Genomic DNA, 110966 nt, shown 5'->3' with positions numbered 1-110966 from the left:
TTGTTCTCTAACTTATGTTGCCTCAACCAAATTTTATGAAACTTGTACACAATGCTTATTGCCACAAAATAAAGATAATGTTGAATTTGGGTAGTGTCAATTTAACCAATATCGAGTTATGCCCCTTTATAAATCGAAAAATTGCAAAAAAAATAGTTTTCGTTCTGTATCTAAAGTTTGCCCCAACCATACATTATGAAACTTATACACAATACTTATTATCATTAAACTCAGATCAAGTATAAATTTGTGTAGCGTCACTTTTATCGTTCTTGATTTATGTCCCTTTATAATGTTGAATGCAGTATGTTATTTCGACCAGTTGCCTTTCAAAAGATACGCAAAAGAGCACTTATTAAAAACCAGTAAAAGAAAACACAACCCGTATATAAAATTAAATAACCATATCATACCGACGTACTCAAAGAATTGTATTAATTATTTGCTGATGTGTACCGATTATCAGGTTTTCTGTATGTTGCAACAGATACTGGACTTTTGTCGCAGTAAGCTCGATAGGGATAGTGATCCGGCGGAGGCGTCGGTGTAAGCTGTACATTGACCTCCTTTTTATGGTTCAGTGGTTATAGTTAAGTTTTTGTGTTTTGGTCTGTTTTTCTTATACTGTATGCAATAGGTCTTCTATTTGGTGTATGCAATACTGAATTGTAAGGTGTACATGTCTAGCTGGCAGTTGCCATCTGACATTGACCTCATTTTCATGGTTCAGTGGTTAAAGTTAAGTTTTTGAGTTTTAGTTTCTAATACTCAATACGGTGTTGGTGTTAGTTTTGGTAACGTTAGTTTGACGTTATTTTTCATGCATTGTATAAATAACGTCGTACTTTTTTTCAGTTCGTGCAGCTCAATCATACAGCATAATTTATATGAGCGGTTTGCTTGACTTGCTACGTATAGAACCGAAATGCAAAAGCGGTACAGTTAAATGAGAAAAAGGGGGGGGGGGGGTAGGAGGGATCCTGATCCCGAAATCCTGGGCTTAAAAACACGAAATCCCGAGGTCCCGATTTAAAAAAATCTAAATCCAGAAGTCCCGAAATTAGAAAAAAAAAAGAATTCCCGGATCCAGAAAGGGTCAATCACGAAATCCCGAGCTTAAAAACACCCGATACCGGAGTACCGATAAAGGTCCTATCCCCCTCTCAAATTAAAACAGAAAAATAATATTCATTTAAATTAGTATCCCCTTGGAGCAAGATATTTTGTCTTTTTTTGATTGAAACAGGATATTTAAAAAAAAGTTTAAACCCATGTCTTTTCTGCTGCTTTTTTTTTTAGTTTAAACATATTTATTAATAGTGGCCATGGATTGGGAAACAAGTTATTACAACTTATATTAATCCGTTTCCACTTTGAGGGTGCGAGTGCTTCCTTGTAGCCTTAGCCTGCTCTTTTCGAAATCTAAATGGATGACTTTTACGTGCAAGAGATATGTCAAGGGCTTATTCTTTTATCCGCTTTTGATTATTTCCGAATAAAAATTTTATTAGTTGAATCGTTTGTTTCATCGCCTGTATTAAATGTTAAAAGAATCAACAGTTGAAAGCAAATTCAAAATTAACCATAATAAAGTTAATTTAATCAAATTTGCCAATTTCATAAACAAAAGGAAATTTAATCTCACCTATGAACAAGAAAACAGATGGGCGCAGACAATTTTAGCGAAAAACTACTAAGGGACATTTTAGCGCAGACATTAGAGCCTATTTTAGCGCAGGATTAATCCGTTCACCTGTATTTTCGATAGCCCATAGTAGTGGGGGAAGTGGGCATTCTGGGCCACTTTTTCTAATGTTAACCCTATGGGGAAAAGGTAGCCTCCTAAGAGGTAGCCTCCCGATGTGAGGCTAATTTTTATGACGTCATTTTAAGTATTACGACATTTATTAATTGTTTTTTATTGATTAATGTATAGATGTGTGTGTGTGTGTGTGTGTGTGTGTGTGTGTTTGTTTGTATCCATTCAAAGTTTTGCTTATGTAATATATAAGCAAGGAATTATCCAAATTGATTCTCCTTTTGTGTGATTGTATTCCTTTTTTTTTTTTTTTTTTTTTTTTATTTTTTTTTTTTTTTTTTTTTTTTTTTTTTTTAAGTTTCGGCTTCTTGGTTCCACACTTGTAATAATAATAACAATAGTATGTACAATATTTAATATCCCCGTCATTTAGACAGACATGGGTCGGAGAACCATCCTCATGGTGTCTTTACAATATAACACAATCACTTTAACCAATTTATACATAAAAGAAATAGAGAGTCGTCTATCACTCAACAGTATCTCTAACCTCACGAAAGGGCCAACAGTATGCTATCTTTCGTGCAGGGGTGTAAACTGTCGAGACTTGAAGTTAGTCTTTCCGGGATAGTTAACTCTCTCAAATATCGCGAGCTGTAATCCAAGAGTTGAATTTCTTTGACCAATGTTACCATTTCACATGATATTGCTTGTTTCGATATGTGGAAAGTACAGTTTAGCTTTCATCATCAACATCCTCATCATCTTCATCCTTCTCTCCTACCCCTTCCTCGTCATCGTCACTATCTTCACTTTCATAACTATTGTTAGTCTCGTTGTCGATAACTTCATCTAGATAAATTTCCAACTGAGGTTTATATTTCCTGATAGCTACTTTAATGGCTTTCTCGTAATCCATGTCATCGTTAACTAGCTCTGTGATCTTATTCATGACTTTGTCGTGAATTTTACCATTTTGTAACTGTAGTAGATACTGAACCAAACTGCTATATCTGGACAAAAACTGATCTATATCCTCGTCTCTTAGTTTCCGATTTGCCTTACGTCTGGCATATTCTTCACTCATGTTACCATCCATGTATTTATCAACTTTTTCTTTCCATACATCTTCATTTGCCTCTCTGGCAAGTTCAGCTAATTTTATAAAAGCCGTATCCTCTCCATCTTCAATATCAATTTCGTTTACACGATGCTTCTTTGAGGGTATATCTTCATCCTCATTCCCCCTTTTTCTTTTTAAATCATTATTTTCTGGGCACCACCTATTCATGTGTCTAGCTAAATCAGGGACGCTTTCAAAGACTACACCGCAATCATCACATGAAGGCATGATTTCTCTCTCGTCTGGTAAATACGTCTGTTCACTTTGAAATGATTCTTCAAACTGAGATGGTTCTAGGTCTTTTCTGCTTATATACTCTTCAATCACACCTCCACCTATCATGTTCTTGTTTTCAAATATATTAATTTTTAGTCTGTCGTCTTCCGGTGTATTCTGTTTCAGATCAATGAATAGGCTCCCATATGGTCGCTGTGTTCCCTCTCTGTACTTATTCATAAATTTCTTTGGATTATTAGGATACATCTGTCTAGCAAATATGGCTGGTCCAACTTGATCACGTGGGTTTTTGAATAAGACTATATATTGGCTATTGATGCTCATGGTTCGGCTTTCCTTTCCCTTCGAGAACGCATTCTGCATTATACAAGCTACACTTAGGTTTCGGTGATGACTTCCCTCGACAAATAATTCGCACACATCCTTACTATTGGTAGCGTCTTTCATTAAATCGTCTAGAATGATTAGACTTGGAAATCTAGAGTCTATGAATGAGTCATCATTCAAATTTTCAGGTAAACCTTGAACAAACAAAATGTTTTTAATGTTCTGTTGCATTTCACTAAATAATGGCTGCCATCGTTTATAACACCATATTATCCTCTCTGGTGATGGTGTAATCATAGTCCGTGCTCTCTCCAATAATGTTTTCATCCAAAACGTCTTACCTGAACCAGTAGGTCCAGCCAGCATCATAGTGAACGGATGATGTAGTATCACATCATGTGGCGGCTGTTGGCTATTCCCCTTCTGCGGAGGTGGAGGCGGAGGAGGCATGCTACCTATCTTTTGCGGAGGCGGCGGAGGAGGAGGCGGCATGATATCTTCCTTTTGTGGAGGAGGAGGAGGTGGAGGAGGAGGAGGAGGCGACATGCTATCTTCCTTTTGCGGAGGAGGCGGAGGCGACGGAGTCGACTGTGGATATACACCATTGCTCTGTAGATATGGTTGACTAATTCCGTGCATATTTCTATGATGTCGCAACATATTATCTTTTCTTGAAAATCTTATCTCACACACGGGACAAGTATTAGACATCGTAAAGAGCTCTCTAAACACGTCCGCTTCCTTCAAATGATAGACGTAGAGTGATTAAAATATTGATTTTCATCCTTATTATATTCTCCAATGTCCATAGGCCAAACTTTGTATCCCATCATCTAGTAAGTATCTTTTATCATCATAAGGGGATAAGCCCAGTTTGTTGATTGATATATTATATAACGTATGGTCATATGAACGGATCTGTGTCATGGTAGACATGTGGATTTCTTTGTTGAATAAACTTTGTTTATAATGTTCATGTCTTGTGTCATGTTTGATCACACTCTTCTTTATACCCTTCGCTGTCTTCTTCTCGCATAGTTTTTTATTCTCTTCATATATCAATGAGTACATCTTTGACTTGAGACCAACAAATTCCTGTATGGGAATACCATGTGTTTCGTCTTTCATCTTTCCTAACACCTTTTTATTCAAAGTGCTATAAAGACCATGTTCAGGGTTATACTCTGACGTATCAAACAAGTGTTTGTCCTCCATCATATCTTGATATATATCATCAGTGTTGATGTTGTAGCATAGCGAGTCAGTGTCCGTAAACAAGAGTGTTGCTCTAGATCCATATTTATCCTTTATGTAATTATAATGAAAATCGTACATAAGTGTCTTTGACAAATCGAGTATAGTGAATCCCACGTAAATAGGTCTGTTTAAGTATAATCGTTGTTTCAGCATGTGAACAGCCACCAAGTCGTCGTTGAATATTTTGAAGGCATGAAATGTTGGTTTGCTGATTAATTTTCTGGCCTTTGATTGGTCATTCAAAAGTTTTATATCTGTTCTCTTCCTTAAATTTTCCATCGTCTTTCCAAAGACTGCATTATTCATGAGTTTGAAAAAGTCCTTTTCGAACTCATTTGTTGCAAGTTTTCTCTTCTCTGTGTTGAAATCAATATATGTCTTTAGCCAGGGTAGTTGTTCAAATGTCATGACTCTATGGATCTTTGTTAGTTTCATTCCAAGTGATAAGTAGAGCTTTAAATTTCTGTAATGTACCACGTATTTTTGCTTTGGATGTAAATTTGGTATCAATTTTTCTGTTGAGGTACCTTTTAAGCTCAAATCGTCCAATAGCTTTTTCGCATAGGGTGATAACATATCATTTGTGACCTTCAATTTTTCTGGAGCAAGTGGATATTCGTTGTGGTCGTCGTGTAGCTCTCTTGGATATTCTAAGTCAACTTCTAATATATAACCATTTTCACTGTCGTCTGCAATGTCACATATGTTTAGGTTCTCAATTTCAGAATCGTTGATCCATCTGAAACCTTCAACTGGAAGTGCCTGTGACATGGCCCATCCGTATAAGTTGTTGGCATCTAGGTACATCACGTGATTAATGGGTTGATTTGGATCGTAGCTTGGTACATGTTCATTGTTAGCTTTGGCATGGCGATGGGATATCATTGATATTCCACCTCTTAAACCTTTCTCTATAAACAAATGCATGTCTATGTCAGTGAGTAATTCCAACTTGACACCTGTCATTTTCAAGGCAGCTTGCCAGGCTAAACCGGGCGAGGTATAGAAATGTGCAGCATCCAGCCCATAGTAGTTGAGACAGATCTCCCTGAAATTTTCAAAGACGTCGGCTAATGCAAGGACATCTGATAGAACGTATAGATCGTGGTACTGTCCGAGATTCTGTATGTTAAACAATTGCCATACCTGTTGTGCATGCGCATAGTCCAGTGTGGTTATACCTTCTCCCGATAGTGTACTATAAAAATCTTCAATCGGTGGAAGTTGAGATTCTAAAAACTTTGCCTCGGAATCAAAGTACTCGTATGGGTATACTTGTTTACGCAGAAGTAGGCTTATCCATTCTTCTCCAAAGTGGCTTGTCATGTGTCTAAATTTACTCGAACCTTCTTTTGCGAGATTTTCCACGAGATTTTGTAATGAGGAAGACATAAACTGGAGTGAGTCTATAAAGTCCATACATCCCAATGAAAAAGAAATATACTTTTCCATATTATTCGCGATACAATTCAGCTGCTTTCCTTCAACTTTTCCAATAGCTTGCATAATCAAATGACTATCATATCCTCTCAGATTGTGAAAAACCACTGGAGTTCGACCTGTAAACTTATAATTGATATTACAGTCGTTATGAGCTGCCCCTCTAAATTTTCCAGTCACGTGACAATGATCTCGTACTCTAATGTCTGCTAGTTCTTTTTTACATATGTGACACATGGTTGCCTTCTTAAAGGATTGCCAATCACTCCCAGTCATGATCATGGGTTCGCAATGCTTAAATTTCTGTTCTATTTCTTCCTGTTCTTGTACCTACACTCCACAAATTTATCAGCAGCATCAGCACCCCGATAAACTACTGATTCATTTGATGTTTCAGGTGTCAGACCTACCACTTTGTAAGCAAAGCCGCATGGTACATGTAACGTAGTCTTTTTCGTCTTTTGATCACACTCGTTGTTATCCAAAATTGGTTCTTGAAGACATTCAAAATCTGCATATATGATGTATGGCACCTTAAGCTGTTTCCGAATATCTTTGTAATGTAACCACTTATTGTCTTCAGTTGGGAGTTCAATTTTCTGTGGTCCGTGGGTTTGGCAGTATGGTAGGTGGTTGCTTAATATTCTTTCTTTGGTAAATCCGTGTAAGCAGTATGGGCAGTAAAAATGTCGTCCGTGATGTGTGTGCTGGTCACCTAACAACCGATTAAGATTTTTAATCCAGCAAAAATGTGACTTCTTGTTGTCCGATATCATGAGTAGATTAACATGTTGTTCAAATCGATGTTTTGAAATAAGTATAGGGAATACTTCGCCTTTGTCGAATCCAAAGACATTAAGAGATATTTCATTCTGCTTTTCGAACTTTGGTATGTCAGCTAATTTCACAGGAAACATGATGGTATCAAAGTTTAAGCTTGAAGCGTGTCCCTTGTATTTCCAAACTCGCTCTCTGTGACATTTCGCTGGGTAAATTGCTGCCAAAATCGACCACATGAAACATTTGCTATCTTTGTTTTTCACATTGACTATTGCATGTTTAGATCTAAGTTTGATTGGAAGTGGAATATAACTTGAGCCTTTTAGTGGTCTGTACCTTGCCATATGTATGGTAAGATCTACCACTTTATCCACCGTCCAATTACTCCCTTGTCGCTGATATTCAATGAAAGATGTATACATCTTTTTGATAGATTCCTTTAATCCAGCATCGATATCCTCCAATTTTAAACTGGTCTGGCATTTCCCCCGGAAATGCGGCTCTGCAGTTTCTATGGCATCTTCTTTTTGTCTGCTCATTTTAACTTTCATGGATAGATACCACTTCAATCCACCTCTTTCATTAATTTTACGCTTGATGACATTTTTAACATCATCATATCGGCTTTTTAGGAATGACATTGGATCAAATTTATTCAATCCTTTTGCATCGATCGTATGTGTTTCAACGGTTCCATTGAGCGCTTTGAAGTTGCATGGATCCGTCTTTTCATTTGTTTCTGTACTAGTCGTAGTAACACCACCACCCTTTTGAACTGGTTGTTTGTCATGGTTTCGCTTATGGCGTTGGTAGTTGTCTTTTCTTGAAAATACCATATCGCAGGTGGGGCAATGCCATTTCATTCCAGTATGGACCGATCTCCTATGGCGCATTAAACTCTCTTTATGGGAAAACGATTTTCCGCATACACCACATTTGATTGGAGATTTTGTCATCTTGACTTTTTTCGACGCTGGTTCCATCTTTTTAACCTGAAACGTAAAAGTGTGCTTAATATTGTTAAAGCATTTTTATTTTTATTATTATTAGTTTTCATAATATAATACAGACAACCAGCCATTATTCATATCAAAGGAGTCTATCGCCACTGGTACTCGCCCACGGGTCGGAAAAACGACTCCTCAGTCTACCGACCGTATGGGTTCCCAGTCTTGATACTGATATGAATAACGATCTGATTGATATTCAAGAATGTTTGACTAAGGCTTTCGCCAAAGTAGTCACCGCCCGTCAACATTTCCATCACTGGAAACAGAGCTGCTCTCGCAGTTAAGCAAGACTGCAAAGGTTTTGGTCGGAGAGGTCTTCCTGACTATAGCGGGGCATGCCACATGACACTTCCTCTCCATTGTTAGCTACATGACACTGCCCTAAGTCAGTACACCTTACCAGTGCAGGAGACTACTTCAAACTTTCGAGAACTCAAAATTAAAATACAGCCTCCCCCTTTTATTTATTCATTCTAAAGATATGCATCTGTCCATTCCATTTAATTGTTATTCGTAAAATTAATTGGTAATTTAAAAACAAAATTTATCAAGAAAACTATAATTCATATCATACAATGCTTTACTATTAAACGTTAAATAATTGTTTAAAATAAACAAATTATTAGCCATACCAAACCTTTTAAAAATCCTTAAGATAAGTCTGCTAATGTAAACTTGATTTCACCTTTAGAGTGTCATCGATAAGACTGTACGAGCCCTGCAATTCACAGCGTTTATATAGCAGAATTTTCATAAATTTTGGAAATTCCGTAATTTACGTAATCTGATTGGTTAATTTCAAATCCGGCAAATTTTTTCGATCGATAATCAGTTCAGTCTAATTTACCTGTTGGAGCGACCAGACGTATTTTTCTTTGCTAGCAAGGCAAAATAATAATAAAAAAAAAAAAATAATTTCTGCAGTCTGTCCTGATGTAATACAATATAGTTTGAAATAAAAGCATTTATTAATGAATAAGTTTATCGAAAATGAATAAAAGTTTAAGTATAGCCTAATTAAAAAAAAAAGGGGGGGGGGGGTTGAAATAATCATTATTTGAAAAGATTTACTTGACATGTTTACATTAATGGTCATTCACTCGTGTACTTAATCACACCAGGTTATTGGGGTCAACAGAAGGTGTTGAAATGTCTTGTTTATCAGTTTAGCATTTTATAGTAAAAGGATTTCAGTTTAAAAGTTAATATGATCGAGGAAATAATAAAACAAGTTTTCAATGTATACTATATATTATATGATTAACTTAACGGAGGGATTATAGTTGGATATTAAAACAATAAATAACAGTATGTATCATCGAACACATTAAAATTAACTACTTGATAAATCTCATCTTTGTAAGAATAATACTATTTAATTCAACTTATATTATGATTTACTTCTTTCGAAAGACTGCATAACTATGTTTATAATATTTTCAACATGGCGATTACATTTAAATCGGATTATTGACAAGTCTAAACTTGATTATGACACAGACAAGTTTACGCGCACTTTCAGTGATTTAGCAATGATATATTCGAAATAAAATACTTATAAAAAAAAAAAATCAAACCAAACCAAAAATATTAAGATACATTATACTAAATAGTGTCAATAATATAACGATTTAATGATTTGTATAAGAATTCAATATGGCGGATTTATTGACACGTATCAACATGTTAAAGGTCACTACGTACACTACTGGTCAAGTTTAAACACGCTTTCAATATTGATTTAATAATCATGTTATCAGAGTGATTATCAGAGATAGATAGCCGTAGGTGAATATGTAATACCAGAGACATCTAATACTAAACTGTAAATACTAAGGTGGGATTTTCCTGTCTATCTATTAATAGACTGGGAATTTTCATCAAATTTAAAGAAAAAAAATATATATACTTATCCATAATAAAAACAAACGTAATTAGTAACACTTAATAGTGACCTTATCTAAAGAAATTAATTAATTAATGTCATAATACCTAAAAATGACGTCATAAAAATTAGCCTCACATCGGGAGGCTACCTTTTCCCCATAGGGTTAACATTAGAAAAAGTGGCCCAGAATGCCCACTTCCCCCACTACTGCCCATTTTAGCGAAAACTTTCCTAGTTGAATAATACTAAAACCACGAGCATAAATTTATGCTGGCTTAATATTAAAGTTGTATGTATATATATATGTTCACTTTGGTTCATCATGGAAATAAAAGTAATTCTATAGTTGTCACTCAGCTATTTACGTTTTTCTTGATACTATCATCAAATTGCAAACAACAACATATATAAAAATACAATATAAAGACGAATGTGCACCACAATCTAAACAAGAAAAAGAGAAAAATCAGTTCCTACTGCAACTTTATGAACAGTATTGTACAGTGGGTATACCCAGAGCCCATTACGTACGTTCTCTGGAATATAAAGTGAATTTGATTTTAAAATTTTAGTGTTATATTTTAATGGACATGATATTTTTAAAATTGTGCTGTCTTGCTTCTATTTAAAAAAAAAATTGATCATTAATCATTAATCATTAATCATAAAATGGATTAAAGTATTGCTCTAAAATGGGTAATGATAATTTCTATTTTCGTTCGAATGGGTTTAAAATTTTGGGCTAAAATGGGCTTTTCTTTGGCGCTAAAACGTTAGATATTTTTATTTAAAATGTCCTACCAATGCGCTAAAATGTCCTTCGCCGAAACAGATACAGATATTAATTTTAACTAGATTCGATAAAAATCTGTTAAGATATCGTATCAAAATTATGATAATTTGAAATAAAAATATATAAATTTGATATAGCATATCCCTTTTGCACTGATTGTGCATGGGTTTTCTCTTCTCGATCTCGCGCATGGGTCTTGGTTTTTAATAAAAAGTGTGCAAACAAAATAAATATTGAAACAAACATATATAAAGAAAAATGCAAGGATGAACTTACGGATGTTTCATATTAATCCTTGTATGTGCCCATCGAAATTGATAAAGATGCATGCCAGGATTTTGAGGAAGGGGAAGCATTTTTTTTTATCAAGTGCATGTTCCCATGTCCCTAGAAACACACTATCCATTCTTTCTGATTTGAAAATGTGCCGAATATAAATTGATCCTTTTTCTATTATAATCGTTCGTTCTGAGACACCAGGTCCCATGTACTGAATAGAGAACGTTCAAACAAGTCCCCCAAACTGCTTCAAATAATATTTAAAGGGGAGGAAGAAGGTTTCAGAAACATTAAACCTGTTAAGAAAGTTTTGAATAAGCATTCAATGACATATTTGTCGCTGGACGTCAGATAAACAATGAATCGATACACAAAAAAAATGCGACACTTTGGGTTACGCAATGTTTCAATCAATCTCATTATTATAATCAAATCATACTATTGGTAGAGAAATTCACAATTTGTTATATCAAATTGACAATTTGTTATTTCTAATTGATAATCTGTTCTATGAAATTGAGAATTTGTTATACCAAATTGATTATCTGTTATATCAAATTGATAATTTGTTATATTAAATTCATATTTTGTTATATCAAATTCATAATTTGTTATGTCAAATTCATAATCTGTTAAATCAAATTCATAATTCGTCATATCAAATTGGAAAAAAAGTTAATTAGCAGGGCACGTAAAGGCTTCCGTAATTTGCGACGTTAGGCACTAAATGTCAAGTTTTACAGAATGTAACGTCAAAACAAGTAAAAAAGCATGGTGTGACATTATGTCTAGACAAAAGTAGTCGCTGACTGTGTCGTTAATTCTTCCGACATGTGATCGAAAATGGGTTCAAATAAATTCCTGAACAGTAGATTTTAATGTTATATAGTATTTTTTTGTGCTATTATAATTTCAAATTTCCCCCCTCCAAAACTGTATAATATGACTTATCATACTTGTAACAAAAATGTAAAAAACGGCGTTTTGTGACATTTTGACTAGACCAAAATAAAAAGATCGCGTTTAATTTTTGTCGAGCCTTCGACTTTAGTCGAAAAAGCGAGACTATAAGCGATCCTACATTCCGTCGTCGTCGGCGTCGTCGTCGGCGGCGGCGTCCACAAATATTCACTCTGTGGTTAAAGTTTTTGAAATTTTAATTACTTTCTTAAACTATACTGAATTTCTACCAAACTTGGACAGAAGCTTGTTTATGATAATAAGAAAGTAACAATACTTACTGATTGAAGACATAGAAAGTTGTATATTTATTGTACAATTTTGACACAGGAAGAGTGGATATGTAAATTGTGGTTTGGATCTGCAGCATTCGTTCGATTTTTGAAGAGCTCCAAAAAATATGTGAGATTTGGGTTTTGTGACAGAAATACAAATTTCTAAAAATCATTAATTCTGACACGATCTTTTGAAATGTTGTAACAAAACTTTTTATTTTTTTCCCTTATTATATACGGAATAAAAAGATATATCATTTTCGGAATAATATACTTGAATTACCTTTTAAAATCACTCTTAACTTCACCCCTATCCATATTTTTTTTCTATTTTCGGCTTGACCACAAAACAAAGTGAACTTTTCGTACTGGTCAGACGCGTCCAGTTAACGATGACTTCATAAATAAAACATACACCATTTACACCAAAGACTATTCTTGCTAGGAGTACAACTTTTTTTTAATAAGTTTAAAAAATGACAAGAATAACTTCAAAGCAACGCCGATCATATGTCGCGGTGTTACTTGTCTACACGATCAAAATCAGTGTTATGAGGGATCATTCGAGTAACAAAATGAATAAAAGTATTGATTTTAAGGCATTTTCCATTTTTACTTTTAATTACTCACATTTTGATATATACATTTATTTTAAGAATTGAATGATTCTTTTTGTAAATTTATTGGGGTGTAAAAGCGTTGACCGAAGTACATTTTGTATGAAGCGCGGAAGTGCTTCATTCTAAAAAAATATACGCACGGTCAACGCTTTTACAACCCTATAAAGTTACAAAAAGAAGCATTCAATACTTATAATTACATTTTTTAGCTATGATCATGAAAACACGAATTTCATATATTTTATTATTTAATTCACCTGTGCACTTTATTGTTGGAGCACGTGTTATCATGAATGACGTGTTATCATTTACGGATTAACACGTGATGTGCAGTTAGCCAATCAGAATAAAATATTATAATGAAACATACATCTAATGTAATTATATAGTTATCAATTCCGAAACTTCTAACAAATGCAATAAAGGCGAACTGGAAAGCAAAACCCGTATTATCACCAACACCGTACGCGACGTCTATATGCAATAGGTCAACTATATTTGGTGTATGGAAATATTTTTTTTATGTTTAAGAAAATAAGAGAAAGTGAATCTTCAGAAAGTCAAAATGAAACACCGCCGGTATCAAAACAAATCCCGGAAAGTGACGAAAAAGAAGAAACAGTTGTAATGGATGAGAGCCGGACTGACAGTTAGGTAAAGCTACGTCCAATTTGACGCCTTCTGCATGTAGCTCCATTTCAGATTTCACTCTTAGTCTAATCAGCAAATATGAACCTCCATACCTTGACATTGAAACACTTTAAAAAATGTAAATGACTCATTGCATTGTGACTGCGAATGAAATAAAGAGGCATCCCTTTCCCTTGCATTTCCGGCAGCAAAAACGTTGCGTCACTAGTCCACTGCAACAGAGGTGTCCGTCTAGACGTTCGCAACCAAAACTTTGTCAAAGAAAGACTACAGGTGCGTTAATAAAAGTTTTTTTCACGTTCTTTTTAACTATTGTTAAAAAAAACATGACGGAATGAACACGACGTAAGAAAATTTGCTCCGACACAAAAGTAATATTAGTGTATTTAAATGTGGTTCTTGACATTATAGTTGTGCAAATCGATCAGAGATATGATCAGATGATTGACATTTATTCATTTTGATGGGAAACAAACGCAAGACTAGGAATAATTCATCGAAAACAGATTTGACCACACCAAACAAAGCCGCGTCCAAAATGGCGACTCACAATCAAAACATTTCAGATGTTCTCACTCAAGCACACGAATCACTTCACGGATCATATATTGATCAACCAGAAAACACAAACAATATTCAAATGAGTTCTAAAGACCAAACGTTTACATGTAGTCCTAATATTCCACTACAATGTCCGAGCCGGCCGATGTTACAGAGCACCCCCCTCCCGGGTTTACCAAACGGTCCACCACAGCAAACATTGGTGCCAAACTTTTAACCTCCACCTCCACCTTTACCATCAGACATCCCAGCACATCTTTCACAACAAATGATATTCAATAATATCAATGACACTAACCAACGTATCCAACGACTTGAAATGACATTAAATCAAAGGTTAGCAAAGTTAGATATGTTAGATGTGTTAGATGCCAGGCTTGGAAATTTCGAAAGAAATATCTCTTCAATGAAAACAGAAATCGAAAACATTAAAACAGTTCAACAAAATCAATCCAAAATACTACAAAATGAAGAACAGCATCATCATAATATTGAAGAAAGGGTCAGACAGCTAGAACAAAATAATATGGGTCTTGAAAGGGAAAACTACGAAATTTCTGAAAGACTTCTAGAACTCAAAACCCACTCAATGAAATACAATTTAATTTTTGCTGGCATTCCAAATGTTCATGGGTATGAAGAAAACACCGAAAATGTACTACGTGATTTTCTTTATTACGAGCTGGGTATTGCTGATTCAAACAATGTCTCCTTTCAAAATGTACACAGACTCGGTGAACGACAGGATAGAAAACATAGAAGTATAATTGCGCGTTTTACATCCTATAATGACCATGAAAGAGTAAGAAAAGCTGCAGTCGATAAATTGAAAAATAAACATGAATTTTCAGTCTATCAACAGTACCCAAGAGAAATTTACGAGCGACGTAAGCAACTCATACCGAAGCTTAAAGAATTTCAACGTCAGAAGAAGAAAGTCAAACTTGTTTATGATAAGCTATATGTCGACGGCCAGCTCTATAACGAATTTCATCCTCATCAAGAGAATTACACAATACCCGGACAACCGGTGCGCTCGAATAATGAAAGTTAGTACAACACATCAGACAAAAATAAAGGTCATTCTACTGACAATTGTAATCAACTCAAAGTTACTTTTCTAAATGTATGTGGAATTAAGTCGAAATTGTTGAATCCTGATTTTGAACTGCTTATCAAACAATATGATATCTCAATTTTTGTAGAGTCTAAAACTGATGAACTTGACCATTTGAATTTACCAGACGATTATACTTTTGTAGCTAAACACAGAAAAAAATGTAACAAAAAGTCTGGTGGTATAATAATTATTTATAAAAAAAGTTTGTCAACATTTTTGAATTTTTTAAAATCAGAGTCAGAATTTGTTCTATGGGTTGAAATTTTTAAAGACCCTACACAACTTCATAATTTGAACTCTTCTGTTTTACTTGGTTGTTTATATATTCCACCTGGATTTTCTAAATATTCATCAGATGAAGCCTTCCCCGAAGTGGAAGAAGAACTGTTAAAATTTTCAAAAAATACTGAAAAAGTTGCTTTGGTCGGCGATTTTAATTCAAGAACCAGAAAATTAAGTGACATTGTTGAAATAGATGAACACTTATTTGAGATTCTAGACATTGATAATGAAGTGACAAACGATCAAAATTTTATGTTATACAATCTTATGACAGAAAAAGGTATTCCTACTGAAAGATTTAGTTTAGACAATACACGTGTCAATAAATATGGTAAAAAACTTGTGGAACTATGTACACGATGTTCAATTTGTATTGCAAATGGTCGTATTGGTAAAGACAAATGTATTGGTAAAACTACTTGCAAAGATGCAAGCCTCGTTGATTATTTAATTGTATCTCCGCATTTATTTGATGAAATTGTAGATTTTGAAGTAATTGAATTCAATCCCATGTTCTCTGATGTGCATTGTCGATTACATTTTTCGATTGACAGTGCACCTCCAGTGGCACTAAAGACAGAACAAAATAATAATAAAGGTAATACTCACATCAAATGGAACTCTCAAAAGGCACCCGAGTTTGAACAGATGCTCAGTGATGACACATATCAAGTATTACAACAGGTGAACGGTGTACTCGATCATGTAAATATCGACGATGTCACGCCTGAACAGATTAACGGTATATTGCATGATGTTGGTAGCTCATTGATGAATACCGCATCTTCTGTCTTTGGTTCGAGGAAAAGAAAGCAAGAAAAACGAAGTGATTTTAAACCGTGGTTTAATACTGACTGTAAGATAAAACGTAATGAATTTCACAAAGCCAGGGATTCTTACTCAAAACGCAAGACAACTGAAAATAAAGACTCCATGAATAAAATAGCAAAGGAGTACCGAAAGGTTCTGAACACAAATTTCAAAGATCACTCTGAGAAATGTTCCAGTGAGCTTAGGTCTTTATCTAGATCGGACACTAAAGCATTCTGGAAAACATTACATAAATATTCTAGTAGGCGAAAAGAAAGTCCAGATATAGATATTGAACTATTTTATGAATATTTCAAAAAATTAAACGCTGGTGACTATGTCGGTGATGATGAAGAGGAGGACTTTAATATAAATGATGTTTGTAATAATCCAATTTGTGATGAGATCTTAAACGGAGTCATAACTGAACTAGAAGTTAGTGAAGCTATAAAAGGCTTAAAAACAATAAAGCACTGGGCTTGGACAAAATTTTGAACGAATATTTGAAACACTCGCCTCCTAGTCTAGTATCTATCTATTGTAAATTGTTCAATATCATTTTGAATACAGGTATTATACCTGAAAATTGGACTTCTGGTATTATTAAACCAGTTTTCAAAAACAAGGGATGCCAAATTGATCCTGATAACTATAGAGCAATTACTCTCATTAGTTGCATTGGGAAACTTTTCACGTGCATTATAAATACTAGACTGAATATTTTTTCTAATGAACTGAATATTATATCTGAGAACCAGACTGGATTCCGTAAGGGATATTCTACACAAGATAATATTTTTGTATTACATGCACTTATTGAACTGTATTTTTCTTTTGGGAAGAAACTCTTTTGTACATTTGTTGATTTTAGAAAGGCATTCGATACTGTTTGGCGTACAGGGCTGTGGAAAAAATTACAAAAAAGTGAAATTAAAGGGAAATGTTTTAAAGTTGTATATAATATGTACAGTGGCATTAAGTCTTGTGTTCAATTTAATGACTCTCAGTCAGAATTCTTTCCATGTCTGTTAGACAGGGGGAGAATTTATCGCCTTTTCTCTTCTCGATCTTTTTAAATGATCTTGAAGACTATTTTTGTCAGCTAGATGGACTGCCCTTAGAATTAATTAAAGAGAAACTTGAAAGTGAATTACATACTTTTTATAAAATTTTCATTGTATTATATGCTGATGACACAGTTATCTTAGCAGAGAGTAAAGATAGTTTACAAAAAGCTCTTGATGTATTTCAGTCTTATTGTTCATTGTGGAAACTACAAGTAAATGTAAATAAAACCAAGGTTATCATCTTTTCTAAAAGAAAAGTAAACCACAATTTCAGTTTTACATTACAAGGTCAAATTCTTGATATTGTAGATACATATCCTTACCTAGGTGTTATATTTAAATATAATGGTACATTTATTGAGACAAAAAAAACTTGTAGAACAAGCAGAAAAGGCAATGTTTTGTATTTATAAACTTATCAGAAATGAGTCTATACCTGTTGATATCCAATTAAAGCTATTTGACTCGATGATAGAACCAATTTTATTGTATGGTTCCGAAATCTGGGGATACGAAAACCTCAAAACTATTGAGCAAATCCATTTGAAGTTTTGTAAAAGAGTACTCAAAGTAAGGAACACTACGCCAAATTTTATGGTTTTGGGTGAGCTTGGGAGATTTCCCCTCGAAATTAAAGTTAAACTTAGAATGGTATCATTCTGGACAAGACTTGTACAAAATGATACTAAACTAAGTAGTATTTTATATCAACTGATGTTATCCTTACAAAGTAAAACTAAATATACCTTCAAATGGATTAAACATGTAGAAACTATTTTTGATGAAGTTGGGATGAGTTACATTTTTAAAAACCAGTATGCATTTTTTGATAAAATTGTTGTGAAGCAAATTTTATGTGACCAGTTTATACAAAAGTGGTAAAGTGATATACAAAACTCCTCCCGTGGCCTCTTTTATTCGATATTCAAAAAACAATTTTGTTTGGAAAATTACCTATTGAGACTTAGTGACTATAATCGAACGTGGTTAACCAAACTGCGTACATCTAATTTACATTTACCTATAGAAACTGGTCGTTGGTTCAATATCCCAAGGGAAAAAAGAACATGTAACTTATGTACAAATGGTATTGGAGATGAATTCCATATTATGTTTATATGTAAAAATGAAAATATTGTTTTATTAAGAAACAAGTACATACCTATGTACTACACAGCTCACCCGAGCATTATCAAGTTAGAAGGTTTACTCTCTTATTGTAATACTGCACTATACAAAAAGCTATCATTGTTCATCAGAAAAGTTAATGTATTTCTTTGATTTATGTCATATCGATCCATATATGTTGTATATCTTTTTTTTTATAATCATTCACACTGTTTGGTTCTAATGAGCTGTATATATTGATTTAAATATGTTTAATCGTTCTTCTGTCATGTTGTTTGCATATAATATATTATATATTTGACCTCATGTTACACGTTTATATGTGTCTGAGTGTTTTCTAATAAATCGTAAATCGACATTGCTAAATTATCTGATACGGATGACTTAATAAAACAAAAACTGTTGTCTACAAAGTGGAATCACTCTCACTTATTTAAATTCCCAAGCAGGTAGGTGCACAAATCAGAAAAATATATAATTTGATAAATCCCATTTGTGTTGAATTTAAGTATAAGCAAAGGTTAAAACAACCGAAATTGTGTTTGGGCATGATATTTTTCTCGGGACGAAAACAATTTGCCGTCTTGGCAACAGACAACAAAAAGCAAGTTCTCTTCACTCTGGTGTCGCCCCTGCATGTTTTTCGTGATCCATGTTTCTATTTTACTTTTAGTTTTCAGAGTTGATGGTCTTATTGTTTGTACTTCTATGTGACTATCCCGGGTTTGTCTTTTGTTCATTTATTTACCTACTTTATGACTATAGTCTGAGTGATGATTTTCATTCGTAAACGTGTGGTTTTGCAATGTTGCATGCATATGATGCTACAAGACACAGAAAAAAATTGTCGTTTCTGCACGGAGAATTGAACTTGATATCAAAGAGTACAAAACTGGCTTTTTTTTTTTTTGGGGGGGGGGGGGGGGGGGTTAGATAAAACTAGAAAGCTGACATGGTTTAAATTAAAGTATGGTCACCAATTTCCCGGATTCATATAATTTGGAAAAAACCAATAATGTATTGCCATATGACCTTTTCCATTGAAGGGTTTAACTTGCTAGTCATGTTCAGACCCTCTAACAGAAAATAAAGGAATATGGAGTAAATGTGCACGAAACATAATCGCACAGAGCCAATGAATAAAAAAAATTCTAAAAGACAATGGTCAAAGTTGCTGGAGGGTCTTCAACAATAAAAGAATCAATAATACCGTAAAACAGGGTCAAGATGATCCCTAGTGTCGACTGAAGCAGTACTAGTACTTAAAGTACAATCTGTCACTATATTTAAATCTAGTCATAAAAAAATAACCATAGTCTAAGCACAATACAATTAATTAAGACAAAAACAGACAGACAGATCCTGTATTAATGATTATGAGAATTACGATTTTTGCTTTATCCTACATATCGGTCTTTTAATGTTTTCCATAAAACCTAAAAGTCTTAAATCACAATGAATCTATGTTCTTGCTTTGAGACCAGATAATTATCGAAAAATAGCAAACAATTAATTGCGTTTTAATGTCAGAAAGAGTCCGGGAAACTTTCAGAATACACGATTTTTCGTGTTTTTTCTCAGAGCTTCTGGGGCCTTGAGCGGCCCCCAAACCCATCGTCACACTATTAGACGAGGCTAGTTACGGTCCTGCTAAACGGGTGTCGGAAACTTAGACTGTCTGAATAATGGGACAAGTCGGACTTGTGGACGGTCGGGATATAGCTACACACCCTTCTCAGGTCACAAGACTAACCAGCACGTTATCATGTGTCAGATAGGGGATGTCACGACGTAAATAAAATTGACATGTACGTTCAATTAAGGTCGAACCGATAAGTAAGGACCTGCTTTAAACAGTGTTGACCCCTTATGGTCTCCCTATTTCCAGAATGGAAGGGGAAAAAAGCCCATAGCAAAATCTTATCTGCATCTGATACTGGTAACACTTTCCTAAACATCAAATAAATCAATCCACTGCAACATCAAAGGATAAGGAGCATTAAAGGGCCTTTTTTTCACAGCATTTTACAAACATTTGAAGTTCATCTTACCAAGGTGCTAGAGATATACTGACAGGTTTTAAACATCAGTTATCACGAAAAGGACATATTTGTGTAGTTGTCTTGAAGAATCATGACTATATAACTAAACATTTAAATGGAGGATTCAGATTAAAAGTCTATTTTTTTTTTGTCTGCTTTTACTTTATTGTTGGACCTATTTTGATACGGTAAACCGTCGAAAGCACAGAAAATATAAATTCATATGTGTTTGTAGTAAAATTGATCATTATCGCCCCTACTCTTTTACACAGATGTAGATTTATCGAGTCTCTGTTTAGGGGGTGCCAGTAATCATGTAATCACTCATTGTTGTGCTTTGGAATTTACATAAAAAAGAAATGTTTTCTTTGGTAATCATCAAACCATTTCCTTCAGTAATAAAATTATCACAACAATGAAACAATGCAACAAATTTATTATCAATAACACATTGTGATCAAATAATCAGCCTAAAAAATGCCATGGTAATCATGTAATCAAAAACCCTACAACAAATGGAAGTTTTTAACGACCTTGACTAGCTATACAGCCCTTGCACGGTTGGTAAATCCCTAACATAGTCTTGTATCGTTATAAGAAAAAGTCAACTCGTGAATCGTGATGAGAGCCCTCCCATCAGGCCCCTCAATTATTTGCCGTATGTTTATAAAACAAGTTGCTTTCTTTAAAAAAAAAAACAATACATGAACCTATGACTGCTGACTGCCGGGTCACCAAAAGATTGTTGCTAAATTTGTGTTTGCTTTTGAATTGAAATAATTGACTGTGAATAGAAAAAGCCAGATGAAAGTATATATTTACAGCTTCTGTGTGAATGGTTATTTTAAAGCTCGACTATTCTGTTTATTACTTAGGAATGTACATAATTTTTCCGATTATAACTCTTTGGCAAATCCTGATTTCTACTAACCGGATGACTTATGCAAATTGCACAATTTAACTATCGGAATTTAAATTTATGCACTAAGTTTGCTTTATAATCTGGAATTCTAGATGCATGTATTTTAACCATCATATCTTTATATTTTGTTTCCTACATGAATGCCTATATGTTCTCAACTCGTATTTGAAGCTGTCTTTACTCATGGTAGATGTTGTATGCTGTGAAACCTGTGGCATGCAATTGATTTGGAACTCTTATGAAGAGACTTATTTTGGTCTCATAAAACATCTCAAATTTTAAGGTTTCCTGATTTTACAGGGAAACTTAGTTTTGCTGAAGAATTTATTAATTCAGAAGTTTAGGAATACCTGTACACACTTTTAAGTAACCAATTTATATAAAAAGGTATGCAAATATAAAAAAGATACCAGAATTAAAATGATGTACGCCAGACACGAGTTAAGTCTACAAAAAAAGCATCAGTGACGCTCGAATGAAAAAAGCTAAAAGGCGGCCAAATACATTACAAGTTAAGGAATCTATTCCTTGGGTAGATAATCCTTAGCTTTTCGAAAAGGTCAAAATTTATAATAGAACAGTGACTCAAAAAAGAAACAAAAGAGAAACAACTCGAGGTTAGAATACAGTTAGTAATGATGACCGTGCTTGAAAGTCACATGTGAAGCTCTTTCTACCGTGTCCTCAATTTATAGATAACAAAAACGAAAATAAGCTCTAACGAGTGAGTTTTAAAATAGGATTGCATGCAAGTGGTATTTTAGCGTACGAAATAGTAAATAGAAAGCATCCCACTGATACTCAGGAAAAGAATACGCATTTGCGTCATCACATACCTTAAACTTAGAGTTGAATTCCAATGTCAAACGGCCTACATTAAAGGGTTTGACTCCGGATTTATTGTCATTTTATCCGGATTTTTTTAGAACGCAAAAATAGTTTGCTTTTGAAATGTGATCTATAATGTGAATGAATCAAGACGTGAAGGATAGTTGGTCAACACAGTGAATACAATTTTCAAAACAGTACCATAGTACAAATATGTAGATGCTATAAGGTTAAACTATTAAAACAAACAAACAAAAATTGAATTAAAGTTTTATAATAAACTAACGTTTCTGTTAGTATATATATATACAACTCGTCTAAACATCAACCCAACAATGTTAGATCTGTAAATTTGCTTTCGCAAATTTTTGGTTCTTCCCTCGTCGGGATTCGAACCCATGCTACTGTGATATCGTGACACCAAATCGCCTGCACTGCAGCCGTCCCGCTAGACCACACGACCACCTGGGCTCTCAAAAAAGAGCTTTCGCTGGCCGTGTGTTACCTTTCCACGTCAGTTTTAATATAGCGGCGTACTGCAGTACATGATATATATATAATATCCATAAACAAGAACGTCAAGCATTTACGGATGGACATTTTATTTATCGAATGAATCTATTTTTAAATTCTAACATTCCACTTTGTGAATATATTACTAACCATATTTAGTGAAGAAGGCGAGACCGATTTCAGCGTGTGCATTCTTGTCTTTAGGTCGTTGAAAATGTTCTGCATTTCAACTTGCAGTGCGAACTGTAAAAACCGTTTTGTTATGTAAATTAAACTTATGTATCATTTTATAGTAAACAATTTCCAAGCAAATATAATGAACTAAAGTCACATGCAATCATCCGCGCACTTTCGGGTAAATTTCATTGATGATTGCACCTATTAACTGTGTCAAAATATCGCGGTTCACTGTAAGTGGTATATAAAAAATTATCCCACTTCCGCTTTTAAGAAAATAACAGTGATTAATTAAGGGATTGAACTTAATGATATCTTTGAAAAGTTATAGTCAAGTTCCAACGGACTTTCTAGTTTTGACAGCTTTTAGGGTTTTTGTCTGATCCCCATTTCTTACATAAATTACCGCGGACACCAAAATAATTCAACGAAACAATAAAACATATCATTGCAATTAAACATCAACAAAAACTAGTAATATCAATTCCAAGATATTTGTGGAAAACTATGTATTCATCCGAAATATTTTTAAGTTAATGATTGAATAGCACAGATTTTTGAAAGTTTAAAATATAGTGTTTTAAACAATCTTGCCTCATAAAAACTTGTGGCCATGAAAAGAAAATTTGCAGGTTTATTACTTTATAGTAATTACGATATAATCCATCCATCAGCTTTTTTTTTCGTATTTTTTTACCTTTATAGTTTGTCATCAAAAAGGCTTCCAGGATTATCTTTTTCGCTTTATGCATATAGAACATTATGTGTGATTTTTTAATAAAATAAAAACATGCCAAGAAAGTCTAGCTAAAATTTCCGGTGGACCTCCTACGGCACCCATTAGTAGATACAGATTTAATTTCATTCAACAAATTAATTTATGACCTTTATGTATGTGTCGCTTAGAACAAGTACATGATATCAAACATGTTGTTTTAAAAATGAGTTATTAAATTTACTATTTTAGATAGCTGACTGGAGACCATTTAATTTAATGTGAGACCTCTAAATCAATGTTGGAGTATATAACCTAGAATACTAAAACTTTTTTTGCATGAACCCCCTGAGGGTTCATGCGATATATTGGTGAGTTATGGGCCACTCGATGTCTCTCGGCCGGAAGTCGGAATAAAATTCTCGGAACGTCTCGAATGTTGTCGATTATTTATACAGGTATTAATCTATGCTTTGGCTACGCTAATCTGACTTAGTTTGAATATATAAACTTATTTGCCTTTTCACAAAACATATATGTTTTGATAATTAGCGGTGTGAAAGTTTCTATATAAAACAACAACGCTATTATATTTGTTTTGAAGCGATCTCTGAATATTCTGTGTGTATCTAGGTCAATTATAACACGGCATTGTTCAGTGGCAGGATAGTATGCGTGAAGAATTAACTACGTAATATAGTGTATTAATAATTTTATCAATGACCTCTGAATATACTGTGTGTATCTAGGTCAATTATAACACGGCATTGTTCAGTGGCAGGATAACATGCGCGAAGATTTAACCACGTGATATAGTGTATTGATAATTTTATCCATGAATGACTTGGGAGAGAACATTTTGGTTTAAATATTTATATATTTAAATCGGGAAACAGAAAGATAATATGATTTTAAAAAATTAAGTTAGTTTCAAAGCTGTTAAAGAAATATATAGAAACTATAAACTGTATTTATGTTTTTATAGAAACTAACAATAATTGATGTCAGAATATTTGCAATTATGAGAGGGGCGTAAAGAGGGTATCTGCACGGAAGAACGCTAAATAAAATTGTTATTCACGATGAACGAATAAATAAAAATGTCTTGCACATTAATTGATCTTTTTTTCGATTTCACGAAAATGATGAATAATGGACCTTTTTCACGGATGAATGTGAAATAAAAATGGCAAAACACGTTACGCGTAAATAACCTTTAATTACCACACTCTTAAGAATTTTAAAGTATTTTCAGTATTCATTTGTAATTGAAATAAATATTTAATACCTATAAGACTTATAAATTCTTGCATCTTAAACAAATGTTGATCAACAATAATTATTTTTCTACGTTATATTTAATTCATGCAGTTTTAGTAAGGTTTTAAAAGCAATTGTTATGTAATTATATCCATAAAAAAGAAAGAAAGACTTGAAGACAATTTAGATGAAATGATAGAGGAATTTTTAAAAACTTGAATTTTGTTTTTGTTTATTGATGGTAGCTATTAGAAATTTCGAAAAAGAATTTTGAATATGAATTTATTTTTATTTAATTTCAATTATTTTTTATTTTTATTTTTAAATAACAGTTAAAGTCTAATTTTCAAATACTGAATCATATTTTATGAATCATATGTATGCATTAATAAAACTAAAACTATTTTCCATTCATGAATATGTTGTCCTTGTACTATATATTGGACTTGATTCAGCTGGTTATTGAGTATGCAAATTTCACCAGTTTTACAAAAATAGTTGATAAGAGGTAAATTTAGCAATGATTTGTATATGTTTGTATACAAAGCAGCAAATTCATCTTGAAGATGTTTTATTGCTTCTTCCCAAGCATACATACATTTGGTTTTTGATGAATAGGCAACTCATTCCCAACATACTGTTAATTCAGAAATTATTGACTGCATTTAATGTGATTTTATCATTTTAGAATAAAATGCAAATATTATTTTGCTACATTATGAAAAATCCTGTTTAACTCTTATAAAAAATTAAAAATGCTATAAATAATTGTGATTATAACCCTGGTACATCTTGCAATAATAAGAGCATCACAATAATTTTTGGATTTACAGTATTATAAGCCCAATTTGTGAAAAGTGGTCACTATTTTTTGCAGTTGGTTATTCATTTTGTCTGGTGTTGTTGTTTCATTGGCCACATATTTAAATTGTATAGAGTTACCAATATTTATCAAACATATCCCTGTCACATTGATTCAGTAAGTATCTGCCTGTAATTCAATGGTTGTTGCTGTGTTGCATGATTGATTTTTCGTTTCTTTTTGGGTACATTAATCAGGTCGTTCCTTTTTTCGTTTGTATTGTTTACATTTCTTATTTCAAGGCCTATTGTAGCTGACTGTGGTAGGGGCTATGGTGGTTTTTTTTTATAAAGGCTATTTGAAAATTTATAGCTGTTAATTTGTGTTATAAGGTCTCTTGCGAAAGAATCTCATCGAAAATCACACCCAACTTCTTTTCTATATTTATTTGGTTATTTACTTTTTTCTTGAAGGTATATCACAGAACAATTCTTATATAGTAGATATTATAAGTATTTACTTTTTTCTTGAAGGTAGATCACAGAACAATTCTTATATAGTAGATATTATAAGTCATATATCAAGGTATTTTGACAAATAACCTAAACCATATTCAAATCTGAGGTCCAGAACTTTAACATTTATTTATCTTATATGTCCTCATTGATTACATTACAAATAAAGTGTGTATGATTGTCACAGACAGCCTCAATTAATTATGCAGGATAATTAAAAACTTCCAGGAAACAAATTAAATCGATATCAATTTTTAAAAGTCAAAATAAATTAACCACAAAAAAAGCAACCTGAGGATTAGACGTATATGTTGCAGAGTCAATACAATTTCCCTTAGTCACTTAGAGTTTGCAGAAATTGGGAATTGCAATAGATCAGCAATTTGTACATGAAACACAAAGTAAAAACTAAGTAAATTCATTCATTTTTGGGGGCCTCGGTTGGTCAAAGTTGTCCCCTACTTTGACCAGGAGATCAATCTTCTGATATCTCTCTGGTTTGTCTGTTTCTACCGAGTGGCCCGGTGGTTCTCTCCGAGTACTTCAGCTTTCTCCACCATAATAACAGACTTCCCGGTGTCCTACACGCTCCCTTGGGCGGGGATTGTTCTGGTGGTGGGAAAATATTGTAAAGGACCCATCTCCATTAATCCTTAGGGAGTGTACATGGATCCGCTGTACCCTTGCAGTCAATCAAGGGGTGCGTCTAAATTGGCGGAATCTCGAAGTACATACATACATTCACATGTGCAATAATCTACCCACTATTACAAATTTTCAATAATGATGTGACAACAAAACTCATTAATATTGATTAATATCTCATTCACAGTAAATGTGTTCAAATCAAAAGCAAATAAAATCAACTAATGTTGTTGACCGCAATCAGCAGTTGTGGGTTCATGTATTGTTTTTCTTTTTTTAAAGAAAGCAACTTGTTTCATAATTTATTTTTTCATAATTTTTCTGAGTTAACATTTGAAGCATTTTAGAATAGTCATACTTTTGATCTGAGTTAACTATTTGAAATATCATTCCAGTCAGCTAAGAGGTATTTTTGAAAAATTAATTCTGTTTTGTCTTTATGTTTGTGTATGAGTTGTTTTGTTCAGTAGCGGATCCAGGGGGGGGGGGGGGGGGGGGTCCGGGGGTGCGCACCCCCCCTTTATTTTTGCCGATCAATGCATTTGTATCGGGACATATGTTTTGCACCCCCTGCACCCCCCTTTGCCCTGGGTTAGCACCCCCCCCCCCCCTCCCCTTTCGAAAATTCCTGCATCCGCCCCTGTTGTTTGAATGTAATATATTGTACCTTGTTTTGTGGAGAGGGCTTACATAGGCTATGCCTGTTACCCAATCCAATTCAATTTATTTGAATAAAATATTGTTTAAACAAAGAACACGGTCATATACCAAATGTTCAATATTCATCATGCATGTAATTTGCTCTATGGGATATTTGCAGAATTTCAACGGAGGCAATTTCTTGGCATGGGTGCCGGTCAAATAGCCACTGCCTTTTTGTAGTATATATAGGTACCTGACCAGTTGCAACTATAAATATAACGCTGGGCATATACACATATATATACTACAATGTCATGAATAACCACCTTTAAATTAAATCTTTTAAGTTTTTATTCAGATCATAATACATTTATAGTTAACTGCTCATAGGCGGGTCAAGGGGCCGGGGGGGGGGGGGGGCTGGAGGGTCCGGGCCCGGTCCTTTCGTGGGAAAAATTTGGTTGATTATATAGAGAATCACTGAAGCATGACCGAAGCGCCCCCCTTTAGGTGAGTCAGTTGACGGTCCCCATGTGTGAAAAGTTCTCAGGATCCGCCACTGCTGCGGTACCCCTATTTGTGTAATTTTGGCTATTGGTACTTTACGGAACGGAACGGAACGGAACGGAATTTCATTTAAGGTATCCAAAGGGGGCATTTATCAAAATTTCGAAAAATCTTTAAAACAAAACAAACTTTAGAATTTCTGTGTTTTACGGTTTTCCATATACAAATAACACAAATGTATACTTAATCTCATCTTCACAGGTGAAATGTGTAATAATGTATAACATCGGGAAATATTCTGTAGATGAATATGTCGGATTGTCCTGATAAATTATCATGAAATTAACGCATTTGCAAGTCATGCATTATGATATCTAGACTGACCTCACGTCGTCCTTGATTAGAGACAGTGATCAAAATGAATCTGATTTAAACTTTTTAATTTATTTTTCCGTTCCGTTCCGTTCCGCAAAGTACGAATTGCTCTGAGGAATTGGTATTTAACGGAAAAAACGGAAACAGACATCTTTAATGTAATTAAAGCAGTATGATAAAAAAAATTGTCTGACACCTCTTTTTGCATGAGTGGTATGTGTTTTAGATAGCATTTTCGACTTGATCAATAATAAAAAATTTAATACAAAGGCAGGTTACACAAAAAGTCTTTCTCCTTCCATCGGTAATTATATCTTAAAAAAGGGGCCGTCAACAGCCCGTTCCGACGATGATAAGGGACACTGATCCAGTTGAATCTGATGTAAACTTTTTAATTTATTTTTCCGTTCCGTTCCGTTCCGCAAAGTACCAATTGCTCTGAGGAATTGGTATTTAACGGAAAAAACGGAAACAGACATCTTTAATGTAATTAAAGCAGTATCATAAAAAAAAATTGTCTGACACCTCTTTTTGCATGAGTGGTATGTGTTTTAGATAGCATTTTCGACTTGATCAATAATAAAAAATTTAACACAAAGGCAGGTTACACAAAAAGTCTTTCTCCTTCCATCGGTAATTATATTTTAAAAAAGAGGCCTTCAACAGCCCGTTCCGACGATGATTAGAGACAGTGATCCAGTGAATCTGATGTAAACTTTTTAATTTATTTTTCCGTTCCGTTCCGTTCCGCAAAGTACCAATTGCTCTGAGGAATTGGTATTTAACGGAAAAAACGGAAACAGACATCTTTAATGTAATTAAAGCAGTATGATAAAAAAAATAATTGTCTGACACCACTTTTTGCATGAGTGGTATGTGTTTTAGATAGCATTTTCGACTTGATCAATAATAAAAAATTTAACACAAAGGCAGGTTACACAAAAAGTCTTTCTCCTTCCATCGGTAATTATATTTTAAAAAAGAGGCCTTCAACAGCCCGTTCCGACGATGATTAGAGACAGTGATCCAGTTGAATCTGATGTAAACTTTTTAATTTATTTTTCCGTTCCGTTCCGTTCCGCAAAGTACCAATTGCTCTGAGGAATTGGTATTTAACGGAAAAAACGGAAACAGACATCTTTAATGTAATTAAAGCAGTATCATAAAAAAAATTGTCTGACACCTCTTTTTGCATGAGTGGTATGTGTTTTAGATAGCATTTTCGACTTGATCAATAATAAAAAATTTAACACAAAGGCAGGTTACACAAAAAGTCTTTCTCCTTCCATCGGTAATTATATTTAAAAAAAGAGGCCTTCAACAGCCCGTTCCGACGATGATTAGAGACAGTGATCAAGTTGAATCTGATGTAAACTTTTTAATTTATTTTTCCGTTCCGTTCCGTTCCGCAAAGTACCAATTGCTCTGAGGAATTGGTATTTAACGGAAAAAACGGAAACAGACATCTTTAATGTAATTAAAGCAGTATCATAAAAAAAATTGTCTGACACCTCTTTTTGCATGAGTGGTATGTGTTTTAGATAGCATTTTCGACTAGATCAATAATAAAAAATTTAACACAAAGGCAGGTTACACAAAAAATCTTTCTCCTTCCATCGGTAATTATATTTTAAAAAAGGGGCCTTCAACAGCCCGTTCCGACGATGATTAGAGACAGTGATCCAGTTGAATCTGATGTAAACTTTTTAATTTATTTTTCCGTTCCGTTCCGTTCCGCAAAGTACCAATTGCTCTGAGGAATTGGTATTTAACGGAAAAAACGGAAACAGACATCTTCAATGTAATTAGAGCATGCAGTATGATAAAAAAAAATTGTCTGACACCTCTTTTTGCATGAGTGGTATGTGTTTTAGATAGCATTTTCGACTTGATCAATAATAAAAAATTTAACACAAAGGCAGGTTACACAAAAAGTCTTTCTCCTTCCATCGGTAATTATATTTTAAAAAAGATACCTTCAACAGCCCGTTCCGACGATGATTAGAGACAGTGATCAAGTTGAATCTGATGTAAACTTTTTAATTTATTTTTCCGTTCCGTTCCGTTCCGCAAAGTACCAATTGCTCTGAGGAATTGGTATTTAACGGAAAAAACGGAAACAGACATCTTAAATGTAATTAAAGCAGTATGATAAAAAAAATTGTCTGACACCTCTTTTTGCATGAGTGGTATGTGTTTTAGATAGCATTTTCGACTTGATCAATAATAAAAAATTTAACACAAAGGCAGGTTACACAAAAAGTCTTTCTCCTTCCATCGGTAATTATATCTTAAAAAAGGGGCCTTATATTATAGCTCACTCGCGGGTATTGCGGCAGATTGCCATTTCATTGTAAAAGTGCAAGGGTATAGCCCTCACTTTGTTGTCATTCCGAAATAGAATACTTGTACAGATTTTTTTGCTAAGCCTGCCGATATTGAACCAATATTCCATGTGTGAGTGAATAATGTCGAGTTTCAGATCTAGCTCGGCCGCAATTATTTTTGTTTGGCACACCTTTAACGGAAGTTTAGCTTTATTAGTTTTATTTTTTTTTGCGTGAACCCCATTTATTAGCGAGATTGGACTATGTCTATGGGCCATTCGATCTCCTCGGTAGGAAGATTCTCGGAACGTCTCAAACATTTATGCTGAACTCTTTGTTGGTGAATTTCACAACACATAAAAAAATTCTAGCTAGTGTCGGTCATGAGAATAAATAAAATAAGTAAATATAAATAAAAATCACTGAAGAACATATCATTAAATAATTTTTAAACTATGACCCTTCTATTTTTAACATAAATAATGACAACATGTTAAATAGACACAATATTAACAACATGAATAAACATAATCTACTACTACGGTTTTTTTTTAGCGATCTTGACAAAAGCCCTTGCACGGTTGATATAAACCAAATCAATCTAGCAATACACAATGATGAATAATAGTATAAATATTAAATTACATAAACAAATACATGAACAAAACGGATTACTTTACATGATAGTGTTTTGAGTTTTATTGTTAAAATATATAATGATTTGTAAGTATACTTGAATGACGATACATTTTTTTGATTTTTTGATTTCTTTGGATAGTGAATTCCACACCTTTTGACCACTAAAAGAAAAGCTTGGTTTGTATAATTCTGTATTTGATTTTGGAACAATAAAATTATCTGAAAATGAGAGTCGAGTACTGTATGACTGTTTGCTATTTGTAGTTACAATAAGATTTGACAAGTATTGGGGTACCAATCCATTGTTTTATTCATACATTAATAAGGACTTGTGGTATAATATTCTATTACATGTATTTACTGGAATTATTCCAGATTCTTTAAAAAGTTCAACAGATGGTTTTTGAAAATCGTGTTCATTTAAAATAATTCTAGCTTCCCTTTTTTGTAATTTAAGCAAACTGTCGATTAAAAATGTGTTACAGTTGCCCCATATTGAACAACAGTAGTCAAAATTTGGAAGAATGTATGCATTATAAAATAAAATTCTTGCATTATGATTTAAATATTTCTTGATCCTTTTTAGTAGAGCTAAAGGAAGAATTTACCTTAAAGTTTTTAATAACATATTTGATATGATCAGACCAAGACAGAGTTGCGTCCACAAAAATACCAAGGACTTGTTCACGCTGACTTTCATTAATATATTGATTATTAATGAAGATATTAAAAGGTTCATTACACATGACAGAAAGTTTGTGTTTTGAACATAAACACATTTTCTTTGTTTTGGATACATTGATTAACATTTTGTTTTCATCACACCAATGAGAAATATTTTCTAACACAGTATTTAGTGTCTGGCTATACAACTTTTGTTTTTACCAGTAACAGAAATAGTACTATCATCAGCCAAAAGATCACTGTTATGATTTGGATTACACAAAGGCAAAAAATTAATGAATAATAAGAATAATATGGGACCTTAAACGAACCCTTGAGGTACACCTGTTTTTACTTTTAATACACCTGAAAAGGTATTTGAAATGTATACAACCTGCTGTCTATCAGTTAGATATGAAGTAAGCCAGTGCAGTGAAGAATAAGAAAATCTGTATTTTTGTAATTTCTGGAGGAGCAGTTTATGATGAAGAACATCAGAAGCTTTACAAAGATCCAGAAATACTGCTCCTACTAATTCGCCTTCATCAATTGCTTTTAACCATTTATCTAACAAAGTTGTCATGGCAGTTTGACAGGTATGGTTCGAACGAAAACCTGATTGCAGGACATACAACAGATTATATGTGTCCGTATAGTTCATTAAATAAGTTTTTACGTGTCTCTCAAGTATTTTAGATACTAATTGTAAAAATGCAATTAGTCTGTAATTAAATACATCATTTTTTAACATTTATTTTCAAAAACTGGTATGACTTTAGCTAGTTTGAATAATGATGGATAAACTGATTTTTTAATGCCTGAATTAAAAATTTGACATAAGGGAACTGAAATAAGATGAAAATTAATTTTTAAAAACTTTGCACTGATATTATCAAGACTGCTTTTATTACATTACAGATGCCTGTTTCCGTTCGATTCCGTTAAATACCAATTCCTCAGAGCAATTGGTATTTTGCGGAACGGAACGGAAATCAGATTCAACTTGATCACTGTTTCTAATCATCTTCGGAAGGCCCCCTTTTTAATTTATAATTACCAATGGAAGTAGAAAGACCTTTTGTCTAACCTGTCATTGTGTTATTTTTTATACGTCCGTCAATTTTGACGGGACGTATTATGGTATACAAATGTCCAGTGTCCGTCCGTCCGTCCGTCTGTCCGTCTGTCCGGTGTAAACATGTCGCACCGTAACTTGAGAACGACTTATCCAAATTTCATGAAACTTAACATAGTTGTTTCTTATGATGGTAAAATGATCTGTATACTTTTTTGTGAAAATAAGATTACAACTTTTTGAGTTACGTCACTTTGTAACTAAAACAGGGGTGTGTTTTTTTCACATGTCGCACCGTATCTCAAAAACGATTCTTGATTATAGCTTTAAACTTTAAATACTTCTTAGTTATATTAATCTTAATATCTGTATACTTTTTGGTGATGATTCAAAATTTCATTTTTGAGTTATTGAGTATTTTGTAAAAAAAAAAAAGGGGGGGGGGTTACATGTCGCACCATATCTCAAAAACGATTTATGATTATTGCTTAAAACTTTACACACTTCTTTGTTATATTAATCTGAAGATCTGTATACTTTTTGGTGATGATTCATTTCTATATTTTCGAGTTATTGAGTTTTTTGTAAAAAAAAAGAGGTTTTTTTCACATGTTGCGCTGTATCTCTATTGCTTAAAACTTAACAGGCTAATGTTGCGTCGGGTTTCCAAATACATCTTGTACAATCTTCCTATTGAGCGGGAATAAGGAATGAGTCAGGATATACTAAGCATGACATCCTGTACAACCCTGTGTTATTCAAAAAAGATTTATGTTTTTTTCACAAGACGACGGGCGTATCATGCGCTCATGGCGCAGCTGTTTATTTAAATATTGATCAAGTCGAAATGCTATCTAAAACACTTACCACTCATTCAAAAAAGAAGGGTCTGCCTTGTTTTTATCATACTGCTTTAATTACATTAAAGATGTCTGTTTCCGTTTTTTCCGTTAAATACCAATTCCTCAGAGCAATTGGTACTTTGCGGAACGGAACGGAACGGAAAAATAAATTAAAAAGTTTACATCAGATTCAACTGGATCACTGTCTCTAATCATCGTCGGAAAGGGCTGTTGAAGGCCCCTTTTTTAAAATATAATTACCGATGGAAGGAGAAAGACTTTTTGTGTAACCTGCATTTGTGTTAAATTTTTTATTATTGATCAAGTCGAAAATGCTATCTAAAACACATACCACTCATGCAAAAAGAGGTGTCAGACAATTTTTTTTTTATCATACTGCTTTAATAACATTAAAGATGTCTGTTTCCGTTTTTTCCGTTACATACCAATTCCTCAGAGCAATTGGTACTTTGCGGAACGGAAAAATAAATTCAAAAGTTTACATCAGATTCAACTGGATCACTGTCTCTAATCATCGTCGGAACGGGCTGTTGAAGGCCCCTTTTTAAAGATATAATTACCGATGGAAGGAGAAATACTTTTTGTGTATCCTGCCTTTGTGTTAAATTTTTTATTATTGATCAAGTCGAAAATGCTATCTAAAACACATACCACTCATGCAAAAAGAGGTGTCAGACAATTTTTTTTATGATACTGCTTTAATTACATTAAAGATGTCTGTTTCCGTTTTTTCCGTTAAATACCAATTCCTCAGAGCAATTGGTACTTTGCGGAACGGAACGGAACGGAAAAATAAATTAAAAAGTTTACATCAGATTCAACTGGATCACTGTCTCTAATCATCGTCGGAACGGGCTGTTGAAGGCCCCTTTTTTAAGATATAATTACCGATGGAAGGAGAAAGACTTTTTGTGTAACCTGCCTTTGTGTTAAATTTTTTATTATTGATCAAGTCGAACATGCTATCTAAAACACATACCACTCATGCAAAAAGAGGTGTCAGACAATTTTTTTTATGATACTGCTTTAATTACATTAAAGATGTCTGTTTCCGTTTTTTCCGTTAAATACCAATTCCTCAGAGCAATTGGTACTTTGCGGAACGGAACGGAACGGAAAAATAAATTAAAAAGTTTACATCAGATTCAACTGGATCACTGTCTCTAATCATCGTCGGAACGGGCTGTTGAAGGCCCCTTTTTTAAGATATAATTACCGATGGAAGGAGAAAGACTTTTTGTGTAACCTGCCTTTGTGTTAAATTTTTTATTATTGATCAAGTCGAAAATGCTATCTAAAACACATACCACTCATGCAAAAAGAGGTGTCAGACAATTTTTTTTATCACACTGCTTTAATTACATTTAAGATGTCTGTTTCCGTTTTTTCCGTTAAATACCAATTCCTCAGAGCAATTGGTACTTTGAGGAACGGAACGGAACGGAAAAATAAATTAAAAAGTTTAAATCAGATTCATTTTGATCACTGTCTCTAATCAAGGACGACGTGAGGTCAGTCTAGATATCATAATGCATGACTTGCAAATGCGTTAATTTCATGATAATTTATCAGGACAATCCGACATATTCATCTACAGAATATTTCCCGATGTTATACATTATTACACATTTCACCTGTGAAGATGAGATTAAGTATACATTTGTGTTATTTGTATATGGAAAACCGTAAAACACAGAAATTCCAAAGTTTGTTTTGTTTTAAAGATTTTTCGAAATTTTGATAAATGCCCCCTTTGGATACCTTAAATGAAATTCCGTTCCGTTCCGTTCCGTTCCGTTCCGTAAAGTACCAATAGCCTGTAATTTTTACCTATTATGTCTGTCTTTTCTTCACACATCGTTGTCAATATGATGGAATTTGATGTGACTATCATACAAGCGAGAGGGCAGTTTAGCTAGCTGTAATCCCAGGTTTAATGCACCATTTTGTACATAAGAAAAATGCATGTACCAAGTCAGGAATATGCCAGTTTACAAAATGTATATCAATTCGTTTGATGTGTTTGGGTTTTTGATTTTGCCTTTTGATTAGGGACTTTCTGTTTTGAATTTTCATCGGAGTTCTGTATCAATGTGAGATTTTACTTACATTATTTACTTTTCCTCAATTTCCTTTTTTACTGATCCCGGCTGATTTTCTATCAGGACGGTTTATAGGCATTTCTGTCGGAGTAGCACTTCCTCTTACGTCACAAAACCGGAATCGCCATATTTAGACTGCAGTGACTAATTTTGATAAACATTGACTAAAAGCATTCGATTTTGAACAAGAACAGGTATATATGTTAATTCAAATACGTCTGAAAGAACGTTGAATGAAGAATTTATGCATGGATAACCTCATTCTTGAGTTAAAGTGTGCGATTTGTGGCATAATTTACCTAAATTTGGATCGGACTCAGAGACTCGCACAACATAAAAACAGTTTCGCTTTTATTTTTCCAAGGGAACAATATTTTCGTTGAACATGGTCTCAGAATCAATGCAAATTATCTTTTCAAACTTTCAGTGTAATACATGCATGATATATTCAACAGGATTGATCCTAGTAAAAGATCACATCACAAAACTTCACTCATTAATATTATTTTAATAAATGAATATTATTTAAATAATACACCTTATCGCTAATCCTGGCTGACCGGGCCGCTTGAACTTTTAATGCATACAACAATTACTTTTGTAGTTTTATGAAAATTTTTACGGGAACCTGTTTGACATGTTTGATATCCAGGAATGGCGAACAAATAGCTATAAGGTGTAAATTATGATTCATTGATTGTAAGGAGTGTACATTTTCCTTAAATGTACAGCACATGCATGGATAAAGGTTTTTTTCTCTTTTGAATGATTTTTTGGGGGTTAAAACATACAAGTTATAAGTCTCTCTTGTTAAATCAAGTAGTGTTTTCAGTTGCCCAAATTTAAAGTACATTTGTAATTTATACAGGTGTTTGGGGAATGGACCCTCCTTTTCAGTGTATCACTAGATTCCATCTGTCTCACTAATTAGCATACATGTGATGGACTGTGAAACTCAGATCAGGAAATTTGGGAATTTTGGTCAGGAGATTAGAACTCTGATCAGGATGTTTTTTATCGACATAAATTTAGTCGTAAATGTAACTGTATGATGTAGAAGTTGTCTTTTAAAATGTTTTTTTTTCTTCAAATTTCCAACAGAATGTTATATGTTTATAGTACCTTTATTACCTTTCTTTTTGAATGATATTACATAATTAAAAAAAAATATTGAGAAGAATCTGTTTCTTGTTTTGTTTTGATAACTGATTGTTCACTGGGTGCAAATAAATCATGATCTTTGTGTATAGATTCGTATTCATGTCTCCAACTCCTTATCATAAGTAACTGTATAGACAAATAAGAAAAAAATGTCATACAGGTAAATTTATAACATGATAGAATAATTTAAATCATAGCTAGCAATAACAATCGTATTTCAAAGGGAAAATAATAATTTGGTTGCAGCAATACAAATATTTTGTGATATTTCATCAAACTTTAACATATTCTGCTCAAATAATAAACATATGCAACTAGACAACAATAAGAAAAAAATGAAATCTGAGCGAACAGGCACTAGGGCGATAGAACCCAGATTCCTCTCCACCAGCCAAAAAGAGTGAAAACTAATCATCAGATGTACCACCCCCTCCAACAGAGCCAAAGTAAAAGCCATGTGCATTGGAGTAATAGGTTTGTGTGCGGGAATCTAAATCACCATCACCAATTCTGTCTATTGAATTTCAAACACCTGCATGTACACCTTCATCACTGGCAACACCACAAACTCCTCAGTCACCCATTCTGACAACATGTTCCTTTTCAAAATGACAAGCCGCTTAAAAGTAGCTGATTAAAAACAGCCTACATGTACTTGCAGCCATAATATGTAACATACCGGTATCTAATGTTTAAGTTAATAATGAGAGGTTACTACATGTACATGTAGCTCAAGATGTTTCCAAGCAAACTTCAACAACAAAATGAAAGACTCATTCAACTTGTATAGGCCTAATAAAAAATCAACAGAAACCCTAAGTGCATGCTTTATCTCACATGACTGCTACAAAATGTACGTACATAAACTCCAACATAACTTTTCTTTTGTAGTTTAACCAGTTGTTGGTTTTATAATCCTGGGGCCTGTTGAGCTATCTTAACTATACTGTTTTGGTGTTGCCTCATTGTTGAAGGACTTATTGTTTAATGGATACATACATGTATTTTTGTTGTTGTCTCATTGACAATCATTATCAAATCTCCTTATTTTTATGTTATTTATATTATTTTGTAGCAATATTCTGCAATGAAGATAGACTGGAGACCAGTTGTGTTACTGCTATCCTGTTTAAGTGTTGGTTTGTCACAAAGTAAGTTATAACATATATATACTTCATATATACATTTATCTTATGGTTGTGGCCTGTTTTCTATTTCTTGCATGAATATATATATATTTTCTCTTATCAGAGATATGAAAATCTGCTTTGATTTATTTGGCTTATCAAGTATCACAAGACAATATTAGGCCATGAATTTTTAATTTGTTAGTTTACAGATTTTCCCCATGAAAAAGTCGGGTCGGTCGGTCGGAAAGAAAAAAAATATCTTTCAAGACAGAAAAATACACCTTTCTAAAAATATGTTTGTCATCATTTCTTAAATTTCAGTTTGATCAAATATTCTTGGTCAGCTGTCATAATCATCGCATGACATTGTCTAATAATTTGAGTTCCGTGAAAAAAGGGGTGTGTCCACGGAAAAATACAAAATTAAATTGTCATTTCTCAAACAAGAAAAAAAACCAGATCTGTGTAGCCTAATCAATTTCTGGAAATTTTGTGAATATTGAACCTCAAGCACGAAAACTGATAAAGAAAAAAATGCCAAAACGTACGAAAATAAGTTTCCACACACATGTCAAAAACGTAATAGACTCGTCCGCTGGAAAAACGTGGATATCGGGTTCATCAGTTGTCAAGCATTCACGTTTTTTATATCCAATTAGACAAATTGTTTTTATTATCAATGACATAAGAAAATTCCAAATGAGTTGTTTATGTTTAGTACTTTAACTTGACGTCTCCACGTTTTTTCATTTTTCTATGAGATTATGCATCTTACGGAATGATGACAAAAACGGGAAATGAACTTACTGTGTAACGGGTTTTAAACACATATTTCGTTCCGCAAAATTATTTCAAGGTCAGTTATGATTGATTTGTCTATTTTTAGATACGTAAATTTGAGGGTTTTTTTTTTTCACAACAGAAAGTGTTTTCAATTCTATTAGTGTTTAATGCATTTTATTTCATAAAAAGATTATCTTATTTATTTTTCTGGGTCAATGTATTTGTTAGGGTCGGACGGGGAAAAATTTTTTTTTTATAATTGTTTTCCTCAAATTGGCAAAATCGGGTCGGTGATCCGTAAACCAACAAATTAAAAAACCCTGGCCTTATGGCATTTCCTTTGACTATTCGTTAGGTCATTCATTACTTTCAAAGGTTAAGACGATGTATATTTTGTCCATGGCAACTTATGTCTATGTAATTTCTTCAATAATATACAAAATACTCACACATTTCACCAGACAATTTTCTTTTTGTCAAATTTTATAACATTCTGAAGTCTAAAAATGTCTGATGGGAAAGTTTGACACTGGAAAAGGACATTTAAAGTCATAACTGAAATGTGCAAAAGACTAGATCAACATTTCACAGAATTTTTAATTTTAAACATTGAACACAAGAAATTATTTGAATCTGGAATAATTTTGAATTCTGGAAAATTGATGAGAAATGTATGATGAAACCTAACCCAACTAAATAGGGTAAGCTATGTGCAGTCTGCACGATTAGCCACTAGTCCGATGCCCCAGACCAGTAAAAATTCATTTGGACTAGTAAATTTTTGCGAAACTTTGTTTGGACCAAGAAGAAAAAAGTCAGAATATTGGTCTTCAGACTGCATGTGTGCATGGCTAAGGGGGGTATTTAGTTTATACTGAAATGATAGTGAAAGTAAAATTAACCTTAGCCATGCATGCATGACCAACCCTATTTAATTGTGTTATTTGTCATCATACATTTCTAATCAATTTTCCAGAATTCAAAATTATTTCAGTTTCAAATAATTCTTTGTTTTGAGAGCTTTGACTATAAACTAATAGAAATGGATTTTACAACTTGTGAAAATTGGATATTGCTTGATGTCAACTCACGCTATTTTATTTTGATAGTAATAATATGCTTGCTGAAGGCTTGTTTATTATGATATTGAAAGTAAATAACTCAAGTTGATATCAAGCATCCCATTCATAATTGTTATGAAACCTATAAATACAAAATGTATATTGGGATCTTTTCATTTACATGACAGAGGCAACCATTTATTTTACTTGGTGTAATAACATTACCAATTAAAATCTACTAATGGACTTAATATGATCTAAATCAATTTTACACATATCCTTGTGAAAATGCCCTACATCTGTCATTGGCTTCTTGTATTTGTTCCCTTAATGTGTTTATTATCACAAAATTGCAAAGAAATACATTTATATCCTGCACATGTATATACACATGTACAATGTAGGTGTCTCAAAAAAAAACTTACTGTTTTATATCATGAAACATAGTGATTAATTTTAAACTTTTGTCTACTGTTCATCATCAACAATCAGAAAAATGTCAATAATTAATTTATACTGAAATATCTGAAATTTTTCAGACTTCATTTTTGTCGCAAAAGCAGGAAATAGCGATTCTACATTCCATTCACAGCAGCGGATCCACAAATATTCACTCTGGTTAAAGTTTTTGAAATTTTAATAACTTTCTTAAACTATTTGCATTTGTGGCAAAGTTGGACAGAATTTGCGATGATTATGTTGATTATGATCAATGCTACATGTAGTATCTAGAAGAAAATTTGGTATAAATTAATTTTCTGTGTTCCTGTATGTTACTTATAAATGGACTTAGTTTTTCTTCCAGTTATCATTACAGTCTTGTAAAACATTTATAAGATCCATCCTAGAATTTTACCAAACTTGGACAGAAGCTTCTTACAAGTTACAATCAAAAGATGGTTTAGATCTTGAACACAAAATAATGATGTACATATGTGTCATGTGAACATTTTTTAATATTAGGTATTGAAATCTGCAGTATCAAAAACCCATTGTCATTGATTGTGATAAACAGAAGTGAACAGTTTCTTTGTTCATTTCTAATCTGACTGAATATAATTAACATTTGCATATTAAGTTATCCATTACTATTTCTAGCATTAATACTTGTTAGTTGTAACTTGTAACCCATTTTATTTGATAGTCAACTAATTTGACTAAATAGAAATATAATATTTAGGATGAATCAGCTGGGTTGAATATATCCATTACTTAACTATGATAAATTATACAATTTTGAATAACTCATAATAAATAAAGTAATGGATAATGCCATACTGTAATGGATACACCTGGTTAAGTGTTTGTTGTTATTTATTTAATGCATATCATTGTGTAAGAATATAAGTATTGATGATAAACTTTTATTTGTGGGGATAGTACACCAACTTCTATTTTAAGCATGTTTCCAACACTTTTGTCATATTTCAAAATTATTTTACAGGAAACAGTAACTATCCTATTATTTATAAAACAAATCATTTGTATCAGAACATGTAGAAAAGTTCATTTTTTAAAGTTTTTTTTTAAAGAATAATTCTTGCATGTCATACTTAATGCTCATTTTTGTCGAGCCTTCGACTTTAGTCGAAAAAGCGAGACTAAGCGATCCTACATTTCGTCGTGGTCTATGTCGTCGGCGGCGGTGTCCACAAATATTCACTCTGTGGTTAAAGTTTTTGAAGTTTTAATAACTTTCTTAAACTATCCTGGATTTCTACCAAACTTGGACAGAAGCTTGTTTATGATCATAAGATAGTATCCAGAAGTAAATTTTGTAAAAATAAAATTCCATTTTTTCCGTATTTTACTTATAAATGGAATTAGTTTTTCTGCAAGGAAATAATTTACATTCACTCTGTGGTTAAAGTTTTTAAAATTTTAATAACTTTCTTATACTATTTTGGATTTGTACCAAACTTGGACAGGAGCTTGTTTATGATCAAAAGCTAGTATCTAGAAGGAAATTTTGTAAAGAAATAAATCTATTTTTTCCGTATTTTACTTTTATATGGACTTAAATTTTCTGCCAGGAAACAACACATTCACATAGCTAGTATCTAGAAGGAAATTTTGTTTTCTTCCAGTTATCATTACATTCAGTCTGCAGTTAAAGTTTTTAAACATTTATTAGATTCATAAACCATCCTAGATTTTTTCCAAACTTGGACAGAACCTTCTTACAATCAAAAGATAGTATCAACAGTAATATTTTATTGATTTATTTTCTCAATTTTGTTGAGCCTGCGATTAACAGAAAGAGTAGGCGAGACACTGGGTTCCACGGAACCCTTACAAATTTTTAGTAAAAGATCTATCTATATCAACTAACCAGTTTTCTAGTTTACTTTAGAATTTAAATTTTGAATACTATTAATATCCTACAAAAATGTCTTACAAATATTTGCACTCAATGTCAGCCTTACTGTAAATTCCGAAATTAGTGCAAACTTTTTTATGCCCCACCTACGATAGTAGAGGGGCATTATGTTTTCTGGTCTGTGCATCCGTTCGTCCGTCCGTGCGTCCGTCCGTCTGTTCGTCCGTTCGTCCGTCTGTCCCGCTTCAGGTTAAAGTTTTTGGTCAAGGTAGTTTTTGATGAAGTTGAAGTCCAATCAACTTGAAACTTAGTATACATGTGCCCTATGATATGATCTTTCTAATTTAAATGCCAAATTAGAGTTTTGACCCCAATTTTACGGTTCACTGAACATAGAAAATGATAGTGCAAATTTCAGGTTAAAGTTTTTGGTCAAGGTAGTTTTTGATAAAGTAGAAGTCCAATCAACTTGAAACTTAGTATACATGTTCCCTTTGATAAGATCATTCTAATTTTAATGCCAAATTAGAGAATTTATTCCAATTTCACGGTCCATTAAACATAGAAAATGATAGTGCGAGTGGGGCATCTGTGTACTGTGGACACATTCTTGTTTATTGCAATTTCATGAAGAATGAATAAAGGAGATTAATAATTACGATTTAAGAAAAATTTGCATACAGATATATGCATCAGATATCAAAATTCAAGTTCTTATTTATTTGATTCTCAACCCGTTGCAATATTGGCATTAATTAAAATCTCGCAATAATTTCTGTATTTACAGTAATTAATATGCTGTTATATTGCTGTTTAGAGGTGACTTAACTAAGACTTCAACATACTTTTTTTGATAGATTAATAGTTAATAGTCACTCCCTATGTATATACAGAATGTGGTTCTAGTGTACTAAAATTGTAGTTAGGTGTAAGGTGTCAAATATTTTAGAAATGAATACAATGTAATGATGCATGAAGTACAGATTTATGTTACCCACAGAATCCCCCAAGGCTTTACACAAGTATATCTTGGTAAATCATGAACAAAATACGTTTTTTTTTAAATTTATGTTTTTAAATTTGAACTTTTTACAAGTTATTAATTACTGCGTTTAATAAAACATGGTTGTATTCAGAAAAAAAATTCAATGAAAAGAATTCATATAAATGTATTTTGACCATATATACAAAACACAGAGTTGATTTGATTTGGCTGCCGCTCATACGGTTTATGCTCCTTGGAAACATTAGTTATATAGAAAATTGCATTGTTAGCACTCTCATTTGTACCATTCTTGTCTGATTTTTATAAAACTTATAATAAGGTGTATATAAGCTATGTCTTGAACAAGTTCGAAAATCAGTGCCAATAATTTATTTTTAAAGGAGTTATATCCCATGGAAAATTTAAATACACCCCTTTAAAGGACATACATTTTTGTATTTCCAGTTTTCATCCAAAAACTCAAAAAACAATTTCACCAACTTGCAAGAAACTTTGATGAATTATTTATTTTTATCGACATGAGCTACCTTTTGATTTTTATACATTTGAGACTGTATATGTTTCAGAATTTCCAATTTATGGGGTTTATTCATTACATAAAAGGGGATTTTCCAGTTTTGAACAATAAAGCATTTTTTTCTTTTTATGAAGCTTTGGTAAATTGATGATATCTGTTGTTTGTAAGCTCCATAATATTTTTATAAATTTATAAATTTTACCTTTCCTGGTTATGAGACTTTATTCATAAAAAACGGATGATTTTAAGCTTTTGGACAATAATCAATATTCTTAAAGTGCTTAGAGCAGTACTAGTTTTCATTAAATTTTGATAACTGTTTTATATCTATTGAGATAACCTTCTTTTAGTTGTTTTATTGATTTCCGACATAACATTGAGAAGTTATTGAACTTATTGAAAAAGGGATGGGCGTATAATGTGCTCTTGGCGCAGCTGTTTATTTTGTAATTTCTAGTTTTTTGACAGCTATAAATTATGTTTTTTGTCTTTCAGGGACAGGTTCACTCACTCCAACTTCAAAGAATCCATGTATAGGACAGAAGATGTGTGGTGAATGTATAGCTGTTGGAAAAGACTGTGCATGGTGTGAAGAACCGGTATATTCATTGTACACTCTCTTTCTTTAAAGATTAAACATGTAATTTTTAATGCCCCTGCCATAGTGGAGGGAGCATTAAGTTTTACCCTGGTCCATCTGTACATTCTAAAATTGGTTTTTCGTTCTTTAACTTTAGTTTGCCTCAACCAAACGTTAACATACACAAGGCTGATTACCACAACAAAAACAGATCGAGTATGAATTTTGGTTGCATCACTTTTACCATTCTAGAGTTATGCCCCTTTTACAAATGGAAAAATTGGTGATTACATTGGTTTCCGTTTTCTAACTTTGGTTTGATTCTACCAATTGTTATGAAACTTAGAACAATGGTAGCATCACTTTAACTGTTCTAGAGTTATGCCCTTTTTCTAAATGTTTCTCCAACTTAAGTTTGCCTCACCCATACTTATTCTCAATGCATATTACCTCAAAACACAGATCAAGTTTGAATTTTGGTGGCGTCACTTTTACTGTTCAAGAGCAATGCCCCTTTACATTTTTCATTTCCGTTCTCTAACTTTAGTTTGCCTCAACTAAATGTTATGAAACTTATTCACAATGCTTATTAGTTATTACCACAAAACACAGATCAAGTTAGAATTTTGGTGGAGTCTCTTTTACTGTTCTAGAGTTATGCCCCTGTACAAATGGAAAAATTGCTGATTTTTTTTGTTTTTTCGCTCTTAATTAAATGTTATGAAACATATACACAATGCATATTACTGCAAAACTCAGATCAAGTACATGTTTGGGCAGCGTCACTTTTACAGTTCTAGAGTTAAGTCCCTTTTTAACGTTATATGCAAGTGGTTGCATCATCTGTGTCCTAGGGACACATTCCCAATTTATTTAAATCCATAGGATCAGATAGCCTCATTATAGGATTCTTGCACAACAATCAAACATATAATGAGTTCACAATTAGTGTTTGAGATCTACATGTAACTTATCAAATGCTTGTCTAAATATCACAGTTGTAATTATTTATATGTACTGTACAAATACTAATGTCAATTTATTCTTCTCACTGTTGAGAACACAATGAAAACAATGATGAATGACCAGTACTGTTTGATTTTTAAAACCAGAATAAACATTTTGTATTGGATTTTTTCAGACCTATGATGCAGAAAACAAAGAAAGATGTAACTTATTAAGTGAACATTCCAACTGTAAACAAGAACACTTAGTCTTCCCACAAAGCATTTTAAATAGAACAAAGGTAAGCTGATAAGCTGATACAGGTCCATGAAGGCATACAACTTCTCAAGATAGATCATTATTCTGGTTTAAATTTTAGAAAAACCCACAAATAGGTAAATGTTGTCAAACCACAAAAATTGATACCCACAAATTAAAGTACTTTCACAGTTTATCTTTAATTTTCCATCATGTTTATATTTATCATTTGTTTATTTAAGAACTCAGCACCAAAAGATGGAACCAAAACAGATAATCCTATCCAGCTACAACCACAGCTTATCAACCTTAAAATGAGACCAAGTAAGTCATACACCCTAACCTACAACCACAGCTAATCAAACTTAAATTGAGATCAAGTAAGTCATACACCCTAACCTACAACCATAGCTTATCAACCTTAAATTGAGATCAAGTAAGTCATACACCCTAACCTACAACCATAGCTTATCAACCTTAAAATGAGACCAAGTAAGTCATACACCCTAACCTTCAACCACAGCTAATCAACCTTAAATTGAGATCAAGTAAGTCATACACCCTTACCTACAACCACAGCTTAACAACCTTAAAATGAGACCAAGTAAGTCATACACCCTAACCTACAACCTCAGCTAATCAACCTTAAAATGAGACCAAGTAAGTCTTACACCCTAACCTACAACCACAGCTAATCAACCTTAAAATCAGACCAAGTAAGTCGTACACCCTAACCTACAACTTCAGCTTATCAACATTAAAACAAGACCAAGTAAGTCATACACCCTAACCTACAACCACAGCTTATCAACCTTAAAATGAGACCAAGTAAGTCATACACCCTAACCTACAACCACAGCTTATCAACCTTAAAATGAGACCAAGTAAGTCATACACCCTAACCTACAACCACAGCTTATCAACATTAAAATGAGATCAAGTAAGTCATACAACCTAACCTATAATTAGGAAGAGTTTTAGCAGCAAATGATTTAGAGAGTAATGAGGGGGGGGCAAGGGGTTTAACTGTTATGCTGTTATGGGGCGATTTGATTCTTTGTTATCTGTTATTCTGAAAATATATTTGCTGTTAGCTGTTATTGTCTTATTCATTGTTAGCTGTTATTGGACTATTAGGTTTTTTGTTATCTGTTATTGTGATAATGTATTTTCTGTTAACTGTTATAAAATTGGAATGTTAGCATTTGTTTTGACAGCCAATATTTGGTAAAAATTGAAGATTATCTAAAATTGGGGTCTACCATTAGTAATATGGTGGACCCGTATTCGGTGAAGGATTTCATAAACATATACCCATCACAGATCATCACATAAACATATTAATAGAACGGTTAGGTCCAGGACAACTCCAGTATATCTTATGATTATCCTTTGTAATAAAATCCATTTGTGTATGAACATGTAGCTTGCTATTCAGTGTGAGCCAAGGCTCCGTGTTGAAAGCTGTATTTTGACCTACATGTACAATGGTTTACTTTTATAAATTGTTACTTGGATGGAGAGTTGTTTCATTGGCACTCATACCACATCTTCCTATATCTATGTAGTACATTTTTTTTTGTATGGGGATATTGTTCCTCGTTTCCAGTACGTACATATAAAATTCGAACAATTCCTAATATGACAAAAAGAAAATATATGGTCAGGGATATCTGATGAGGATGTCAATTAAGGACTAGGCCCTTACAACCATATAATAAAGTACACAGACTCAGATCTGTGATTCTTTTCAAAGCAGAACCAAATACATGGTACAATAAAAGTTCCAACCATGTCCTGGGTTCGGAAGCTGCACATAACTCATTACAAACAGAGATTTAGTTCGTCTTTAAGCCGTTGTTCCACTACTTTACTATGTGTTCTACTTACTAGTTCACTGAAAAAACTGATAATAAATTGTTCAAATATAGCCTTTGAAAATAATGGAATAAATTACTTTTGGAGTTTCAAAATTAGTTCAAAGTACTTGATAAATTGCATGCTTATAATTGGTGCTTTTGATTTTTCTACACTATATACCTCTGTGGTCATAGTCTTATTAAGAAAAAAAACCACACACCTCATGCATTGAATTTGCATTTAAAAAAAAATCAGAATGCAAATATATATATTCAAACTTTTTCAGGTCATTTTTTAGTAATAAAAAACTATGTCAATTGGACCTGCTTTGATACCATAACTGCCCTTAAATTTTTTACAAAATATCATTTTTGTCTGCTATGGAGTTTCCATATATCGTCAAGTTATCAGAATTCCAATGGGGACTAACTGTGCACCACTAATTGCAGACCTGTTTCTGTATTGTTATGAGTTACAATTCATGGAAACATTCAGCAACTGGAGGGATTGTGCTTGATTTTCATATGATGGAGACATAATCTTTCAATCAGTCCAGGAACTGAATTATTTTAATATTTCATTTACTGTTATCTGTTTTTGTCCATTTTAATTCCTTGTTATCTGTTATAAGCCAAATCAATTTGCTGTTTTGCTGTTATTGGGACCCCCCTTGCCCCCGTCTAGTAATGTTTGCCACACATTCTTAATTTAAGAATTGAACATACTTTTGCGCTAGTCAAGATTAGATTCATTAAAAATCCTTAAGAATTGGGTTCATGAAGACAATAGTTCAAAAGCTGTACATTTCTTAGGATTTTGAAACAAAAAGGATTTTCTTACTCCAGAAAGTCCATGGACACTTGTTTTGTAATAAAACTTGGCCATTCAAGTATACAAAACATATTCAACTTTTTTCTGAATTTCAAGTTTAATATGAATTTTAATATTAAACCAAAGTCAACAAAAACTACCATAAAAAACTTTATTTACATATAACTGAAGACAACAAGTCCTACACAGAAGTGATTACGTTAATCACTCTTTGTGATGATTGTTGTCTTGTCTCCAGAAAGTAACAACCACCATTCTTCATTGTTCTGTTTCTGATGATGTCAGCAGAGGTGACAATGTATTAGTTTGTGATAAAGTCAGTTTAAGTGGAACATTTAATGCAAAGTAAATGATATTTGGTCTGCAGTTGTATTAGCATTGGCATTTATCTTTTCCACAAGATGGTTTAGCCCTACACCTTTATCCATGGTACATTGACTGAATATTTTGCATAGTTAACATGTAAGGGTTTTGTCATTTTAATTTTAATATTTGTAGTATATAACCTAAACTACATACTGGTGAGACTTATTTTTGTATTGACAGTTTGTTTACAATGAATGCTGGTGATTATGAAAAATTCTCCTTTTATTTCATTTATAATTCTTGACTTGTAAATACGAATGTCATCACCTTTTATGACTTCTAACATGCCTATTTTATTTTAGATGACCCCCAGAAATTTACCTTGAACTTTAGACTTGCCAATAACTACCCAGTGGACCTGTATTACTTGATGGACCTGTCCTACTCCATGAAGGACGATAAAGAAAAACTAGCTACATTGGGAGTTTTAATAGGTAGGTAGTTTATTGTTCTGTATTTGTGCTTATTTATGTAAATAGTTTTGATTATTTTGATACACAACTGTATGGTTTATATATACACCATACATATAATATATGTAGAGCACCAAGCCCTCCCATAACCCAGAACAACGATGTTACAGCACAACATAATAAACTTTAAAAAATCTGTTGAAAAAGGCTAAACTCATCAGATTGATACTAAGCACCAAAAAGAATAGACAGGGAAGAAACAAAATACTGATCTTGGAGTACTCATAGTTAATGAAAGCTAGTTCAAAGCTTGTATTCATGTGCAGTTGACCGCATCATACGATCATTTTGACATTTTTATTGGAGGTCAGTGTTAGACTTTTACCATAATTTGACTATTGTATTACTACCCCATAGACACATTGTGACATACAATTTGAGTCCTCAATTATATGCTCACAGGTGATAATGTGCTATGGCATATCAATCTGTTTTTGTAAGTAGCAGTTTTCGTGAGTTTAGGAAAGAAATATATTTTCATGGATGGATTTTTGATTTCATGGTTTTGCCAAAGTCTGCATACAGTCAAATAGAAAACTTGCACTTTGTTGCACTTTCAAATTTCTTTTTCATGTATTCTCACCAAAATTGGTATCCAACCAAATATAAGGAATCCACAGTAAACAATATGTGTTGAAAAATTTACAGTTCGAACTCATTTTATTTTTGAAAGAACAAAACCTTAGAATATCATTGTTGTTAGCTAAAATTTTTATGAAGAAATGGATTAAAAATGTGACAGAAAAGATGATTTTAAGCATTTATTAAATGCTATGCCTTCTTGTATTGACAGCCAACGAAATGAACAACATTACAGAGAACTTTCGTTTAGGATTTGGATCATTTGTTGACAAAGTAGTGATGCCATATGTTAGTATGGCACCAAACAAGTATGTATTGAGTAGTGTCTAAGGGGACATGTATGTGTGATGGTTATAGTGATTTATTTATTTGGTTCAGAGGAATTTTTTATTTATAGAACCTGCTAGTAAAAAAAAAAATGTATGCGAAAAAAATATTTGGTTGTTGTGATTATTAGGTTTTAGATAATTTAGAGAAATTTGATGACAAGATTTGTTTTTAGGAATGATTTACTACTGGTTACATATACATGTAATTGACTTTGTTTTATTTTATGTATTTGACAACTTAGTTCACAGCATAATCAACATTTTAAATTAATATGAAGAATTAATTCTTTTTAATAATTTAAGGAGAAATAAGAAAGAATAGTTTATTATAATGAATCTTGATACAGTTGCAGGCTTTGGTACTTTTTGAAATTGAAATTTAAAATTAATTTTAATTTATAATTAAACGTCTCAGATCATACCTTTTACAGATATGTGATGTTTGCATGAAGGTTTCTCTTGAAACTGGCATGATGAAATCTTTGCATGAAACTTTTGAACAATACTAATAGAATGTAAATTTATGGCCCTGTTGAAATTAACAACAAACTTAAAGCTGAAATCCTTTTAGGTATTGTACCCAATACAATTAAATTGGTGGTATTTTGCTTTATTGATCACATTACAAAACATACTTCACTGAATTTTAACAAACAAATGATAATATATAATTAATAGTTCATAATTTAACCAACAATTTTAATTGTATTAATTGATGTTATCATTAACACCCATTTTTGTGTTTTTGAGGAAAGAATCAAGTAACAACACAAAAGAAACAATTGATTTGTCAATATAAAAACAGAAGACTACACTGTGTATTTTATTTAAGAATGAAAGTGAGGTCTAATCTTTGTCGATGGAGAGCCAGGAAAACATTTTTATTGTAGGTTTCTTTAAATGTAAAGTTATTGACTTCATGTTTCCATTTACAAACTGCAGATAAAGTCCACAAAAGGCTTCATATAAATGTTCCACAAAATATATATTCTGCATCATTAAATCCGCTCTGCACTGTTTTTGGCAAATCTAGACAAAAATTTAGGGCTTAGACGATACTAATCGCATCCATTTGAATATACAAGCTGGAAAACATGAACTTTCTTGAAAAATAAAGCATACCTTTAAGTACTTTTATTGAAATTTGAATATGAAAAATCAGCAATAAAAAGTGCTTTCATTAACTTCCTTTTTTTTGACCAAAATAAAAATAAGTTAAGTTATTTTATTTTTCTTAACATCTTTGTTACAATATTACTTCACATTTTAGATGTGACTTTCAATTATTTCAATGTTTGTGCTGAATTTTAAATATCAGTAAAATCATTACAATAATGTCAAATTTAGAGTATATAGATTTTAACTGTCAGCTTGAAAGAAGAAAAAAGTATATACTGTATGTCAGAAAGCATATTAATTTTATAATTGGGATTTATTATATTAATTTAAGTGAATGATATATAACTTTTGATATGATTTGAATGTATGTCTTCTTTTATTTAATATGCACAGTTTGCAATCACTTGTGACCTTTGTATCTTGCATAAATAGTTTCTCCAAGTCTTTACCTTTCTAAAGAGCATGGTAATTTGTCTTCACCCAATGCTTGATTTTGTTGTGATTTTGTGCATCATGTGACTTATCTTTGACCACAGATCTGCAGGCACAGACAAACCTACGTAAGTGAATGAAGTGATATAGCTTGCACGTTACCTATAGTCTTGCTGCTCTCAGTCAATCATATTCTTTGTCTCTTGCTATTTGACTTTTCATTGGATATGGCTGAAAGATATAAACATGAAAAGTCTTATGTAGAAGACTTAAAGCATTAAATAGCTTTTAGTAAAATATTGACCTAGTATCCAGATTTACAGCTGTAAACAAAATGAAAAACAAAATAAAATTGAGTGAAGTTTTGTTTTTTTTTACCCTAATAGTTTGACCTTTTACCATTCACAGGAATTAACAGAGTTGATTGTTTTGCAGTGCAGTATTTTTAATATTTGTACAGTTCTGTAGAATCAGTAACTCCTTAGTGAGCTTTGATTAAAAACAATTGGTGAAATTCATAGATGGCATAGAAAAAAATCAATGTAGTTGCAAATTCACAAATATAGAACAAAGTTTAATGTATATTTTGTATATGTTTGATATGAGGAAGTTTATTTTGAAGTGAAAATTATTATGTAATTAAAAAACTGATAAAAACTTTTTCTGTGTCTTCACTACACAGTAGAGGACAGTACCTTCAAATTGAGAGTTTTAATTTATACAACAGATTCTTTTCCACTTCATTTTTAAATAAGATTATCTTTTATCTTCATCAGGTGAGATAAGTAATGAGGATTTAAATCAGATAAGACCATTCTATCACCTTTCAGACTGAAACATCACACTAACTATCTACAAAATTCCTTCTCCTCTTACTGTTAAAAATCCTTGGTACAGGTTTTGCTGATTTCACAAAAAAATGTTCTTGGATTTTTTTTATTGTGGTTTTATATTTCCTTCTTTTTGGACTATTTTGTGTCAAACTTTTCTTGGCTCCAAATGAAGTGAACAATTTTAATTTTTGATCTGGGAATGATCCATTATGCTCTGGTATACATGTTTCCTCAATCAATTGCATGCAGTGACACAAATCCAGTCTTGGTATTGGTCTCATTCAAAATTACCAAGAACTTGTACAATATATTGAGGTGTTATAATATGTAATTAAGCTATCTCTACCTAGAAAATTCATGAAAATCAATGAAAATCAATATTTGATGGAAAAAAGATGAATCCGCATATAGTATTTATATATGAAATAAATTCCTAGATACACTATTATTTTTTTATGATATATATTATAAAAGTATTATAATTTTTATGCACATTATATTTTTTTATATATATATATATATATTTTATAACATATTTATTGTATGTTTTATCCAAATATGACATATATATTATCTCTATGAGTAGTCATATTGGCTTCTTACTTTCTCTTTGTAAGGTTGAAGGGTTTTGATATCAGTCAAAGATTATTCACATTTCTTGAAAGTGGTTTATCTGGAATTGATTCTTCAAAACTTTATATGTCCGTTTTGATAAATATAATTTTTCTGTTTATTGATATGGTTCTGAGAATGTAACATGATCAAATTATATAATTTATAAGAGTAAAAGCTATTGTGATTATTTTCATCAAATGAATAAATATAAACCTATCAGCAAATAATGAAAAACTCTGGGCAAATGTTAAATTTATCTTTTCATCTATGGAAAAATACACTGGATATTGGGAAGAAAAGTTTATTATTCTTTTTATATTTTCCCAGGTTTTCTATTTGTTAATTAAACTTTGTCTTAACAGTTGTTTAATACTTAGCTATTAATAGCAAATGCGACTATGTGATGACAGTAATTCAATAGCAGTACATTTCTGAAGATTTTTATTAGATAAAGGATTTTGAAAAATGTCCATATATACACACATGTTTTATATTGTAAAACTTAGCCATTGAAGCATATAAAACCTATTCATTTTTTTTTAATTTGAGGTATCATAGGACTCTTACTCACATATAAATCAGATTATATATTTTTTTTATTAAAAATTACCTTATTCTAAAAGCTTAAACACTGCATGAAATTTGAACTAAAGATAGTGGAAAAGTGCATGTAGCATGTTGATATTTTAGAAATCAGCTCAAATCATCTTCATGTAATTTCTTGAGACAGCAATACATTTTCTTATGATTGTTACATTTGCATTATATTGATAAATCTAGTCATTTACATACTACATTATAGAAATTTGTTATTTGTAACCCCCTTTAGGGGCTCACTCACTAAAATGATTTTATTTTCTATAGGTTTTCTTGTATCAATTATATTTCAACAAAATGTATTCTTCCTGTTATTTGTGCTCTCTTTTTCAAACATGTAGAAATGTAATAAACAAAGCCAAAAAAAAAAAGATTTTTTTCATCATAAGAAGGATTAGGCAATTTAACTAGATCTGTAACTAGTTAATGTTAATGTGTTTAAAGTTGTATGACATCCATCACAGTAGAAACATTGCTTGATTGTTTTATTTTAATGTGACAGTCTTTAATTTAAAATATGAATAGTCAACCCTTACGTTAAGTTACAAAAATGATCTGCTGTTGAAGTTACATGTGGTTGTTACAGTGATTAGAAGGAAAAGTAGACATGGGTGATCTTGAGCGTTTTTCATTTGAACTATGCCTCTACTAAAAGATAGCTGATGTTCAGCTTCTATTCTTTTACATTTATTACAATGTTAATATATCATTTGACAATTTTACAGTCTATGTCAAACTGTTTTCTTCACAATCACTGTAACTGAGATGATTTCTAAGTACAGAATAATGTAATACAATTGTAATTTATTTCTAATATTGGGCAGTGATTATGTTCCTGTTAGATTAAGTATGATTTGTTAAAAAATTTATGAAATAAGATTTCAACTCCCTCAGGCAAAGATCTGTTGTGTGTATTAAGGTCCTCTTTAGTCATAAGGTTCAAGTATTAAATTATTCATACATCCTTTGCTTTCAAATTTTATGGTTTGATCCTTCCCAATGAAGGTTAATCAAGAAAATGCTATTTGAAATTAAATTGCATTCAAGCATTTTGAGAGTAATTTATGAAATGGGTGGATACTTTGGAATTAAAGATGGTGATCCCTAAATTTCTTTGTGGTTGTATATTGCAGACAGAAATTCACACTTGTAGTTGTACATACAAGTGAAATGAAAGACTGCAGTTAAATGATTCTTAATTATATTAACAACATGATCACTGTCTTTATATTAGAAGAATGGTAGATAACTAAGAGCTTGATTGCTTTGATGATCATAAATAAATTATCATAATCAGAGAAATTTAACAACTGTTACTAACAAGCCATAATCCAAGGTATCAAGTTAATATAAAAGCAGGTTTGTTTTGAAGTAATGGATACTTTACAAATGGAAAAATTGCTGAATTCTAACTTAAGTTTGCCCCAACCAATTTTATGAAACTTATACAAAATACTTTTAACCACAAAAATCAGATCAAGTACAAATTTGGGTAGCTTCACTTTTACCTTTCTTCAGTTATGTCCCGATATAAATTTATGTTGTATTTAAGTGGGGGCATCATACGTGTCGCATGGACACATGGGGATACATTCCCTATTTATTTTTAATTGCATCAAATTTTCAGTAATCACAACTGGAAGGTCAATCTGATATAAAGAACTATTTAAAGGTGGTTATGTCAGTCGGACTGGGCTTATATGACCTTTACCTTATTTTCATGGACCTGTAGTAAGACATTGCTTTCAAAGATATGATAAAATTCAGACATAATCTGAAAAACAGGCAAGATATTATAGTATGTGAACTCTTGATTCCTCAATATAAATTGTTTTACTTCAGTTCATTAGATTACTTTATTTTGGCTATAGTACTTTATTTTGGCTATTGTAATTCCATAACGCATGCTAATGATCTTGTAAACTGTATTAGATAAGAAAATCTTTTCTATTTTCATTCCAACAAAAATTGCACAGTAGTTTACAAAACTGCACCAACCATTACGTTTAGTGTTTAATTGTATACACCTCAAAGGGTGGCTAGGGGATTTGGAAATGTTGAAGTCCTCCAGTCTGATATTTTAAGAACTATTACAACAGGTTGTTTTTTTTTTCTTTTTTCTAGATTTTATGGCTTTTCAAAAGAAATGTATCAGTCAAATTACAATTATCTGTTGCCATTATAAGTTGATACTAGCTTACAGAATGAATATTTAGCTTTGAATGTACATCTATAATTATATTTATTATACTACTTAATGTATGCAAAATTTATTCTGTAATATTATACAAAAATGTTAAGATAGTCAGTAAGATAAATTAGTTTCAAAGTGTGGCGTATTAGGTCACTAGCACACTATGAAACTAATTTATCTTACCGACTATCTTAAAGTTTATGTAAAATTTCCAAAAAAGTAAATAAATTTCATGTCAATTGAAGTTTTTTGGCATATATGGTTTTTATTTTTTGTTTTTGCCAAATGCATTTTTAAAAAAGATTGATTTTCTGCTTATGGTACTTCAAAAAAGCAGACGTAAAATCAAAAACTAAACTTGAGCATCAGTGTACAATGATTACTCAATTGAGTGTTGATAAACCTTGTACTTGTACTCAGTCAGTTTGGTCATTGAATAACAATAGACTGTCCTATATTTTGACCAGATAAATGGCCTAATTTATCAACTATGTATGTTATGAATGGGACAAAAGAACTTTCTATTCTCAAGACTAAATATATTTAGTGTAGGTTTATATACAAACTTAGACAGCAACATGGAATAAATCCGAATTGGAATTTGACTGGTACTAGCATGGTCTTTTGAATTTGGAAGGATTTTCAAAAATAAGCTTCAATCAAATATTTTTATGGAGTTTTGTCTATTTGAAATTTGAATCATTTGGAAAATAGATATTGTAAGTGTTCTCACACCATTATCTATTTTAAATTTGTGTTTGTCAAATGAGAAGATCATATATATGTCCGACAAGTTCTACAATCTGGGTTGATAGATCCAATACACAACTCTAAACTGCCATATATTCAACCAGATGTGAAGGTACCTTGTCTTGATTCAGGAAGATTCCTTAGCCAAAGTTTTTGTCCTTTTGAGGATTGTTTTATTTAATAACTCTGGAGACTTGTTTTTATTATATAAAAGTGGGTTTTTTTCAGTTCTTTTACAGTTGTTTTCTTAGGTTTTTATACGACCGCAAAAATTGAAATTTTTTTGTTCATATATTGGTATCTTGTTGTCGTCATCGTCATATAAGTGAATAGAAATCTATGAAATTTAAAAACAAGGTTTATTACTATAAAAGGAAGGTTGGGATTGATTTTGGCACTATAACTTTAGTATAAGTAAATAGAAATCTATGAAATTTTGACACAAGGTTTATGACCATTAAAGGAAGGTTGGGATTAATTTTGGGAGTTTTGGTCCCAACAGTTTAGGAATTAGAGGAATTAGGGGCCAAAAAAGGGCCCAAGTAAGCATTATTCTTGGTTATCGCACAATAACTTTAGTATAAGTAAATAGAAATCAATGAAATTTAAACACAAGGTTTATGAACACAAAAGGAAGGTTTGGGATTGATTTTGGGAGTTGAGGTCCCAACAGTTTAGGAATTAGGGGCCAAAAAGGGGCTCAAATAAGCATTATTCTTGGTTTTCGCACCATAACTTTAGTATAAGTAAATAGAAATCTATGAAATTTAAACAGTGTTTATGACCATAAAAGGAAGGTTGGGTTCGATTTTGGGAGTTTTGGTCCCAACAGTTTAGGAATAAGGGGCTCAAAGGGTCCAAAATTGAACTTTGTTTGATTTCATCAAAAATTGAATAATTGGGGTTCTTTGATATGCCGAATCTAACTGTGTATGTAGATTCTTAAGTTTTGGTCCTGTTTTCAAATTGGTCTACATTAAGGTCCAAAGGGTCCAAAATTAAACTTAGTTTGATTTTATCAAAAATTGAATCCTTGGGGTTCTTTGATATGCTGAATATAAAAATGTACTTAGATTTTTGATTATTGGTCCAGTTTTCAAGTTGGTCCAAATCGGGGTCCAAAATTATTATATTAAGTATTGTGCAATAGCAAGAAATTTTCAATTGTACAGTATTCAGCAATAGCAAGAAATCTTCAATTGCACAGTATTGTGCAATAGCAAGAAATTTTCAATTGCACAGTATTGTGTGCAATAGCAAGAAATCTTCAATTTCACAGTATTGGGCAATAGCAAGAAATATCTAATTGCACAATATTGTGCAATAGCAATAAATTTTCAATTGGAGTTATTTTTCTTTGTTCAGAATAATAGTTGAATCAACTTAAATCATTGTTTTATACAATATACATTGTTCAATTTTGGGAGTTTTGGTCCCAACAGTTAAGGAATAAGGGGCTCAAAGGGTCCAAAATTGAACTTTGTTTGATTTCATCAAAAATTGAATAATTGGGGTTCTTTGATATGCCAAATCTGACTGTGTATGTAGATTCTTAATTTTTGGTCTCGTTTTCAAATTGGTCTACATTAAAGTCAAAAGGGTCCAAAATTACTAAGTTTGATTTTAGCAAAAAATGAATTCTTGGGCTTTTTTTATATGCTGAATCTAAACATGTACTTAGATTTTTCATTATGGACCCAGTTTTCAAGTTGGTTCAAATCAGGATCCAAAATTATTATATTCAGTATTGTGCAATAGCAAGAAATTTTCAATTGTACAGTATTCAGCAATAGCAAGAAATCTTCAATTGCACAGTATTGTGCAATAGCAAGAAATTTTCAATTGCACAGTATTGTGCAATAGCAAGAAATCTTCAATTGCACAGTATTGTGCAATAGCAAATATTTTCAATTGCACAGTATTGGGCAATAGCAAGAAATATCTAATTGCACAATATTGTGCAATAGCAATAAATTTTCAATTGGAGTTATTTTTCTTTGTTCAGAATAATAGTTGAATCAACTTTAATCATTGTTTTATACAATATACATTGTACAATGTATATTCACTTTTACTACCAACCAATCTTTACCATTCAGTGATAACAAGCACTTTATTTTACATTTTAATATTTTATGATGTATTTAAAAGAGTAGTTTTTGTTGCAAACTCCATTAGAAATTTGAATTGATATCAGTTTTGGAAAAAGGGAAAGGGGGATGTGAAAAAAAATGGGGGGGGGGGGGTAAATTTTTCTCAATTCAGATTTCTTAAATAAAAAGAAAATTTCTTCAAACATTTTTTTGAGAGGATTAATATTCAACAGCATAGTGAATTGCTCAAAGGCAAAAAAAAAATTTAAGTTCATTAGACCACATTCATTCTGTGTCAGAAACCTATGCTGTGTCAACTATTTAATTTTAAATTTAAATAAGTTTGAAGAAGAAATCTTTAATTGATTTGTAAAATCTTGACATTTGTTTTGTGTAAAAAGCCCATATAATGTCAAAAATTTGATCACAATCCAAATTCAGAGCTGTATCACTGTTGAATGTTTTGTTCATACTTGCCCCAACTGGTCAGGGTTCGACCTCTGCGGTCGTATAAAGCTACGCCCTGTGGAGGACCTGGTTTATTATGGGCCAAGTTTTCAAGTTGGTCCAAATCGGGGTCCAAAATTAAACTTTGTTTGATATCAGCAAAAATTGAATCCTTGGGGTTCTTTGATATCCTGAATCTAAACCTGTATTTAGATTTTTGATTATAGGCCCAGTTTTCAAGTTGGTCCAAATTGCAGTCCAAAATTAAACGTTGTTTGATTTGAACAAAAATTGTATATATGGGGTTCTTTGATATATGCTTAATCTAACCATGTATTTAGATTTTTGATGTTTGGGCCTGGTTATCAGATTGGTCTACATTGAGGTCTAAAGGGTCCAAATTTGAACTTTATTTGATTTCATCAAAAATTGAATTCTTGGGGTTCTTTGATATGTTGAATCTTACCATGTATTTAGATTTTGGATATTGGACCATAATAGGTAATGTCCAATTTAAAATTTAAAGTTTTTAAGTTTAAGTTCTTAGACCACATTTATTATGTGTCAGAAACCTGTGTTGTGTCAACTATTTAATCACAATCCAAATTCAGAGCTGTATCAAGCTTGAATGTTGTGTCCATACTTGCCCAAATGTTCAGGGTTCGAACTCTGTGGTCGTATAAAGCTGCGCCTTGCAGAGCAACTGGTGTTTTTTTTTTTTTGTTGTATGTTGCATGAACAGAATATCTTGAAATTAAAAAGGATTTTTTATTTTTTATTTTTGTACATTTATGATATATATAAAAAATAAACATGTTTCCCTTTTTTTTTGATAATCTAGAATCAATAACCCCTGTGACCAATGTGAGCCTGCTTATGGATTTAAAAACCAGCTGCCATTGAACGGAGATCCCAGTCTTTTTCAGGTGTAATATTATATTAGTCACTTAATTTTCAATAGAAATTTCCAATATCAAGAAGAAATCATGATGCCTAAAAGGTTCATGCATAGTATGTCATCATCTCTTTCATGAGGACAATATAGAGTTTTATGATTGATAAAGTATTACAACATGTTGTCATTGGCTGTTCAAATAGATTGAATAACAAGTAAAATAAATGGGATATCTGTGATGTTTTCCATCATGCATGTGTTAGTACTTGATACATCTTCCTTGACTCCCTTTTAAAGAACATTATTAAAATCAATAAGTTTGAGTGTACATACACTTTTGAAATGATTTAACCAAAAAATATACCTTAAGGATCAACAAATATTCTGTCAAAGATTTTGTTTTAGGACATCTGTCACATTATCAACTTGTCATTTGCAGTTACTTTAAATTTATGCTCCTGGGGGAAAAGAATTTAGTCCCTGCCAAGCACAGCACTATGTGCATTCTTGTTGGTCTAGTTTGCTTGTCCCAATGGAAATATAAAACTTGTTTCAAATGCCTTATTCTTATTTTTAAGTGCTTATATTTCCTTGTTTTACAGACAAAAGTACAAGAGGCTAAAGTGTCAGGAAATTTAGATGCACCAGAAGGTGGTTTGGATGCTGTGATGCAAGCTATTGCATGTGAGGTAAGTTTCAGGTTATCTTAACTTATGGAAATGACATATTTCTGCATAAATGAAAAAATTATACTTTCTTTTTGACTTGAATATTATTTTTTAAAGAATGCACAGATGATACAGTTTTCTAACAAGTTATCCCTGAAAAAAACTGCATTTCAAAAATTTCTCCTGTTCTTAGGCTTTTACCGACTTGGCAGTGGTTATGACATGCCAAAGGTCCCGCTTTCAATACAGTTGTTTCTAAAAAAAATAAAAAAAATTGGAATAAGCTTTTTCATTTGGACAGACTATGTGTTACAAGACATCTTATCATGCCAAATCCATGTAGACAAAATGTTAGATAGACAATCATTGCATCAAATTAAAGTTTATATTAGAAACCAGTGTCTGGTGATTCTTACATTAATAACACAAATGAACCAATACATTTATATATACTTAACTATTAAAGTCATATGTGCATGTGTTTTTATATTTATTATAAATCCATAACTTATAATCAACAAAAAGTTTTACATTTGGTGATAAAAAAAAAATGGCTGTTAATTAACTTTCAACTTTTAATGTCAAAGTTTATTGATTATAACCTTGATTATGAACCCATGGATTTGATAAATTTATTTTTAGAGTCAGATTGGATGGAGAAACCCCTCCAGAAGAATGTTGCTATATTCAACAGATGCTGGGTTTCACTTTGCTGGTGATGGAAAGGTTAGTTTGTTAATGTATCAAATTATTATTATTTTTGTATCACCTGAATTTATGTTAAACTAGTACTCATTGTTACGTAATAGTTAATTTAAAACTGACTGTGATTTGAGCAAGCTGGGATCTCCATGGATGAAAATTGAATGATGGAGGAACTTTCACCATTACAATCTGTGTCTACGCTGTACAGTGTAGCGCGATCGGAAGTATTTTATCCCTCCATACAAGGAATGGTGAACATGCTAATTCATTGCTTATTTAGATTATATATATTTGAATTTTCATTATAGAATTAGAAGTATCAATATTTACATTTATTGCCGTTTTAACAATTCAAATGCCAAGTCTTCATGGTACCCCCTTAGTCGAGAATGACCAAAAGCTTTCATGAAGGTCCCCATGTAGATTTCTTGGATTTTTGGTAATTGTTATGGGGGTTAGAAATCATATGATGTGGAACTTATTTTTCATGGACACTGTCAAATTCAGAACCCATTACCGGTATGGCTGATTTGCAGCAAAAACAAAACGATCCGTACGGGTTATGTAAAAGGTTAAAGAGATTTGTAAAGCAAATGTTGACAAATGAAAGGGTTTTTAATGACTTTATCTGGCAAATTGATGCTGTGCAACATGCATCTTTCGAGTCTGAATAGAAACCAGAAACGCAGATGTATCGATTTGATTGTAATATACGAAATGAATTCGGAATTACGATACGATATTTCTTTACAGGAAATATTTAAGTTTTTACTTTTAAACTTTTAAAGTAATTCTAAATTATCGTTACAGCAGTACTCGAGTTATTTGCGATGAAATAATATTTACTGTTTTGCGTCTTATTTTGTACTTCTTAAAAAAGGGGGCTGCTGATTGCGTAAGTCAAAATAAAGCACGTGTTCGACTTGTTAAACTGTTTTCTTTGTAACTGGATTATTAATTTATTTATTTAATCTAAATTATCATAATCATTTGCTGAAACTTAGTTGATTAATTCGACAAATGGATCGTCTAACCTCAGATAGTATTCTCCTGTCTGGTTTGTTGATCTACCTGTACAAGCTCAGGTACAAGTGATTAGCGATCTTAATCCGGATATCCCTCAGGCGTTAGAAGTGTATTGGATTATAACATAAAAAGCCTAAGGGTTATGCAATTACATGCATTTGATTATAATTGATAAAAAAAAATGGCGTCATGCTACAAAAAACGATGAAGTTTTGAACGATGGCGCAAGACATTTGAACAATGGTGGGGCGCCATCGTTAAACAGGCCATGGAGATCCCTGAGCAAGTGAAATAAAAACCTTAAATTACTCAGCCTTATTCAGCCTTTCATATTTTCTCAAAATGTAAGAAATGTAACTTCCTTTGGACAGATTCAATCCATACAATGAGTAGGAAAAACAAGATGATCTTTATCTGTTGTAACATTTTTATTGATTATTATTTTATCTTACAGCTTGGTGGTATTATAAAGCCAAATGATGGACAATGTCATCTAAGTAATGGTATATACACAGAGAGTTCAACTCAGGTAAGAGATATAACTTAATGCTTAAAAAAGGCATTATGCATGAAATATTTGCCACTTGACAATTAAGCTTAAGTTGAGCATTTGCAGATCAATAAAACCAAATGAAAACAGTGGAGTTTCCATGGCTATATCAAAACCTGGTTTCTTATTATTTTTATGTGCACCTACAAAACTAGGGGATATTTGTTTATTTTATTCAACCCCCGTTTCCCCCCCTAAAGTTATGGTCTATTAACTTGGAAACTTTGGCAAATTTGTGATTAATACATCAATTATACTATGAAGTTAAAGGGAAATTCCGCGATTTTTTACTTATCATCTAATTATGTTCATCTTAACATAAAAAACACATTTGCAAAGTTTTAAATTTATATTCCTTCTAATAACGGAGAAAATCAAGTATTTGTAACTTTTTTGGTTGAATTCTCGAGTGGGTCGTGACGTATTAGCCCGATTTATTGAATTCTGGGAAAAAATAAAATCTGTTTAACTCTTATAGCTTATCGACAATATACGTAATTAAAAGCGCACAGCTGACGAATGGTCGTAGTTATTAACCACAATATAATAATGAACGAAAATGAATATGCATATACCGTTTTGTATTCATTAAATTAAACTCCTATAAAATTATATGTCTCTGTCTCTAGTAAATGTTTTTGAATAAATTTAATTAATTATTGTTGAGATTTTATTCATAAAATATTTATTGAACATTTTTACTATTTACTTGTCTATTTACCGTTATTGTTTTGATAATCATTTCAATGCAACTAATGTGTGAGCAGAGTGTGTATATTATTTTGTAAAGGTCACTGTATATTTCTCGGCTTGAGGTCAATTCGTTTACCTTGTAGCTATTTAGCCGCAGGTGTGAGTTCAAGCGTACACAGGTATAAATGTTGTTATTTGGAAAGGATATACAGAAAGGATTAGAAAGAGTATGATGTCACGATGTTAATACACTAAGATTTAATACACGATGAGAATAAAGATTCAATAATTAAATTGTGTAAATTAATTGAAAATAAAATTCAGATTCGTAAATCCGAAAATGTATAAAAATAAAAGGAAACAATTTTTGATTACTTTCTTAGCGGCAATTGGCGTAAAGATTCAAATATGAAGTAAAAAATAGTAGTTTTAATCTTTAATAAAAACTAAATGCAATATTACCCAATTTGATATACCATTGTACATCTGTTTGATATCATTGACTTTACCGGAATTTCTTAACTTGTATTCAAATCTGGCTGTGTTTAAATGCTAATGAAACTATTGCAATTTCAAAGTTTTTAATTGACAAAAAAATACAACATACATGGGTTTTTTTTTAGTTTCTTTTTATACGACCGCAAAATTTGAAAAAATTTTCGTCGTATATTGCTATCACGTTGGCGTCTGCGTCGTCGTCGTCGTCGTCCGGCGGCCGAATACTTTTAGTTTTCGCACTCTAACTTTAGTAAAAGTGAATGGAAATCTATGAAATTTTAACACAAGGTTTATGACCACAAAAGGAAGGTTGGTATTGATTTTGGGAGTTTTGGTCCCAACATTTTAGGAATTAGGGGCCAAAAAGGGCCCAAATAAGCATTTTCTTGGTTTTCGCACTATAACTTTAGTTTAAGTTAATAGAAATCTATGAAATTTTGACACAAGGTTTATGACCACAAAAGAACGGTTGGGATTGATTTTGGGAGTTTAGGTTTCAACAGTTTAGGAATTAGGGGCCAAAGAAGGGCCCAAATAAGCATTATTCTTGGTTTTCGCACAATAACTTTAGTTTAAGTAAATAGAAATCAATGAAATTTAAACACAATGTTTATGACCACAAAAGGAAGGTTGGTATTGATTTTGGGAGTTTAGGTCCCAACAGTTTAGGAATTAGGGGCCAAAAAGGGACCCAAATAAGCATTTATCTTGGTTTTCGCACCATAACGTTAGTATAAGTAAATAGAAATCTATGAAATTTAAACACAAGGTTTATGACCATAAAAGGAAGGTTGGTATTGATTTTGGGAGTTTTGGTCCCAACAGAATAAGGGGCCCAAAGGGTCCAAAATTAAACTTTGTTTGATTTCATCAAAATTGAATAATTGGGGTTCTTTGATATGCCGAATCTAACTGTCATGACTGTGTATGTAGATTCTTAACTTTTGGTCCCGTTTTCAAATTGGTCTACATTAAGGTCCAAAGGGTCCAAAATTAAACTTAGTTTGATTTTGACAAAAAATGAATCAGTTAGGTTCTTTGATACGCTGAATCTAAAAATGTACTTAGATTCTTGATTATTGGCCCAGATTTCAAGTTGGTCCAAATCGGGGTCCAAAATTAAACTTTGTTTGATTTCATAAAAAATTGAATAAATGGGGTTCTTTGATATACCAAATCTAACTGTGTATGTAGATTCTTCATTTTTGGTCCTGTTTTCAAATTGGTCTACACTAAAGTCCAAAGGGTCCAAAATTAAACTTAGTCTGATTTCAACAAAAATTGAAATCTTGGGGTTCTTTGATATGCTGAATCCAAAAATGTACTTAGATTTTTTATTATGGGCCCAGTTTTCAAGTTGGTCCAAATCAGGATCTAAAATTATTATATTAAGTATTGTGCAATAGCAAGTCTTTTCAATTGCACAGTATTGCGCAATGGCAAGAAATATCTAATTGCACAATATTGTGAAATAGCAAATTTTTTTTTAATTAGAGTTATCTTTCTTTGTCCAGAATAGTAAGCAAGAAATATCTAATTGCAAAATATTGTGCAATAGCAAGATTTTTTTTTAATTGGAGTTATCTTTCTTTGTCCAGAATCAACTTAAATCTTTGTTATATACAATGTATATTCACTTTTTACTACCAACTGATAAATTATGATAAATAACATTCAGTGATAACAAGCAGTTTTTTTTACATCTTAATATTTTATGATGTATTTAAATGAGTAGTTATTGTTGCAAACTCCATTAGAAATTTTAATTGAGATTAGTTTTGGAATAAGGGAAAGGGGGATGTGATTAAAAAAATTGGGTTCAATTTTTCTCATTTGAAATTTCATAAATAAAAAAGAAAATTTCTTCAAATATTTTTATGCCCCACCTACGATAGTAGAGGGGCATTATGTTTTCTGGTCTGTGCGTCCGTCCGTCCATCCGTCTGTCCGTTCGTTCGTCCGTCCGTTCGTCCGTCGTTCTGTCCCGCTTTAGGTTAAAGTTTTTGGTCAAGGTAGTTTTTGATGAAGTTTAAGTCCAATCGACTTCAAACTTAGTACACATGTCCCCTATGATATGATCTTTCTAATTTTAATGCCAAATTAGAGTTTTTACCCCAATTTCACGGTCCACTGAACATGAAAAATGATAGTGCGAGTGGGGCATTCGTGTACTGAGGACACATTCTTGTTTTGAGAGGATTAATATTCAACAGCATAGTGAATTGCTCTAAGAGAAAACAAAAATTTTAAGTTCATTAGAACACATTCATTCTGTGTCAGAAACCTATGCTGTGTCAACTATTTAATCACAATCCAAATTTAGAGCTGAATCCAGCTTGAATGTTGTGTCCATACTTGCCCCAACCGTTCAGGGTTCAACCTCTGCGGTCGTATAAAGCTACGCCCTGCGGAGCATCTGGTTAACATTTTATTCTTACATAATTAAATTCATTTGACAATCATTTACACGAACTTTTTGTGAAAAAATACCAATTATCTAAGCTAAGGCATTATTTTTTTTTAAGGATTTTTGAGGATTTTATTTTAATTCTATGATAATAGTTGTGCAATGTTGAACATGATAGCCGTCATTAATCCAAATAAGTAATACAGTAGTTGTAATAAAAGTTATATTTTAGTCATGCATAACTGATATTGACGAATTTAGAATAGTTCATCCATACATTGTTGTTCTTGAAACAATCATTATTAGTATACATGTAAGTTTCCTGACGTATAAGAGCCATTGAGGATGAGCTCCAGAGAAAGCAGACTAGTAGCGTTGCGTTCGTTTGTTTGTTGGGAAAGGAGAGGAAATGCAACCGCTTGTACAGATAAACAACAGAATTACCATACAAGCATTTATAGTCAACACAATCAGAAACAGTTCCCATCGTTAGACGGGGAATATGAAGGCTTTCAAGAATGAACAAGTGACATGTCTAACTCGAACAGTTAGAAAACGGACTATCGACATCGACCGCTTATTCTTGATAGTTGAAATTGTATGCATATATACGTATACGTTTCTGATAGTGATGAGTTCTTGTGTCTGACAAAAACTAAATTCCTTCATGGTTATATCTTGCCATACGTTTATATTGGTTTGTAAGGTGATTACTCAAAATCGTTATTTGAAAATCCTGTTTGTGAGATGTATATTCATTTCAATACAGAAATTTCGTCTATATATTTCACAAGTGTATAACACGGAGAAGCTCTGAAGGTCCATTACTCCCATTTTGTTTGGGTGTGAACCATCGATGTTGACAGCAATATCAAAGAATAAGATGATGATGGTAGAAAGAACTATGGGCATCATGTGGCAAATATTACATGCATATCGGACAATGAGTTGTCAATCTGTATGAAAAGATTTCCAATACAACCATATTATTGAGAAGGAATGTTTACATGCTATACTCTCGTACTAGTATTACAGGGTTCTTGTGGCGTTCACCTTAGACACACATCTTTTTAACGATGTTTAAAAAAAAGACAGAACCAATTTAATGTCATATTTCCCTATTTTCTTTTAAATATAACTAAAAGTCTTTCATCTGACAAGAATACCCCTATTTAGCGGACAAGTAATTTTTTATTTTTTCTGTTATTGAATACCAAGAAAAAAAATAAATCCCGAAATTAATTTGAAACTTTGATACTCAAAAGTTTCCCAGCAAAATATTCACATCCCTTCGGGATAATTAGTGTTCGTCCAGTGGCATATATAACAATTGTGATGACGAATTCCTTCCTTTGTTCGAGAACAATCTTATTGAAATATAAATCTGTGATTTTACTATGTCCACACCTTCAATGTACCAAAGCAAAAGTTATACATCGACCTGTATTTAAATCAAATTGGTTCTCTTCTTGTTCTTCTGGTATACAATAGTCTATCGACATTCGATGATTACATACTGTTGGCATATGTGGACTAGTCTATTTACAACACTTTTACCCCTATTTATTCAAAATATATGTTTTTTTCTTATGTTCAATGTATACATGTATATATTTTAAATTGCGCTATAGTTCCGTAACTTTCTATCCAGTCGTATAAACGAATCGTCGGCAAGTGCGTACATATTTTTAAATCAATATTTCTGGTATGTTCCAATCTGTCCTTCACTTTTGACAATGAGTATATATTACATTTTCCCAAATTCACCCTGGGAAAAAATATTTAAATAGATTTTAATTTCATCAAATCTTATTTTTTGGGTATTATTTATATTTTTATGAATAATATTCTTTACACCAGAAATGTTATTTATAAACAAGCGTATGAGTTTGGTAATGACAAGTAAGACAGAGTTGTATATTATACATCTGATAGTTCAAAATGGAAAGTTAAATGTTATCAGCCGTGTACACTGATCAATACCTGCAGAAGTGAAACGATGCGTGAACTTGCAAGCCCGACAGGAAATCGCTTGAATACCTGGACGTGTCACCTCACACCCCTCACAATACCTTTGGAAGTAATACCTTTAGCCATGCTGGTAATCAGAAGAGGGAAGATAAAAATTTATTTGAAAACGGTTTATTACTTTAAAGAATTATGAACAAATTAGATTTTCGAAAACAATTTTCACGGAACACTTATTTATGATTTCAACTTTGACTTTTCACCTAATTCCAATATCAAGTTTAAAAACAACAGACCATGGTTAGTTAGTCGGATAAAACAACCGTACGATTGACAAGATATCGACACGCAATTACGACTACATCGGTTACTGTAGTTTTGTTTCTTTGTGGTTTATAGACATATCGTTTCATTAATCGGGAAAGAAGGACAAAATGGCGGAACTCAGAGAATTAATACTCTAAATTTAAAATCGATGGTGATCGCTTATCTAGCGGAATAAAACTTTAATATCTATGAATTTGAGCATTTTTATACAGAATGAACATAATATCAATTTTTGATTTTTTTGCGAAGTTTCCCTTTAAGTGAAGCAATGATTGTTTTGAATGACATTGTTTGAAGTTGAATATAGTTGAGGTACATCAAATCATTTTGAAAATTATTGATACTGATAAAATTGCTCTTGTAGACAAGTTATTGTAAAATAATTAAACAAGTATTTAATAATATGGGACTTTTCAGGATTATCCATCAATCAGTCAGATTGCTGCTAAGATAGAAGAAAAGAATGTGAACTTGATTTTTGCCGTAACAGAAAAACAAGTGGATATCTACAAGCAGTTGAAGAACTTTATTCCTGGGTCTGTGACTGGACGTTTAGCTGATGATTCATCTAATATTGTAGCTCTTGTTAGAGATAACTATCAAGTAAGGACTCAAAAAAGCATGAATGATGTATATAGATTGAAATAAGAATTCTGAAAATGACAATATTCATTGATTGATTTCTGAAAAGATATTCGCAAATTAAGAAATGCACAGTTTCTTGTTTTCTTTTTGTAAAGTTTCTAATTTCTTTGTAAATCTATGAAACAAACTAAGTTTATTAAATTGTAAGGAATCAAGAAGGTGAAAACCATAATTGTTATAATTTATAACCTTTAAAAACGAGGAATTTCTTAATATATGGGACAAACATCTGATAGCAAAAACTGTAAAGTGATCTGGTTTTTTGTTTGAATTATTTTTAGAGTGTCTGAATATTCACATAAAACATTATGAGAGTATGAGTCATTTATGATTCCTTTTTATACGACCGCAAAAATTTTAATTTTTTGGTCGTATATTGCTATCACGTTGGCCTCGTCGTCCAAATACTTTTAGTTTTCGCACTCTTACTTTAGTAAAAGTAAATAGAAATCAATGAAATTTGAACACAAGGTTTATGACCACAAAAGGAAGGTTGGGATTGATTTTGGGAGTTTTTGTCCCAATATTTTAGGAATTAGGGGCAAAAAAGGGCCCAAATAAGCATTTTCTTGGTTTTCGCCCTATAACTTTAGTTTAAGTGAATAGAAATCTATGAAATTTTGACACAAGGTTTATGACCACAAAAGGACGGTTGGGATTGAATTTGGGAGTTTTGGTTCCAGCAGTTTAGGAATTAAGGGCCAAAAAAGGGCCCAAATAAGCATTATTCTTGGTTTTCGCACAATAACTTTAGTATAAGTAAATAGAAATCAATGAAATTTAAACACAAGGTTTATGACCATAAAAGGAAGGTTGGGTTTGATTTTGGGAGTTTTGGTCCCAACAGTTTAGGAATAAGGGGCCCAAAGGGTCCAAAATTGAACTTTGTGTGATTTCATCAAAAATTGAATAATTGTGATTCTTTGATATGCCGAATCTAACTATGTATGTATATTCTTAATTTTTGGTCCCGTTTTCAAATTGGTCTACATTAAGGTCCAAAGGGTCCAAAATTAAACTTAGTTTGATTTTAACAAAAATTGAATCTTTGGGGTTCTTTGATATGCTGAATTTAAAAATGTACTTAGATTTTTAATTATTGACCTAGTTTTCAAGTTGGTCCAAATGGGGGTCCAAAATTGAACTTTGTTTGGTTTCATCAAAAATTGAATAATTGGGTTCTTTGATATGCCAAATCTAACTGTGCATGTAGATTCTTAATTTTTGGTCCAGTTTTCAAATTGGTCTACATTAAGGTCCAAAGGGTCCAAAATTTAACTAAGTTTGATTTTAACAAAAATTAAATTCTTGGGCTTATTTGATATGCTTTATCTAAACATGTACTTTGATTTTTGATTATGGGCCCAGTTTTCAAGTTGGTCCAAATCAGGATTCCATATCAAGTATTGTGCAATAGCAAGAAATTTTCAATTGCACAGTATTGCACAATAGCAAGAAATATCTAATTGCACAATATTGTGCAATAGTATTTAATTTTCAATTGGAGTTATCTTTCTTTGTATAGAATAATAGTTGATAATATATGTTGGAAATTTGCCAGACATGACTATGATGTCATTTTCTATTTTTATTTGCCAATAACTTTATGTAAATAACTTCATTGGAAATTTGCCAATATAAAATGTTGCTGATGAAGCTTTTTTTCCTTATCTTATCTAAAATGTTTTTAGATAATGTATGTTGGACATTTGCCAGACATGACTATGATGTCATTTTCTATTTTTATTGGCCAATAACTTTATGTAAATAACTTCATTGGAAATTTGCCAATATTAAATGTTGCTGATGAAGTTTTTTTTATTGTTTTATACAATAAACAATGTATATTCACTTTTACTACCAACCAATCTTTACCATTCAGTGATAACAAGCACTTTATTTTACATTTTAATATTTTATGATGTATTAAAAAGAGTAGTTATTGTTGCAAACTCCATTAGAAATTTGAATTGATATCAGTTTTGGAAAAAGGGAAACGGGGATGTGAAAAAAAAATTGGGGGAGGGGGGGGGGGTTAAATTTTTCTCATTTCAGATTTCATAAATAAAAAGAAAATTTCTTCAAACATTTTTTTAGAGGATTAATGTTCAACAGCATAGTGAATTACTCAAAGGCAAAAAAGAATTTTTAAGTTCATTAGACCACATTCATTCTGTGTCAGAAACCTATGCTGTGTCAACTATTTAATTTTAGATTTAAATAAGTTTGAAGAAGAAATCTTTAATTGATTTGTAAAATCTTGACATTTGTTTTGTGTAAAAAAAAACATGTAATGTCAAAAATTTGATCACAATCCAAATTCAGAGCTGTATCACGCTTGAATGTTTTGTCCATACTTGCCCCAACTGTTCAGGGTTCGACCTCTGCGGTCGTATAAAGCTGCGCCCTGCGGAGCACCTGGTTAAAGGATTAAGAACTATTTATTGAAGTGAATTCTTTAGTGGTCAGAATAAAAAATATGTTCTGATCAAATTATTTGTGACTATTTTGAAATGCATGTCTTGATTTATGATTTTTGTCTCGCCCTTTCAAAGTCACAAAGACAAAACTTAGGTGTGCTGCTCGTGAAAGCAGCATTAACAATATTTTAGTATGTATTGGGGGCAATGCAAGGGGAACTATTAGTCATATGTTAATGATTTTTGGTATGATGATGTATATACCGTGGCATATTCATGGTCCTAATGACTTTAAAACTTTTCATAGTTTAGATCTCAAAGTTTGTGATGGAGTTATTTTCAGAGGAGCCACTTATAGCAAGTCAGCAGTATTTGATAAGCATTTGTATTTACATTGTCATTTCTCATTTGGAGATTATATGACCCAGCCATTTTAATTTCTTCATTAATTTGTATTATACTATTAAATAACATACAAGCGAGGTATATCTCTGTGTCAACAGTTTATTCTGTTTGTTTGTCCCTTATTTACAAATTTTACCTGTCTTCCTTTTCATATTTTTAACAGAAAATTACTTCTAAAGTAGAGATGAGCACCACTTCAGGAGCTGAGGATGTTATCATTAGATATTTCTCCAGATGTAAGAAGTAAGTAATTTGAATAAAGAGTAAAAATTTGTTGTCATAATGCTGAATGTGAGATTGTAAATTTATTTAAAGAAAACATAAGTGCTATGGTACATGTACAAATAAACCTTAATGAATACATTAGTACTATGGTACATGTACAAATAAACGTTAATGAATACATTAGTACTATGGTACATGTACAAATACAAGTTGATGAATATGGAAATACCATAAATGACAGATCAGTTGTATTCTATTAAATTATAGCAAGTTTAAGTTCTGTCCAATACTTTCTTGTAACCAGATTTTCAAAAGAAAAATAGTTATTGATTTGGGGATGTACAGTTGGTGGGTGGGTGGCCGTCAAATGCTTTGAAACTATCTTTTCAAATATATATATGTTATTGTTTATTGCGACTTAATGAGGGTCAATTCAATTTTCATGATTTTATCTTTTCTTGATATTGAGTTGTCGTCCTTTTAATTGCCAAAAGTTTTATGATTGAGTTGTCGTCCTTTTAATTGCCAAAAGTTATATGATTGAGTTATTTCCCTTTGAACAGAAATTGTGATTTGCAAATATCACTTTTTTAGCTCACCTGGCCCGAAGGGCCAAGTGAGCTTTTCCCATCACTTGGCGTCCGTCGTCGTTAACTTTTACAAAAATCTTCTCCTCTGAAACTACTGGGCCAGATCTTTCTGCCCTCAAATTTTCAGGTGCCCCTGAATTGGTAATTTTATGGAATTTTTGCTGTTTTTGGTTATTATCTTGAATATTATTAGAGATAAAGATAAACTGTAAACAGCAATAATGTTCAGCAAAGTTAGATTTACAAATAAGTCAACATGACCAAAATGGTCAGTTGACCCCTTTAGGAGTTATTGACCTTTATAGTCAATTTTTAACCATTTTTGTAAATTTTAGAAATCTTTTGCAAAAATCTTCTCCTCTGAAACTACTGGGCCAAATTAATCCAAACTTGGCCACAATCATCTTTAGGGTATCTAGTTTAAAAAATGTGGCGTGACCCGGCCAACCAACCAAGATGGCCGCCATGGCTAAAAATAGAACATAGGGGTAAAATGCAGTTTTTGGCTTATAACTCAAAAACCAAAGCATTTAGAGAAAATCCGACATGGGTTAAAAGTGTTTATCAGGTCAAGATCTATCTGTCCTGAAATTTTCCGATGAATCAGACAACCTGTTGTTGGGTTGCTGCCCTTGAATTGGTATTTTTAAGGAAATTTTGCTGTTTTTGGTTATTATCTGGAATATTATTATAGATAGAGATAAACTGTAAACAGCAATAATGTTCAGCAAAGTAAGATTTACAAAAACGTCAACACGAACGAAATGGTCATTTGACCCCTTTAGGAGTTATTGCCCTTTATAGTCAAATTTTAACCATTTTTAGCTCACCTGGCCCAAAGGGCCAAGTGAGCTTTTCCCATGCCTTTGCGTCCGTCATCCTTCATCCGTCGTCGTTGTTAACTTTTACAAAAATCTTCTCCTCTGAAACTACAGGGCCAAATTTAACCAACCTTGGCCACAATCATTATTGGGGTTCTAGTTTAAAAAATGTGTCCGGTGACCCGGCCAACCAACCAAGATGGCCGCCATGGCTAAAAATAGAACATAGAGGTAAAATGCAGTTTTTGGCTTATAACTCAAAAACCAAAGCGTTAAGAGCAAATCTGGATAAAATTGTTCATCAGGTCAAGATCTATCTGTCCTGAAATATTCAGATGAATTGGGCAACCCGTTGTTATGTTGCTGCCCCTGAATTGGTAATTTTAAGGAAATTTTGCTGTTTTTGGTTATAACTTGAATATTATTATAGATAGAGATAAACTGTAAACAGCAATAATGTCCAGCAAAGTAAGATTTACAAATAAGTCAACATGACTGAAATGGTCAGTTGACCCCTTTAGGAGTTATTGCCCTTTATAGTCAATTTTTAACCATTTTTCGTAAATCTTGATAATCTTTTAGAAAAATCTTCTCCTCTGAAACTACTGGGCCAAATTAAATCAAAATTGGCCATAATAATCATTGGGGTATCTAGTTTTAAAAATGTGTCCGGTAACTCGGCCAATCAATAAAGATGGCCACCATGGCTAAAAATAGAACATAGGGGTAAAATGCAGTTTTTGGCTTATAACTCAAAAACCAAAGTATTTAGAGCAAATCTGATCGGAGTAAAATTGTTTATCAGGTCAAGATCTATCAGCCCTGAAATTTTCAGATGAATCGAAACAACCTGTTGTTAGGTTGCTGCCCCTGAATTGGTAATTTTAAAGAAATTTTGCGGTTTTTGGTTATTACCTTGAATACTATAATAGATTGAGATAAACTGTAAACAGCAATAATGTTCAGCAAAGTAAGACCTAAAAATAAGTCAACACCACCAAAATGGTCAATTGACTCCCTAAGGAGTTATTGCCCTTCATAGTCAATTTTTAACAATTTTCATAAAATTTGTAGATTTTCACAAATATTTTCCACTGAAACTACTGAGCCAAGTTCATTATAGATAGAGATAATTGTAAGCAGCAAGAATGTTAAGTAAAGTAAAATCTAAAAACACATCACCATTACCAAAACACAATTTTGTCATGAATCCATCTGTGTCCTTTGTTGACCAAAGTGAGCGACACAGGCTCTTTAGAGCCTTTAGTTTTTAGATAACAAAAATTTTAGTTAAGGATAAGTTTCATTACATAACATTGTGTAAATAGAATTGATGACTTTGATAGATAGGTTGTCAATCTATATTAGTTTGTGACAAACGAAAGAAAAAATATTGGGAACTATTAATTATATATATAAAGTATGATTACACTAAGAGTTTAATTTTTTGTAGATTACTTGACTATATTATTTTTAACTACTTGAGTATATATGGTATGTTGATTTGAACTAAATGATTTGTAGATTGAAATATGTACTTTTATATTTGCAGTAAAACTGGTGAATTGTCACAAACCAATATTTGTGAAGGTCTCAAAGTTGGAGATTCTGTATGTATGAATTCAATAATTATATAAAGTAGTTTCTAGTTGATAAAATAACATCCCAGATATATTGATCAAATACTAGCATAGATCAGTTAATTAAAAATTAGTTATTAATAAGATATCCAATGATATACCAAGAACTTACCAAATTTTCAGAGAAAAAGTGATAAATTGATGTTGTTCATCTTGATATTTACTGGAAGAACTCCAATGATGGACAACTGGCACCTTACAGGAAGACATTGTGGCCTTACTTAACCACACTTGCATGAATTCTCACAGTGCATCCAGCTTAATCCTGGACACTGTCTATATGTCTGTTTCTACCTTGTAGTTGACCATATTTTCCATCCTGCATTTACTAATTGCTGGTCATATTCAGCATAATTAACCATTTTTCTTTGAACATAGAATTCACATCTAGTAATGTCATGAATTTACCTGTTAGAGATAAAACTCTCATTTTATTTTATATCCTGGATACTTTATATCTTGTATATAGATGTCTAATGTTACAAAGGTTTTGTCTAACATGTATCCATTGTCCTTTATCTCATTCATTTTCTGCAATAGGTATTATCACATGATTGATTAGGCCATTCATTAGGAGACGGTATTCTGCTTCTGATTAAAAACATTACTTTATAGAACTTTATGGAGTTTTATTTATACATTTGTAGTCCTTTTTATACGACCGCAAAAATTGAAATTTTTTTTTTCGTATATTGGTATCACGTTGGCGTCGGCGTCGTCCGAATACTTTTAGTTTTCGCACTCTGACTTTAGTAAAAGTGAATAGAAATCTATGAAATTTTAACACAAGGTTTATGACCACAAAAGGAAGGTTAGGATTGATTTTGGGAGTTTTGGTCCCAACAGTTTAGGAATTAGGGGCCAAAAAGGGCCCAAATAAGCATTTTCTTGGTTTTCGCAATATATAACTTTAGTTTAAGTAAATAGAAATCTATGAAATTTTGACACTAGGTTTATGACCACAAAAGGAAGGTTGGGATTGATTTTGGGAGTTTTGGTTCCAACAGTTTAAAAATTAGGGGCCAAAATAAGCATTATTCTTGGTTTTCGCACAATAACTTTAGTATAAGGAAATATAAATAAATGAAATTTAAACACAAGGTTTATGACCACAAAAGGAAGGTTGGGATTGTTTTTGGGAGTTGAGGTCCTAACAGTTTAAAAATTAGCCAGTTTTGGTCCAACAGTTTAGGAATTAGGGGCCAAAAAGGGCCCAAATAAGCATTTTCTTGGTTTTTGCAATATATAACTTTAGTTTAAGTAAATAGAAATCTATGAAATTTTGACACTAGGTTTATGACCACAAAAGGAAGGTTGGGATTGATTTTGGGAGTTTTGGTTCCAACAGTTTAAAAATTAGGGGCCCAAAAAGGGCCAAAATAAGCATTATACTTGGTTTTCGCACAATAACTTTAGTATAAGGAAATACAAATCAATGAAATTTAAACACAAGGTTTATGACCACAAAAGGAAGGTTGGGATTGATTTTGGGAGTTGAGGTCCCAACAGTTTAGGAATTAGGGCCAAAAAGGGGCCCAAATAAGCATTATTCTTGGTTTTCGCACCATAACTTTAGTATATAAGCAAATAGAATTCTATGAAATTTAAACACAAGGTTTATGACCATAAAAGGAAGGTTGGGTTTGATTTTGGGAGTTTTGGTCCCAACAGTTTAGGAATAAGGGGTCCAAAGGATCCAAAATTAAACTAAGTTTGATTTTAACAAAAATTGAATTCTTGTGCTTTTTTAGCTCACCTGACCTGAAAGGTCAAGTGAGCTTTTCTCATCACTTGGCGTCCGTCGTCCGTCGTCCGTAAACTTTTACAAAAATCTTCTCTAAAACTACTTGGCCAAATTCTACCAAACTTGGCCACAATCATCCTTGGGGTATCTAGTTTAAAAAATGTGTGGCGTGACCCGTCAAACCTACCAAGATGGCCGCCATGGCTAAAAATAGAACATAGGGGTAAAATGCAGTTTTTGGCTTATAACTCAAAAACCAAAGCATTTAGAGCAAATCTGACAGGGGTAAAATTGTTGATCAGGTCACCCACTTTTTTATTTTATTTTTCTATTAACTATAAGATAAAGTTCATTTATAGAAAAATATAGAGAAATCCTATATAAATGATTTAGACCCGCGAACCCCCTTAAGGAGTTATTGCCCTTTATAGTAAATTTTTAACAACTTTTCGTCATTTTTTGTTACTTTTCTAAAAATCTTCTTCTCTGAAACTACTTTGCCAAATTTAACCAAACTTGGCCACAATTATCATTGTGGTTTACAGTTTATAAAATGTGTCCGATGACCCAGCCTACCAAACAAAATGGCCGACATGGCTAAAATTAGAACATAGTGGTAAAATGCAGTTTTTGCTTTATATCTTTGAAACTAAGACATTTAGGGCAAATCTTTCAAGATTTTAATGTCCATCAGAATAAGATATATCCCCTCACAAATTTTCAATTGAATCGGACAACCTGTTGTCGGGTTGCTGCCCTAAAATTGGTGATTTTAAGGAAATTTTGCAGTTTTTGGTTATTATCTTGAATACTATTATAGATAGAGATAAACTGTAAACAGCAATAATGTTCAGCAAAGTAAGATCTACAAATAAGTCAGCATGATCAAAATTGTTAGAGGACCCCTTAAGGAGTTATTGCCCTTTATAGTCAATATTGAACAACTTTTCGTCATTTTTGTAACTTGTATAAAAATCATTTCTAAAACTACTTGGCCAAATTTAACCAAACTTGGCCACAATCATAATACTAGGGTATCTTTTTTTTTTAAAAGTGTCTAATGACCCCGCCTACCAACGAAGATGGCCAACATCTGTAAACACATTAACAGGTGAGCGACACAGGCTCTTGAGAGCCTCTAGTTTGATATGCTGAATCTTAAAATGTACTTAGATTTTTGATTATGGGCCCAGTTTTCAAGTTGGTTCAAATCAGGATCCAAAATTATTATATTAAGTATTGTGCAATAGCAAGAAATTTTCAATTGCTCAGTATTCAGCAATAGCAAGAAATCTTCAATTGCACAGTATTGTGCAAAAGCAAGAAAATTTCAATTGCACAGTATTGCACAATAGCAAGAAATCTTCAATTGCACAGTATTGTGCAATAGCAAATATTTTGAATTGCACAGTATTGCACAATAGCAAGAAATATCTAATTGCACAATATTGTGCAATAGCAAGAAATTTTCAATTAGAGTTATCTTTCTTTGTCCAGAATAGTAGTTGAATCAACTTAAATCATTGTTTTATACAATATACAATGTATATTCACTTTTACTACCAACTGATAAATTAAAACAATCTTTACCATTCAGTGATAACAAGCACTTTATTTTACATTTTAATATTTTATGATGTATTTAAATGAGTAGTTATTGTTGCAAACTCCATTAGAAATTTGAATTGAGATCAATTTTTGAAAAAGGGAAAGGGGGATTTGAAAAAAAATGGGGGGGAAGGGGTTAAATTTTTCTCATTTCAGATTTCATACATAAAAAGAAAATTTATTCAAACATTTTTTTGAGAGGATTAATATTCAACAGCATAGTGAATTGCTCAAAGGCAAAAAAAATATTTTAAGTTCATTAGACCACATTCATTCTGTGTCAGAAACCTATGCTGTGTAAACTATTTAATCACAATCCAAATTTAGAGCTGAATCCAGCTTGAATGTTGTGTCCATACTTGCCCAAACTGTTCAGGGTTCAACCTCTGCGGTCGTATAAAGCTGCGCTTGCAGAGCATCTGGTTTATTTGTAATATAATTGAGAGTTGATCTTCGATTTATTTCCTCTTATTCATATAGGTCAGTTTTGAAGTTGAAATTGAAGTGAAAGAATGCCCAAAAGATTCTCAAGGATACAGCAAAAAATTTGATATTAAACCAGTTGGTCTGTCCGACAAATTAGAAGTGAGAATGGAACTGATCTGCAAATGTGATTGTGAATCACAGGAGAAAGCTGTGAGTATCACATACATTCTTTATAACCTGTATTAGAACATTATTTTTCCATAATGGAGGTAAAGTCAAAATAGGGGAAAAAAACTCTTAACATTCACTAATAACGTGATAAAACAGGATAAGCTGTAAGAATGGCAATACTGATTATAAAATTTTGCACGGCCACCCTATAAACTAAGATTTCATATTCCTTTAAAAGTAACCATTACTATCAGCCATCTTAATTTTTTTCTTCATCACACTTACTGAAAGTGGATAAACTTGTGATAATGACCCTATTAAATTTTACTTATTTACTGAAATTTAAATTTGAGATAACATTTGTATTGGTATATATTTTGTTCACAGCTTAAAATCTATGAACCACTTGTTCTACTTTTATTACACTTAATTCTCTCACCTGATTAAAAAAGCTATGATATATGAGACGATGCATATGCTTTTCAGTGTTGACTGCATTAATTGATTGTATAAGGCATTCTTTATATTAACATGATTAAGGAAGGTAAAAGAGCTAAACAATCCATATTTTGAAAACAGATTGCTTATATTCTTTTCCTTATTCTGGAATATGCCTGTTGTCCCCAATATTCATGGTTCGATTAATTCAAATGGATTCTTTAACCTTGCCCTCATCTTCATTGTTAATTATTCAATGTTAAGGATGCACAATTAGTTATAGGTTGGTTATATTTAATGATAATCTATTGAATACATTGTAACGTTTACCAGTCAACTGATTCAGGGTCACCTAACCTTGCCTTCATTTGAATATTTCATGAATAAAAATGTTTTACAGCTTTTACATTAATGCTAGCAAGACAAATCCTTGTTTGGCTTGCTTGTTTTGTGTGTATCAATGTTTGCTCAAGCATGGCAATTAAGATAGGCGGGGCTTCAGCTTGTATACATCATACTTAAATTTTATTGGACCTTACGTTTGAGGTTAAGGACACTTAATTTTAAAACATCACATGACAAATATTCTCACATGTTTCCTCACCTGTAAAAATACAATAATTGGTTAATGAAAGAAAAATATTCTCACATGTTTCCTGACCTGTAAATATACAATACAGTCAGGATTCTACTTCGTCAAAATTATCTCCCCATTACGGCAGTTCATTTTCACAATCGTAGAAATGGAAACCAATTTTTTTTCGAACATATGCATTTTCATCATCTAACTTAAAGATTGTCGTCAAAATACTTTTAGTAAAATAGCTATTCAAACACACCTACTCTGATTTTGTGATTCATTGGATAGGTATTTCACTTGACCCCTACATTTCATCTTTTAGTATTGTGATTTTTTTATGTTATAAAGTCAACCTGTAGCTTTGCTATATAAAAATGATAGAATCTGAAGCGAGATGCGGTATCAAATACTCTTCCTTTGTACGTTTTCAAGACAAAATATTCATCTCAAACACACCCTAACATTAAAAAAAGGTGCACTCGATTTTCTCTTTTGAGTTACATAAATGAAAGGGCAGACATGGAAACAACTGAACTAATAGATTGATATGTTATAAAAAAAAAAAACAATATTAAGTTTATATTTTTCTTTCATTGACCAATTATTGTATTTTTACAGGTGAGGAAACATGTGAGAATATTTTTCATGTGATGTTTTAAAATTAAGTGTCCTTAACCTCAAACGTAACGTCCAATAAAATTTAAGTATGATGTATACAAGCTGAAGCCCCTCCTATCTTAATTGCCATGCTTGAGCAAACATTGATACACACAAAGCAAACAAGCCAAACAAAGATTTGTCTTGCTAGCATTAATGTAAAAGCTGTAATTATTTTCCCAGTCACAGAAGAGTAGAAAGGCAACTATATTTGGTCTATAAATAAAGTCATTGTAGGGTGTATAGATTTTTCTGCAAGTAATTACTTGACATTTACAGTAGAATTTTTTAACAAAGTTATTGGTGGCCTTTGGCTGTTTTCTGCTCTTTGGTTAATTGTTGTCTCTCTGACACATTCCCCATTTCCATTCTCAATTTTATTATATACTGTTATAACAAACAAACAAAATCTATACTTGTGTGTTTTATATAGTTATCTTTAGTTAAAGCAATGTGAAGCTTTAGACTACTTATATAACATTTTTAGCTTTATTATAATTAAAAATTATTTTGGACAATTTCATTGTGATCAAAATAATTTCTGAGTCTACTTATGTCATAATAAATCATTCTATCTTTAATTGGTACAGATGGACAATAGACAGAGTAAAAACTGTAATAATCATGGGACCTTTGTTTGTGGAACATGTGCTTGTGATGACAAATATTATGGGAAAACATGTGATTGTTATACTGGGAATATCACTCAGACGGCTCTTGAAGAACAGTGCAAAGAGTAAGTCCTAAAATACTGTAAATTCACAAATTATTATGTGTATTTATTATATTGAATTTAAAAAAATGGACAAAAATAGGGATATCTAATATTTTGCTATCAGTAAAATCTGCATAATGATATATGACTCAGTTATCAGAAGGGCAGAGAAATGCATGGTATATATTCTAGAAAACAGCAATCACAACACAGTCAGCGTAAGCATAACTCTTTAAAATTTTATGGAAATAATAATTATAATGGAAAAAAAGTCAAAGTGTACATATAGAAAACATGACTCTTATTCTTTAAATTTTTCTCAAAGTTTTATTAAGGAAATTTCAATAACTGTCACAATAACTATGGTAATGCTTATATTTGTACCAGGTAATGGTATGGAGCCAAATAGATAAACATTTTCTTACGTGAATGCAACAAACTGACTTCAATTCTGAAGGCTATATAGATATTTTCTAGGTTAATATACCTACATGGCAAGATAAAATTGTAGTCTGGGTTATACAGAATTATATACAATTGATATAAAAATATTACAGAATCAAATTAGCTGGAGGTATTATTTCTTTTGCATTTTAATTAGATGTCAATAATTTTGTCTTGCAGAACTGGTAAAGAGCTGATATGTTCTGGACGAGGAGAATGTGTGTGTGGAAACTGTGAATGCAAACCAAGACGAGGGAACAGTGAGGAGAGATACAGTGGAAAATGGTGTCAGTGTGATGATTATAGTTGTCCTTTCTATGATAATGCATTGTGTGGAGGTCAGTAGACTAATTACATAAAATGATTATGTAATCAAATTATTGAAATTATTACCAGCAATGACTTTATCACATGTTAATCACAACAATGAGTTTCAGCGCAAACCATTGCACCTCAGTGCCCTTATCTCACCTCTGAATCCTACGTATATATCCTAACTATAATAAAATTTTATCTCTGGTTCATAAAGATGGGTAGACACTTTCATTTTAACAGTTGAAATGGAAGGCAATTTATTTTTTGTTCATAATTACAGTGAGTTGCTTTAATATATAGGTGTTACTGTAAAATTTTACCTATAGCTCAACCTGTTTTTAAAATTGACAATACAATAGGGACATTTGAATTGACCAGTTGGTATTGTTAGATTTAAATCTACCTTGATGCTACCTGTAAAAAATTTTATTCACCTAACCCAAAGTTTCAGCATGCTTTCTTCCTGAACTTTTTCTTACCTAGGATTATTCTATTGAGAGATTTTTATTTTACTGTCATTCAAAATATTAGGAGTTATCAAGCCAAACAAGAATGACTATATCATATATGTTATTTTCTTGCAGTTTATTTAAAATTGCATGGCCTAAAATGCACTACATTTCATCTTAATGTTTGCATAGCCACTACTAGCAGTGTTTAATACCCTAAATAATCCAGTCGTAATATTTCACTCACTTTATGAAACATCAAAATCATATTTGAATAAACAATTTCTTTTATTTTTATACACTGATATTTTTTATCTCATCCAGAATTCCAAAGTTTTTAAATAATTCCCAATTTTATTCATTTTTCACTACTTCACTAGATTTTTTTCTAAATCCATAGTATAAATTCTGATTAACTTCCCATGGTATACATCCTAATTTAACAGGTGCAGAATCTATACATAATTCAGAATCTTGTAAATTTTTTTTATCATTTCCATTACATGTACTATATTCCAAATACCGTAGTTATCCTCACTTTACAAATATTTTGTAATATTTTATTTATATTTTTACTATATATCACTTGATTTTTCTATATCCACAGTAAACATTTTATTTCATTTCCTATTATAAATTTCCAAATCAATCAATATTTGATCCAGAATTTTATAATGACTATTTCCAATTTCACATTCACTTAAAACATTTCCACACGTTAGGAATATTTTAGAATATTTTACTTTCATCTTTCACTTTATCACTAGATTAGACTATATCCACTGCATTAATTCAACATTTTATTTCATTTCCAAGATCCCATTTAAATGGTAAATCATCTTATGTTTGTAATAGATCCCAAATTAATAATGAATGTTTTTAAAATCACATTTAAAGCCACAGAAACATGTTGGATGAACTCACACTATATCTCCTACTTGAATTCCAGTTTTGAAATTTTTTAATCTTTAACATAACTAAACCCCATTGTATGAAAATTTGAATTTCCTTGAGCAAACACAGCATTTTATGCACAAAAGTCCCACTAATATTATAATAGATTTCAAAGAAAAAACACAGCAAGGTATACTCCAAACTTATTTTCGAATTTTACATGTACAACATCATATGTAAGCCCCACAAAACAGTTTGAATGAATTATTTCCTCCTTGATGTCCTTCATGACAATAAAATCTTGAAAAAAATAAATCCAATATTGTATGCACAATGACACCAAAAGATTTCAAACATTGCAAATAATAATCCAAAATGAGAATCTTGAAGGGACATGTGAAGAAATGAACAACATATCCATCTGAAAATTTAAACTGTAAACACCTGAACAGCTATTTCTTGTTTCACTGGCAGCTGGACAATACTATATATAAGGGTTAGAATTTTAAAGAAGCATTTAGTGTGTAAAAACAGTTTAATTTTCAAACATAGTAATACATATTTAATTTAATCTTTTACTGATTTAGAATTTTAGGTAAAAAATAGATAAATTATATATATCAGGGATTTAAAACAATGAAAACCAAAACTATTTTCTTCCCTATCAATTTTTTAATAGAATAATCCTAGGTAAGAAAAAGTTCAGGAAAAAAGCATGCTGAAACTTTGGGTTAGGTGAATAAAATTTTTTACAGGTAGCATCAAGGTAGATTTAAATCTAACAATACCAACTGGTCAATTTAAATGTCCCTATTGTGTTGTCAATTTTAAAAACAGGTTGAGCTATAGGTAAAATTTTACAGTAACACCTATACGCAACTCACTGTAATAATGCCCATACAGAAAATTAAATTTTTGATGCATATAAAAGTAACCTGCTTTCTTTGATGACTTGGAGCTTGGAAAAGTGGAATAGTTAATCTCACTTTCATTTAATAACAAAGTGAAATTTCCTTTTGATATGATATTTTGATACCAAAATTAGAGTTTTGACCCCAATTTCACTGTCCACTGAACACAGAAATTGATAATGCAAGAAGGGCACAGTGTTCTAGAATTCCCATGTCCTGTCATCTGTGGCAAGTTGATTTAGGTAACGGGAAAGTGGAAATTCAAACCTTTGTTGTCCTTAGGCAAGTAAAATTAAATTACAGAAACTTCCTATTCATGCAGATCTAACGGTTGATGAAACAGTTGTATTCTTTTATTTTAAACAAAGTCTCAAAGCAAGATCCTTGTTGTTGGTGTAAATCATGCAGGGCTATGAAAGTCTAGGGTAAAGAAAGGTGAGCACATGTTTTGTGATCACAGTCTTAAACATGGTTGCTAGCTTAACAAGGGAAATCAGCAATTTCAAGCATCCATCTGATCTAGAGGCAAACAACTTATAACTGGAATGCAAACAGTTTAAAGATTTAATATTTATATCTAAAATTGTTGATATTCTGCTTGTAATGTTGACACTTTTTTGTGCCAATTCATTTGAATTACAAGCATGTATGTTATGTCACAAATAGATATTTGTCAAACTAAAGTTAATAAATTTCAAAATCAAACACTAGCACAAGTTTGTATTAGACAAACTAATTAATTTCAAAGGAAATAACAATTCATAATTGAAATTTAACTACATGTATAAACATGTGATAAAAGGAATAAAAGTTATGAAAACATTTTTAGAATAGTATAAAATTAAGTTAAAGTTCATTAAACTTGTTGGAAAGTGAATTTTTTGATACCAACTTTCCTGTGGAAAGTTAAATGTATAAAAATCATAGAACACTGCCCTGGCATTCGTGTTATATTGACACATTCTTGTTGTTTAAGAATGAATATGACTTGTATATTGCAGGTCCTGACCATGGAACATGTAGATGTGGAAACTGTTCCTGTACATCTAATTTTACAGGGGAAAACTGTGGCTGTTCTACCAGAAATGATTCATGTATTTCTTCTGATGGGGTAAGGCTAATATGGCTTCTTTTTAAATGAGTATTTACTAGAAGGACAGTTCATGGACATATTTATCTGTAGAACTGTATTTGTCTTAAATTGCTGTGATTGATTTTTAATCAGGATTACAATGTACTATTATTTATTGCTCGACACTTAAAATCACAACAGTACATCCCAATGATTTTATTAGTTAAATTAGTTAAGCAATATGTCAACTGTATTTTGAGTACTTAAAAAATACAAAGGGGTTTAACTTGTTTGCAGGTTTCTTTTTACTGTTACCACATGAATTTATCAGGATTTGAGAAGACACTGATTAGTGTTATTTTCACCAATTTAAGTCAAACCAAATCATGCAAATGTAAAATTAACATAGTGTAGAAGATAAATTTCAATTTGTTGGTTAATGGCATTTAAATAAAATTGAGAATGGAAATGGGGAATGGGCCAAAGAGACAACAACCCGACTATAGAGCAGACAACAGCAGAAGGTCACCAACAGGTCTTCAATGCAACGAGAAATTCTCGCATCCAGGGGCGTCCTTCAGCTGGCCCCTAAACAAATATATACTGGTTCAGTTAGGGTCAGCATACAACTCCAAATTGTACACAAGAAACTATAGTTAAAATAATACAAGACTAACAAAGGCCAGAGGCTCCTGACTTGGGACAGGCGCAAAAATGCGGCGGGGTTAAACATGTTTGATTATACTAGTACATGTGGAAGACTTCAAAGGAGTAGGGGCATTAAGGCCCGGTTTTGGCCCAATTATATGAAATGATTGACAACTATTTCAAATTCACACATAATGTTTGGAAATGCATAAGGTGAAAAAAAAAATTAAAAACATAAAGTATGTTATCTGATGATGTCACAAATGCATCATTATGTATACCGTTTTCATGAAAACGATGAAAAATACAGAATTTATTAAATTTTTCATGGTTCTTTCCATTGTGGAAACATTCTGCGCAGCCACGATACAACAAAATAATTTAAAAGAATCTTTAACTATTGGCATAATCCCACCAAATATAAAGTTGTTTCTTGGGTGCGCACATACTTTGCCAATCTAAAATATACTTAAAATTTGATGAAAAATAAGGAAAATCAGGATATTTGACAAAACTTTCATGTTTGGTCATGATTTGTTGCCATGGTATCTCGTTAAATGTGACATTTGTTTATATTTTCTGAATACCTTATACCTTAGTTTTGTCAGGGCAAATTCAAGTACAAATGTATATGTATGATAACATTAAAATTTCAGTAATATTTGGGCCAAATAAGGGCCTTAATGCCCCTACTCCTTTGTCCTGAGATTAAATTATGATTATGTAAAGATGTACATGTAGATATTTTTTTGTTTTGCCTTTGCTATCTAGAGACAAATTTAAGGACTTTTATCTTGTGGACAGATTCGTCTCTATTTGATACCCCAGGTGTTTGGCCATTTTTATCGAGCCTTCGACTTTAGTCTAAAAAGCGAGACTAAGCGAGACTACATTCCGTCGTCGTCTGCGGTGTCTTCAAATATTCACTCTGTGGTTAAAGTTTTTGAAATTTTCATAACTTTCTTAAACTATACTGAATTTCTACCAAACTTGGACAGAAGCTTGTTTATGATCATAAGGTCCGAGTACACAGTTATTTCGTAGTGCATTTCTTTTAGACAAAAAATGGAAATAAAAAATATCCCACCTGCGCTTTCTCAATAATATTTTTACAGTGTTATGTACTACATTTGGGACAAATTATATCAAAATTATAGAAAACTTCATCAGCTCTAACTCAAAATATGGACAATTTTATGCTAAGGGGGTCTTGAAATCTTTTGACAGCTTCCGAAGTGCTAATTTTTAACCTTTTTCAACTGGACCAAATCACTACTTTACTTTAAAATTCATTACCCAAATTTTTTGACAGTGTCATTTCATCCCTTGACTTACTATTTGAGGCATAAAACATGGAGAAATACATTTGGAAGGGGTATAAACAAAAATTGGCAAGTAACACACTGTCCACACTAGGGACTACATTCGTGGATAACGAAAATCAAGGGACGATAACTGTGTACTCGGACCATAAGAAAGTATCCAGAAGTAAATTTTGCAAAAATAAAATTCCATTTTTTCCGTTTTATACTTATAAATGGACTTAGTTTTTCTGCAAAGAAACATTACATTCACTCTGTGGTTAAAGTTTTTAAAATTTTAATAACTTTCATAAACTATCCTTGATTTGTACCAAACTTGGACAGAAGCTTGTTTATGATCATAAGATAGTGTCAAGAAGAAAATTTTGTAAAAATAAATTTCCACTTTTCCGTATTTTACTTATAAATGGACTTAATTTTTTTTGCCAGAAACAAAACATTCACTCTGGTTTAAGTTTTTAAAATTTTTGTAATGTTCTTAAACTATCCTGGATTTCTACCAAACTGAAACAAAAGCTTGTTTCTGATCATAAGATATTATCAGAAGTAAATTTTGTAAAAAAAATAAAAATCACTTTTTCCGTATTTTACTTATAAATGGACTTAGTTTTTCTTCCAGTTAACATTACATACAGTCTGCAGTTAAAGTTTATAAAACATTTATTAGATTCATAAACTATCCGGATTTTTTACCAAACGTGGAAGCTTCTTTCAATCAAAAGACAGTATCGAGAGGGAAATTTTTATTGATGTTTTTCCTCATTTTTGTTGAGTCTGCGATTAACAGCAAAAGTAGGCGAGACACTGGGTTCCGTGGAACCCTTACAAATTTTTTCTTTCTTTTTCCGCAATGTGGACATTAGATTTTTCCTTAATTTTTCTAATTTTCATTTAATTTAATTTATGTGAAAAATTAGTGAAAATTAGAAAAATCTAACTTAGCTGCTCATTTTCAATATAAATAGCTTTTCATAAAACTAGAATAAAATTAGTAGGGGATTAATTAAGAAATAAAAAAAAACATATATAGAGGTCAATGTGCTTGTTTGAAATATTAGCCATTGAAATATTGGCAGGAAAATGTTCTCTCTTGATTTTTCTTAGCTTTATCATTAACAAGTTAAAGTTCTCACAAACTATTAGAAAATAAATAACATTTTATAAGACTTTTACAAATGGCTTATAATTATACATGCAAAAGATTTATAAAAAAAAAATGGGACTCAGTGGGCAAAATTTTTTAAGGCATTTGAATGGATAAAACCAGAGGATTCCGAAAATCTGACAAATATTCCAAAACATGACAATCGACATCCTTAACTGATGTGTTCATACTCTTTTACAATAACAGTGCACGTGGTTTCTACATAGAATAGACATGCAGCTCATTTAAACTACTGCAATTGTAAATCATAGTATAGAAGGAGGAGCATGAACATATTGAATAACTAAAGATAATTTGAAACGTTCTAGTAATTTTTATTTAAAAAAAAACAAATTGAAAGACCAAAATAAAAAAAAGAGGGTTCAATGCCCCAATTTATAATAAACCAGTTGACTTCTTGCTTAACAATTCATATTGTTATTTTAAAAGTTGACATATTGTGTTTTGTAATGAGAAATTAATTAAGACCATGCCAAAATCTTCATCTATACATTTAACTAGTGATTTTTTGTAAGTAAAATTCATTTTACTTCATTAATCATGTAAGAATGATTACAAAATTGTAAGTCAAAATACATCTTTAGAAACCCTTTATTTATAATATCATGAAGGGTCATCCCTTGGGCAGTACTGCTAAACATTCATTGTATTAATTACCCAGACGATAAACATAGTCGGACCACATGAGTACATGGTCTTGAACACATGACTATTGAAGGATAGAAAAAAAAAACTGTTATACATGTACTTTAATTTTTATGATTTATATTTTGTAATCAGCATGTGTCATTTATTACAGAAAACTTTATGTGGTGGTGGCTTATAATTATACATGCAAAAGATTTATAAAAAAAAAATGGGACTCAGTGGGCAAAATTTTTTAAGGCATTTGAATGGATAAAACCAGAGGATTCCGAAAATCTGACAAATATTCCAAAACATGACAATCGACATCCTTAACTGATGTGTTCATACTCTTTTACAATAACAGTGCACGTGGTTTCTACATAGAATAGACATGCAGCACATTTAAACTACTGCAATTGTAAATCATAGTATAGAAGGAGGAGCATGAACATATTGAATAACTAAAGATAATTTGAAACGTTCTAGTAATTTTTATTTAAAAAAAAACAAATTGAAAGACCAAAATAAAAAAAAGAGGGTTCAATGCCCCAATTTATAATAAACCAGTTGACTTCTTGCTTAACAATTCATATTGTTATTTTAAAAGTTGACATATTGTGTTTTGTAATGAGAAATTAATTAAGACCATGCAAAAATCTTCATCTATACATTTAACTAGTGATTTTTTGTAAGTAAAATTCATTTTACTTCATTAATCATGTAAGAATGATTACAAAATTGTAAGTCAAAATACATCTTTAGAAACCCTTTATTTATAATATCATGAAGGGTCATCCCTTGGGCAGTACTGCTAAACATTCATTGTATTAATTACCCAGACGATAAACATAGTCGGACCACATGAGTACATGGTCTTGAACACATGACTATTGAAGGATAGAAAAAAAAAACTGTTATACATGTACTTTAATTTTTATGATTTATATTTTGTAATCAGCATGTGTCATTTATTACAGAAAACTTTATGTGGTGGTCTAAAAAGAGGTAAATGTGAATGCAATAGATGTATGTGTACAGAAAAATCAAAATACCAAGGCACCACTTGTGAGGATTGTAAGGTATATATTATTCCTCCTGTGAACAAAATTAGGGTGATACATCAATCTCTGTATGTCTGTCTGACTCATAACATTAAATCCCTTGTAGGATATTACTAAAAGTACTACTGAAGCCAACCAGAAAGTATTTTGTAAGAAATTCAAAAAGTCTCAACTTAGTTTAAATATACATTGTGAATGTTTTACATCCAAATATACAAGGCTGTGTCCAGCTTATTACTTATAATGTCTTTATTAAACTATGAAGTAGAACTGAAGTTGGGGTTATGCTTCAGATTTTTCAAAGGCAAAGATAGTGTTTTTTCTAGCACTGAATAAGGGCATGGTATTTTTTTTACAAAAAGAGCACTTTGTGCATCGACTATACCAAATATATATATATGAAATAGAAACTTACACATATTCAGGGCTCAGAATCAGAGGGAGCATAGTCAGTTACAAAATTATCAGACCAGGAAATAAATTTGAACTTGAAATTGAAAAGAGGGACTGAATGACTGCAAACTGACGGGAGGACTGTCCAACATACTGATGGACGCACAACAGACAGTCAGACAGACCCAAAGTCCTTTTGGACTTCATCAGTAGGGAACTAATATAGCTGACTTTTATAGTTCAGAGTTATGGTCATTGAACGTCACTCAAATAGTCAGTTTTCCACACTTTTTTCTGTCATGGTTCAAGATTTGGTTTTTGGTTTCATCATTACAAGTTACAGATTAAGTTCAATTTTTTTTTAGGTCTGATGATTTTGTGCAGAGTTATGGTCCTTGAACTTAGAAAATTCACTTAAATAATCAATTTTCCACACTTTTTTTGTCATGCTTGATGAAAATGACTTCATATTTGTTATATAGTATACACAATGACAAGTTCAGGATCAAGTAAATATTTTGTTCCAGGGGAGGGGACTATGTATTGCTATGTTACACTTTCAGAATGCTTGTTTTTCCAGGACTGTAAAATGGTTTGTCGACAGAACAAAGCATGTGTACAGTGTTTGGTCCATCATACTGGTAAATTTAAGGATAGCTGTGAAGAAAATTGTAGGGATCGTAACATTATAAAGAAACCTTCTTTACCAGGTATATATTATTTTCCTACATTTATTCATGTACATGTATGCATGTATAGGAGTAACCACTGTGTGTCAAATCAAGGAAAGATGTGACACATATATTTGTGTTGACTAGACCGTTTAAAAAAGGGAATCTTTGGTATGCAGTTGCCAAGTGTTTGAGGTATCATTGGCATTATGATAAATTCATGATTATTTAAAGTAAAGCAGAGGACCTCATCAGAGACCTTCAGACCTCATTTCTTTCAGTGAGGTTCATGATTTATAGTGATGAGCATTTGTAAATATTTGTGTAGGAAGTTGATTTTATTTGTATCTGTACTTGTGTGTTTAATTATTATGAAGAACCAAAAATGGAGATTGAATACACAATCTTAAAGTGTATATTGAAAAAAGGCACGATGTTCAAAGTATCTAGTTTACGCAAATCTCATACGTATTTCATGCATTCCAAATTTATGACAACATACTGGACCTCAAATCTAGGATGAGTTGGATACTTTGGTCTAATCCCTTCATCTTTGACACAAGGTCTGACTGTATTGCTATTTTAATTCAACTTTTGCATTTTACTGTCAAAATTATATATAGGAGAGATATATCTCTGTGTCAAAAGTTTAATTTATTTGTTCTCCTTACTTGTAGTAATGTTAGTTATTGCCACAGAAGCCCGTTTGTTTGTCATTGAAATGATTTAGACATTTTTGTCTAACCTTCCTAATTTTATGGATCAGCGATCAAGGTTAAATTTTGTGGTCAAGTTTGTATCTCAGATACTTCATACCATAGAAAAGTTTTATTTGGTGTATGGAATGATTGCATGATGTACATGTTATCAGGCAAGGTTCATCGAACCTTTACCTCATTATCATGTGGTTAATTACTCCCTGTTAAGTTTTTATACGACCGCAAAATTTGAAAAATTTTTCGTCGTATATTGCTATCACGTTGGCGTCTGCGTCGTCGTCGTCGTCGTTGTCGTCGTCCGAATACTTTCAGTTTTCGCACTCTAACTTTAGTAAAACTGAATAGAAATCTATGAAATTTTAACACAAGGTTTATGACCACAAAAGGAAGGTTGGCATTGATTTTGGGAGTTTTGGTCCCAACATTTTAGGAATTAGGGGCCAAAAAGGGCCCAAATAAGCATTTTCTTGGTTTTCGCACTATAACTTTAGTTTAAGTTAATAGAAATCTATGAAATTTTGACACAAAGTTTATGACCACAAAAGAAAGGTTGGGATTGATTTTGGGAGTTTTGGTTCCAACAGTTTAGGAATAAGGGGCCAAAAAAGGGCCCAAATAAGCATTATTCTTGGTTTTCGCACAATAACTTTAGTTTAAGTAAATAGAAATCAATGAAATTTAAACACAATGTTTATGACCACAAAAGGAAGGTTGGTATTGATTTTGGGAGTTGAGGTCTCAACAGTTTAGGAATTAGGGGCCAAAAAGGGACCCAAATAAGCATTTTTCTTGGTTTCGCACCATAACTTTAGTATAAGTAAATAGAAATGTATGAAATTTAAACACAAGGTTTATGACCATAAAAGGAAGGTTGGTATTGATTTTGGGAGTTTTGGTCCCAACAGTTTAGGAATAAAGGGCCCAAAGGGTCCAAAATTAAACTTTGTGTGATTTCATCAAAAATTGAATAATTGGGGTTCTTTGATATGTGGAATCTAACTGTGTATGTAGATTCTTAAATTTTGGTCCCGTTTTCAAATTGGTCTACATTAAGGTCCAAAGGGTCCAAAATTAAACTTAGTTTGATTTTAACAAAAATTGAATCCTTGGGGTTCTTTGATATGCTGAATCTAAAAATGTACTTAGATTTTTGATTATTGGCCCAGTTTTCAAGTTGGTCCAAATCGGGGTCCAAAATTAAACTTTGTTTGATTTCATCAAAAATTGAATAATTGGGGTTCTTTGATATGCCAAATCTAACTGTGTATGTAGATTCTTAATTGTTGGTCCCTTTTTAAAATTGGTCTACATTAAAGTCCAAAGGGTCCAAAATTAAACTAAGTTTAATTTTAACAAAAATTGAATTCTTGGGCCTCTTTGATATGCTGAATCTAAACATGTACTTAGATTTTTGATTATGGGCCCAGTTTTCAAGTTGGTCCAAATCAGGATCCAAAATTATTATATTAAGTATTGTGCAATAGCAAGAAATTTTCAATTGCACAGTATTCAGCAATAGCAAGAAATCTTCAATTGCACAGTATTGTACAATAGCAAGAAATCTTCAATTGCACAGTATTGTGCAATAGCAAATATTTTCAAGTGCACAGTATTGCACAATAGCAAGAAATATCTAATTGCACAATATTGTGCAATAGCAAGAAATTACAATTGGATTTCAATTGGAGTTATCTTTCTTTGTCCAGAATAGTAGTTGAATCAACTTAAATCATTGTTTTATTCAATATACAATGTATATTCACTTTTACTACCAACTGATAGATTAAAACAATCTTTACCATTCAGTAATAACAAGCACTTTTTTTACATTTTAATATTTTATGATGTATTTAAATGAGTAGTTATTGTTGCAAACTTCATTAGAAATTTGAATTGAGATCAGTTTTGAAATAAGGGAAAGGGGGATGTGAAAAAAAAATTGGGGGGTCAATTTTTTTCATTTCAGATTTCATAAATAAAAAGAAAATTTCTTCAAACATTTTTTTGAGAGGATTAATATTCAACAGCATAGTGAATTGCTCAAAGGCAAAATTTTTTGTTTAAGTTCATTAGACCACATTCATTCTGTGTCAGATACCTATGCTGTGTCAACTATTTAATCACAATCCAAATTTAGAGCTGAATCCAGCTTGAATGTTGTGTCCATACTTGCCCCAACCGTTCAGGGTTCAACCTCTGCGGTCGTATAATGCTGCGCCCTGCGAAGCAACTGGTTGTAGTTATGTCTGTTTCTCAGATACTACAGGTTTACAATATGTGGTGTATGATATGGTTGTAAGGTCAATCTTGCAGGGTTCATATGACATTGACTTCCTTTACTTCAATCAATGATAATGTTAAGTTTATATTATACTTGTAGTTAACCCTGCATATGAAAGAATTTTAACATGAATTTAATCATAATAAGTGAGCAGGTGAGACATATCAGTGTCTGTAGTCGTTTGTTGTTAGGTTTTAGTTTATTATTACTTTCCATGTACTGAGACTATTCAGTGTTTTCCCTAGGCTATTCATGCATTGCGGTACCGCTACGCTTAAAATTTCGGCCGCCATGCGTTTATCATACCCGCTATGTGTGAAATTGTTATTATCTTATAATATGAAGTGACAAGTGATAAAACTCTACAGGTGTTTCAAACTCACTGGACTGATAATTGATTGTAATTAGATGCAACGCTCTGATTTTACAACCATGTTGATTAGATAGAAAAACATTCAAGACTTCGATTGCATAATAGAAATCGGGAGTTCAAATTGTTTTAATGATAAATATTATAGCCTGATACAGCTTCCAAATATCCTTATGTGAAAAATAAAAAGTAAACCTTTTTCAGTATAAATTTAACGTTTTGAAATCATAAGTCTGACACTGACATCGAAATATTTATATCAAACGCAGTTGGTGTTGTAACCTGTAGAGAATACGGATCATTGGGTTGAAACATGATGTAACTTTGACCTCCGTAGCAGAGTTCAAAAAATTTATGGGTCACTGAATATTCACAATTCAGATCGTCTTATTTTGATGTAAAAAATTATTTTATTTTTCAAACTGATCTTTCAAACTAGTTTTAATCCAGAAGAAAGTAAAAACATTGCTTGACTGTACCTTAAGTTGAATATCTATATCCAAATTAAATTAATTAAAGCTGTAATCCATGATCACAAATTGAAGGCTTTGTTTACAATAGTTAAAAACCATGTGCTTTGTGGTGGGAAAATTCGGGAAACCCCTTAACAGGAAACAGTTACATTTCATTGTTATTTATAGACAGTAAGGATTTCATTTTGGAACATTGATTTATAACTGCTAAGATTTATTCATGAAAAATCAATAATTACTTGGGGTGAAACTGATAATACTTTTTACTGAAATAATTTAGGGGTATGGAAAGGGGACTGTTTTTTTTGTTGTTTTTTTTGTTTTTTTAATAATATTACAAATATATAATGTTAACCAGTCTGAAAATACATGGATAAATGGATTTTAATTCTGAAAAACTCATGTGTTTTTTTAATTATTTTATTATTTCCATCATAATCAGAAACAAGCTACATCTATATAAGGTATTTCAAACATATATTTTTGGCTTTTATATAAGAACATTCCATACTATTAATAAGTATGTACCTGTAGTAAAAACAAACCTGGTAGAGCCTAAAAAAATTCTACAGGGCCCTTGAAAAAACTTTTAGCTGGCCTTGGGAGAAAATGTTAAGTATTGTTCCTGACTGTATTGCAGATTTATGTGAAGTTTTTAAACTGACATGTACAATTCATTTCACTAGTGTAATAAAAATAATTCTACAAAACAATGCTTCGCTCCGCGTTGCAAATTCACCTTAGACCCACCATGCATCAAGAATTTTCTAGGGAAGACACTGCTATTGTCCAGAATTTTTTCAGATATTGCTTTGAGTTTTTCGCGTCTACAATCACAGACAAAAGTTTAATCAACTGTTAGAAATTCACAAGTATACATTTCACAAATTTCAGCTGAAAACAGAACTTTTGTAAATGACTGTTAGTTTATGTATATCCAGTTGTTACAAATCTTAAAGAGTAGAATATAAAAAGTAAATTCATGGGACTTTCATTTCTATATTTCTGCAAAGTATTGTTTTAGTGTGATAAGTTTAGATAATTGGGTTTTCTACACATTGATATGGTAAAATAACAGCTGTGAGACACATTGTGTTGAGCAGCTGTTATTTTACTAAATCTATATGAAGAAAACCCGATAATCTGTTTACCGTTCTATTACTGGTCTTTTTCCCTCTCCCTAAGACAGTTTTACGCTTGACGAAAGGAAGCTTGATAACTTCTCCTCTTGCATTGTGATGTCACTGATAACTTCTCCTCTCACATTGTGACGACGCTGATAATGCCTGGTCTCGTCTTGAAGTCTTGATACGAGAATTACTGAGCGACAGAACAGGGTGATAAAGGCGTAGGGAAGGACAATAAAGTAATGTTATTAGTTTTCTAGTTTTACATACCAAAAAGTTAGTAAAATATAAGTGTAATATTTCACATGCATGCATTCTCTTGTTTTCAGAGGGTTTCAACACCTGTGAGTTTAAGGATGAAGACGATTGTATATTTTATTTCACATATGACTACGATGGTAATAATGAATTGAAGATCATTGCACAGGAAACTAAAGGTCAGTTGTCTTAAATATTAGAAAATATATAGTGTGTCCATCAGAAAGCACTGTAGTAATTCTTTTATGCTTTAATGTGACTGGAGGGCAGAAATAAATGAACTAAGGTTTAGAAGGAAAAGAAGATGGGCACACATTTATTAACATATTTCTTCAAGACTGAAGTTTGAAATTCTTATAGGATAAAAGGGAATATATCTTATTTGGAAATAAGGATAAAAATTCAATTAGAGTGCGGTGAGAGTACATTGACACATCCAACAGTACTACATCAAATTATATACTTTGAACTATACAGTCAACAGTACCATGTCAAATTTACACTGATCTATGCACAGACAACAATCCTATATTACAGTGTACATTGATCTATACACAGTCATCAGTACTAAGTCATATAATGCACACTGAACTATACACAGTCATTGTTGAACACATAGTTTCTTGGAAACTTTATGAAAACTTATATATAAAGCCAACGATTGAAATTAAGAAAACAATATTGTGTACATATTTTACAGAATGTCCAACCAAAGTAAATGTTTTAGCCATAGTTTTGGGTGTGGTGATTGGCATTGTTCTAGTTGGTCTTGCACTTCTACTCATATGGAAATTGGTCACTACAATCAATGACAGGAGAGAATTGGCTCGATTTGAAAAGGAGACTAAAGATGCCAAATGGGACACTGTAAGTTGGATAAAAAACCGCATTATATACACTTTATGAACATGTAAACTCTGTAATATTGTCCTGATGATGCCGCATTAGCGGCGAAACATGTCGACTCAATAAAACTATCACCTTGCGGTAACCCAGATGTTGTTGTCTCTACATATTATAAATATTTTAATTGGTTAAGATGTGGAAAACTATATTGGAACCAATCTTTCAAGTATTCAAATGCTTGTTGGGTTACTTATAGATTGCCAAATTATTTCTGGAATACTTTCATTTTAATTCATTGAAGAATTTAAATAGGTCAAACTACCTTATCTTACTGAAATTAGAAATATAAAAAATATGAAAAATATAATAAAACATTTGTCTGACAAAACAATTTGCAAAGTGTAAAACCTAACAACTCACACTCTAAGAAACAGCTTTTAAGTCAGTACATGTACATAAAAGATTGGGTTTCATAGTTATTTAGCATTTTGGAATATGTTAATACATATATTTCATCCAAATCTTTTTTAAAAAAGACAAAAATTATCCAGCAAGGCCATACCAGCTTTTGTCTTTACTTGAATTGACTTCTGTTGCCTTTACATTTAAAAAAATCTTCTCCTTTGAAGCATCTTGGTATAATGTTCTAGACTTGACCTGATTGTTACAAAGGAGTAGTAGTTTAAAATTGTATTGTAGGATTTGAACCATTAATAAACATTGTCACAGATAAAAATATAGAAAATAGGGGTAATATATTATTTTATTTACAGGGTGAGAATCCAGTATATAAACCAGCTACATCAGAATATAAAAATCCAACATATGCTGGAAAGTAGAGAAAAAGACTATGCAGACATGAAATAGACAGGATGAATACACTATTTTTCACTTGTTTGTAAAGTTGAAAGTTATGTGAGAATTGATGCCATACTGAGTTGTGTAAGCAGTTTCTGTGATTGTAATTTTCATTCAGTTGTAACAGCTAGACATAAGTTCTAGAATACATTTTGAAACTTTTGTTCATTCAAAGATGATTTTTTTAAAACACTGTAAATTTAGAAATTGATGCATGCATTTATTAGTATTGTGAACCTGACAACTGGGGAAAATTGGAAATCTTATATATGTGATTGCAAAAATCTTTATTAAGGAAAATTATATGATCACAGCTGAAATTATGATTGCAAGTTTTTATTATTGCGAAACTGGTACTGTTTGCCATAGTTTCTGAAGTTACAATACTGCTAAGTGAGCAGATTTTTTTTTTATATATGTATGCAATGCTTTAAGCTTATTATGTTAATATTATCAGCATTATGTATTTATATATATGATATACATGATATAGGTATCTATATAATAACATTTTGATGCAAAGTTATGGAACTGAACATGTTAAGCCGAATAGAATTAATAACTTAGAAGACATTTTATATATTTATACATTGATAGATTTGTGGGAAGCCATTTTAAATACTACCATCAATATCATAACAGGAGCAAAATATAAGAGCATACAAAAGTAGATGTTTTTTGTTTTAAAAAGTTCAACAATCATGACAATATTTTACAAAATATCAATATAATATAATAAACAAAATAACACTAAAAATTCCCTTAAGGATGTTCGCTACTCTGTCTAGAAATAACGAGCGTTTTAAAAGAATGTTATAAATTGAAAGTATATGAATAAAGAAAAAAGCAGAAAAAAATTGCTTTTTCGAGATATAAGCCATTGAAAATTCGGCGGGTAATAATTCTCTCTAGATTTTTCTTTCACTCAACATTGGCACCTTTTTTGTTTCAAAAACTATGAAAAAATAACAAGGATTTCATAAGATTTTGAAATATGGCTTTTTAAATAATATGCAATAAAAATATGAAAAGAAAAGTAGGGGTTAGTGGGCCAATTTTTTTAATGATAATACATTGATAAAATCAGAGGATTCCGAAAATCTGGCAACAATTCAAAAAGTAGAGGAGCAAACATTCTTAATCACACTTATGGACTATTTTGGTGATTCACATGAAGATTTTATATATTAAAATTTTGAGAATTGTTATATAATAATTATTAACTAATGCTTTGAAATATGAAATGTTTCCAAATTATTTTTTTGTTTCTTATCCAGGTAAAACCTATAAAACTTGTTAAGGTTGTCAGATAAAAATAATGTGTGTTAAACATGTATCAAGTTTTACCACAACAGTGCTGTGTTCAGTAATGTTGAATTATTTTTAAACAAAGTGAACAAAGTTTCCAGTAAAATATTTTAAACTGTAAATCCTTTACTATGATGAGTAATCCAATTGTATATTTATATGTTTTATATATATCTAGTCTTCCAGTATGTAGATGTAGTATTTATATTCTGCTGAGTTATATAAGATTATAGGAATATTATTTTTTGATTTTTTTATAACCCTCTAAAATTTTCTCAAATCAAGAGTAGTGCAATGTCAGATATAGTGTATATCTTACAATATGGGAATTTATTTGCAACATATTATACTTATATAACATGATAATTACATCCTATATTCTACTTTTGAATCTCTTCTTTAATTTGCTGAATTAAAAGTAAAATATGTACTGATGAATCCAGCTTCTATCTTAAATGAAATAATTTTTATGTACCCATATTTCAATCATATATATGCAAGTTTTTTTTAAATAACAAATCAAGAGGTCTTCAAGCATCTTAATTTATTTAAACCTAAAGATTCTATAATCAGTGTAAGATTAACAAGTTAAAAAGTGGATAAAAGATCAGCGAACAGTCCTTATTTAATTTGCTTCATTCTGGAGTCAAGAGTCTTTTTAAAATACCTTATATTCATATTTAGTTTTCCTGTATTATCTAAAAATAAGGTAAAACATTGTCAAAATTTAAATTTACATAACAAATTACTTAGTTAATGAGCTGCTTTTTACAGACACCTATGGAACAAGTTGTTAGCAAAAATAAAATATCAATTGACCAATTATACACTTAATGCAGTTGTGAATATGTACTAAATTGGATAGTCAAGGGAAAGTATGAAATTAAGTGCTGGGGTAAAAAACAAGATTGGAAGTTGTTTTAATTGAAGTTAAGTAATATTTTATAAATATTAATGTTCTTTTTACTTGTCACACAGTTAGTGCCTTTGAACCTTAGCAGGAAAGTGTCATAGTTTTATTTGTGCCATTATATATGGATGTTGTGTATAAGCATTAGACAATTAATGCACTTATTATGCTTTACATTTTTTGTTTCTACTAATATTTCAATCTCCATTTCCACACCAAAATAGAAATGGCATAAACAAGTTGTTTCTTTTCATCATTATTTTGAATTCCTACTATTCAAAGTATTTATTTATTTAAATTGAAAAGTTTAATTCTGCAGTGTTGTGAGATTTGCAAAAAGGAAATGTAAAATGTTCTTTTTGTCAATTGAATTGATGATAATTGGTTATTTTCTGAAACATTGCTTAATTGTGTCACATATATTAACACTTGTCAGTGCAATATCCAGAGAATTATATACCCATAATATAAACATCATGTATGGTTCCTTGAATTATCATTTATTATGAAAGGAAAGATTATGTTCCAGTTTTTATAGTAACTGTTGATTTCTTTTACTAAAGATGTTGTTTGGTTAATTCTCCTAAGATGAGAACAAGTCTTGTTGGCAATTCTTCCTGTAATCTTTTATTTCATAGGTGTTTGTGCATATCTTAGAGTTGTGCTTGCTATGAGAATCTGCAGTATGTTCTGCATATCTGTTTTATTACATTTTGAATTATGAATATGTCAACTTTGTACAATTATTTTATAACAGTCTTTGATAGTATTTTTTTATTTTTTAATGTTAGGTCACTTCTGTTTCTTGAAATTTTCTGTTTGACAAAAGCCATCTTTTACAATTCAAATTTCTTAATTTCATTTCAACTAAGGTGGAAATTTATTAAGTTATAATTAAAAATAGATACCATACTAATGTTTAAAATTTACTGCAATTAAAATGCCAGTCATATAATCAGTAATTGTTCAAATTTTCCAAAATTTCTGTCATTAAATCCAATGGCAGACTTGCTAGGGAGGGGGTAGGGAAATTTTGGTCAAATTTAAAAAGATGCCTGCCATTTAATTGTTTTGCTACTGATCCTTTAGGCTCTCATTAAATGTGATAAATATCGTTCATTCTAGGCAAATGAAAATTAGATTACTGTATGGAGAATCAATGTGAAGTGACCTAAAAATAGTTTTTTTTTAAAAGGTTACAACTTAATACCCGTAATTGTAAATAGTGTAAATAACATTTTGATATTTTAATATACTCTTGTTTATATGTTAAGATGTAGATTATAAGCATGTTCTAATATTATTGCTGCCTTAAAGGTTGGTAAAGATGTACTTTTGCATTACTGATATTTTATATTAATGTTGTTTGAGTATTTAAGCAATCACTTTATTTAAAGATTCTTTTTTATAAGATGTTTCTCTCTTTCTTTTGAAAGCTATGTTTTTAGCTGCTGAAAATGTTTGAAATTTATTGAAAACATACTGTTCAAGACTTTAAAAGCACCATAAAGATGTGGCATTTAGAAATAAAAGTATATCTAAAGTAAAGTATGTTTTAAATAAATTCAGAATGTTTACATAAGACTCCCACCAAATCCTTCTTATTCCACCTCAGTATTATTTTTTGGTGTTTTTGTAAATGTTGAAATTTCATAGCAAGTTACTCATGTGAGAAGTATCTGAATATTATTTTGAATATGTCCACGGGGAGGAGTACAACAGTTGGAATTAGGTTGTATAGCAGAATAAAAGTAACTCGATAAAATTTGTTAGCAAGACGTTCATTTTGATGTCAATTTCCATTGTAAAGTTTATATTAAGTTTGCTACAACTATCATGAATTGAATATTTCTTGGTCATCATTACAAATAAATATAAAAATTTCATCTTTTTTTTATTTTGTCTCAAACAGTTGCTGAAGCAAGACTTAAGACTTAAGGCATGCTGTTTCTGGCAGGGGCATCAACAATTTCATTTTTGGTGGAAGAAGACTTCAAGTCTTCTGAAGACCTATGGTGCCGACTTTACAACCGTTACAACCTCTGTATGCCGCATCCGTTTCTGTGCATTATAATTTCATAACAACTTCCATTCTTGACACCAATTTTTATGCCCCACCTACGATAGTAGAGGGGCATTATGTTTTCTGGTCTGTGGCTCTGTTTGTCCGCATGTCCGTCGTTCTGTCCGTCCGTCCAGGTTAAAGTTTTTGGTCAAGGTAGTTTTTGATGAAGCTGAAGTCCAATCAACTTGAAACTTAGTACACTTGTTGCTTATGAGATGATCTTTCTAACTTTTAAGCCAAATTAGACTTTTGACCCCAATTTCACGGTCTACTGAACATAGAAAATGAAAGTGGGAGTTTCAGGTTGAAGTTTTTGGTCAAGGTAGTTTTTGATGAAGCTGAATTCCAATCAACTTGAAACTTAGTACACTTGTTGCTTATGATATGATCTTTCTAATTTTAATGCCAAATTAGATAATTATCCAATTTCACGGTCCATGGAACATGGAAAAGGATAGTGCAAGTGGGGCATCCGTGTACTTTGGACACATTCTTGTTACACATGATTAAGCATCTGAATCTTTTTATTTGAAAATTAGGATTGAAAAACAATCACTATTGTAAATATGTACCCTTTTATTTATGTAAATTATTAGATTTCATCTCATCTACATGAACATTGTTTGTTTACTTGTAACCAGATGTTTTTAATGTAGATATTTGTAGTACGCATGCATGAATTTGGATCGGGTCGACTCGCCCTGTTTACATGTTCGCCCTTGGTCTGTTCATCCTGAGTTCTTTCGACCATATAGTACATTCGCCCTGTGTTCATTCTCTTCACTCTTATCAAAGACGTTTTATAATACATCCTTGCATTTATTAAAAAAAATTAAAAATTGTTAAAAAAAACTCTTAAAACACGATTTAGTGAAAATCATCTGTTCCATTTTGTTCCCAAGGTAAAACCATCGTGTGCAGCCAATCAAATTCTGTGTTTCTCATTATCAAATTGATAAGCCAATCAAAAACATTTTCTCTGAAGATTATTATACAACCGAATACTTTTAGTTTTCGCACTCCAACTTTAGTAAAAGTGAATAGAAATCTATGAAATTTAAAGACAAGGTTTATGACCACAAAAGGAAGGTTGATTGATTTTGGGAGTTTTGGTCCCAATATTTCAGGAATTAGGGGCCAAAAAGGGCCCAAATAAGCATTTTCTTGGTTTTCACACTATAACTTTAGTTTAAGTAATTAGAAATCTATGAAATTTTAACACAAGGTTTATGACCACAAAAGGAAGCTTGGGATTGATTTTGGGATGTTTGGTTCCAACAGTTTAGGAATTAGGGGCCAAAAAGGGGCCCAAATAAGCATTATTCTTGGTTTTCGCACCATTACTTTAGTATAAGTAAATAGAAATCTATGAAATTTAAACACAAGGTTTATGACCATAAAAGGAAGGTTGGGTTTGATTTTGGGAGTTTTGGTCCCAACAGTTTAGGAATAAGGGGCCCAAAGGGTCCAAAATTGATCTTTGTTTAATTTCATCAAAAATTGAATAATTGGGGTTCTTTGATATGCCGAATCTAACTGTGTATGTAGATTCTTAATTTTTGGTACCGTTTTTGAATTGGTCTACATTAAGGTCCAAAGGGTCCAAAATTAAACTTAGTTTGATTTTAACAAAAAATGAATTCTTGGGGTTCTTTGATATGCTGAATCTAAAAATGTACTTAGATTTTTGATTATTGGACCAGTTTTCAAGTTGGTCCAAATGTGGGTCCAAAATTTAACTTTGTTTGATTTCATCAAAAATTGAATAATTGGGGTTCTTTGATATGCCAAATCTAACTGTGTATGTAGATTCTTAATTTTTGGTCCCGTTTTCAAATTGGTCTAACATAAAAGTCCAAAGGGTCCAAAATTAAACTAAGTTTGATTTTAACAAAATTTGAATTCTTGGGCTTTTTTGATATGCTGAATTTCTACATGTACTTAGATTTTTGATTATGGGCCCAGTTTTCAAGTTGGTTCAAATCAGGATCCAAAATTAATATATTAAGTATTGTGCAATAGCAAGAAATTTTCAATTGCACAGTATTCAACAATAGCAAGAAATCTTCAATTGCACAGTATTGTGCAATAGCAAGAAATTTTCAATTGCACAGTATTGCGTAATAGCAAGAAATCTTCAATTACACAGTATTGTGCAATAGCAAATATTTTTAATTGCACAGTATTGCGCAATAGCAAGAAATATCTAATTGCACAATATTGTGCAATAGCAAGAAATTTTCAATTAAAGTTATCTTTCTTTGTAGTTGAATCAACTTAAATCATTGTTTTATACAATATACAATGTATATTCACTTTTACTACCAACTGATAAATTAAAACAATCTTTACCATTCAGTGATAACAAGCACTTTATTTTACATTTTATTATTTTATGATGTATTTAAATGAGTAGTTATTGTTGCAAACTCCATTAGAAATTTGAATTGAGATCAGTTTTGGAAAAAGGGAAAGAGAGATGTGAAAAAAATAGGTGGGAGGGTTAAATTTTTCTCATTTCAGATTTCATAAATAAAAAGAAATTTCTTCAAACATTTTTTTGAGAGGATTAATATTCAACAGCATAGTGAATTGCTCAAAGGCAAAAAAAATATTTTAAGTTCATTAGACCACATTCATTCTGTGTCAGACACCTATGCTGTGTAAACTATTTAATCACAATCCAAATTTGGAGATGAATCCAGCTTGAATGTTGTGTCCATACTTGCCCCAACCGTTCAGGGTTCAACCTCTGCAGTCGTATAAAGCTGCGCCCTGCGGAGCATCTGGTTATCTGTGTCGCCAAAGATGGAAGCAGATCAAGTAACTACTTATCTCTGTTCATATACCTTTCTGAAAGAAAAATCTCATCAAAGTTCTTGGCTCCTATTGGGAATGATTTAATATTTGGTTTGCAGCTTGAAAATGTTGAGTTAAAGCATGTACCAAATAATTGCTTTGATAGTCTGTGGTTTTATTCCCTAAAATAGAACCTACCAGACAGGGTGGACTAGATGAGCAACAAATAAGAGAAAACATTTGAATAAGCGAGATGTTTTGTTTACATTCCTCCATGTTTATTATAGATATTGTAAAAGGCTCTCTTTTCATTTTCAAAACTTACGGCAAAATTAGTGGAGTACTTACAAGGAAAGCGATAAAAATACATGTTATTGTATATGATGTATTTTGTTCATTTATACTATGGCTTTGTGGCTTAGTTAAAAACCAATTTTCATGCTGAAAAACATTTTATCATTCTTTTTTATATGTCTTACATATGTAAATATGTTGATTTTGGCAGGAGATCCAGGCCCGGCAGTTGACATTTCTGACCAAAGTTTATCAATTTTCCACTGTAATATACACAGTTTGAGAACAAACTGGATTCTATTTGAAATGTTATAGAAGAGTTCGATATCATATTTCTTACAGAAACTCTTCTGGCCATTTTTATTACCAATGAAAAAATAGCACCCACAGAATTTGAAACATCAATAAGAAAAAACAGGAACTCCGATGGAGGCGGTGTTATTATGTATTATAAAAGTAACATTAACATAAAGCGGCGCCTGGATTTGGAGCATGATAGTCTTGAAATTAGAATGAAATTCAAAACAGTGTGGCTTTGGCCATTGATTGACACATTAAATTCATCCATTGACTGGGACAATTTAGGTGAACGTTTGTATGTAACGACCACTGCTCACTATGTACTTTTTAAAGACACTTCAACTATGGGGTCACCAAAGGTTCTCAACACCTTAATAAAGTAATTCGAAAAATTAATCAGAAATAACACGATGTTTTGATTTATACCAATTATATAAATCAAAACATAAAGGTTATTCCTGATTAATTTTCGAATTATTTTATAATTAAAGGCGTTAAGAAACCTTTTGTGACCCCACACTTTAAATGTCTATCGTAGGTACGTCGTGAACAGTGGTCGTTACAGACAAACGTTCACGTAAATTGTCCCAGTCAATGGATGATTTTAATGTGTCAATCAATGGCCACAGCCACACTGTTTTGAATTTCATTCTATGTGGTTTGAGTTGAAAACAAAATTGCACGTGATATTGATAAACATTACTTTGATCTGAACGTTTTTCACCGTCCAATTTTTGGTCGCTATACGATATGATGTTGAAAAGGGCATTAGACGAAACTAATATTATTTGTTTGGGTGATCTAAACAAAAATTTTCTACTCAACCTACCTAATTGTATCAGTGATATACTATGTATAAATGGTCTATTTAATACAATTAGCAATGCTACTCATTTTGATTCTCGAACTGGATCGTTGTTCTTATTAGACCCAATATTGATAACTGATTCCATTCAATTTATTGACTCGGGTATTAAACCTATCAAAAGAGACATAAGTGATCATGAAGGTACTTACATAACAGTCAGAAGCGGGTTCAGTAACTCGAAGAGTTCCAAACGTACAGTATGATTATAAAAGGGGGGATTATGATTTAATGAAACAGATGGTTTCAGAGGTCGAATGGAATAAATTACTGGATAATGATATTAGCATCCATGAATCTTGCAATATATTTAAGCACGAATTTTTAAAAGTGACTGAATCTTGCATACCGAAAATGAAGTAATTATTCAATCTAATGATAACATTTGGTTTATTTCAAATCTCCGAAATAAGAAAACGAGACAGGTTTCGTAAAATATTTAAAAAAATAAAAGCATGACAAACGAAAAGAAATTTAAAAACCAAAGGAATCGAGTGAATAATTTAAAGAAACAAATTAAACAAAACTTTTATGAAAATATCAATGAAGACTTAAATGAACTAAAGCAAACGAATAGTAGAGTATATTGGAAAATAATAAACTCCTTATTAAAAGAAGACAGATCTTCAAATGATATTCCACCGATGCAAAACCCTAGTAATAATTTTGATTTTTTTTATGATGCAAAAGAAAAAGTTGATATTCTAAATAGATATTTTTGTTCAATAGCTAGTCTAGATGAAGAAAACAAAAATGTGCCCAACTTCGATGATAGAGGTATTAATATTTTTTTTGAAGTTACAGTAACTTTAGAGGACGTCAAAGATATTGTTTCGACTTTTAGATCCAAATAAAGCTGTTGGTCCAGACAAAATAAGTTATAGAATGCTTATAAAAGTAAAAAATGAAATTGCACTTCCCTTATGTGTTCTTTTCAATAAATCGTCTCTCAAAATATATTTCCTAAAGATTGGAAATTGGCATATTTTATTCCTTTATTTAAAAATGGAGATAAGTCAATGCCGTGTAATTATAGACCAGTATCACTTCTTTCTTGCGTGACCAAGGTACTAGAAAAAATAATAAATTAACATATATTCAATCATTTAGTTTCTAATAAACTTTTGTATAAATTTCAGTTTGATTTCCTACCCGGCTGATCTACTTTTCATCAACCAAATGAGATGTATCCTTCCACCGTGTATGCTTTAGACATTAAATTCTATACAAGTTTAACTTTTACCGATGTAAGCAAGGCATTCGATCGAGTATGGATAAGGGGTCTACTTCTTAAGTTGGACAGATATGCTATAAAAGACAATCTGTTAATATGGCTTGAAAGTTACGTAACAAATAGAACTCAGAGGGTAGTATTAAAAGAGGCGACTTCAGAATTAGGTAACCTTATAGCTGGTGTTCCCCAGGGTTCGGTACTGGGTCCTCTTTTATTTCTGATATTCATTAATGACATTGCAGATGATATGATAGGATTAAGTAGAATGTTTGCAGATGATACATCTATTGGACATACTGCTCCAGATGAAACTACTCTCCAATCTATGATAAATATCAATCTACAAAATATTAATTCCTGGGCAAATGATTGGCTAGTTAAATTCAATCCAAATAAAACTAATATCATGTTATTTTGTAACAAAAACTCAAAAAAATACTTGATTTTTGATTTTGGTGGAGTTCAGGTAGATACAGTTACTAGTCATAAACATTTAGGCATATTTTTTTAGCAGTGACTGTAAGTGGATCAAGCATGTTGACTCTTTAATAAACTAGAGGTTCTCAAGAGCCTGTGTCGCTCACTTTGGTGTATGTGCATATTAACAATGGACACAGATAAATTCATGACAAAATGGTGTTTTGGTGATGGTAATGTGTTTGTAGATCTTTCTTTACTGAAAATTCTTGTTGCTACAATTATCTCTATCTATAATGAACTTGGCCCAGTAATTACAGTGGAAAATATTTCCTAAAAATTTACAAAAATTAACAAAAATTTATGAAAATTGTTAACAATTGACTATAAAGGGCAATAACTCCTTAAGGGGTCAATTGACAATTTTGGTAATGTTGACTTATTTGTAGATCTTATTTTGCTGAAAATTATTGCTGTTTACAGTTTATCTCTATCTATAATAATATTCAAGATTATAACCAAAATCTGCAAAATTTCCTTAAAATTACTAATTCCGGGGCAGCAACCCAACAACAGGTAGTCCGATTTGTCTGCAAATTTCAGAGCAGATAGATCTTGACTTGATAAGCAATTTAACCCCAATGTTAGATTTGCCCTAAATGCTTTGGTTTCAGAGATATTAGCCGAAATCTACATTTCACCCCTATGTTATATTTTTAGCCATGGCGACCATCTTGGTTGGTTGGCCGGGTCACGCCACACATTTTTTAAACTAGATACCTCAATAATGATTGTGGCCAAGTTTGGTTAAATTTTGCCCAGTAGTTTCAGAGGAGAAGATTTTTGTGAAAGATTACAAAAATTTACGAAAAATTGGTCAAAATTGACTATACACGGCAATAACTCCTTAAGGAGTCAACTTATAATTTTGGTCACGTTGACTTATTTGTAGATTTTACTTTGCTGAACAGTATTGCTGTTTACAGTTTATCTCTTTCTATAATAATATTCAAGATAATAACCAAAAGCTGCAAAATTTCCTTCAAATAACTTATTTCGGGGCAGCAACCCAACAACCGGTTGTCTGATTCATTTGAAAGTTTCAGGGCAGATAGATTTTCACTTGATGAACAATTTTACCCCGTCTTATTTGCTCTAAATGCTTTGGTTTCAGAGATATAAGCCAAAAAACTACATTTTACCCCTATGTTCTATTTTTAGCCATGAAGGCCATCTTGGTTGGTAGGCTGGGTCGCGCCACACATTTTTTAAACTAGATACCCCAATGATGATTGTGGCCAAGTTTGGTTTAATTTGGCCAACTGGCCAGTAGTTTCAGAGGAGAAGATTTTTGTAAAAGCTAACGACGACGGACGACGACGGACGCCGGACGCGAAGTGATGAGAAAAGCTCACTTGACTCTTTGAGCCAGGTAAGCTAAAAAGGTATCAAAACAATTAAATGTTCTTAGACGTTTGAAATTCCGACTAAAAAGGGAATAATTAGAAAAAATATATTTAACTTTTATAAGGCCTGTTCTAGAATATTCTTCTGAAGTTTGGGATAATTGCGGACAGTTGAATTCTGAAAGGTTAGGAAAATTACAACTGGAAGCAGCACATATTGTCACTGGTCTAACAAGCTATCCTAGCTCTCAATTAGACGGGAAGTTAAAAAATTAACTTTTATTTTACAAAATCATTAAAGAGGACGCCCCAGAATACTTATTATATTTAATACCCCCCTACAGTTGCAGAAACAAACAGTTACAATCTACGAAGCAGTCA

General features: G+C 31.8%; 2 protein-coding genes across 4 annotated transcripts; one reads left to right on the top strand and one right to left on the bottom strand.

Annotated features, from left to right (window-relative positions):
* Positions 1–4235: 4235 nt before the first annotated feature.
* Positions 4236–6419, bottom strand: LOC139510850 (uncharacterized). The gene has a single exon (XM_071297390.1). It carries the CDS (start codon positions 6417–6419, stop codon positions 4236–4238), a length of 2184 nt encoding a protein of 727 aa, XP_071153491.1.
* A 29631-nt stretch (positions 6420–36050) lies between these two features.
* LOC139510188 (integrin beta-PS-like) lies at positions 36051–103091 on the top strand. Of its 3 annotated transcripts, XM_071296632.1 has the most exons (24): positions 36057–36173; positions 38216–38291; positions 44453–44556; positions 45679–45783; positions 45983–46064; positions 49100–49231; positions 50064–50160; positions 51837–51860; positions 60103–60187; positions 60759–60845; positions 61467–61550; positions 63010–63084; positions 69416–69601; positions 72632–72711; positions 75657–75714; positions 79577–79732; positions 81959–82104; positions 82708–82865; positions 86098–86207; positions 90908–91009; positions 91965–92094; positions 97355–97462; positions 97984–98150; positions 98903–103091. In XM_071296632.1, exons 2-24 carry the CDS (start codon positions 38228–38230, stop codon positions 98966–98968), a joined length of 2406 nt encoding a protein of 801 aa, XP_071152733.1. In that variant the 5' UTR covers positions 36057–36173; positions 38216–38227; the 3' UTR covers positions 98969–103091. The 3 variants fall into 3 exon arrangements, with proteins under 3 accessions (XP_071152734.1, XP_071152733.1, XP_071152735.1); XM_071296633.1 differs by lacking the exon at positions 51837–51860 and having other exon boundaries at positions 36051–36173; XM_071296634.1 differs by lacking the exons at positions 36057–36173; positions 38216–38291; positions 44453–44556; positions 45679–45783; positions 45983–46064 and adding an exon at positions 46572–46624.
* The last annotated feature ends 7875 nt before the right edge of the window (positions 103092–110966 follow it).

The sequence above is a fragment of the Mytilus edulis genome, chromosome 2 (genome assembly GCF_963676685.1).
Source record: "Mytilus edulis chromosome 2, xbMytEdul2.2, whole genome shotgun sequence".
Taxonomy (NCBI): domain Eukaryota; kingdom Metazoa; phylum Mollusca; class Bivalvia; order Mytilida; family Mytilidae; genus Mytilus; species Mytilus edulis.
This window is presented reverse-complemented; position numbering and strand designations above follow the sequence as displayed.

Coding starts and splice junctions, on each gene's coding strand:
- LOC139510850 (XM_071297390.1), bottom strand. CDS start 6,419: ATGACTGGGAGTGATTGGCAATCCTTTAAGAAGGCAACCATGTGTCAC.
- LOC139510188 (XM_071296632.1), top strand. CDS start 38,228: ATGAAGATAGACTGGAGACCAGTTGTGTTACTGCTATCCTGTTTAAGT. Junction 61,551..63,009: donor ACTTTGCTGGTGATGGAAAG/GTTAGTTTGTTA, acceptor TTTATCTTACAG/CTTGGTGGTATTATAAAGCC. Junction 92,095..97,354: donor AAAGAAACCTTCTTTACCAG/GTATATATTATT, acceptor TCTTGTTTTCAG/AGGGTTTCAACACCTGTGAG.